We start from the raw sequence: 133,827 nt of genomic DNA, 5'->3' as shown, positions 1-133,827 counted from the left end.
ACAATGATAGAATGGATTACAAATATAATAGAGAAAAATGTTTGACATCTCATTTTTTTCTCACCCACACCAAATCTCACCTATTTCCCACATGATAGGTCCTAGGGGTATAACAATGGATGGATGCACTTCCTAGCACTGTGCTTAACTGTAGCTAAGAATATAGAGAAATATCAAATGTGGTCCCTTCCTTCTGGAAAATTAAATTTAGAATAATAATGAATAACATTTAATATATGCCAAGAATTGAACCCACTTTTCTATGCAATAATCTATGAGATAGAAATTATACATATCCTGCTTTCTCAGTGAGAAAACCGGGGCACAAAAAAGTTAGGTAACTTAGCCAGTCACATAGCTAGTGAGCAGCAAGGTGGCCTTCAAACCTAGGTTTCCTGTCTCTGGAATCTAGGTTCTCAACCACTATGCTGTATTATCTCTCAAAGGGAGGCTAATAATACAAGAAAATGGATAATAATCATCTTATGAGTGGTTTAAACAGTTAGGTGAGTAAGGGGAGAGAACTTGTGGGTTTGGGTGCAAAATTTTATAATTTAATAACATTTTCCAGCCCTGGCTGAGTAGCTCAGTTGGTCAGAGAGTTGTCCTGATACTCCAAGGTTGCAGGTTTGATCCCCAGTCAGGGCACATACAAGAATCAACCAATGAATGCATAAATAAGAGGAACAATACATCGATGTTTCTCTCTCCAGCTGTCTCTTTCTTCCTCTCTCTCTACAAAATCAATAAATAAAAATTAAAAAGAAAGAAAAACAAAATTAAATAATATTTTAGTTGAAAGAAATGTGAATGATGATGAAGAGAGATATAGGGCATTTCAGGAAAGTTTTATTTTTATCTCTGTAGAAAATTATTCTTCTATACATCTAATACAAATATACTATGCTGAAATGTAAACCAATCTATTTAGTGAAGATGGAAAACAGATACTTAGAAAAATAATTAAAAATTTTATTGTTTCTAACTTATAAAAGTTATACATGCTCATCACAGAAGCACTTATCAAAGAGCAAATACAAAGAAAATCACTTTAAAAACCACTCCTACTTTCATCAACTAAAAAAATAATCACTTTGATCTTTAGCAGTATTCCTTTTGGTTCTGTTTTCTATGTGTATTGCATTAAATGTATTTTTATGTAGTAGTAGACAATGTACGTACCTGCAGTTTTCAGTCCTGCTCTTTTCATTTAGTATTTTATCCTGAGCAACAAATAGCATTTTTTACTGATGTGTCAACAGTCCCTATTGTCCTTCCCTGCTTTACTATCTTTGTAACACTTATCACTATTTACATACTATATTTTTTTACTTTATATTGTTTTTTCTATTTCCTGTTCTTCCCCCTCATCCCCACAAGAAAGTAATCTTCAAGAGGGCAAGAATATGTATATTTATTCTGTTCTCTACTGTATCCCCAGTGACTACAAGTGTGCGGGGCACACAGTGGGTGCTCTATTTGTTGAATGAATAATGTCAAAGAGGAAGATAATAAAAGCAGCATACAGGAAATACTTAGTGAATTATTCTTACCCTTTATATCAGGCACCCATTTCTACCTTTTGGGACTAAAAGACATAGATAACAGAAGGGACAATTTCTCATGAATAATTAATTACATGGTTGCAACTTGCATGTAGTTTTGTTCTCATAAGTTCTCAAAACTCTCTTCTTTCCAGGCTTTTCTCTCATATCATCTTTGTCCTGTCTTTTTATTGTGTCTGATGCATTCCTTATAATCCTATGTTCCTAACTTCACTGTTTTCTAAAACCTGGGGTTTGTTTTCATTGAAAGTCTGCAATTTATCATGGATACATACTTTTTCTTTGAAACTGATTTCACTTTGATTGATGTTTTTTTGGTTTGTTCAGATAGTCAGATCTTGTAATACATACCTATACCTTCGATTAAATTAATCACCTCCCTAAATTACCCAGATGTTAGATGGTCAGGCCTGAGCTCCCACCTTCCTATCCAATTGAAATCTGGGTCATTGGATATGCTTATATTCGTCAGTCCCTTCTCTCATTTTTATCAGTAATGTTTGTTTTTTTCCTAGTCTTTTACATATGTACATAAAATACATACAACATTTATACTTCTAACTCAACACTATAAAATTATTAAAATGAGATAATGTATATCAAAATGCTTGATAAGCTTTCAATCACTGTATAGACATTTTCACAACACAATCACCATTAACTCATATCATCTCAGACTATACCACATGTCACATATACATATCATTCTGTGTGAAAACCCTTCATATGCTAGAAGGCCATCATCAAATCTCCATTCTAATTTCTAAGCTGAATAGCCTAGTTTGTTTACAATTTCCTTCTGTAATCTTTCTCAAACTGTTAATGATCTTTGTATTTTGTGACATTTCTTTGATCTATCATCTATTCTATCTCTGTTACTATGACACTCTTACAAGTGAACATCACTTTATGAAATACAGTTATGTAAAAATAGAATTTTTTAATAAGTTGTGTCATATGATAAACACACTCAGAGTGCTAAAGTTATTTAAAGGCCTTCCACAGAGAAACAGAAGTTAGAAAAGGACTGGCTTATTGAGTACCCACTCACTACTTATCTCTAATGTGACCTTGTTCCATACCTTCTCTAAGCCCTCGTTTACTCGTCTGTAAACTAGGGTCCTAACCATCAACTGCTCCTGCAGTGGTTCTCAGTGATCGAGGTGCTAGGGCACATTTGAAAATATGTGGCAGTGTTTTCAGTCCTCTGGGCATAGCTATTGCTATGTAGTGAGGTGAGTTAGGGGGCAGAGACATAAATATCCCGAAGCACATTGGGCAGTCCCTTGTAACTGGAAATTGTCCTGTCGCAAAACGTTGATAGTACCACCATTGAGAAACAGGTAAAACAACCCTTTATACATCTTCCTCTGATAACCTAGTGAACACTAGAGGGCAGGACAGGAGTGTTTTATGATCAAGACAAAAAAAAGAAAAATCAGCATTCAAAATCCATGACTCTCTTCTGCTCTGTTAAAATAATTTAAAAATTGTTTCCTGCATAATAAGTCTGCCCAAAGCAAATATGAAATTCTCCTGCTGCAGAAAAAGCATCTTAAAACATCTGATCAGCTCACCATCCAGGTTAGTGGATTTCTATTAAAAGCTTTAGAAACAGCTAGTTGATTTCCATTTTTGTCTGTGTTTCTAAAGTTTTTCTTGACTTTAGTCAAATCAAGTAAGCTGTACTCCAAGTTGTAAATTGTATCAGATACTTCTTTGGATGTATCTGTTTCTCATTCCAGCTGCTGCTGGGCCAGCCAGCTCTATAAGGCCTCTCAATTCACACAAACCTAAGTTGAAAGCACTTTACCTCCTAACCCTGCCTTGCATGTCTATCCTTCCACCCCAGAGCTTTCTACCAGGGGTCTGCATGCACCCAGGCATATGCAACCTGGAAATACAGGTCAGAGCCAGTGGATAAAATCTTCTTCCTTTCTAACCTCTTCCTTCCTCAGGTGAAATGGACAGTCCTCAGACACAGCACATCCTCATTCTTAAGAGCACAATCTTTGAAATCCAGCAATCATTTGCACTTTGCAACAACTAACATAACTTTCTCACTTACTTTGCTTCACTCTCCTTGCCCTTCACTCTTCTTCCCTAGAATTGAACTCCTTAGTAAATTGAGAGCACAGAAGCCCTCTGCTTCAGGCTCTGTTTTGGGAGATCGAGACAAAGGCCTAAGTGGAGAATTGAAACCATTTTCTCATTAATTCAGACCAAACTCTTGTAGAAATCAATTTGGATTAATTTACAAGATGCTAAATACAGAAGAACAGGAATATTGTCAGTTGCCAAGTAAAATGAGCTGTTAACACTGTTCAACCATCATACCACATTTCTCTTATAAGCTCCCTATTGCATTCTCTAAGATATCTATTTCAAAGGTTCTCTAGCCTCATACTACCTATCCCCATTGCTATCACCTTCAACTGGCAACCTCAGTTCAAATTTAATTGAGAAAATAGAAACCATCAGATGGGCACTCTTTCAACATCTTATCACTAGATCAACAAACCCATCTCTGCTGGCCCTCATCTCCTCCTTCTCCCGCATTTCATCTGCTGAAGCGGCCCTTCTACTATCAGCCAGTTCCTCAATACAGATCCGATTCCCTCTGGCCATCTCAGGAGCTTGCCTCCTTATTTCCCTCCCCTTCCTGCAGCAATAATCTCTCTTTACTGTATCAATCCCATTGGCATTCAAAATACCTTCCCATCTGTAAAAGTCTTCTCTTCACTGCACATTGTCATCCAGATCTACTTACACTTCTGTACTTCCTCTCCCAGTCAAACTTCTCTAAAGGGAAAGCCATCTCAACTTCCTCACCTTCTAGTCACTCCTCAACTCACTTTAAACTGGCTTCCATCTCTACTACTTCATTGAGTCTGTCCTTATTGAAGTTTCCAATGACTTCTCTGTTGTTCAATCTAATGATAATTTATTTATGGCCTTGTTTTAACTCAGCCTCAAACAGCAATCCACATAAGTAAGCATTCTTTCCTTTATTCATTCTCTTTTCCATGCTTCCTTGTAACCCTGCTCACATGTTGCAGTTTCCTTCTAACACTGGTGTGTTGTTCCTTTTCCTCTCCTTGCTATTAATGTTGGTTCTCAAGACTTGGTCTAGGCCTTTCCCCTTCTCATTATATACCAAGACATTCTCAAATACCACACATGATGTCATTTGCAGATGACTACACCAGACCTTTCCTCTGACCTTGATTGCCATCTGATACTTACTATCTTATCTTAGAATCTCAACTCAGCTCAGTCTCAACAAGTTCAAAAAAAATCAACTCATTGTTTTCACCCTACCTTCCTCTGCCCAACGTGGCTGTCTTCCAGTGGCTGGTATCACTGTCCATCAAGACCTACAAGCAGAAAGAACGTAAAGAGAAACACTCCCTTAACAATCCATTACTATGTCTCATTTGTAGAGATTTTAAAGTATTTTAATTAGGCTGGTATCTCTCTCCACACCATGCCCCTCTCCATCCTTGGAGAGTGAATAAAAAGTTTATTCTCTACACTTTCTTCTCTTTGTGAATTCTTTCACAGCCCGTGTCACTGACCACCCTAACATTCTGGTGGCCTATAGGGGGACATTCTCTATTGCTCCCTCTCTTCCACCATCCTCAGACTTGTGACTAGGGGAGCACTGGACAGCGGAAGCTCAACCCAGGCTAACCCTCTAACCCTATCTCTGTGAGGTTTGGAGAAAGGATCCTAATCCTTCTCCATTGCTCTGGACTCAGCAGACTGCCTCTTCACCCATCTTCACGGCCAGTGAGAGGACTGGAAATTACTGGAAAGCCAGAACAGAACTCACCGCTCCCTGCAGCCACAGGCAGAAGATAACATTAGAACAAACTGCAACCGTGTGTTATGATGCACCAACAACCCATGGGCAACACAACAGCAACCCTGCACCCTTTTCTTAAATCCAATTATAATCCAATAAAAGCCCAAATCCCAAAGCCCTAACCCCTCAGGGCTGCTATATCTCTCTACACCTAGCCCTTTCCTTCCCTTGGAAAAGTAAAAATAAAAACACTTTACTCTCTGGAAAAAAAAATTTTAATTGATATTAAAGTTTAAAAAAATATTTCTTGAATATGTCCACTGTGCTACCCTCGCTGCTGCCAAGGTGCCTCAGTACCTTTTGCAAATACCTGCAGTATTTGTTCACCGAGCAGCCAGAAGGATCATGCTGGCACCCTGATCTTGGACCGCCAGTCTCCAGAACTGTAAAAAGTAAATTTAAATCCCCAAATCTGATTGTGTTATCCTGTTGTTTAAAATATTTACATGGTCTCTATATATCTTAGAATAAAATTTTTAAAAAATTCTTAATCTAGCCCACAAACTCTGCATGTTCTGGCCTCATTCTACTTTTCCAGTTTATTTCCTTATACTTATTATGCTTCTAATTCATTGGGTTTCTTTTCATTCTTCCTACCTTTTGTGCATCCTCTTACCACAGTGCCTTAAGATATGCTTTCTCTTTGCCTGGAATGCCCTTTCTCTAGTTAATGCCTGTCCAGTCAGTCCTCGGGCACAAAGAAGTTTTTTTTATGTGAGCATTTCCTGACCCTCCAACCAAGTCAGATCCTCTTATGCACTCTACCCTATGCACCAATGCACCAATAATATGATATATGAGAGAACATGTCCAAAGAGTTCACAAAGGTTTAAATTAAAGCAGTGGCTTTAGTGATTAAAAGCCAGAACCTAACCTGAAACATCCCTAGGAGGAAAATTATTTTAATTTTGTGTCTACTTGGATGATGGCAGGGAATAAATAATAGAGAGGTTGAAGGAAATTTCAAATGCTTGACATGTTTGATTCAATAAAGACAGGCTCCCTGAAGATGGCAAATTAAAGAGTAGAAATAGTTTTAATGGCAAATTAAAAAAATGAGTGCCACTTAATATCTAGTAAAATTACATATTTATTTATTCTTTGACTTAGCATTATATACTTCTAAGATTCTGTCCTAAAGATAAACTGGTGATAATCTGAAAACAAACCTATAGAATCAATAGGGGATTAGATAAATATGCAATACACATTCATGTAATAGAATACCAAGCAGATCTAAAAAAAAGGAAGAATGACTTCTATTTATTACTATAATTTTCAAGATACAGTGTTAAGTATAAAAGGCAAGGAGAAAGTGTAAATAGTATGTTACCATTTATCTAAAAAAGGGATGAAAGTATTCATATACATATATATATAAAGACATACATATTAGAATTTTCACATATTTAAACAAGTGACAAATCATAGATATTTTGATTGGTTATCAATAAAGGGAAAGCATAAGATTGCAAACGCAAATCTGAGAACTGCCAGAGACTAGGTGGGTTATAAGCAAATTTACTTCTCACATTTCTGGGGACTGGCCGGCCAAGGTCAGGGCACCAGTACGATTGGGTGAGGGTCCTCTTTGGGGTCACAGACTTCATGCCATGTCCTCACTTGGTGAAAAGGAGTAGGAAACTTTAGAGGTGTCTCTTATGGGAACACTAATCCCATTCATGAAGGCTCTACCCTCATAATAAGAACCTGTTCTTCCTGACCTAAGTCCCACCTACTAATACTATTGTTACCAAACAATGGATCCATGAGGGGCTTGCCCAGATGCTATTACCGAAACAATGTCCCCCCTTCCCCAGGGTCCCTCGGTGGTCGGTCCTTGGCCAGCTGTCCTCGAAATTATGACTCTCAATGGCAGAGTTTGGTGAAATGAAAGGAATCGTTTATTCAAAAGTTATATAGGTCTTGACTAATGGCTAAATGTTGCCCTTAAATCTCAAAATCCCTTCAAAACACCCACCATTTAAAACACCCACCAACACACACACAGCCCTGCCTTCCCCTCTTTGCCAAGTCACCCCAGTCAGGGATACCGTCCTCCAGAAGAAAAAAGAAGAGAAGTCCAGGGCTCGGCTAGGCAGGCCTCTCACTATTCCCAGCACCATCTGCTGCGTTGCCCCAATCTCCAGTTCTTAATCCAAAACCGTGTGGCACCTCCTCATGGCCCCCTAGCAAGAGTCCTTTCTCCCTTTTTCTTCCCACATGGTCTTCACATTGTTCCCCAGAGTCTGTGTCCCTTCGTCTCTCCTGCAGGCCCTGTTTCCCCTTCCCAGTTACACCCTGCTTCCTAAGCCACGAGGTCAAAAAGCTTTTAGGACGGTTGTCATGCCTAGGTTTTAAACCCCTGTGCAAATCCCTGCCTTTCCCCCTCCACCCCTGCCCCAGTAATCCGATCTCCAACTCCCTCAGGCAGGCTTTGTAACTGGGGGAGATGCTTCCCAGTTCCTTCCTGGGTTAAAGTTATGCAAACCTTCCTGGTTAGCCTTGTTGATATGCAAAATAACCATCTTTGCATATGAAGTATGAAGCTATCCTCCTGTTATTGACATGCAAATGACTCTCAAAGACCCAGCTGCCTGTCTCCCATCCCCCATGGCAGTGTGCCAGGAGCAGGGGAGGGAGGTGAGAATATTCTATATTTTTCTTGGACACCTCAATTTCTGGATCCCGTTACAAATACCCTTTGGGGGGCCCTGGCTATGTCCTGTTACACTATCACATTGGGCATTAGTATTTTAACATATGAATTTGGGCACACTCAAACCTTCAGTCCATCACATCCACTATACGTAGCCATTGGCTTGGGGTTGCCTGAAAGAGTAAGGTATCAGTTCAAAAACCAAAATGAATCCTGAAGGCACTGAAAATGGAAGCTGTCTTTGCAACGGCAGCTGGACAGCAAATTCTCCCTTGAAGGAATGGCTAAGCTGAGTGGCACACCTCTAAGTGGCTACTTCAGTCCACCTGTGTGCCATGCAGTCCATTCATCCCTAGGGATTATCTCCTCCAGGGTTATTTGGGGATTTAGGATACCTGATTATGCAGTTTACTTATGTCCTTTGATTTTTGCTATGTTTGATTCCAGAGGTAGCATTTTTATCTTGAGTGCCATGCTGAGCACATTGCTAATGGGAAATGGGATGCTAGTATCCCATGCATACAATGGTTTTGCAATTAATCAAGCCATGGTTGATTGTGATAAAGTGCCAGAGGAAGCCTGTGCATTGGAAGCTTAAGTAGCTACTGTGTTTGACATTTATGGAGTCAGATTGCCTATAAGGATATGGTATGGGATGGATTATTTTGAGATTCCTTCAGTACTTAAAGAAAAATAAATGATAAACTCAGGCCCATTAACTCTCAGCTGTCCCTTACGCATGAAAGTCTCCTACACCCTGTGCACAACCACTGGTTGTGGCTTACCTGTGCCACAGAGGGTTACTTCCTTCTTGCTCAGTGCCTGTGGACCAGCTCTGGTGTGAAAAATCAGAGAACATTTCCTCATCTAGTGGACTTCTATACCTTCCCCAATGAGATCTGAGCTCTTGACCATGTTTCCTCTTCCTTGGTTATTTTCCTCAACCCTACCGTATATTTATACCTTATACTTACTCTTTAATGATAGCTGGATAATGTTTTATATTGGATTTCCTTTTTTAAATCACTGTGTTATTTCTGCCTCCTGACTGGTCCCAGGCTGAAAGAGATGGAATCCAGGTTTGGTATTTGGCACAGGCTCAGCAACTAAGCAAACAATCATAAACTTTAATTGAGGCAACTGTTCTCAGCCCCCTGTTTACCCATTCTTGCTTTCTTTTGATTAGAGATAAAGCAGTACTTTTTTTTTGACTGCTTATCTATTTTTCCCCTAGAGACATTGTGTTCTAGGAACCATCTTCACAACTCTGTGGGTCAAGTCCTCTTGTATGGCACATCAACTTTGCTCATTACAGTGATAATTGTGAACCCTTGGTTTCTTGTGGTTAAGTACTACCACTTGGCTTCATCCCCCTACCTCTCAATAAACAAAGTTCTCTTGTCTATCAGACTTGGCAAGAGAACTTCTTTAGAAGAGAGTTACCTCCAAACTTCCTAGTGATGCTAATGTCTCTCACTGATATACACCTAAAGACCTGGGTAAATTGTGTGATCTTTGGAACTTTCATGAAACAAAATTGTCTTGTGGGTCTTTGAGTCTCACATGGTATATCTGCTCCAGCATGTCTGTTGTCTGAACATTTTATTTTCTCTGTCCATTATATACCAGAGAAATTCAAGCATTTCAGTGTATCTCAGTGTAAGCCACTGGTTTCTTCAGCCAGCCTTGCAGTGTTTGCACTGTCCTTTCAGTTTCTTGGAAGAGCGCCAAGTCCAACATCTCATAAGAGTTCCCCCAATCAATAAACTCTCTCTTAATCAACCTTATGTTCCAGCCCCTTTGATAAAATGTTGTCAAAATCCTGTGGCGCAAATATTTCTTTCTGGCTCCATCTGGAGCATGCTGACTAATTCTCACAGCTCATTTAGGGGCTAGATCCTATCTTACCTTACCAGGCCCAACATGAACCTGGATGGATTATGCTGTCAGTCTACATAGCTATTGACTTGGCATTTCTGACTGAGTTGAGTGATGGAGACAAGGTCTCTGGAGTGCTAACTGTTAGGGGGAGGGGTGGGCCACCTCTGCAGGCTTCGGTAAGTCCAGGGGGCAAAATTACGTAGGGGCATCTGTGCAATTATCCCCATCCCGTGTATCAGGATCCTAGGTTTTCCCAACCAGGGCCCTGATATTGGCATAATAGACCATCTTTGTTTATGTATTCAATGGTCTTTGAAGCTAGGAACTCTATTCAATTCTGAGTTTGGTTTTTAGTTTTCTCTGCTACTCACTACAGGAGCTAAGGGCATCTTTCTAAGATAACAAAGGGGCTCTCTGACCTTGAATATTAATTTTCTGTCATTAACTGCTTTCAGCTCTTCATTATACCTCTGCAAGACAGAGGATCTGTAAGATACAATTTAGTAACAGCTAGCCAATTCCATCATCCTTGTATGCATGCCTACCACTCTCACGGCTGGGTCACTACACCTAAGAAGGCATTCTCCTTCATTAAAATATTCTTTAAATCACCACCTGAACATTTTAGCAACTGAACCACCACTGTGTATCAGGGGAAATCCATGCCCCAATTTCCACTAATATGATTTTCCTTTATCTTGAAGAATTTCTTTTATCATTTCTTGTAGTGCAGGTCTATTGGCAATATATTCACTCAGTTTTTGTCTGAAAGAATCTATATTTAACCTTCATTTTTAAGGGATATATTTCCTGGATGTATAATTCCAGGTTGACATTCTCCCCCAATTCCTTCAATACCTTAAATATAGTTGATACATTTTTTTTTTTCCTGGCTAGCATTTTTTTTTTTTTTTTTTTTTTTTTTTACAATGTCCCTTCTGTGTAATATGTCTATTTTCCTCTGGGTGCATTTAGATTTTTTTAAAAATATTTTATTTGTTTTTAGAGAAAGGGTAAGGGAAGAAAAATGAGGAGAGAAACATTGATGAGTTACCTCTCATACAACCCCACTGAGTACCAAAGCAGTAACTCAGGCATGTACTCTGACTAGGAATAGAACCAGTGACCTTTGGTTTGCAGGACATCACCCAATCCACTAAGCCACACCAGTCAGGGGTAGATTATTTTTAACACTGGTGTCAAGTAATTTGTTTATTATGTGCCTTGGTTCATTGTTTGTGTGTTTGCATGCATGTGTTTTTATTGCTTGGTATGTGTTGAACTTCTTAGGTCTGTGGGTTTATGGTTTTCATCAAATTTGGAAAACTTTTCAGCCATTATTTCCCCTCTCCTCTAGGAATTGAAATACACGTATACTGCATGACTTCATATTATCCCACAAGTCATTGTAACTGCTTATTCTTTTTTAGTCTTTTTCTTCTCTGTGCTTCACTTTGAATATATTTCAGTTTCACTCATCTTCTGTAGTATCTAATCTGCTAAACCCATTTAGTGAATTTTTTATTTGGGATACTGTACTTTTTAACTGTAGAATTTCTATTTTATTTTTTAATCTTTAGTTTTCTATGCATCATAATTATATTTTTCTTTAAATCCTTGAACTGATTTAAAGTTCTTGCTATATCTGTCATTTTTGGGTGATTAATATTAATTTATTTTTTTTCCTGCTTATGAATCACATTTTCCTGCTTCTTTTCATGTGTAGAAATTTTTCATTGGAAGCTAGACTTGGTGATACTATGGTGTCAGGTATCAATTTTGATGTCTTTATAAAAAGAGTAGTAAATTAGTTTAATAATTTTGAGACTTAATTTTAAGTTTTATTAGGGTTGACCCAGAGTAATCTTCATTCTAGAGCTAGTTCAGTTCTTCTACTTTGGTATGATTTTTTTTCAGGTTTCTACTGTTATCTATAGGTGTTCAATAACATCTTTTTTCTCTAACTTGTTGGAACTTGAATATCCCTCCAATTTCATGCTCGTTCTGAGAACTGTTCAACGTGCAATCCTTCATCAGTTTTTGTCTAGACCCATGAAGTTTTACTCTATGTATTCATAGCTTAGTATTCATCAAGTCTCAGTAGGTTTCTATACAGCTTACTAGAGATCTTTTTCTGTTTAGTTCCCTCTGCTCTGGTCCTCTGCTCTGTAAATTCTAGTCATCTCTATTTCCCTGACCTCTGATCTCTTTTTCTTCTCATTTCCATGAGCCTGCTGTGCTATTTATGCTTTCGCAGTGTACCATATTCTATAGAGTGACTTCAAGTACAAAGGTGGGCAATCATAGAGATTTTCCTTTGTTTCCTTTTGTTCAGGGATCAGACCTTTGTTATGCCTATTGTCCAAATCCTGAAAACAATTGTTTCACCTATTTGTTCATTTTTTTAGGGTTTTTTGGCTTTTTTTTTAATGACAGGAGGGCAAGTCTATTACCAGTTATTCCATTACGATGGAAGTAGAAATTTTTCATAAGCTTTTTGATAAATGTGAGTACACACTACACCCAAACACACAGGTATTATAGCAGCCTCTCAAAAAAGGCTTTTCAGAGAATGTACTAAATGTTCTATTTTTGGCTTCCTGTAAAAGAGAAGCCAAAAATAGAAGGGGTAAACTATGTTTCACATAAGGGACTAGCTTAAAAAAAGGCAGAGAGGGATTCTAGAACTATCAAAGGTATACTGAAACCTGGAGTAAGACTTGCAGGGGGTGGGGGAGAGAAAAACATGTTACAGGAGAGAAAGAATTTGTCTAACTGACACTGGCAGAGCCAAACACTAGACACAGAGAACTGCAGTGGAAAAATATTGACTATTTTATTATAAATGGTGCCACCCAGGAGACTATGAGGCTAATGCTCAAAAGCTTAAACTCTCTAATGGTGTGTAGGTTACAGATAACATAGGACAAAATCATAAGACACTGTGGTTTAAGAGTTTGGGGTCAGGCTGGGAGCTGATTAGTCAGAAGTTAGGTAAAGGTAATAAATAATTTTCAGGTCTTGAGGACAGCTCAGAGGTCTTTTCCAGTGTCCCTTTTTTCTTTTACAGAAAAGTAGTCAGGGGTTATTCCACCTTAGGGATGAAGAGCTGAAACATAACTTAGGTCAATATGCTATGTTTAGCTTGTGAGAGGCCTGGGCTACTGTCTTCTGCTGTCTTGGGGGTTGTTGATTGTGGGGGGGAAAGGCTAGGCCTCTGATGTATATGCAATGATGTCTAGAGCTAGGATTTAAAGCTAAATTTAATCAAAGTCATAAGGACTCTCCGTTTCTTATATAAGGTTATTTAGGAGAGAATAAATTATAAATATTCTTCTCATGCATGTAATTAATAAAGTGGACTACAAAATGATGTTTAATAAAATTATAGTATACCCATTAATTTGCACACTATAGTTTCTTTAAAAATGATGGTTATGAAGACTACATAGCAGTGAGGGGTTGTTTATAATATGTTAAATGAAAATTAAAAATATAAGCTTGCATTTGTATACATATTATTGTATTTTTAAAAGCCAAATGCATAGGCAATAATATTAGAAGGAAATTTATAAAAATGTGAAAAGTGATTGTATTAATGTAGTAAGATATAGTTAATTTTTTTCCCTTTTTTATGCTCCAGACATTTTGTAATTTGGTATTGGTATATATATATATATATATATATATATAAAATATACACAAACACATATACACACATACATATGATATACATACAGGCAAGTTTTTCCCTCCGTACCTTGGTTCTTTATTCCGTAAAACAAAAATTTTTATATTATGTATCTTACTAATTTATTGTGTGAATTAAATGGGATATAAAATATTTAAGTATTTAGCAGCACAATGCCTGAAACATGGCCAATGCATCATTTTTTTCCATAACAGGACCACTATCGCATTTGTGCATGACAACTTCTTGCGCTGAATTCTGCAGCACTTATGAGTCCCATGCACCATGCATATATATGGGGTTGCATGTAGCAATCCCTAAGTCATAGTTACTACTAAAAAAAATTAATCCTGTGTTTCCAAATATTTCTAGTTGAAAATTATATGTGTAAAAGTTATGGATTAGGAGGCACAGGAATAGACATACTGTTAGCAATAAAATAGCACCAGAATGTTATTGGACCTCAGTACAGTAATGTCAGTACTTGAGTTCTGCCAAGAAAGAATTCAGAGCAATGAAACTCAAATTATAAGAGAAAGTTTAGTTAGAAAGTCTCAGAGGTAGGAAAAGTGAGCCAGTTGGACTGCGTGAGCTTAGAAAACAAGTTACAGAGGCAAAAGAAGGGCCCTTGGAGCTTATGAAAAAGAAAGGCAGAGAAAACACACCTAAGGGAAGGAGAAAGTGTAGACATGCTCCAGAGAGAGAGTGATGTACTGAGTCGTTGTCTTGAGTTTTATCGGTAGACCTCAATAGAAATAGAAATATAATAGTCATCAGCTTTCCAGCTGTGTCCTTTCAGGCTGGTGGTCTCTACTAAGCTGTCGGCACCAGGGCAGGGGGTCCTTCATCTCAGCTGGTCCTGATGTCAGCTATGGCATCGCCATTCCTGGGTTGCTGCTTTCCTGGGCATGGAGCTAAAACACAACTGAGGCCTAGATGTTGTATCTCTGGGGCTTAATGTTTAAGGGAGTGGTTGTGGGAAGGAGCCTTTGTTTCTTCTCTAAGGGGCCTACCACATGACAAGCTATTTGAAAGTTGGGGGGGGGGGTCTCAACTGCATGACCAGTGATATGATAGGTTAGGAGATGTTACCCTGGGGGCAAGGTCCCACCCTACAATTGTCCTTTGCTAGGCAACCGGGGCTTTCTATTCTGGAGACCTTCTGTACCTAGCCTATCATTCCTACTCCGCTCCTGTCTGTCTAACTGCCTACTACAATATGAGTGTAAAGTTTCTTTCCCCTAATTCTTTGTTGAAATATAATCCTTCACATGAACACAAAAACCAGAAAAACAAAAACAAAACAAAACGGAAAGAGAAACAATGTGTAGTAGAAAATACACAGGACAAGGAAAGATCGTGATTCTTGTTTGTTTTTTATTTTGTTTTAAGCAAGCCCCTTAATCTAAGATAATTTTTAGTATAACGTGAAATCCAAGCTACAATTAAGAGTCCTTTTGGATTTAAGGTCTAAAGATTTTAATGCATTCAAGAAATAATTCTGCTGAGGTGCCTTCTTTCTGTAGCAAAGATGGATGAACAGACCAGTTTTACAACTTGTAAATTACAGAGGCCAGCGGTTTAGATTCTATCACCCTTTCTTCTTTTTAGATGCTATCAAGTAATCTAGAGGTCAGATTACAAAGCCTAAAAAGAATTTGAACAGTCTCCCAAGCTTTTTCAAATGAAGAGTTTTATTGGCCTACCAGGGTGTGAGCTCTCAGTCTTGCATTTTTGGCTTTTGCTGTTTCTGTTTATATGCATCTCTTTGCCTGATACAGAATACTAAACTTGTTTCCTCATTTGTCTGTACATTTTAGAAACGCACATTTCAGTTAGTTACCAAACCTGAAGTATTAATCCTCCATCAAAGAATGTATTTTCTAAGGAGTAGTCTCATTTTGTCGCTGAATTATAAAAAGGTACTACGAGTTGAGCATTTTATTTAACATTTTATGTACAATCTTTGTTTAGTCTGCACGGGAACAGTATATGCAGGCAGATGTAGCTCATTTTATCGATCAGAAAAGTCAAGAAATAACTTGCTCATGGGCACACATGCTGGTAAATAACGCAGCCTATCTGACTCCACACTACCACAATATCAACATTAATCATCTGTATCATTTAGGTAATTTAAGGAGGACATCCACTTTTCTCCAAAATTAAACATTCAGAAACATGCCTATTAAGGGTTAAGAAATTTCCTCAAACATTAGCCCTAATATTTTCTCCCATGTTTCCTGTTCTGAGAGTATCTATATCAAATCTTGCCACCTGAATAACTACCAATTATCCCAGGAGAATGACCTAGAAAAAGTGCTCAAGGACGTACATAAGATTACCTTGGGATAGTTTTTCTGATCTCCACACCAACCCACAGGTTGGGGCATTAGACAAAACACTTTACCCAGATTCAACTGTAAAATAATGTCTTCTTTGTCACTATAATACAAACTGGATTTAAAAATGGGGAAAAATGAGTTTCAATAATATTGTAGAAAAGAAGGCCACCTTTTTTTTTAACAGACAAATAGGCTTACCATTCTTGTAAGACTGAGGGACAACATAGCCCCTTTGTGAAACCATTTCCTTTTACTACCATGGGATTCCCTTTAATATTATTAAACTTTCCTGGTAAAGTCATTAGGATCCCCAGTCCCCAAGTGTCTGCCTTTTCCCCTAGGCTCTTGGAGGAAGTTATCTTCCTGGTGTTAATTCTGCTCCAGGTGTCCCCTGCTGCTTTGACCCTTGCTGGGCTCATTCCAGCGCTACTGCTTCTGCCCTTACTGGTATCACTGGTCATGCCTACAAATGAAAGAATGTCTTTCCCTTCCGTCATTTGCATGTGGCTCACAAAGAACCTTGGAAATTCTTCCCTATTGGCTGGAATGACTCATTTGATAATGAGACAGCTCGATTTGACTCAGTTCCTTTTGTCAAAAGATCAATTTGAGTTCCAATCTGACTCATGTGTGTTAATTCTTTCCTACCAAGCTGATGTTACCTCATGGTAATTAAGGATGATCTTTCTATACCCCACAACCCCTTTTTTTGTGGTAACCCCACATGGATTCCACACAAATCACATTTTAAGGTTACTTCATGGTTTTTCAGGAGCTCTAGGCCCCACAGTGAATATCTGTGGGCATCTTGAGGGCAAATTTTGTTCCTAGGACTTAATGAGTCAATGTTCAATTATATTTATTGGATAAATGGATAAATTAATGAAACATAGCTAAGTAAGCATAACAATATGTTACATAAGAAAAGTTGTATAGTGTAACATTTATGCATTTAAATATACCTATGTCATATGTTTGCATGTATTTTTAGTCATTGTAATTTATTTATTGAGATATATTATTTTTAATTAACTGTATCTTTGTATGAAAACAATTCTTATTAGCGAATGGTATCCAGACCTACATTAATAAAATGATGGGAAGCACTTAGGCCAAAGATGACTTTACTGGTGTATCCACACCTATATCTCTATCTAGTTAGCTATATGTTTTCAGTTTAATCTCTTTTAATACTTGTCTCAAAACTTTTCCTTCATGTTTTTAGTACTTGTAATAATAAACACTGACACACATAGTTTAAAAATTCATTATAAATATGTGTCCTAAAACACTCACAGAATTTATTAGGTGTTTGTGCCAAGTCTCTGCACTTTTTTAACTGCTTAGCTGACTACCAAGACCACTCCGCTGCACAAGGCGGAGGCCTCAGAGGTGTCCACGTGAATGGAGATCCTGGAATTGTGTAGTTGTGTGTGATGGCCCCAGATGACATAAATTTCTAAATTTTTATGAACAGAATTCTGTTCACAAATAATATATAACTACATAATCTATGTAAGCATATTATATTAATATTTGAAAATAATAGAGCATGTCTCTCAAGTCAAAGCTCTATTGAATCTTAGCATTAAACCAGGAGTTTACTAAAGTATTCCACAGAAGAATTTTGATCATCTTAACAGTAAAAGTAGTGCAGTAATAGTATACTTTCTCAGAAATTATTTTTTAGAGGATAATTTTTAACTGAGTCATTTCAGTCTACCAATAATTTCCACATTCATTTATCTCATTTTATTCCTATATTAACCCAGTGTGTAAGGTCTGTTTCTCACTATCAAATGGGAACTGAGCTTTAGGAAGAGACAGTAAGTAACTTGCCCAAAGTCACACAACTGCTTAGTGACAGATTTGGGATTCAAATTGCTGACTTCATTTGCAATAGTATTTTCATTGTGTTACTTAAAAAAACAAATCAGAAATACCTTACATGTGCCAGAGAGAATTCCATGACCTCATTCATAGGTAGATATAAAATCAAAGAAGGTATAATGATATTACAGAAAAGCTCAGAAGAGCAGAGAAACCACCCACAGACATTAAAGGAGTCTTTCTGGAAAATTTTATTTTATTGTATATTAGATTTTTAAAAATATATTTTAATACAGATAGTTTACTGACTTGCTTATGAATTCAGTATATATTTTTAGAGGGTTATTGACAGGGCACTGAGCTAAACACTATGAGAACTTTAAAAACGAGTATAACACAGTCACTGACCTCATGAAATGTATAATCTCCAAGCATGCAAATAACTATAATAGCAGGCAGAATGTTATAAATGCCACACCAGATGTGTAAATATAGTGTTATGAAAAATTAGCATAGAAAAAAGGGAGGCAACATAACTTTTATTTGTATATACATTTAAATAATAATAATAATAAAGGCTCATTTGTTAATTTTTAAAGAATAGAGATTGTTAAGTTCATGAAAGAGGAAGAAAGGCATAGAAGTGGCCATGGAGAGACAGGAATATATAGACCAATTTTTTCTTTGCCCAGTAAATTGACAGGAGATGAAAATTCCTTCCCCAGCAAAGTTGCAAACAAATGATGTTAATTGGGGAAAACGGGCTTTCAATTAATATAAGCAAATGGAAGGATTTTTAGGGCTCTGTGTATGGGGAGGTGTAGTGATCTTGCACAACCCTCATTTTAAAGTTGAAGAAACTGAGGCACACGTAGGTGAAGATACTGCCCAAGATCATAAAGCCAGTTGGAACAGAAACAAGTAATATTCATGTCTCCTGACCCCACGCTCTGCTCACTGATTACTGGCAGTGTGTAGAATACTGTCTGAGGCATAATAAGAGTTAGATTATCTTTATCAGATATCTACAGTTATGCCTTATACATAATAGGCATTTACTAATTCTTTACTGAGTGAATAAAAGATTAGATTGGTATACAAGTTATTTGATGTTATAAGGATAAATAAAATTATATCTATACTATATAGCTATCTGTCTACTTGACACTCTGAATAACTAATAGATATTTCAAATTTTCTGTGTCCTAAATGTAACCTCTGATCTTTCCTCCCCAGACCTCCTTCACTCAGCCTTTCTCATCTCTGTAGATGGCAACTCCATTCTTCTGGTTACTCAGGAGAAAAATCTGGAAGTCATCTTTGAAGTCTCTCTTTTTCTTCCATCACAAATCCATTTTGTCAACAAATCCTGTTAGTTCTCACTTTAAAATATCTCCGGAATGTTACTCTCTCACCACCTTCTCAACCACTACCACCTTAAATCAATCCATAACTGTCTCTAAAAACTAGACTCTCTGCTTCTACCCTTGCCTACACCCAGACTATTCTCAAAACAGTCAGAATCCAAAATTTAACAGCCAGAAAAGAAAATTTATGTTCTTTTAAAACATAAGTCATCACTCTCGCCCCAGCGCTAAAACAAAATTTTACTGGGAGAAGGGGGGTATAAGGTAACTAAATGGTAAGGGAACAAATAATACACTAAAGATCAAATTAAAAAACAGAATTTTATTTCATTCTGAATAAAGGCTAAAGTCTCTTCAAGGGCACAAATGTTTACAGCAACATTATTCATAGTAACAACCCAAATGTCACCAAAATGGATGTATAATACCTGGTAAGAAAAAAAAGTTTTTATATATGCTGCAACTTGGATTACCTTGCAAACATTATCCTAAGTGAAAGAAACCAGTCACAAAAGACAACATATTGCATGACTCCATTTATATGAAATGTCAAGAATAAGCAAATCCATAGAGACAGAAAGTAGATTATTGACTACCTAGAGCTGGACGAATTGGAGAAAATAGGGAGTGACTGCTAATGGGTACAGGTTTATTTTGAGAATGATAAAAATGTTCTAAAATTGATTTTGGTTATGGTTGCACATCTCAGTGGATATATTAAAACCACTTTAAATGAATGTATTTTATTGTATGTGAACTACATCTCTATAAAGCTTTTTTAAAAAATTGAAGGTAATAGAAGAGAGGGAAAGAACATAATAAAATAACTAATATATGCAAAGACCACATATTGGGAAGAAACTTAATGTCTATGAAGGACAGAGGGAAAGCCAGTGTCCCTAGAGTGTATGATCAAGGTGAGAAATTAGCTGGAAAGTTAAATAACACCACATTATGAAGCATATTTCATTTTATGATAAGTTTCAACTTTTTAAAGTGAGTTATGCAGGTACACAACATAAACAAATTTCCATTTAAAAAATTCTGGCTGGTCTGTAAAGAGTTAGAAGTGGACAAATGTAGAATTTATTTACTCTCGGAGAGAGTAAATAAAAAGTTATTTCAGTAGATGAGGAAGAAATGATGGTTGAATTGAACATAGAAGTAGACCAATTTGGAGGTATACTTTGGAGGGAGAATAAATTAAAGGTGGTCACTGATTGGATGTAGGACGTGAAGGATTGAGTAGATGAGTAGATGGGGACCCAATTTACTTAGACAGAGACTGCAAAGGGAAGAGTGGTTTTTGGTGGTGCAGTTCTGGATATGCTAAGTTTGAGATGCATTTGAAAACAACAAAGTAGATGTATATATAGGTGGTATGATACATCATTTAGACTGTGTTCAAATATTGGCTCTGCTATTCATTAGCTATGTGATGTTGAGAAAAGTTATTTTTTTTCTGATCCCTTCATTTTTTTTAATGAAGCTAACAACAACTTTTAATGGGCTAATTATAACCTACTGGGTTATTACAGCTTGTTGGTTAAGAGCATAGATTTTGGACACTAACTGCCTGATTTGGATTCTGGCTCCATCATGACTATAGTTGTGTGACCTTGGGAAAGTTACTTAACCTCTTTGAATCTCATTTTCTTAACTACCAAGTAGGGATAATAGTAGCACCCAAGTCATAGGGTTGTTAAATAGTATGTGCATTAAATAATACATGCAAAATGCTTTGGGCTTGGCATATAGTAAACACAATTTAAGTGGTAGCTATTACTATTATCTCGCAGGGTTAACACGAAGAGATGACATAATGCATATGAGAGGAACCAGTGTGTAGTGGACATTGAAAGAATGTTACTGAAGTTTTCTTCCTTATTTTTCCTCTTGAATTTGTGTTGACGAAACTTTTAATTCCAAGTTAGATTAACCTGAAACGCTCTCTCAATATGGGAAAACCCATGAAACTGCTCAACAGTTTAAGATGAGGGATAAAGGCCAGTTAACATTGCCAAAGGAGAGGAAGATGCAGACAGGACTGTCCAAGAGGAGCCAGGCTGGGGAGACAGAATGCAATGAGCAAGTATGGAATTCAACCTCGACAGTGAAACTCCTGAGGAAAGTGAATTTGGTATGTGACTTTGGCTGCTAAGAGATGAAACCCCAGGGCTGCATCATTTAGCTAACGAATAACTACAAGGTAGGCTTCCTCAAATGAGGACTCGGATTCAACAGTACCTAAAATCATCATTAACTCTTCCTGAGGCCTTTGTGTGTGTCTTCCCAGTCGTTCATGTATTCATTCATTTACTCATTTATTCAACAAATATTTGCTAAGTGCCAGGCACTTAGACTAAAGGGCAAAAAAGACAAAACTTCTTATTCTAATGGAGGTTAGAAGCCTGGTGAGGAAGACAGGAAAGAATCAAGTAGAAATACATACATTCTATGAAGAAAAATAAAGCCAGGATGTCAGGAGAAATGTGGACATGGTGAATAAAGCAAAGGCCTAATGAACCTTCCAGCAGAGGGAACATTTAGTGCAAAGGCCTGCATCTTCCTGTAGCTGTCCCTCTGTACTCCATTTCCCCATCTAACATTTAAAGGGAAAAAAATTTCTGTTGAGTTGAGGAAGGTAGAGTACTTAGTAACTCAAGGTATTAGTTTTCTAGGGCTGCTTGAACAAATTAGGACAAGCTGGGCAGCTTAAAATAATAAAACTATGTTCTCTCACAGTCCTGGAGGCCAGAAGTCCAAAATCCAAAATCTGGCAGCAGGGCACTCTGGCTGGGGCTCTAGGAGAGAATCTGTTCCTCGTCTCTTCCACTTTCTGGTGGTGCCCCAGCAGTTTTGGCAGCGGCACTGCAATCTCTGCCTCTGTCTTCACGTGGTCTTCTCTATGTGTGCACGTGACTTCTCTTCTGTCTCTTACTGGGACATTTTTTACTAAGTTCAAGTCCCATCTTGGTAATCAAACATGACCTTATCTCAAGATCCTTAACAATGACATCTGCAAAGACCCTTGTTCAAAATGAAGTTTTAGTCACAGCTTTTGGTGCTCAGGACAGAAACATATCTTTTAGGCTCTGGCTGAGTGGCTCAGGTGGTTGGGGCATTGTCATGGACACCAAAAAATTGTGGGCTGGATTCCCGGTCAGGGCACATACCTAGGTTGCAGGTCTGAACTCCCATCGGGAGACGTGTGGGTGGCAACAGGTCAATGTTTCTCTCTCTCCCCCTCCTTCCCTCTCTCTCCCTGCACCTTCTCTCTTGCTTCCTCTCCTTCTAAAATCAATACATATTCTTGGGTGAAGATTCAAAATTAAAAAAACATCTTTTCGGAGTGGTAACCATTTAATTCACTGCAGTAATAAAGGCATTTTAGTTCTCTCTTTGCCTTTGATATGGAATTCCTCACATTCCCCATCTTTTTTTCTCCAAGTTGAAATATTGTCTTTTAGAAATGTTTTTCTTTGGCAGAGCTGTAGGCATTGTCTATATAGACCTAAGTAAGGTAGATAGCTAAGAATTATCTGTGGTAGAGATGTTCATATGGCAATAGCCATTAATGTGGCCCAAGGTGGGGCTGGCATTTGTTTTGCAGTTGGGACAACAAAGTAGGTTCAATTTTCAGAAAAATTATTAACTCTGTTGGCCAAACATCAAATAGATAAATTCATTAACAATCCGAAAAATTGGAAAAAATTCACCTACTTTCCCGGTTTCTCATTCATACCATACATAACTGTTTTCTTCCTCATCTATTCTTTGGCTACTTTGTTAGGGCTTGTCCTTATTGTGGTATAACATACATGCAGTAAAATGCAAAATCTTTATGTTCACATATTATTTTTCACACCATTCTATTTCTCACACGCACATGCATGTGTAAGCACCCCCCAAATCCAGCACTCAGAAGACCTCCTCTTGACCCTGCCCAGTTATTAACCCCCTCCCCATAGGCGACCATACTCTGAATTCTATCATTTTAGATTAACTAATCCTTTTTCTATTTCTTGTAAAGCAATATAATATGCACTGTGGTGCCCATTTCTTTTTTCAACATTATGTCTGAGAGATTCATCCATGCTCCTCAGTATATATGGAGTTCATTCTTTTTCATTTCCGCATAGTATTCCACAGTATGATCTATCATAATTTATTTAACCATTCTCCTTTTGATAGGAATTTGCGTTGCTTCTATTTGTGAGCTCTCATGAGTAAAGTGGCTATGCAGTGTCTTGCACTTGTCTTTTGGTGAACATATGCCCTAAGAGTGGGGCCTAGCCTAAGAGTGGAATTGCTGGGCCATAGGACATGCATGTGTTTAGTTTTAGTAGATATTGCCAAAAAAGTTTGAATTAAGGTATACCAATTTTCACTCCAGTTGGTCCACATTTCACCAACATTCGATGGTGTCAAGATTTTTAATTGTAGCCATTTAGATAGTTACAGAGTATTGTTTCATTGTGGTTTTAATTTGAATTTCACTAACAACTAATAATGTTGAGCAGCTCGTCCCATGCTTATTGGCCATTCGTACAGTCTAACATGTGAAATACCTATTCAAGACTCCCTCCCTGGCCCTCTTAAAGTTTTCAAGGGGTTGTCTGTATTTTTCAGATTGATTTGTAGTTCTTTATACATTCTGAATATAAGTCCCCTTTGTGGATGTATGCATTTTCCTAATCTGAGTTAATTGCCTTTTCAGTTTCTCACTTGTGTATTTTAGCTGTAAGCAAACTTTTTCTGTAAAGGGCCAGATAGTAAATATTTTAGACTTTGCAGACCATATGACCTCTGTTGCAACTACTCAACTCTGCCATTGTAGCACTCAAGCAGCTGTGGACAGCCTTATGTTAAATGAATAGGCATGAGTGTATTCCAATAAAACTTTATTTATGGACAATAACATTTTGAATTTCATATACATTTCATTTCACATATCACAGACTATTATTCTTCTTTTGATTTTTTCCAACCTTGTTAAAATGTAAAAACTATTTTGAGCTCATGTAGCAGGCTGAGTTTAGCCCACAGGCCATAGTTTATTCCCTCAAATGTATTTTAGAAATACAAATTCTTAATGTTAATGATTTCCAATTTACATCTCTTTCTTGTCATTGATGTTTTCTATTCCTGTATCAGAAATCTTTCTCTGCCCCAAAGTCATAACTATGTTCTCCTTTTTTCATTCTATAAGCTGTACTTTATCATTCACATTTATAACAATAATTTATCTGGGATTAAGTTTTGTGTTGTTGTGAAGTACAAGTTTCACACTTTTGTTTGTATGTATTCAAATTATTATATACCTCTTACAACTGTATTATGCAGCTATACCTTCTCTGTTCTGTCAAACTTTTCCTTTTCCTGACTGCTCTGTGTGTGTAGAACTTATAACTCTCTGCTAATCATTCACTCAACAATTACTTTCGCAAGGCTTATTCTGTACCATGCTAGGCGCAAAGTTCTCTCTTTTGCCTGAAGGAGATTATAATCTTTTAAAGAAAACAATTAAGTCTTCACAGTAAAATGTGATATATGCCATGATAATATGGCAAGTAATTTGTTTACCTTTTTCTCCTACTAAAAATGAATTATTTGAAGGAAGGGATCATAAACTTTAATTTGGTTATCTCTAACAGGTAGCATGAATTCTAGTATGGAATAGGTGCTCTTGAAAATTTGATGAGTGAATAAATACACACATAAGTATATAGTAAATTTGTATGCAGAATATTTATGTATGTGAATTCAATGAATAATACACTCAAATGTACATATGTGTATACACACACACATGCACACACACACACCCTTTCTACCCTTCCTCCCAGACACACACAACTGAAGTACCATTTCGGGAAACCACTAATCTTTTGCTTGTGTACTTTAGACAGAGGACAAAGTTTATTCAGTGTAGGTCAACAATTTTCAATGTTTTTCATCTCATGGCACACATAGACTAATTACTAAAATGCTGCAGCACACCAAAATGTTATATTTTTTCCAATATGACAAAAAAATAGGTATAATTTTTTATTCATTTATACTGAACAGCTATTATTTTGTTGGCTGTTGTCATATTTTTTATTTGACAGTCTAAGGGGAAAGAGGTCAGGGCTCTACTAAATAGTCGAGTATTGCATGTTTTAAAAGTTCTTGTGGCACACTGGCTGAAAATCTGTGGTCTAGATAAATGATTAAAGTCTTGGTGGTTTTTATATGACATTCAAATACAGGCTGTGTCACTTTGTAGTCACATAATCTTAGACCAATTGCTTAACTTCCCTGTGTCCCAGTAATCTCATTTATAAAATGGGAAAGCCTTCCTTATAGAGTTGTTTAGAATATTAAATGAATTCATACATATAACATTATTAGGGCCCAAACTCTCGATGGGGATAGTTTTTGTCTGTTCTGTTCATTGCCATATCCCTAGTGTTACCAGGCAGAGATTGGGCCTGGAGAAGGTCTGCCTTGGGCCGGCCACTAGTGTGTGGGTTGTTGACTTGAACAAAAAAGATTTCACAACAAGAGTCCAGGTGATTTTGAGAGTGCATTTATTAAAGCTGGGGACAGTGAAACAAGGAGGGTCTAGGATAGAAGGAGCAACAGGAGAGAGCCTAGGCAGAACTGCTTTGACTCTCTGGAAACGTTACAGGGGGAAAAAACACCTAAATGGAGCTGCTGTCAGCTCACTGGAACATCAGAGAAAAGGGCTCCCCTGGTTGCAAATTTCGTGGGTTCCCTTAAAATTTAGGACATGCACCCCTGTGAGGGAAAAAGAGTGGGGAGGGAATGGTGCAGGCATGCTCCCCACCAGGGAGGGAGAGTAAGCTGGGGTTCTGAAGGTTTTAAAGGCTGTGAATGTAGGGGCTGTCTTAAGAAAGGATCTCAACAGAATATTCACCAGGTTTTCCAGGTCTAGACTTTCAGGGTCGAGGTCTCCACCAATTGGTTGTCACCAGGGCAGGGGGTCATTAGTCACCGCAGCAGGTCCTGGCTTCACCAGCCTGGTTTGGCTGCTCTTCTGGGTCTTGAGTGAAATACAACCAAGCCTAGATGTTATCTCTAGGAAAGAAAGGTCAGGGGGTCTAAAATGCAGGGATAGAGATATCCAAGGGGAGGAAGTGACCCCGGGGGCCAGGTCGAGAGTCAGTTTGCCCATTGCTAGGCACGTAGGGCTTTTCACCCTGGTGACCTTCTGTATTTGGCTGTAAATTGCTCAGCCAGTTTGTTCAGCTCTGTCTCAGTTTCTCTATTCCGCGTGCCAAGGAATTTTCCTAGCTTCTTACTATTCTGCCTCACTAGCTCCTAGAACAGTGCTTGGTACATAGAAGGTGTGCAGTAAATATCTAGACAAATATCTGGATAAGAACAGTCTCAATAACTGTTGGCAATTATTATTTCATCTATGATATAAAAGTTTCTAATTCTTACTCCAACCATTTCCGTTTCCCAACTACGAGTTTTCATTTTGGGAATCATAGCATTTTTCTACAGTGGCACAAGGTGGCAGCATCAGTCTCCTTTTGGGTTATCAGCCCTGCTCTACTTTGATGCGGCCCAGAGACAAATGCTGCAACATCTCCATAGGCAAACCCATCCATTCTGGATTGTTTTTTACATGAACAGGATTAACTGTTTGAATTATTGTAAGGTTATCTCTTAACTGCCCCAATTTCTAGCTAAAGAAAAGCTTGTAGAAAAGTAAAATATTTGCATGGATTGAGGCTGTTCTACTCTAACACTACTGTTTTGTGTTCTTAAAGGTCCCCTTTGGTAACAAATAACTGCTTGGCAAATAATGAATCCAAATCTTCTCTTTCAGTGACACAAGATGCAACAATGTTGTTTCCTTCTAAGTCTATAAGAAAAGACAAAATGAAATAAAACTTTTCCTCTGTTTCTAGGCTAATTCTGTAGTCCCTCTAAATTACTCTGTGCAATCACTGTTGAGAAGCAGGAATTTCTGAGCACTTTTGAGGGTGAGACCAACCTTGTGGTGCAAAGAAAAGAATCCTGGTTTAGAAACAGAGAACTGGAATTCCAGTGGTGCTTTAGAAATCGCCTTACCTCCAACTTTAAACACATCTCTTATCTTTTCAACATTCAGTATCTTTATTTCAAAACCATGGACAATAATCTCTGCCTTACCTATTTGAAATAAATTCAGTAAATGTGAATACCTTTATAATCTGTAAAGGGCTCCAGTTTATACTGAGTGAACCAATGCAAGATTCATTTCCCTTTTATCTCTGGGGAAAACCAGTTCTAGCCAGTTACATGGGCTTGCCTCAGTGTTCTCATCTATAAAAAAGGCTAATGATATCAACCCCACTTACTTCAGTGAGTTGTAAGGATAAAATAAGATAGTAGAGGTGAAAGCACTTTTAAAATGGAAGTGCTCCCACTTGCACAAGATATTAGTTTAAGCAAATGGCTCTTCTAGAGTTTCAGAAACAATGCGAGAGAAAACAGTATGTAACTAAGTTGTCTAAAAAACAAAGCAAGTTTGATTTACTACCTTCAGAAATCGCAGATTGCACATTTAAAAGAAGATGGAAATAGAGACGCTGAAGGTGTTACTGCATTTAGTGAAGGATGAACAAAATTAAATGGCTAGAGTTATGCGGGTTATACAGAGTTAGTTTGATAAACACTTTTTGAAAATCTGTACTTAAATTAGGTGCATTGTGCACTTCTGCAGCACATATACCAAATTAGGTGTATTGGGAAATAAAGTGTTCATTCAAAATACTAACATTCAACAAACAGTTGTCAACTGCTTGTTGTGTACCACTGTTTTCAAATGTATTATTTCATTTTTAATGTTATATTTCCGAGAACCAGAGAAAAAAATGCCAGCCCCAGTTAAGAGTCAAGGAAACTGAGATTCAGAGAAGTTGCTCAGCTTGCCTCCAAAAAGCAGATCTAAGATAGTCAGACCTGTGGATGCCTCTATTCAGTCCTGTGGGAGCACTCAGGATAGAGTCCAACAATAGTAGCAAGTCAGCAATTTTTGTTTAGTAAAAGCCAGAGATGGGCCCTGTCTGGTGTGGTTCAGTCAGTTGAAGCTCTGTCTGATGATGGAAAGGTTGCAGTTTAGATTCCCAGTCAGGGCACTTGTCTAGGTTGCAGGTTTGATACCCATTCTGAGAGATAATCTCAGGTCTGCGTGTATAGGAGGCAACTGATCAATGTGTCTTTCTCTTCCTTCCTCTCTCTCTAAAAGCAATGGGGGAAAAACAAACAAACAAAAAACAAAGGTGGAATGTAAATGTAAAAGCAGAGGTTTTAAAGAACCTGGATAAATGGGTACTTAGTAGCTCAAACTCATCTGTCTGCTTAAGTGAATTTCAATGGCTCAGGAAATTTAGGCCCTGACCTTTGGACTATACACCTTTATGTAAGAGGGACACAGTTCTCTCTCTCTTAAATATTTCCAGAGCCAATTTATGCTTTTTTGAAAACTTTTAAAAAATGATTAATTATTGAATGTTAGGGGTTAAAAAGAGAGAAATAAAATTATGAGGTAACAGAGATCTTAGAAATGAAAACCACTTATATCTCTTGGGATGTATCAGTTATTTAAGAATGATGTGCTGTTGTTGCCACACATAATAAGTTAATCCTAAGGCATTTATCCCTGCTGATGCTATAGTTTTTATACAGACTAGTTTACTCGTCTGGATGCCATTTTAAGTGTGAATTTTGGTAAGCTATGTTTACCAGGAATTTTAATTACTTAATTACTTCAAAATGACACTATTCTAAAATATCAAGTCTGTTCTGTGGCATTTTACTTGCTAATTAGATTGTTCAATTTTAGGGTTTAAAGCAAAGTAGCCCTCACATTTATGTATCTGGTAGGCTGCTTTATTTCCTATTATCTAAAGAATGATATTGACACTGTATTTATGACTTGTTCAAATCACTTTTAATGAGTCTCTGTAGTTTCCTGTTCTCTTAAAGAGTTATCGAAATATACTTGCTTGCATACGACTACATGAATCAATTAACACTATGATATTTTTGTTATGAAAAAATTATAGTCCACAGACCCTTGTAAATGGAAATATAAAACCTTCATTTAAACATTCATTGATTTTCCCTTTCATTCACCCCTAGAATAACTGATTTTTATCCTTCTTAGTCATTAGTTTAGTCCATAGAACCTTAAAGCAAAATGAGTTCCTAGGATTCAGTCTAGTGCTGGCTAAAATTATTAATCTTACCCTGTAATTTTAAAGAGACCAACAATGATTATTGAGTTACAATAGCATTTAATTACAGTAAAGTCTGGCTTTTAAAAATGTTTATTCTTAAATTAATAAAAGTCATTTCAAAGATACAAATAAGGGAGGTAACTAAAATTCAGACAGTAGAACAGAGCACTTGCTATACAGTGGAATATAAATGACCTGCTGAGTGGCACAGGTGCCCAAGGACCTTTTGAGCTCCAAGAAGGAAAAGATCAGAGTGGAGTGTAGCTTCAGGAAGGCTAGCACTTTTAGGCTGAAATTCCAAAGATAAGTTTGGTGACTTAGAACTTGAGGATGATTATAATTGCAAAGAGGGTTGGATAGGCAAGGGAGAGATACTGGAATCCCTGAATTCCTTTTACAATGTCAATAAAGGTGAAATCAGCCTTGTATTGTTTCTGCTATTTTAACATTTCAGGAGAAGGTATTTCTCTTGACATCTATCTAAGGAATCTGCTCTGTTGGTCATCCTGGTTTTTACTTGCTGGTAATTTATTATTATTAATTACTTTTTCTTTTTCTTTTTCTTTTTTTTTTGCTGTGTCCTAGCTTCAGCACTGTCTTGGAGATTCATTTACTCTTGCTTCTACTTACAGTCTGGACTTGAGATTAATTCAGCGGCCACTAAGTCGTGTGCCAGGTACTGGGGAGATGCTGTAAAGCTGATAATTTATAGAGTGGACTAGTGTTTGCTAACTAAAACACCTAATCATACTGTGATATGTGCTACCAGAGTGTTATAAACCAAGTGTCAAAGGGGAAGTTAATTCTGTCCAGGAGTCAAGAAAGGGCTCAGAAAGAAGATGACACTTCAGAGGACCCTCAAGGGAGAGAACCATTTTGGGAGCTAGAGAAGGGACGGATGTGTATATAGGCAAAGGGAGCAGGAGGGCAATGGGGAGCGTGAAAAGACTGTTTGAGAAAGGGGAAGTGATGGTGACTGGATATGGGGTTAAAAAGCTACAGGATGCCTAAAAAGAGACATCTGGAAGAAACGTTCCCTTATGTTCACTGTGCTTAGCTCCCTCCTAGGCACTACAGAAATCATAAGGGAAAGCCCTTGCCCTGGGAGTGTTTATCTGGAAGAAATATTAAGTGATCAAGTGATCAAAATTATTTATAATAATTTTAAAATAATACGACAGTCTAAGGCAAAGCATTAGATTTCCCTAAAACTCAAGCTAAAGATGATACCTCCGGTGAGCACTTCTGCTGACCTGGGCTTTCCCCCCAACACACTTCCATTGTGGCGCAGGCAGGTTGAGGACGCTGAACTAGCACAGGGCCTTCAGGGCTTGAGACTCCTTCACTTCAGAGGCAGGGGTGAATCTCATGAAACCCACACACAGCTCTTCCCGTGTATCTGGCGCTTTTCTAGGTGATTAACTGATTAATTCTCCACAATTACTTTATTTGGGAGAAAGAGTATTATCTCCAATTTACACGTGGGGACTGCAATTCTGTTTTGTTTTCATGCTATCCTCAGAATCTAGCACGGTGTAAGTGCTGGGTATTAAGATCTCAAAAAAAAAAAACCCAACAACCCCAAACACACACACACACACACACACACACACACACACACACACACACACACCCACCCAAACCCCCCCACACACACCCCCAAACCTCCCCCCCCGCCCCGCCCCGCGCGACAGTTTTCCTTGAGTATTTTCAAGATAATGCGATTCAAATCAAAATAAAGACCGGGAAAACAGACTTGAAAACCTCAAATTTGAGAGGAGAAATGCATGTTAGCTGTACAGCCTTAAATTGCTGGCCCAAGGCCAGCAAGAATTTTTTTTTTTTTTTCATTTATATATATTTTTCGTTTTGTGACAATCTGATGTTTCTGGACGCTAGGGGCTCTCTGATTCTCTGGCTTGAGAACTTTCCTCTTACATTTTTTTTTTAAGGGGGTGGGGGAAAATGTGGCCTTAATTATGCTACGTCTTAGGCAGCTTAAGGAAGGGGCTGTGCTTTCTGAATCCCTTCAGAGCCAAGTGAGGAGGTCCCTCTCGATCCCTCTCTCTTTAAAGGACCTCGTGAAATAAAAGTGTAGAGAACAAATCCAAGGCGATCACAACAGCAGCCGCAGCGGCAGCAGCAGCAGCAGCAATAGGAGGAGGAAAATTTGGAGTTGGGGCCGGCGCTCCGGAGTGGCTGGGCTCTGCGCAGCTCCCATTCATTAAGTCACCAGCTGCGGGGGAAGGTGGCGGAGCGCCCGCGCTGCCCACTAGCTCGCTCGCGCTCGCAGGCTCACGCTAACCCAGCGCCTCTCGGGCAGCGCAGCTCTGCAAAAGTTTCAGCTCGGGATTTGGCTCTCTTCCCCTTGGACTTTCGAACGATTTGGGGTTGAGAGAGGAAAGAAAACAGAGGCACCCAAAGGGAGCAGAGAACACCACCGTCTGCGTTGGAAGCAGGCAGAGAAGCCGCCCTCTCGCCTCCGAGCCCCACACCGGGGCCGACTCGCCACTCTCCCGAGCAGCCTCGGCCAGGAAGCGACCCCGGCGCCCGGGTGTGGGGTGTGTGGCTGCTGTTGCGGGGCGTCTTCGAGGGGCGGGAGGCTCGCGCCGCAGCCAGCGCCATGCAAAACTACAAGTACGACAAGGCTATCGTCCCGGAGAGCAAGAACGGCGGCAGCCCTTCGCTCAACAACAACCCGAGGAAGGGCGGCAGCAAGCGGGCGCTGCTCATCTGCCTCGACCTCTTTTGCCTCTTTATGGGTGAGCCCAGCCCCGCGGTCCTTTGGCCCCTCGGCCCCTCGGCTCTCGGCGCGGGTCCCAGCCCGGCGGGTTGCCTGCGCGCGGGGCACGGCACTTCCTCGCTGGCGCGGGGCCGCCAGCCGCCCGCGTCTCCGGGCACTGCCGCGCTGTCAGCCCCGGGAGGCCCCCGCAGCCTTCTCGGGGAGACTTCGCTCCTCTTCTGGCCCCCTGGCCCGTGCCCTCCCCGATCCCACCGACTTCCCGGCCTGCACATGAATGTTTGGGCGTGCTTAGGCTTTCGCGGGCAACTGTAAACCTACTCTTTAAAAGCCGTCTCCACTTGGAAACCCAGGTGGAATCCCACGGGATATGTGGGTTCATCCTTTTAGTTAGGGGTAGTTGGCTGAACCGTGAATCGAGAGCCAGCGCATAGCTTGTTCCCCTCCATCCAAGTAAAATGGATCTGCTGGAGCGCCGGGCTCCTGCCTAGAGCCGAGCTGCCTTCCCCTGACTGTATGTAAACATCCAACCCCTTCCGCCGCTGCTGCCCTGGCAGGGCCAGACCTGAAAGCTGCCCTTTCCACTCCTCTTCTCAACGCCTCCCAGGGGTTTGGAAGGTGCTCTCTAGGGGACCGATGCATGGTATCCATTTTGCAGTCAATTCTTAGGCGCCTACTGTGTGCCAGGTGGTAATTTTAACTCTCTCTCTCCCCCTTACTGGTGCAGTTCCGGTGAAGAGCCCCATTTCACCGATGGGGGAAACTGAGGCACTGGGAATGCAAGTCACTTTCAAGTTTGGGGACCACAATTAATGCACCTCAGAAAGTTGAGACGATAGTCCGCTTCTGTTTATCGAACTAGTTGGAAGGGCTGTGGGAGTGAAAGGAGTTGGAGTCGTAGAGTGAGGATTTATGAATTCGGCGCAGGGAGGGAAAAGCTATTGACACGAATCTACAGGAGTTCCAAGGTTGAAGTCAGCGTGGTTTTTCTTTCTTTTAAAGAGCGTCGTGGTGTAATGGAAAGAGCACAGGACTTGTCATCAAAACACTGCCACTCTGCCACTTGTTGGGTGTGCCACCTAACTGCCTCATTGGCCTCAGTTTCCTCATCAGTTGAGTGGGTGGGTTGATTAGATGCTATCCAAGGCCCCTTCCTGCATTAAGAACTCGGATTTGGTCCAGGAGCTGTTCTGCCAACTCTGCTAACTGAGAAACATCTGTGTTCCCTATTCAGTTCCCTTAAAATAGAACTCCTGCACTGAGACTTAAAGTCCCCTTTGAAATGGATTTGTCCAGGCAGATTGTGTAAACTAGAGATCTCTTGGGCTGGACTTACACTACCTCTGTTTATGACTTTCTGTAGCAAGGTCCTTTGGCTTGCCGGTCCGTAGTAAATTTTGAGAGTCAAAGAAAGGTGGAACTCTTAAGAATTTAAAAATTGTGTTCTGTGCAAGGGAAGAAAGGTGACTGCAAATCCCATTCCCACCTCTTCTGGGAAATTCAATATTAAGATGCTATGTAAAGGAATTGTCACTGGGGGGCCTGCCTTCCTGAAAGTGCCTGGCTTACTATCATGCACAGTGGGAAGATTAGTACTTTCTTTGCCAAACTGTTGAATTTTTAAAAGACCCTCCCTGGTTCTGGGGAGAATCAGGAAATGCTAAACATATTGAATCTGTTCACTGTAAACTTGCCTGGAGCTTCCAGTGTTTACTGGCATGTTGGGTTGGTGGTAGGGTGAGTGAGCTCCTTCTTGCCAGAGGGTGCAGCGTACCTCCTACTAACCTACTTTGTGATTAGGAAAGCCCAGTTGGAATATGCTTGACACCCTTTGTAACCCTATTGCTCTCCTCCAGTCCCAAGAGATGGTGTATTATCATTAAAAGAGAAAGACTGAAGGAATTTGCAAAAAGACACACCTATCAGCTATGTTGTAGGCAGAGACACAGAAACCCCAGGCTGCTCTGTTGTGCATGGAAACTGTAGGGAAGGTGTATGTTTCATCTGCTCCCTGCCCGCACCCCCATCGCCCAAAGCTGATATTCTTAACCTGGTTGTTTATTATGTTTACCCAGTGTTGGCCTGTTTGAATAAGTAATTTTGTTTACCTCCAAAAAGTGATGATAACAGACCCTTGTATTTTATTACAAGGCAAAACATAGCTATCCGTTTAATGTATGTGCCTTGCCATTAAAGCCATGACAACTAAGTCATTTTCAAAGTGACTTATTATCAGTGTCTCCCCTATGTGTAGGCCTAGTTACAATACCACTAATTTAATACCTCGAATAACTTTAGTGGGAAAATCTGTAAGGTAAATATTTACTTGAGAAATTTATGCAAGAGAACTCAATTTGGCTTCCAAAAGAAAATTAATAACACAACATGTGATTTTAATATTCCGCACACCAAAGTCCTAAAAAAAATTGTTTCTACTTGCTTTACTTTTTGCCTAAGACTGTCAGTATGGTTTAATTTTTATATAGTTTATTGATCATATGGTCTGGATTACAGGGCACTAATATATTAAAAAGAGAGAAATAGTTTTCTGTTTGTTCTCTCACAGGAATATATACCAAGCTTCATCTTCTTGTATCTGGAAAAAATAAAAGCCCATGTGCTATGCAAGTGGAAATATGCAAGCAGTTTAACTTGTTCCACATACCTTTATAGAATGTTAAATTCTTGGTGAAAAAACAAAAGTCCACTCGTTTGTAGGCCAAAAGAATCTGGTTGTCAGAGAACACTAATAGGAGTTTACCTCCCAGTGAACAGCTATCTTTGCCTTCACCACTAATTGTTTTTATAAATACAGATATGAATTTTTCCACAGTAGTTATTCTGAAGTGGATTTTGTTTTCCTTGCAATTAAGTAATATATACACCTTCTGTTTTCCGTGCATTGGTTCTGGTGTATGAGGTTACATGAGAGCAGCAGAGAATATTCTCAGGCAAGAAGGGAGGTGCATCTACTATTGTTACCTTATTTTTAATATAAATTAGTTTATGTACTCTTCACTGAAACCCTCATGAAGAGATTATCTCTGTTTTATAGATGAGAAAACCAAGTATCAGAGAAAGGAAGGACTTAGATACAAGGTGAGGTTGGTTTGGGTGGATATCTAATTCTCAGTGAGCATGACTGGAGTCTGTCCCCCTTTCCGTTCCTCTCTCAAGAATCCTGAAACTCAGATTCTCATCAGAAAATCCTGAAACTCAGTTTGCAGAAAATCCTGCCTTTCCACATTTCTTCCTAGTTACCCATTTGCACCTAAGCAGATGGATAAAGGCTATTTAACTCTTCCGGTCAGTGGTATGGCCTTGTTTTGATTTGGGGCAAGTTCTACTAAGTAATTCCCAGATTTTGAGGCACTTTTCCCGCGATGAGATAGTGGTTCCAAAGAAAGAACACAACACAGGACATGGCTGTAGCACAATGCAGAGATTTGGTAAATCCATGTTGAATTTCTATTTCTGTGCCTTGCCTTTCCTCTTCCCTATCCCCCCCCTAGATATGTACTGAGAGCCTTCTTCCAACCCATACACTTTGTTGGGTTGACACTTTTAAACAGGTCCAGCTTTTTGTCCTGTCGTCCTTGTTCAAGGCCCTTCATCCTCTGTGTTCAGTTAGCTCATTTGCAAAATGGGGATCAGAATGGCCACTAACTATGTTGCTGTGAGGATCAGAAGAAATGTTGTGTATAAAACTTATTTTGTCATCTCTCAAAACTTGAACAAATATAAGGGATTAATAATCTGGAGCCCTGAGTGAAGGTTTTGTGGTTGTCTTCATATTTTGTGTCTTACTGGTAGATGAGATTGTGAAATAAATAATCAGTTATGATGTTATAATGAAGACCACAAACTATTATTCACTTCATATAGCAGAAAGACACGCTTGTCCAGTAAGTTGAGGACACATGATTTCCATTCATTATTGATCTAAACTTGAGCAGAATTCTTGAGCCCTAGATTACCATCTAATCCTTTTTAGAGAAAGTTCTTTTGTTCAGAAAGACTGTTCTTCATTTGTCTTTGATACCAGAAGGTAGGTTAGCTGAGCATAGGGATGGGAGATGTTTAAGGAATCAGGTGGTGGTCAGGTTAGTCTGGGGGTCATGACTCCTGTCCATTCCCCACCAGAAAACAAAGTCACTGGAAGGAGTGTCATGAGGCAAGGGAAAAGAGGTTCTAACAAGTAGAAATGTTGAATTTGGATAGTCAGCCACCCTGCAATATAATTTATTTGTTCTAACATGTTTCTGGACATTTCTCAATTTGCAGTTAAATGGTTAAGATTTAATTCTAGCACTGGTTCCATATGTGGGATACATAAAATCATCATCTGTTATTAAACTATTCATTTTTAATAGTGAAAGGGCAGCAGTGTTGTGCAATGAAGAGAACGGGTGATTTGGAAACTTCAGATTCCCGGCCATCCAACGCTACCATCTGGTTGTGTGGTTGTGCATAAGTAAGCTTTCTGTGGATCTCAGTTTTGTTGATTTGTTTTTTCCCGTTGGTAACGTGGCTGGTTGGGCGAGATCATGTCTCATGTCTAATGCTGCCATGCAACATTCTGTGACCGATTTCAAGAAAAGAGGAATGACATTCACATATGTTGACTGTCTACCTCATGCACACCGTCTGTTTAGCTCTTCATTGTACATTAGCTCACTGAGTCCTCACAACAATGAAGAGCGTACAGAAATGAGTTCTGGTCTTGTACTACCACTTTGGGGAAATTCACTTGACTTTTCTAGGCCTTTGTTTCTTTACCATTGCAACAAAAGGAAGGGACTCTCATTTCTCAGACCCCTTCTAGCTCTAACAATTTCACTGGTCTGTGCTGGTAGGTATTGTGATGTAGAAACTCCGTAGTGACTTTTCTTGTAACAATTTGTGACTTGTTTTACCTAAGAACTGGTGCTGACAATTTGCTTACATTGGTGATCATTCTGGAGAGATAGCAAGCACTTTTACTGGAGTTAACCAAATATGCTGAGAAACTGGTTAGATTTTTCCTTGGCTGGATGTGCCCTTTCACCTGCCTGCTGAAATATATAGTAATCACAAGCAAACAAGTAAACAAGGTGACCTAACTTCTATCTGTTTCTCAGTTATAGTCTCTAAGTGTGTGTTTTTAATAACTCAATAGGTTTTGGTAACTTAATCTGCTATGTGAACTACAGAATATAGAAACATTTTCATTGATCAGCTGGTGAACCATCTAGGTGAGCATCCTGCATGGACTGAAATAAGGAAGGGAACCTCCATTTAGTAGGTAAGCCCAGCTGACTTTCCTAGGATAGTTGGAAACCTCTATTTTCTCATTGTCCAGAATGGCTGTTTTTTTTTTCCTTTGCTCCTTTCCCCTAATTTTCTCATATCCTTAAGAGATATACCATAGGGGTATAGTGGTCTTTGAGGGAGACTACTAAAGCCAGAGTTGGTGGCCTTTTCCATTTTTAGGTCTTTGGATATCCTGTCCATTTCGGATTCTTTCTTTCCCCCTTCCTGTGCAGTTGTTTGGGCTGGCAAGCCCACTTGGTCACAGCATGATGCTAATGAGACCATAGTAAAGACTTCTTCCCAGTGTAGGCAGTTATATTTATGGAGAAACTCTACCCTGTGTATCAGTTCAATTCAGTACACATTATTTGATGAGTAACAATCTATTTGGGGGATGCCTACTATGTCAATATTACACAAATTCACCTAATAAGGAGACCCACCTGGTGTGAAATACAGATTCTCAGACCTCTTGGGAGAGTACAATTCAGTCAGCTTTGGGCCAGTGCCTGGGATTTTGTATTTTATCAAAGTTTCTGGTGATTCTTATCAGACCAGTTTGAGAATCACTGCATTGTTTAGTGGCTGATGTCTAATGGGCAATTGACTTATGTAGAGGGCTTTTTGTCCCTCCACTGAATGCTCTGGCACTTTCCACATTATTAGATTGTCTGTACTTTTTTTTTTTTCCATCTGTGGGCAGTGCACCTGTCTTTCTCAGTAAAGACAATCAAGTTTGTCATAGTTCTTTCAAACGAAAAAGTTACCTCTGGGTGCCACCCTCAGATCTGCTATGATTCTTAGTGCAAGGATTTGGGGGTGTCTCCGAATTGCCAAGAGGCTGGGGTTTGTTTTTATTTCCGGGTTCCAAACTGAGTTCTAGGTAGTTCAAGTTGCCAACTAACTGACCACTTGGATAAATGAGGTGTTAACTCTATAAATATTTTCTTTTGAGATACTGAAGTTTGTGTATGAGTAAAAAGTGAATGGAATAAATTAGATTCTCCAATTGGACCTTTAAAAGATCAAAGTTAGCTTGGCAAAGTATTGTAGAAGTAATACAAGTTTTGGATTTACGAACAGATGGATTTGAATCTTGCCATACAGCTAAGATAGGTGTGACATGGGCAAAAATTATTTAACCTTTTCAGGCATCAGTTTTCTGATCTGTAAAAGGAACAAGCAAACCTAATGTGTGTGACGGCACTCAGATGAGACTGTGGATCTGAAAGCACTATAAAACGTTAAAAATCATTGTATTATTCTCAGGTATTAGGTTGGTAATGTTATTCATAGTAATAGTAGTGACTTCCTTTCATTTCCAGTGCCCTTGTTCCTCAATGGTTCTATGGACTCTTCTTTCATTTTTTTGACACCAGAGTTGCCTAAAATATATGAGAAGGAAAATTTGTGAGGAGGATCCTAAGCAAAAACCAGGCAGAAGGAACATAAATGTTTCTCATTAGCCGAAGAAGAGCAGTGGCAGGTTTTATGGTCTGGGAAAGTTACAGTTAGGAGCCTCAGTAGCCTTTGGTGGCTGCATCCTCTTCTTTTGAAGGGAAGATGGCCACATCATCTTAAGAGAAAGACAAATAACCCTTAGAAGAGTGGAAGGAGATTAGGACAAATAGTCTGTTTTAGCATCTACTCTTCTCTGTATCTTTTGACAGCCCAGGGGAAAACCTAACTAAAATAGCTGTGATTGAAAAATGATCAAAATGCTTGTTTATCCAGGGTACTCCACATATTTACTGAAGAAAGGAGTGACTGTTCTGGTGATTATCTTTATTGTTCATGCTAACCATGTGGTATAGATATTAGATCTCTTTTATAGATGAGGCAGCTGCAGCTCAGAGAAGTTAAGTAACTTGTACGAGGACACCCAGCTACTAGGTAGTCATCAGAGGTCTTGTCAGCTTAGCTTGCTGCCTACTTTTCAATGGAATTAATGCAATGAAGACTCACTCTTTTCTATTTCATTCCATTTCATTTATTTTAATTGTACTGAGTCCGAATGTGCACAGAATATTTTGTAGAACCCAGTAGAGGGCACAGATATGAGTTTGGATAGTGGGCGAGACAGAATTTTACATAAATAATTGCAAAATAACTTAAAGTGTGCTGAATGAGCCTCTCTGTGGACATAATAAAATACCACCAGAACAGTTCTTCATTGTCTAGATTCATGGAACTTGAAAGTACATTAGAGATAGCATTATCAACAATATGAAGGTCATTTTTTATCCCAGTCACAAAAGCAGGCCTTTTTGAATAGTGGAAGGTTGGGAAGTCTAAGAAGTAAAGCACAGGCTTTAGAATCAGACGGATGGGAGTTCACTTACTGCTGTTAACTATATAAGCTTAGGCCAGTTACTGGATGTCTCTGAGGCCTCAGGTTCCTCACGTGTAAGGTGGGAAAACGTGTGCATGTGATGTTGGGAGGATATGCCTGGTATAGAGCATGGTGCATATACACCCCACTCAACCGGTGGTAGCTGTGGTCACCACTGTTATGATGGAGTCCTACTCCGTGCCCTGGGTTAGTGAACCTGAGGCCTGGATTGGTTAGTAATTAATTGTTCAGTTATAGGGACAGAGCAGGGCCTAGAACCAAGGTCTTGGCTTTCTACCATTTTGCTTTTCTGTGTTTATTTGTCAGTTTGAAATTTGATGCCATCTGTGAGGCAGCGCTCACCAGAGAGCTGTAGGCTCTTCTTTCTCTTGCCTGTGTTTATTAAAAGAGGAACAAGACAAACAGGTTTAACTTTTAATCCAGATCAGTTGGTGGTAGTTGAGTGAAGCCAGAGATACATGGGACAAATTGGAGGACTAGGCCATTCTTGATACAGTGCTTTTCTTCAAACAGGTGTATGTTCTATAAAGTGCTTACTACCAAAGACAGCAGCTGACTGACTTTGGCTCAGAGAGGCATCATCTTTTTCAAATGATGTATTCAAAGGAGAGAAGAAAGAGAATGCGTATTTTTGAAGTTTTGCTTTTTAAAAACTTCTCCATCATCTCTTGAGGTAGAAATTATTCTAATTTGACTAAGAAGGAAACTGATTCTCAGATTAAATAATTTTGTCAAGGCCATGCATTAATTGGCGGCCATTCAAAAGAAGTCTAGATCAGGTTTTTGAACATCCTTGTGAAACTATTCTTCCCTTAGATCCTGATTAAGTTATAAATTATAATCTGCATTAAAATTCCCAAATTCAAAACAAACCAAACAAAATAACACACATAAGATCCAGTTGGAAACTTTTGAAAGAAAGTTGATTTCTGTGTGCTTTGAAAGTATATATTGCAATCAGAGTATTGGTGGTAAGTGTGTTTTTGTGGTTTGTCATAAATTAACAAAATTATATGCCTAGAGAGTTGTGTAGAGAAATGCAAATCAGCATAAGCGCCTTGTCATAATAAGCAGTATGCTTTGGTTCCTGTTTATGTATCCCTAAAACATGTAATACACATGATTATATTGACGCGAAGGAAGCTGTTCTCATTGATGGTTTCTTTACATCTGGCCCCCAAATTAGTTTGTGGTATCAATCATATAATTTCTAGAGAGTCTATTTAATTAAGTCTATGTTTGTATGTCTTTTTAAGTATACATCTTTTGCAGATGTTTGTTGAGCACCTACTAGGTCCAGGGATCGCCTCATCTTTTAAGGATCCCCAGGCTGCGTGTACACACAAACACATACACACAGAGTGATGCTGACTTTGTAGTTGTAAGGAAGGATATAGCAGCTTGGTGATGAGTGATGAAGTTTGCTTAAGGGCATGGACCTGGAAATACCTTTAGCCATGCAGGGGCAGATGGTATTGTGGCCAAGGGAACCACAAGCGCTAAGAGGCTTGGGAAGGGTGAGGAATTAGAGTATAAATAGTAGGTGTATTTGCATTGAGTGGGGCGAAGAGGATCTAGGAGATGAGGCTGTCGGAATAGGTTTGAGCCAGATTATAAAAGCAGGCTGTAAGTGGCAGGCAGCTAAGGAACTTGAACTTTATTTGGGGGAACCAGCAGAGCAAATAAAGTTTTATTTTTGTTTTCGTTTTCCTTTCATTATGGAACATTTCATATAGAAACTAAACACAACATAGAGCGAGGAGTGGAATTGCTGGGTCATAGGGTTAACTTCAAGTTTAATTTTTTCAGGAACTGCCAAATTGTTTTTCCATAGTGGCTGCACCATTTTAGAAATAACATAAGGTTAAAATGTCTAATAACAAAATACAAAAGTTTTGTAGACAACATTTCCATTAACATATTTGAAAAAAATTAAGAGGACATTAATCTAAGCTGATTCATATCTATTGCTGCGCTAGAGGGGAGAGAAGTGGGAGGTGGAGAGGAGAGCGGTTGGAAGCAGGAGAGAGCTGAGCCTAAGGCGTCAGGGGCGAGAGGCGCGGTGGGCAAGAAAGAGGTTACAGGTAGTTCCTGATCCCCTGGTTGGGAATTTCTTAACTGTGAGGAGGTCGCTCCCTCCGCAAGCACTTCAAATGCAGTGTTTATAGAAGACTTACAAAATCCATATTATAGGATTAGTAAACGCTTCTGTTCATAGCCTTATTGGAAAGATGAGGTTGTAAGTTATCTTTTTTCTTTTTTTGCTTGGAATTTTTAAATTTCCCAAATGCCCCTTAAAATAAACAAGCCATTAGAAATCCTGTTGGTTTACAGAGACAGTTGTTCTTGGTTAGTAATGGTATTTTTAAAACAGTTTTATTAAGATATAATTCATCGGACCATACAATTCATCCATTTAAAGTGTACAGTTTACTAGCTTTTGGTGTATTCACAGCTTTGGGCAACCATCACCATTATCAATTTTAGAACATTGTCATCATTCCAATAAGAAACCTACTCTCTCATTAGTCACTCCAGATCTACCCTCCTCATTCCCCCCCCGCCCCGTCCCATGGCAGCCTCTAATCAACTTTCTGTTTCTATAGATTTGCTTATTGTGGACATTTCATATGTAAGTGGAATCATATAATGTAGTCTTTTGTGACTGGCTTCTTTCATTGAGCATGATTTTTTTTTAGTGTTTATCCATCAGTACTACATTTACTTTTATTACCAAATAATATTCCATTGTATGGACATAACACATTTAATTTATACACTTATCAATCAGTGGGTTATCTGGGTTATTTCCGTTTTGGGGGAGGGACTATTACGAATAGTGCTGCTAGAAACATTCACATGCAGATGTTTGTGTGGACATGTGTTTTCAATTCTCTTGGGTATATATACTCAGGAGTAGAATTGTTGGATCATATGGGAACTCTAAGTTTAACTTTTTGAGGAACTGCCAAATTATTTTTCATAGTGGCTGTACCATCTTAGGAATATATTTAGATCAATTAAAATATATAAGGAAAAAATACAAAAGTTTTACCAAGGACTTTTGGAATTAACATATTCATGAAACCACTATAATGTCGCTTTGTTCTTAGGGGCATTTTTTTCACAAAGAATCAGTTTTTAATCACTTTAGTAATGTCACTGGGTTTAAGATGAGTGAGCAGAGAACAATAAAGCTGACTGGGAAATAGGGGCTGGGTTGTCAGCCAGACCCGCTCAGCCACTGAGTAACACAGTTCCACAAACCAGGGTGTGACAAACAGATTCCTGCCTCAGCAAATGAAAAAACCCTTGGATCTTCAGAGTTCCTTGAAAACAGTTAAAAGTCCAAATATTAATATTAATACCTGTGTATTACTAGGATCAGCTTACAAGATTTTTAAAACCATGAGCTAGAACTGTAGTTCCTGATAAGGATGATTATTCACACTTTCCCAACCTTGTATACATAATTATCATCTCAGAAATTAGATTACCATTTATCTTTTAGACTGTTGGATGCTTGGAGATACTAAAGAATATAAGGCACACATAACTACAAACCTTTAGCAATTAGTTGGAACATCAAGTTGTAACTTGCACTTACAAGTGCATGAAAAATTAAACCACAAATATTGCAAGAGGTGAGGAAAAGACACTTCCCTTTATTATTGGGAACTTTAGATGATATCTCACTTGATCTTTTCAATAACAGAAGGAGGAAGATGTCAATAATCTGGTTTTGCAACTCAGAGAGGTAAGATGACTTGCCCAGGTTCACACGGCTAATAGAGTGTTGAGGCTGGCATTTGGACTCAGGTCTAACTAAATAATGGCAGTTGCTAACATTTATCTGGGGCTAGCTTTGTACTTCTCACTGGCTTAAGCACTATGCATTCATTCCTTTATTTAATCCTCCTTTAAAGTCCTTATTACTGCTATCTTCAATTTTACAGAACTGAGGTGCAGAGAGGTTAAAAATAACTACCCAAGGGTATGCAGCAAGTGAGTTGGAGAGTTGGGCCAAGACTGTCTTGTGAGGCCAATCTTAACCACTAGACTCTCTTTACTGCTTATGTTCTCTGAAGCCCCAGTTTCTCCCAACTCGGGCTGGCTTTCACATCGGCAACACGATGCATTGTCCAGAATGAGTGAGACCTGTGATTCTCACCCTGGGTTCTTTGGACTTATAAAGATCAATTAAGGCAACCATGAGGCATCTTATGCTCTTTTCTGCACTTCAAAAATTCCTAATGTGTATTGTAGGCTTCCCAATGGTTAACTTGCTCTAACTGACTCAGAGCATGAGCCTCTGCCTAGACTAGTCAGAGCATCTGCATTTTTGCTTGTCATTTGAATTTGGAATGGCACCTGTCAGCTCTCTCTGGGCTTGCTGGTCATTTTCATGAACTAGGAGATGGGATTGGTGCTTTGTATACTTTGATTAGCAAAAGTGGAGAAATGATTTTAAACAGTTTGCTTGGTACATAAAGACACCTTCTAAACATCACAGAGGCTCCAGGAAGAACTGCAAGGGGTCTTTAGTGGTGAAAAGGTGGGACATCCTAGAATGGACAAGCAGCTGTGTGTATATAGAAGAAAGACCTTGGGATCCTGGGAAGGTTCCCTATAGGCCTTTGTTCCTCTTATCAGGCCCATGGATTGCCATGGGCCTGATCTCCTGTCATTGTGGTTTGGTGTAACCTTTGGGTCACATTGAGAAATTTGGAGCTTCTCTGGTTAGCGGCTGCGGATACTGCGCCTTCATTAAATGCAGTAAATAGACCTTCCACCAGTATCCTCTTCCCCACAAATGACCCACATTGTTGTAAAATTGGCAACCACTGACAGGAAGTGGCAAAAGTGTTTCTCAGCCACACAGTAATTTCATTAGATACTTGCCCAGATAGTTGTTTCGGTCAGTTCAGCCTTTGTAAATTTCTAGAGATGAATGGCCTAATATACTATTTCTCATCGTTGCATTTGTCTTGCTTGTCATCTTGGCCCTAATAGATATTTTGATTAAATAAATGCATAGTGTCTTCTTTGGATGCAACTGCACATACTGTGATTGCAGGGAGCAACTTCTGGCAGGCTGAGATTTTAAACATATTTCCAAGGTGTTACTAATTTACTTGCCTTCAGTCTAGTAGTCTTCTCATTTAAATGTGTTTGCAAAGTGGGGTTCCAGTGACATGGCAGGAGGGATGATGGGCTGCACTTATCCCTGTAAACCAGGAAAGACCTTGCTTTGGAAGGTCTATACCTCGGGCATTGTGTAGACACAGAAATCCTAAGGGCTGCCTGGGAAATTAAAATATACTTCTTGGGTCAAAACATTCATAATGCAGAAGAAAATAAACCATCTTTTCCTAAAGCCATTGATGGGGTTGAATGACCTATAATTATAATTTTGTCTTAAATGGGTTATTTATGGTTGTGCTGGCCTCAGCTGAGAAATTCAAACACTTATTATTAATTAATAATCCGTGTCACTGAATAGTTCTACCAAATGATAATGAATGGACCTGAGATTTGAATGTAAATATCTTTTCTTGCCTCAGTTGATTTTTCTCATTCTAGATCTCCTGCTCTCCAGCCCTGAATATCCAAGAAAACAAAACAAAACATCAAAACCACCACACCCAGAATATCATTATTTCCAAATGTCAACCGGAAAAAGAACATTTTTGAACCTTTATAATTAAGCATATTCACATATCTCATAAAATTGTGCAATCCTGAGGGGGGATACTGCTCTACTTGATTTGCAAGGTGAGGCAGTTGCCCTTCAGAGAGGTTAAGGGGCTTGCTCAGGATCCTGCAACTAGAAAATGGTAGACCATCTGGGATAAGAACCAACCAATGCCTATGCTTTTTCTTCCAGTGATGGAAACTAGCATTGAAATTAGCACTGAATACTATTTTCAATAATAAGCATATGAACAAAGCAAGCAAATGAGAAAGTTTCTAAATGAAATGACCAGGCCTTGCTAAGTGTTCAACTGTGATTTGGGGTTGAAAGCTATTTGGTCATTTTAGTGTTGCCTGTTTCATTATAAATTCCTAGAGGGTAGAGATTAGACTCAAAACTTCTAGGCTGGAAGGAGGAGGAGCTTGAACTTTACTGAATACTTCTCTGGCAGGCAGGAGTGAAAGGGGCTTTACATGCATTGGTAACTTACTTGAATTTCACAACAACTATAAGAAGGAGGAGGTGGGAGTTAATTTCAGTTATTCATAACCTGGTCAGCAATGCCCATCTCAGCCCGCCTAGGTAGGTGGGTAGTGACACACTATTAATAATTCAACTAGTTAATCACTAGCAAAGATGGTTTACTAAGATTCTAGGGGAGGTGCTTTACTAGAATCTGCTTTGAGCTGGTCACTAGGACCACTCATCCACTTTTACTGAAAATATGTTAACGATAAAATCAGCTCCAATTTTGTAGAGCCTTAAAAGAAAAGGGTGGAGCCATGGCAGAAAATCCTTTTCCAGTTTCATACAGAAATGGAATGACTTTTCTGCACAGGGATAGAACTGCATATTGTATTGTGAATTCTTCTTATCAGTCTTCTCCAAAGGACTTAAAAAGCCAGGGAAATGCAACATTTTGAGGAAGGAGCCTACACTTTGGTTAAAGGCTCTGGGTATTTCCCAGGCTATTGTAGGGCCGCTATTCAGCTGGGATTTGAATGGTGGTGGTGTGATTAGCATGAGAGCAAGTGCATAAAGTAGGTCTTTTTTTCCCTTTCCTAAAAGAAGTTTTGTGGCATTTCTTTTTCTGACAGAGTTGGCATGAAGCTTTGACAAACACAGACCCATGGAAAAGTTAAATAGGACTCCGAGAAGGACCATTTTGTACAGGCCCTTCACACTTAGAATGCAGAGCAGCAAAGCAGCTGGCAAGAGACCCCTCAGATCATAGGAGTCATAGCAAGGGCTATTCCTCCACGGTGGACTAGTGATGAATGGGAAATACAGGACCGATGGGAAAGTGTACCCTTGGCTCTTGACTGTTCTTTAATGTCAGAAAAGTACGAATGAGAACATTCCTGTTGTTTATCTTATCTATCCCTGAGTATTTATTGAGATAAACACAAAGCACTGAGGGACAGACATGAAAAACAAGAGGTGGGTCCTGCCCTGGAGGAGCAGGTGAGAGGATGAGAAGATAGACACAGCAGCTGCGGATGGGAGAAAACTTGGCCAGATGCCTTGAGCTGATCATTACATGAAATTTAAAGAAAAAAATCTAACTGACTGATGAGCTGGGCTTCGTGTCCAACTTTGCTGTGTTAGCTGGGTGACCCTTGGCCAGTCATGACCACTTCAGGTAAATGAGAGTGATGACTCACTCCCTGTCTTCCTCACAGAGCTGGTGAGGCCGAAGGGTATGGGTATATACGGGAAAATGCTGTGGAGCATTATGACTGTAACGTCATATTTGTACATGAATATAATTTTCTTTTATCTTCTGAATCTGACCTCTCTCTAATCTAGTTCTATCCCGTTTTACACACATTCTGTAATACACAGAGAGGTGAGAACATTTCTTTACAGGTCCCCTCCCCAACCAGGGTGACAGTCTCTCCTCTCTATATCACTTATGCAATGAGTGTACAGGAGTCATTTCTCAAAAGTGCAATTCTGATCATGTAGGTAGGTCCTTCTCTTTAGAACAGGACTTTCATGACCCTTTGTTAACTATAGAATAAACTTATGAGCATACGTGAGATGCTGCAGAATCTGGCCCTATCAGCCTTTTCTATGCCCCAGATTCATTGCCTTGTTTCCCAGCCCCTCTGCTCCCGCTCCAGGCCCTTGTCCCAGGCAGCTCCTGTCCTGTGGCTAGTCCAGGCACTTTCCGGTTATGTCATTCTTTTTGTTTGGTATGTGCTACTCACCTCAATACTCAGTTCAAGTTCTACCCGCTCAGTGAAGCCTTTCCTGGTTTCCTCGGGGCAGAATTAAGTCTCTTTTGGGCTTCCATAGCACTTTGTGTTGACCTTTCCAATGTAAAACGCTTCAGTTTGTTTCACAATTTTGTATTGTTCTGTCTAAATTGATTACGATTTCCTTGTACATAATCGGTGTTCAAAAATTTTAATTGAATAAAATGTCAACGAAAAGTTATTTTAGAAAATACAGACAAGAAGCAAAAAGAAAAATAAAATGTTGGATGCCTATACTACCACAACACTAAGGTAGCCACTGGCACAATATCTCTTTCTATAAATAGCTGAATTATTATTAAGTATAATTATAAAGCTAAACACTGGGTGCTTAATATGTACCTCCTACAAGTAAGTGTGATGAAATGGAAAAAACCTTCATTTGCTAGAGTTTGTAGCAGCCCATAATGAAGTATTAACTAACTTGGGAGAATTGGGAGTATGTAACTTAAGAGCAGCCAAGTATTTTAAGTTCAATTTTGCATGCATATAGTGTTTTGTACTTGGTCAACAGACTGAATTTGTACTAACTATGATAGCTTCTATTAAATAAAAAGTTTAACTTACCCTAAAAGCCAAGGCCTCTCGATTCTGAGAGGGCTGAGATTGAAATACTAAACTGTCTGATTCAGAAGAGAAAAGAACTAACAGCGTAAAGCATTTAATGGGTTCCTGATGCTTCGTGTGTTTTATTCAATCTCTGCAATATCCTTGTGGAATGGGTATATTACTCTAGTTTTACAGATGATAGAATTGAGGCACAGAGAGGTTAGGTATTAGGAATTAACCTTGAAACTATGTATTTTATTTCAAAACTCAGGCTTCAAGACTGTTTAAACACTTCTCCTACTCATGCCCATCCAGGGCACAACCCTCCTAACTCATCTTTTCTTGGTTAGTATTGAAGCCTCTATTTAATACTTCCAGGGATGGCGAATTAATTCCTTGGAGGCAGTTCTAAGTGTTCAAAAGATTATGTTAATATACAATCGACCTTCCTATAATTTTAGCCCAGCATCAACTATGTTTGGTTCCCCGGTGATAAGTAATTATTAGCATTAATAATAATATTAATTAGTTTTATAATTAAAAGCCCCTGAATAAATGGTAGTGATGCATCATTTCAACAAATATTCACTGAACACCTTTAATATATCCAGTACCTAATGATGAATCAGATGTGGTCCCTGCCCACTCCCATTTTATAGATGGGAAAACTGGACTCAAAGAAGTTAACTATTTTAGAAAATGGGTAAAATCCAGAGGAAATGAAACTCTTATCTTGTGCAGAATCACGTTTAGATTCAGTAAATACATATTTTAAAGTATCCCTTTACACTCTAGATTTGGTTATTCTGCAAATCAGATATTGGCCCATGTGTCAGTAATCTACAAGCCTTTTAAACCTCAACCTAGCATGCCAAAGCACAGGAATACAGCAGTAGGCAAAAGTAAGTTTACAGTTGTTTGTATGGAAAATAATACAATAATAAAACAAGAATAAATTCGTGTTTCATGTACTTGCAATTGTGAATCTACTTTTGCCCACCCCTGTATTTTCTTACTGTAAAAAATATTCCAGAAGTATGATTGCTTTAAAAGGGAATAACCCTCTCAGCATTTCTCCAAGTTCCTGCTAGCCTGATTTTGAGCACACAAGTATTCTGATTGACACCCACCTCCATCCATATTGGTCTCATTGTTTCCTAGGCCCACCCCACAGGTGTCTGCCTTCTGGCCTTTGATCATGGCTTTTCCCTTCAAAGTACCCTCCCCTTCTCTGCCTATGGGAAAGGGTATCCATTCATAAGGCTGGTTTCTACTCACCCCACTTCCTCAGTTCTCCAACTTTGGGGCACTGTCACCTCACTTCCAGCTGTGACACTAGTTAGTGACCTTAAACAAATCACTTACACTCTGTTGGTGTAACTTTTCTTTCCTAAATAATGGGGCAGAATCAGATGGTCTTTAAGATCTGCTGAGGTTATCATATAAAAACGACGCTGCACCCAGGACAGTGGGAGGTCCTGACCATGTTGAACTGTTGAGTCCTGTCACAGGGTTGTGACATGAAAGGAGACATGAAGTGATTTACCATTGTGAGGTTTCACAATTTTAATGCAGAGTCAAAGTTTTAAACTTATTTAAGAGGCAGTGTGGCGCAATGGAAAGAGAATTTTATCTTGGCATCAGACAGTTCTGGGCGCAAATCTTGGCCCCATTGTTTACTAGCTTAGCACCTGAGGCAAGGATTGTAACCTCCCTGAACTTCAGTTTCTTCATCTGTACAATGGGGACAATAATTCCTGTTTTCCCAGTTGTCATAATATTAGAAAATGCCTGGCAGGGAACAGGTTCCTCCACATTAATCTACTCCGTACCCTAAAAATTTTTTGTTCAGAAACTCTTCTCTGTCATAAATAATTAGCAAACGTCAGAACAAATAAGTATATAAGTGAGTGCTACCTGGATTTATAGCATGAGTAATATACAAAGTGGGGATTAGATGCAGTTTATCTGGTCTTTGAAAAGTAACTTTGGAGCCCATCCAGACAATCATGTGGCACCTGCACGACGTAGCTACCTTTCCATCTGCACTTGCTTCAGGAAGGTGTTTTCCAGTTGGGAGAGAACATGTTCAATATTTGTCTTTAATGCATTCCAGTGTTCTGAGGCAAAACTTCCCAGAGATTGAGCAGAGCATATTAACCAGTATCATTTAAAGTTGATTAAAACTATCATCTTAATTAAATACAAGAGAACAAGAAGTTCTCAGTCTTCTGGTAGCAATTAACGACTAAAGAGTCAATTTGAAGTTGTTTTTGCAACTCTTAAAATAATACTCCTTCTCCCTCCTCCCATGAAAAGAGTTTCTTAGCTAGAGACATGCCCTCACATTGAGGTTTTTGAAAGTTGTTAGGACCACAAACCTTCTGGCAAAGCCTTCTGCTGCCAAGGCATTGGAGTTCTCAAAAGCAAGAGGGTTCAAGCTCAGGATACGCTGATTTGGAAAGAGAGGCCAAACAAAGGGCCTTTTGAGGCAGGAAACTGGGCTTTGGCCTCAGCACAGAGCAATGTGGGATTGGAAAAGCGCCCTGGGACTTGCTGAGTTGAAGAGAGACTATGAGATGGATCGATGGAGGAAGTGTAAAGTTTCTCCATACAGTGAGAGTTTATTTCTAAACCCTCGAAAGTTGGTTTCAGATGCATTGTCTTTCCCCTGTCAGCTTAGTCAGCATACCTATAAAATGTGGACTGAACAACATTATATGCCTTTGAGCAGAAGAGGAAAATGGTCCATGAGAGTATGCCTAGACATTACGAATCTAGAAAGGATACCTGACCTGAAGACCAATGCTTGCCTATCAAGACCCAAAGCAACTACATTCATGAATTCATTCATTTGCCCACTTCCCCATGCAATATTTATTAATCACCCACATATGCTAGGTTGATATAGCGATGAAGTTAAAAAGATGCAGCTCCTACTCAAGGAGCTCAAAAGCTAGTTGGTCAGAACTTAAACATTTGAAGTGAAGGAGACAGTCTTTCCTAATAAGTACCTCTCACCGTGTTCACATGCACAGGACCCTCTCCATTGCCCCCTCCACCACACCACCCAAACAGGTTTTTTAATTTGACTTTCCCTGAGGTGAAACTTCTAGTCATCTTAAGAGATATTCTAAGCAGCAGCAAACTGACCAACAGAAGGAGTTCAGCAGGGATGGTTCAGTTCGACAAGGGCTATAAACATGGGACAAGACTTAATGATGTAACTCAAGGAGGAGAAAACAATTTAAATTCTGGTGGATTGCATTCTTCATTTTGCTCCCTGTTATTTTTGTATATCTGAACTTTATCTATTAAGCAAAAACATTCAAGACTAGAAAAGACCCACTTTCTGTCAACTGCTTGGTAAGATTAGGGTGGGGGGAGTAGAGCAATAGGAACAACAGAAGGAAAAGAACGATTGACAAAAGAACTTATGCTGTGAGGACCTGGGTAGACTGAGCCCCGTCACTATGGAGGATGAGCAGTGACTTTGGGTCACACGTGGGAAGCTGATTTTTCTGGAATAGATAGGGCTCAGAGATGTGAGACAGGAAGGGGCTTGTCATGACTTAGTGATATTAAATGTTTGCTCTATGCCCCAAATGTGCATCAGTCATGTAAGCCTATGCTGTGTCTTCCAAGTGTCAAGAATGTAAGTTTATTCAGTTTCTGTCTTGTCCGTTATTTATGTGGCAGTGAACTATATTGTTCCTACACAGTAGTTTTACAGAGATAAGCTTGATCAGCAAATGCAAACGCACTTGAATTCACAGGTGCCAGGACTTTAAATCTGCAAACAGCTACCCTAACATTAGTCAGATGTCATCAAGAGATACAAGGATGGCTTTTTTCCTCTCTTTGGATTTGCGCTGCTTGTTCAGTTTTTGACGGCTGGATCTAATCAGAGAAGTTACACTGGCTAACTGATTTATTGAATAAGAACATTTAGAAGAAAAGTTTCTATTGTCTTTATAGATACCTAGGCCACACACGCAACTTTCCTCCTCCTCTTTGAATTAGTGTATTTGTGTAATAGATTAAAATTCAGAGAAAATACCATATTTCTATGCATATTTGGAAAGGCATAGATAATAAATATGAGTTTATGAAGAAGCCTGACAGTGAAATCGGAGGCAGGGACCTCATTTATGACTCCCATAGGATTCCCCGGAGCGTTACTTGGGGCCCGGTACACACATATTGTTGAGTGAAAATTGAACAAAATAGAAAAACCTTGGTGTACTGGGATGATGCTCTATCTGACTGAGCTACCTGGCCAAGGTCTTTTAGCCTTTTTTCTAAAAGGCAAATTTGCATTTTATTATTGCTATCTTAAACTACACCACTGAAAATTTGAGAAAAAGGGTAAGTCACCCACAATCCACCGCCTAACACAAACACCATTTGGACATATTTAATACTTTTCATTTGATTTCCTGTTGGTTATAGGTACATCTACATATGATTTTCTGTATTGCTGATAGTTATTTTTGTCTTTATTTGACCAAATGCCCCTTGACTATCATTCATAACTAAGCATCATTTATTCACTTTTGCTTTCCTTTGCCCCACTCCCCCAAATCACAAGTCTCTGGGGTATGTACTATTGCCCCCTATTTGCTGGGGCTACTGTAACAAAGTACCCAAAGTACCACAAACTGGGTGGTTTAAACAGTGGCAATGTATTGTCTCCTATCTTTGGAGTCTAGAAGTTCGAAATTAAGGTGATGCAAGGTGGTTCCTTCCGAGGACTATGAGAGAAGGATCTGTTCTAGGCCTCTCTCCTTGGCTTGGGGATGGCTGTTCTCATGTCCACACAGCAATCTCCCTGGATGCACATCACCGTACAAATATCTCCTTTTTGTCACGTCATCAGTCATGTTGGATAAGGACCCACCCTGATGACATCATTGTAACTTGATTACCTCTGTAAAGGACTTATCTCCAAATTAGGCCACACTCTGAGGTCCTAGGGTTAGAACTTCAACATAAGAATTTTTTTTTTTGGAAAAGGGGACACAATGGGACCCATAACCACCACCAACAACAACCCCTTACCCCCTGCAAGTATATGTGAGTAAACTGAGGCTCAAGCCAAGTGGTTTGAGATGTGAATTTAGGCCTGTGTGGCTCTGAAATGGTGTACTTTCGTCTCATCCTGATTTCTACCCATGAATTAAAAATACTATGGACAAAGAAAAAAGTCTTCCTTGATCTGAATTTGATTAGTGTGAGATAATGTTTGATGGTTATTTACTGCTAAATTTAACTGAGTTCGACCAATTGAAAACTTATAATCATGTTATTTAAAAACAAGGTTAAGTTAAGTATAGCACACTATGCTTAGTTAAAACTTTTGTATTGTTCTAAAGCATTTGCTAAGCCTGTTGCATAGAGTGTTCCGTTCTTATTTGGAAGTTCCAAGGAAGACAGGGACATAGCATTCCAACCAGCATGAAGCCCTAAGAAAACCTCAGTTATTTCCTTTAGGTGGGAATAATTAAACATCAAAAAGACATTGACATTTTAGAAAACTACATATACTGTTGCCCTTGCTTCCTTTAATTGAAAGGAAGAGCTCCCATATGGAGACAAAGGACTACCACATAGGCATGTTTCTTCATTCTGATATATTTTGGGGGGTCGACCATAAATAGTAACAATAGCTTCCATGAACTGAGTGCACTATATATGGTACTCTATGTCTGAAGTTCACAATAACCCCTCAAGGTTGGCTGTACTAGCCTCATTCTACAGATGGCCTAGAGAGGTTACTGCTTGCCCAATGTCACAGGACTAAAAAGAGCAGTTCCCAAGCTTCAAATACAAATCTATTTTTGACCCCAAAGCTTGTGTTTTTCTGATCATTTGTATTGTCAGTCACCCACAAAGCTGGTGACTTCCATAATACATATTTAGTCACTCTATGTGAAATAATGGATTTCTTTTCTTTTTTTTTTTTAATCCTCAATTGAGAACATTTTTTTTCATTGCTTTTAGAGAGAGAGCAGGGGAGAGAGGAAGGGAGAGAAACATTGATGCGAGAGCAGCTCGATTGGTTGCCTCCAACACCCGCCTAGACCCAGGACCGTATCCACCCAGACTGAGGATCAAACCTGCAACCTAGGCATGTGCCCTGACTGATGGTCTAACCCATGACCCCTCTGTTATGAGATGCTCCAACCAACTGCACCACTCCAGACAGGGCAATAATGGATTTCTTTATGGGCCAAAATAACACTGGCCTCTCCTTACAAGAGACACACCATTCCATACTCATATGGTAGCATTTTTGATCATTTCTGTGTGCCAAGCATTATAATGAAGCATTTCCGTACACAATATCTTATTCTTCTCATATCCGTGTGAGAGGTTAACTGAGTTATTTAAGGTGGAGACAGGATGCAGGCATATCTGCCTCCAAAATCCACATGCTTAGAGCTACACCGTACTACTCTTTGCCATTGTTCTTCACTTTCCCACAGATGGATTGCCCTCTTTACCCGACTAGTTCTAACCTACACCTAAGTAAGCTCCTCAGTAGCGCTATGTGTTAAGATAACCTGAGTGAGTCTGAAGAGGGAGACCAGCCATCAGTTTCAGCAAGGTGTTTGAAGCACACAGGGGACCAGCCCCTGATGTTCCTGGAGAGCAGGCAGTGTTTATTTGAGTTGTGCTGTCCAGAACCTGGCAGGGCGTCATGCTTGCGAGAGGCCTTAATAGATCTTATTCCAGGTTAACGGGGTTTTGTCTAAAAAATGCAGAAGGCCTCTCCTTGGGAAGGTGGTTGGTCACACCTCGGTTGGCAAGGAGCTTGAGTTAGAGGTCCCGTACTCCACTCCACCTTCCACATGCCACCAGAGTGATCTTTCTGAAACAGCCGGGCCGTGCCACTGTCTCCCCCAGATGTGTTTTACTAAGCCTCTGCTGTGTGTCTAGCACTGTAGAGGATAAATAAAAAATATTGACCCTGCCAACTAGAAAATCAGTCTTTCTTGAAAGTCATACACTCAAAGCACTTTTAGATTAGAGCCGATCAGACCTCTAAAGGTACCGCTTAGGCTACGTTTTCTTAGGGAGTGCTCTGGACAGTTCTGGTTCTTCCACGTTGTGCATCTCCCTGTTGAAGCTCAACGGTGAACTTCGATGAAGGCTGGGGGAAGAAAGTTTTGTGCCAGATATGCTTTGGGATATGATAAGTGATCCAACCTCCTCTCTTTTAATAGATAAGGAGGCTCATCAAGGAAAAGGGACTCAAGTCACAAGAGTCTAACGTGGGGTGCCAAGACCCAGCCCAGGGCTTTTTCTGCTGCACAGAGGCCTCATCATTTTACTCCACACTCTGTTTCTGTCTTCAGACTAAGGCACATGTTTTTTTTCTCCTGTATCTTGAAACCATATGCTTCTTAGGCTTCCCCTGCTAAGATTGGCTGCTGTTGTTTGGTGTCTGAAATCATTGTTTTTCTTTTGGGGGTCAGCCTGGCAAAGATATTAGAAAAGCTAGGTTGACAGGGAGGCAGAAGAGAGGTGGGAGAATTGCAGGTTTGCATTCTTACAGGATCCCTGTGGAGGTAAGACAAGTTTTACAATTGGGATGTTACTGGCCCTTTAGCCAGGGAGCTCTTTGAAGGTAGAAAACCTGTTTTACTCATCTCAGCATTTCCCATCCGTAATGCACAATAAGTGCTCAGTAACTGTTCTGACATTCAGTGAGGTTTAAAGTTGTGTTTATTTGGTGTATACATATATAAATTGCATTTTATGTATGTTATACATTGATTTTTTTTTAAAGCCCTAGAATTAAAAAATGAAATTATTTTTCCTTTTGAAGCAGTGACTACCAGATCACCTTGGGATAGAATCATCTCAAAGTCTTGCTAAAAACAAGAATTCTCAGGCCCAGAAATTCTGATTGAATAATTGACTGGGTCTGGGCAGTGCCTGGAATGTGTTTTGTAATAAGTGTTCCTGATGATTTGATGATTAGCCAAATCTGAGAGTCACTGTCCAGATTGTTCAATTGCTCAAACTGTGTGCAATCCCCAGTTTTGGCCTTAAAGACAGACGTGAACAGAAGCACTACGCTTCAGGCCCGAACCCTTCAAACAAACAAGTGAACAAACAAACAAATGTGTGCACAGGAATACAGACAGGATATGTGTGGAACAAGTGGCCAGTGTACCTGGTGTCAGATTGAGAGGGGCGATGGAGAGAAATGATTTGCAAGCCTAATTAGACCTGCTGCTGGTTCTCAAACCTGCAGCTCTAAGCCTCCTGCTAATTGGCAGTCCCTTAATAGATTAGGACTTGGCATCGGGTTTGCATGTTATTATAAACCACACACAGAAAAACCCAGTGGCTGAGGAACTCCTGCCAAACTCAGGCCTGGGTTTTTGTGAGGCTTTTGAAGTGCATTGGTCTTTCAGTATTTTCTATAGTCAGTGTGCTGAAAGGCATCAAACCATTCCTTTGGATGGGATTTGTGAAGGGCGAGTTTGTTGAATAATTAATTCCCCCAAACCCATTCTGTCAGCTTGACGGACAAGCAGAAGCCCCCATGGCAGTTGCACTCTCTGCGGTCCTTGGAGCAGGATAGGAGAGATGATTTCGCACAGATCCTGCCAGCTTCTCAGGAACCCAGCCCCTTTCCTTCGTGCCTTTGGGGGTGGGGGTGGGGGTGGGAAGAAGCATTAGAGTGCCTCTGCTAGGTGCCTGGCTGTTGAACACACCATCTCAGGAAATCCTCATAGCAGCCCTTCCAGGCTGCATGACCTGTTTTGCCAATGAGGATGCTGAGGTCCTGAGAACTCACTTTTCCAGGGTCACGCTGCCACAACCTGTCAGAGAGGGAGGGATGCGGACCTAGGTCTGTTAATTAGAAACCGCTACCAAACCAAACCAAACTCGGAAAAGCCTTTTTGAGTTTTCTGGCTGCTCAGTTGATTAATACGGGCAGTGAAAGAGTTTTTTTTTTTTTTTTGCAATTTACATCGTGCACAGAAATACGTGTTTGTGTCGCAGGTGGTGTAAATGCTCTGCTCCCTCCTTAAACTGTATAATAGGGTCTCCTACTCTGAGGTGAGGCTACCCATTACAGAGAGCCACCTCGTGCAGAGGAATGAGAGAAGGGCTGGAGATAGGTGCTTTGCAAGGGTGCCCAAGTGGCCCGTTCTGAGCTCCGAAGGTGCAGCAGTATTCCTCAGGGTTTTGAGCAATTTCCAGGCGCCCTGCTCTCCGCTTTTGTTGCCCATTTAGGTTCCTGTTGGGGATCCTTCCACATCATTCCAAGTCCATTTCCACAAAGGGAGAGCTGTAGTGGAGGCCGAGATTTCCATGAAAACCTTCCATTTTTCAGGCAAACATACCAGGCAGTTCTCGTGGCAATACCATGGTGAAGGGTAATAATGTTATTTGGCATTTTGCCCTTTAAAAAAGTGAGTGTGGATGGGGGGGTAAGTGGCTGGGTGGGAGGATGGGCAGAGAGAACAGTGGGGGCTTTGTAATTTACTGCAATAGAGAGGTCAGGTGGGCAGGTCATGAGGGGAGGAGAGGTGCAGCGAAGGCCTGAACCCCCCTTGGGCTTCCAGACCCTCCTCTCCCCTTCGGCCTGATTCACACATTTTGGGCCTTTGTAAAGGGGTGGTTGGGGAGTTTTTATGTTTTTATTTGGGGGAAGGACTCTAGACATTCTGTCCCTCTGAGAGGAGCTGGCTCCTAGCTGCTTTGCAAGGATTAAGGGCCTGGCTTCCAGAATCATTGAAGAAACATCCCAGGAACTACCCTTTTCTCTCAACAGCTGAAAAATGCATCACGGAGCAGTGGCTTCCTGGAGAGTTTTGGCAAAAGAGCTTCCCTCTGGAACAATAGGGTTCCTGTAGCCAACCACCTAAGAGTTTTACTGCAGCCGGTTCTCCCACGAGGATCTGGATGCCCACACTTTGTTGTCCTCATCCTGCTGGAGGAAGGGGCAGGGCTGCCAAAACAACGGAGGGTGGCCTCAGAGCACATGGATTTCAGTCTACAGAGCCAGCCAATTCGAGATGCACCCCTTCTCAGGCCCAGTCAGAGCACCTATGGACCGGGAACGGGCTGGCTGCAGAGAGCTGTGCAGAGCCAGCCTGACCCAGTGCCATGCCTGCTGCACTGCTCTGAGACTGCGTTTCTGATCTTCAGTTTGGGCCTGTTCCAAACTGAGTTGGTACTGCCTACCTGAAAAGGATTATTAAGGGGAATAAATGAGGCCTGGCTATAAGGAGCCTAGAACAGTATCTGGTTTGCAGCTGTAGCTAATGCTAATTCCTACTTGCCTCCAACCCACACCACATTTTTGCTGATACCTACTTTGACAGAGCTAAGAGCTGCCAATCATTAATTTAGTTTGTATCTGAAGGTTTGCAGATTTGAGAATGTCTTCTGGAGTTATTCTTTATAAATGGATATCTTTAAACTCTGGAAGGTTCTGCTTGGCTAATCGACCTTTACAAACTCGATGTGCTGCTGTAGTTACCCCAACCAGGAGAGTCGGCAGATTGATGCCCGTCTGCTCTGTGCAGGTGCCTTCAGTTTTGTTTTTTTTTTTTAGAAAATGCCCTGCCCTCCTTAGATAAAGGTGAAAACTCCTAACCTTAGAAAGTCCACAAGACACCTGGTAATACCCGCCCTTTTACTTTATACATAAAGAAATAGAGCCTGAGAGAGAAGCAGTGTGATTGTATATATATATAAAATCAACAAACTAAACACTGAGGAATACAAGTTATTATCAATTATTGCTGCCGAGTATTTGTTTTTTAAGGCTACCTTGGCAAAAGAAACTTAACAATACTCCCAAACTCACCTGTGTTATCTTATTGATATCAGGCATGTCTTCACTGAATCCAAAACTGGGGTTAAAATGATTTTCCCTTCCAGGATGTTGGCTGAGCTGACCTAGTGCAGACCACCTGAGACTATTACTCAGTAGGCGAAAGGCTGGCTTATTTGCTGGAACAGCCACACAAAATAGAATGACCCCAATATATTCATTTGGCATCAATTTAATTTATAGTAATCCCAGTAATGATTAAACTAGAAACCTCTTTTTCCCAATTAAGAAATTTCTCCTGGATTGAATAACATTTTGGACTACCAGTTTTTTTCTTTTTCACATGTTTTCAGCATCTATGTTTTGGGAATCACATGGGCTCCCTCAAACTACTTTTCCTCTTTTTTCTCAAGGTTAAAGTTGGGTAGGGAATGAAGGTGGAACACAGCAGTTTTGTTAACTTTTGGTGGTAGTCGGTAGTGGGAGCCAGGGACTTTACAATTCTGGGTTTTATTTTTTTCCTTTAGTATAGCCTTAAATACATTATTTCCATTCAAAGATAGCAAGGAATGTTTGAAATGCATTCACTGGGCTAGTTGATGAGCTGGTATTGCATCCCTGCTGGCTGCTAGGTCATGTGCTGATGTCTGTGCTCCATGAACATTTTAGAAATGCCTTTCTGGGTGTTCTGTCATGTTGCATCATGGGTATTTGTCCCCTGAGTATGCATTCTTTGAGGGCGGGGACCACGTCTTATTAGTTTCTGTAGCCCATAATTCTTTGAGGGAGGAGTTTCTTCGTTCAAAGCAGCCTTTTTCTCCTTCACTTTCTTGCCACCCAGTGCAACGTGTAAAAGTCGGTGGGGCATGGACCAAGCCTCAGATGTCTGGGAGAGAAGTTTGACTTGTACTTTAATCAGGTGTTTTGTAATACCATTCACTCCCTGGATACTTCTAAAGTGAAAATGGAGCCCATAAGGACAGCACAGAGAGAGGAAATAAACTACAAATTAAAAAGTGATTAGTGAGTGCTTAAGCAGAAGGTCAAAGGGATTATTTTGGACTTCAAACTTTTCAGCTTTCAGGGCTTGTATTCAGTTACAAAATTACATCCCTGAATTATTTGTGCAGGTGGCAGCTGTCATAGTTGAAGAAGGTTTCAGTGTTTTACAAAAGGAACATTGACAGGGCTGGGAATGGGGAGTGTGCTCCTGGGGTGAGGGTTGTCTTATCCACAGCCCACTGGAGTGGCTCCAGCCTTGCTCAACTTGAGTGACAGTCCTTGTCTGAGCTGACACAGCCCTGTCCAGGTTGGTTTAGCCACCTTCTTTAGGAAACCAGTCAAGCTGGTTGATTGGCATCCTGTAAACAGCTGGATGGTAGATTTTCAGGACACGGAAGGTAGAGAATCACCGTCTTAATACCTACCCCGTGGTATTTCATCCTCACAGCTCCTCCGAGTGGTTATTGACATCCTCTCTTTACAGTTGGGTTTCAGAGAAGTGAAGAAGCCTGCTGGAGATTGCATAGATTATAAGTGGCAGAACTGGTTTTCAAACCCAGGTCTGTGTTGCTTTGTTGAGATGGGTGCTCTTTTACTTAGCTTCTTTAGGGCAGAGATTCTCCAGAGAATCACAACAAATGGGTTAGGAGTTGGCTGATATTGATCCCTTTGCCCCTGGGGCAACTGGGCAGGGTGGGGTACTGAATCACCGACCAGTGGCCTCCTCAGTTTACCTGGGGCTGCCCTACAGACTATTCTTCTAGTTTCACTATGTGAAAAAGGCCAAGAAACTGATGACTAAGATAGTCCAGCTCAACCACCCATCTGAGACTTGAAGCTGGTGAGGTTCCCTGAAATTATTCCTTATGGGAATGTCAGCTCTTCATGAGAACATGCCATATTGTGTTGCTTTGGGGGATTATGTTAGAAAAAACAGGATTTGGTGTGTGAGAGAGATTAAATAGGGGGAGTTCAGAATTCAGAAGGGGGAAAAAGGATCCACAAGTCATAGAGTGTATTAGGGGTGGAGTCAGACACTTTGAATTTTATTTTGTTTCCTATACGTTTATTCAATACACAGTTGTTGAGCACCCAGTAAGTGCCAGAAATTACTCTCTTTGCTGGGGATACAAAGATAAATAAAATATTTATCTAGCTAGGCCCTTTCCTGAAAAGACTCCCAACTAGTGAAGGAGACTTATGGGGAAGAGATAATTAGAATGCTAGAGTGCGGTGGGTCTCAGTCTTCCCATCTATTAAATAGGGTAAATGACATCTAAGATCTCTTGTAGTTCCAAAACTTTACCAGTTTATTACTGCAATGTCCCTAACTCCATTTAGAGTAAAGATCTATAATACCGACACATATCTGATGGGCTTTACTTCTTAAACCACTTCTCGTTTGGATTTTACTCTTTAGAATCCATGAGCTTCTATCAGAAGGAAGCTGTTTTGTTTTTATTTTAAATAGCGGTCGCCTTAAAAAATAGAACTCTTGGTAACTCCACCCACCACCAGGGGCAGGCTTCTAATCTGCATTCTTTTTATTAACTGTAAGACCTTTGGCAAGTCACTTACATTCTGAACTCAGTTTTCCTATAATATTTGTATCTAAAATGCAAATATTATTAACTGCCTTACCACAGTGACTTGCCACAATCCTTGGATTTATAATTGAAAACATGAGCCTCAGGCATGGGTTAAGATTAAGACATATACGTAATGGGTACTAGACTTATTGAGATGATCACTTCGTAAGTTATATAAATGTCTAATCACTATGTTGTACACCTGTAACCAATACAATAATTTATGTCAACTGTAACTGAAAAGTAAAAAAATTAAAAAAAAATTTTATTTAGAAAAGAAAACACACACACACACCAAAAAGATATATATATATATATCTACATATGTACACACACATACACACACACACACACGTATATAGTATATATAGAAACTTATGCACATAGCCATTCACATATGCATATGTCTGATGTTGCCATTACTACCATGGGGGACACTGTTTAATCAAGAGTTAGTTATTTTTATTTTTATGGGTTCATGCAAAGACTTCCATATTCTTTAGAGCTGAGATGGAAAAGCAGTGTCTACAGGGGCAGGCAGTTGAACAAAAATGACTGCAGTAGACCAGACATAAGAGATCTGCAGTACAAGCTAAGTAAGAGCGGCATCTGACCACAGACTTCGTGTCATGGAGTCGACAGGGAATGTTGGCAACCCAGAGAGTGCGGGCAGCCACTGTCAACGCTGCCTGTACTGCCGCATGGCATGAGAGCTGGTTGTAGAAGCTGGAAATCTGGATGTTATGTGAGACCTCCCATTACTAAATGTTAACAACTAATTTAAAAAATTTTAAACCCTGGGTGGGCCAAACAGAACATCTCTGCAAGCCAGGTTTGCCATGGGCTGCCAATTTGGGATCTTTGATGTAGAACTTGGACCATGCAGCTTGATGGGTTAACCTTGGAGTGCCAACCAGCATGATGCTGTTCTCACAGGGCCTCCAATAATGCTTCCACTCTTCATTTTTGGCTCTGCATCTGGCTCTAGCCTTGCCTTTTGACTATCTTGAACTTTGGCCCTCCCAGGTGTCTGATGTCCTGCCAGTCCACATGTTGTTTATTTTACCGCCATGTGAACCTGGCGTTTTGTGTACACCTGGGCAGCATGGTTTGGATGGGGCGTGCATGCTGACGAACATTTGTTTGGCTGTTGGAAAAACAACAAAAAAAAAATGTTCCTTTTCGCCCTTATTATAGCTTTACCTCCCATTCAGCCCCCTGTGATCTCTGAGAATGCATGGCAGGATTCCTGCTGTGACATTTATTCTCTGAGTCAGGGTGCCAGGTCCTGCTAACCACTGTCAAAGCCCCTTCTGTTTATATAATCCCAAAAAGTCCCTGAAATTACAGGATTTTATGAGTTTACTTTTCCCTTGGGATCAGATTGCATTTGGGTAGTGGCTAGCAAACCCAGGGCTACTTTAGTGAGCTTTTGACAGAACTTTGATCGCATCTTATCGCTGCTTAAATGTTTTCAGTAGCTTTCTGTTGCAGACAGAAGCAAAAGCGAACACACATGGAGCCAGACGCTAACTAGATATTTTAACTATGTCTCAATTAGTCCTTATAATAACTTTGTATGTTGAAAACTCTTGTACTAAGTCTTATTGTGCAATGATGAAAATGAAGTTCAGGAGGCAAAGTGACTTGCCTAAGGTCATACAATAAAGCATGGCAGGTGGTAGAAGTGGGAAGTGAAATCTTGTCTGTCTGCTTGACTCTGAAGTTCATGGGTAAATTGGAAATAAGTAACTGCCAGAATAAGTTCCATGGCTTAGTGAAAACTGTGAGAAGAGTTATTTAAGTCTCAAAGGATGAATAGGCGTTTGCCAATGGTGCTTTAATCCAGATGTTAAAAACATTACTTCACAGAGTTGTTAGGAAGATCAAACATGATTATTTATTTAAGAGCTATGAAACTCTACACACATGTGTGATTCTTGCTGTATCATAGCTCTGCATGGCCATATTGCAAATGAATCATTTAGGTCATAAGGGAAACTGAGGCAGAAGAGTGGCTGGATCTGTATAAAACCATGTCAACATCTAAGGAGGAGTTTGCTGTTCAAAGTCAACATACACTTTCCAGAGCTTTGTGGCTTAGCTAATATCTGCATAGACATAGTTCATGTGTACTTAGCAAGAAAGGGTAGCTGGCTCCATCTCTGGAAGAACTTTTGAGTCAGAGTATCCTATTACAAGTCCTCGCTATGGTTCTTAGCAGCAGAGAGGACACTGAGGCAAATTATAATCTCTCTGACCCTTGGGTTTTGGGTTATATACTAATTAATTTGGGGGATTATTTTGAGAGTTAAACCAGTGGATGTATCTAAAACATAGATACTTAATGAATGTAAATTTACTCTCATCCTTATTTAAAAGAGGGACCAAAAGAGAGGAAGGAAAATGACCCAGTTTTACCTGGGGTATAGGTATCATAGGTTCTGTTGTCTCTGGTAGCTGAGTATTAGAACATATTCATTTTTTTAAGAGAAAAAATCAGATGGTCATATAAAGAAGGGAAATATGTAATGGCAACAAAAGATGTCTGGATCTCTCTCGGTGAAAGGTGTGAACTGTGGGCTGTTGTTCAGTTTGTTTTTAGTCCTTTAAAAATCCAACTAAAAAGGCCAGATCAGCCAGAGCTGGGAGTGTTCAGGTAGTTGACTAATTATTTTAAAGAATAAAGTGTTTTCACTTTAAGCATTTTCAAGTGAGAAAAGCCATCAGAGGTCTTTTTTATCCTCGAGATTAGACTAGACAGGTGTTTCTTTGTCCTGGAACCTGAAGCTTCCCGAGGTTGAGGGACTCAAAAGTAGTGCAGTATCTTGCTCATCATTATGTCCCCAGCACCTAACATGGTTCCCAGTGTTCAGTAACTGTCCATGCATGTTTGTGGAATGGGCTGAACACCTTGGACTTGCAGTCAGGAAACGCGGGCATCAGGACTACATCTGCCGTTCATTTCTTCATTTCTCCCATGTAGGTGCTTTCGGTTCTGACAATCTTCTTTTTGTGAAGAAAGGGCCTGAACTTTCCAGTATGGAAGAATTGAGCATTTGTCAAAGAGAACCTCTAGGCCCAGAACATTGCATGCTCACCCCAGCCAACAGCGAGTGTTTTTCATGGCAGCCCCTTTCAAAGGTCGGAAACGCCTTCATAGTACACTTAGTTTTGTCTCATTTGGATTGTGTCCAGTCTAAAAATCTGGACAAATATTGTAAACCAGAGAAAGTTTGCACACTTCTAAGACAAGTAGCAATTAATTATTTTAAATAGAAACCCTGTCACTTACGAGCAACATAAATATTTGTATTTTGAACCTCTAAGTAGCAGTTGGGTTGACCATTCTGGCCTTAAGTGATTAAAAAAAAATCAGTTGGTCATATTTTAACAGGGAATACATTTATAAAGAAGGGAAGGGTCAGGTCATGGAGTGAGCAAACATGAACCAAAAGAAAGACAGACCTGGGTTCAAATCCCATGACCAATGGACTCCCTTGGGACCCTTGGGCAAGTTTCAAAACTTCTGGCCTTAGTTTTCTGTTAGGTACTAATGAAAACAATAATCTATAACTTTTCATAGCGATGGCAGAGATTAGAATGCATTAATTCTTAATTAGACTCTAAACTCCTTGAAATCCTAAGCCCAGTGTATTCCATTTGTGTTTCTAACATCTATTCCAGATTGGTGCCATTTGTTAGCTTTGCTCTTCAGGTGAACTGCTTAACCTTTCTGAGCCCCAGTTTTTCATTACTAAAGAGAGCAGAACTCTACAGTGTAGGTAAGATGAACAAATTTCTGTCACAGAGTCCTAATAGCCACCTGATTTGAGCAACTTACTCTATGCTTGATACTTACACACATATTTGTGTTTGGTATTATTTTGTGGGTTGGTGTGTGAGCTCTTTGCAGATACTAGTTTAATTATTACTCTTATAGATTCTGGACTTTGCTTATTTTAAGGTAACTACTGATCGGGGGAAGCAGAAAGTTGGACAACTCTGGAAAAGGCACTCGAAGGACTTGGGATATAGAAAACATGGGAAGCTCCTCCATAATGCTTTGATTTGGTTGAAGCAAAAGTGCAAAGATTTCTTATGCACCCTCTGATCCCCACTCTTTCTTTCCCTACCCTCACCCAGGGCTTTCTAAAAAGCACCCTGAGAGCATGAGACTTGTGTTTAATTTTGTGCAAATGCAAAACTGTGGCTGAAGGGAGTAGCGCTCTGGGGCTGGGTCACTTGGTAACACTTCCCACATGACTTTATCAATGGGTGGGCCACGAAAACTTATCCTCTGTTTTTTTACACCTCACTCCCAACCACCCAACCTACCCGAGTGTTAGTTTTTCAAAGCCTAAGAAGTTTCAAAGGCCTGAACCCAACACAGAGGCCTTTCTTAGTGCTTTGATTTTCTGCCCATTAAGTGTTTGTCAGTGAGTTCGTATTTCGCCTCCTCTGCAGCTTACACATCTCAAGAGGTCCCTGGAGGTATAGGAAGTTAATTGATCCTTGATTAAAAAAAAGGAGAAATACTTGAGTCTGAGTCTAGAATCACCAGATGGTGTGTGTGTGTGCACACTTTTTGGTTCTGCTTTTCAAAAAGCTGGTAATCTACCTTTCATTATAGATAAATCTTAATTCAAGGGTATTGGCTTCAGAGTTTCAGTTAAATTATATCTCGCACACATGTATATGGTGAATGTTCAGTGAACAATAGCCAATGCTCTTGCCTTGACTGTTCCAAACAAACCATTATTTTTCTTCAAAGACCAGAATGGTTGCTGAGCTTCAGTTAATTTATTAATACTCATAGGTGCTTCCTTCCCTCTGTTTTAAGTGACTGCCTGACTTTAGAAAGCACCAAGAGTCAGGTCCCTTGAATCCCATCTAGCTCCACTGTGTACTTACCTTAAGCTGACTTAACGTGTTAGTTGTTTTCTTCTTTAGAAATAACTTTTTTTAAAATTTTAAAGCAAATGTGTATTCGTTGTAAAACATTTAGAAAATACAGCCAACAGGGACAAGAAAAAGAGTAGTATCTGTGATTTACCATTTGGAGATGACTACCAGTGTATTAGTTTTTTTTCATTGATTTTTTTTTTTTAAGAGAGAAAAGAAGGGGAGAGAAAGAGAGAAACATTGACTTGTTGTTCCACGTATTTATTCATTCATTTGTTGATTTGTGTGTTGATTTGTGTGTGTGTGCGCCCTGACTAGAGATCGAACCTGCAACCTTAGCATATGCTCTAGGCAACTGAGCTACCTGGCCAGCGCCCAAGTATGTTAGGTTTTATAACTGTTTCATTAGCCTGAGGGCTACCTCAAGGGTAGGATGTAAATTTCTTCATCTCAGTAGTCCCATCAGTACCTGGAACATAACAGGCAGCCAGGTTTGTGAGACTGCAGTGGTTTATGTGGGGATCCTCAACACAGTGTGGGCACATAGTAGCTATTTAGTAAATGTTAGCTGTTATTACTGTTCTTCATGCTATTTTTCTTTTTCTTCCTTTCATTGCTTACTTATGTATCTCTTCCAGCTCAGTAGCAAAATTTAAAATTGTATTTTCATAATGGCCATCAGTTTTGTTGACTCCCTTATTGGAATCCCTAAACTACACTGAGTTCTCATGAGTTTACCTAGCACTCGGACCCCAGAAGCCTCTTGCTTTTATAAAGGTCAGTGGAAGCCTCCCATCCTCTGTGGGCCATCTTTAATGGCCCTAGTAAAGTAGTCTTTTGTGCCCTTGCTATAGTCTACACATATGTCAGTCCACATGTTAGAAATATTTTAGTGCACTTGTTTTGTGTCTTACAATATCATGAGCCTCTTGAGGACAGGTACAATGATGTAGTCACCTTTAGGTTCCCAGTGGCTGGCACTGGAAATTTTCTTGAGATGAAATGACCAGGGACTGTAGTGGTTGATGGTAAAGGTGGTGCCAAAGTTGGAGATGGAGATCCCACTTTGGAAAAAGAAGAGCCACTTCTCTGTGCCCTAGAGAGGGAAGGCGTGGTTTATATCTCTTGAGGAATAGCTGCCCCATTGGGGAAAATGTTTATGCTTTTCCCATCAACTGAAGGAATATGAGGTTACTCTCTTCCTGGAACAAAGTCAAGATTTGACTGGCATCGCCCGCAATCAGACCACAGTTGGTAGGGGAGACAAAAAAAGCCATTGGGTTTTCTAAATGCTATTTCCATGCTTTTCAAGAAAACAAACAACGTATTGAGATCCAACTTTTTGTCTCTTTGTGGCCATGATGCACATAATCAGAACCGGAATCCCTCCCCAAGCCTTGAACAAGGAAGGAAGTAAAAGGGTTTGGATAGCTCCCAGGTTAAGAAGGCAAAGGAACTAACCAGACATTTTCTTTCCTAACCTTCTCTGTGGGACTTTCCCCCCCTTCTTTCTTTTAACATTTATTGAGTATTCAGGCTGTGTTCACATTACAGATGCTGTTGCTTGTTGTCTCCCAACTAAAGCATCATCCTGTATATTGCGTCCATGTGTCTTCCCCTTCTAGACTGTAAGCTCCCTGAGGTCAGCGCTTATGTCATCTTTCTATTCCTTGTACTCTCTATACATAGTAAAGACTCCATCAACATTTGTTGAATGAATGAATGAATGACTACATTAACATATGACATCATCCCAGCACACTCAAAGCTAGATTTCATTCTTCCCATTGAACAGAGGAGAAGGGGCTTTTGAGATGTGAAATAGCTTACGCAAGTGAAAAGGAGCAGAATTGAGATCATTAACCCAGTTCTGTCTCACTCCACAGCCCTTTTATATGTGTTTTATTGTCCTTAGAAACATATGTTTTACAGGCCTATCATGTGCACACTATTAAAAATAGAAGTTGGGGGCCTGAGAGTGTAGCACAAATTTAAGGAACTCGGGGTCTGTTCCCTACCTGAGTTTATTAGCAACATTTTGGCTCCTAGGCACCACAGAGGCTGTGGCCGGGCCCCTACACCAAGCTAAACGATTTTATCACAATGTGCGGAACTTAAAAGCAGACTATTATTATCATACTACTGGCTTCTCAGCTTCTTTTCATAGCCAACTTGGCCACATTTCAAAATGTTTAGGCAGTGGAATGAAGATGGTCCAGGCCCATGTGCTATCTTTCCTCCCAGCCCCCTAACCCCAAAAGATTAGCTAACTGCTCTTGCCATTTCTAAGCCATGGCCTCCCTTACCCTCTTTTCTTCACTGCAGAGACAGAGTTCCAAGGCCTAATGGTTATTGCCTTCCAGGGCCCCTCTGTGTTTACTTTGAGAAGGTCAAGCACAATGCTGTGGTGTGTTGCTGTTCTTTCTTTTCAAAGCACCAGTATGAATTTGATAAAGTAAATTGTTGTTCTAGCAGGAAGCAGTTAGGGGGTCACAAAATAAATAGCCGTAGAATTCAAATAAATCCCAAGAATAAAACCAAATAAATCCATGTGCCGTATACACAGTGATACATAAATACACTTTTTAGAAAGTGAGCATTTTTATTGCTGCCGGTCTGCACCAAAGTAATTGAAAAATTGTGGAGTTCATGGTACATTTTTTTTTTTTAAAGAGGCGGTCTGGGCCCTGAAGCAATGTGACATGAATTTAATTCTTTTCGAAAAACATGAAAATGGAATTTTATCTTTTCAACAACTGCTTATCTTGGGATTTTTTTTTTTTTTAAGCTAATGAAATTCACATTTGGATAAAATTAATTTGCAAAGTAAAATGAGGAATTTAGGCATTTTGGGATGGGCTAAGAGACTCTGAGTGAGCGCAATAGTCCCTCTGACTCTCTGTTTTTTCTACTTGAAAATGAGCGATAGTCATGCTTAAATGACCTCTCAAGGTTGTTGAAAGATTCAGTGCAAAAATGGATATAAAGTACCTTACGTATGATAGGTGCACACCACTGGTTACCATTAACTAGATGTTTTCCGTGGTCTTCCCTAGTCCTAACATTCAGTGGCTCACCTTTTACTTTGTGAGGTGGCATTGTGGCTTGGTATTGAACTTGGGTGCTGGGGGAGAAATAGGTCTACCAGTCTAAGAAAAGAGCCTGAAACAAGATAGTCTTTGTGTACTGTTTTCTTGTAGGATGGGGGTCAATGGGGTGGAGGCAGGAGACCATGAGTCCAGAGAGGGGAGGTTCAAGTTATGCTTTATCTTGTCCCGTGCAGTGGGAAACCATTGAAGAGACTGCAGCAAGGCAGTGTTATGGTCAGGAAGTAAACTGGTGGGTATGTGTAAGAGGCAGTGAAGGCCAGGAGGCCGATTTGGAGGCTTTTGCAGTGTCCACACAAAAGAAATTGTGACCTTTCATTCTTTATTTCAGGGTTATGAGGGACTTTTTCCTGGCAGGTGATGGAATCCATTTGCCATGCCCTTTAAGAGAATGGCATCTGAGCTGGCCACTGATTAAACCAGCAGCAGCTGCACTAGCAGCCTGGGGCTCTCAGGTACCCTTGGGCTCTGCTCCAGGTCTGCCGGCAGCAGGGCTCAGCTCAGCTCTGCTCAGTCTTCGCAATGACTCTTAGAACAGTAAAAGAACAAGACAGAGTATGGCATTCATTGAACAGCCGCTGTGTACCAGGCACTGTGCACCAGGCATTGTGCTAGCAGTTTTACGTGCTTTTTCCTCTTGTAGTCATTGCCACAGCTTATTTGATGTAGGGGGAAACTGAGGCCTGGGAAGATAGAGAGAGAACCAGAAGTCACACTGCTAGGAGATTGTGGATCTGGGATTCAAATTCAAGTTTATCTGACTCTAGGCCTTCACTACACCATGCAACGTAGCCTTCGGATGACCTTCTCAAAGGGGAAATGGTTAAGACTTAAGAGAAGAATGTACTTGAAGGCATAATGATACATCATTAGACTTGGGGCTGTGTTAGTAATTATTACAAATTGGGGTTTAATTTTTAGCAGGATGTTGTAGAGCAGTGGAAAAGCTCCTACCCTGGCTCTTCCACTGCCGCCCCCTGTGCTCTCAGGAGGGGTGACAAAAGGAGGAAAGGGGATGCATGGAGTGGAAGCTCTCTTTAGGCTGCACATGGCCAAAATGCAAGGTGTCAATATCGTTATCAGTGCTGTTACTTAAAGTAGTCTTTGCTGCAGTCATTCGTTAGCCAACTTGCATTGATGTTTTCCCCTTGTTTTGTTTTGTCTTTTCCTGGTACATGGCAATGATTTCGTCTTGACCAGCGGGCCTGCCCTTCCTGATCATTGAGACCAGCACCATCAAGCCTTACCACCGAGGGTTTTACTGCAATGACGACAGCATCAAGTATCCTCTGAAAACCGGGGAGACAATAAATGACGCTGTGCTCTGTGCCGTAGGGATTGTCATCGCCATCCTTGCGGTAAGCACCCAGGCTATTGTGCTCAACCTCCTGACTTCCCCTGTATCATATTATAGAATATCTGAGTTAGCAGAGACTTGGTAGATCAATTAGAATTTCACCTTCTAGAATTTCAGTGATTAACACTAATTATGTCATGCAGTTAATACTAATATTAAAGGTATTTTAAAATACTTTACAGACATAGATACATAAACAGCAGGTCCTCAAATAAAGTCATTTCAAATGGAATTGTGTTTTCATTATAACATTGATGAGATGCCATAGGAACTTAACTCTTGTTTATATCAATTAGCCTACGGTAAAATTGGTTTTGTTATAGGTCATTTTGCTTAAAGTTGTAGATCCTATCATGAGGACTTACTGTATACTAAAATACTTTGTTTGCATTATTCTCACAGCAATCCAATGAAGCCTAGATATTGTTCTTATCTGTCTTCTACATATTAAGGAACTACGTTTTCAGAGTAAATATAATTTTTCCAAGATCACTAGGTTAATAAGTGGTAGAATTAGGATTTGAACTTAGTTGTCCTTTACCCCAGAGTCTGAGTTCTGAGCCCCAGAGGAGAGGGGAAATACCTTGTCGGATATCACAGGCATTTTCTGGGTTCTTTCCATATCATCGCTGTGCTGCTCTAACAGTGATAATGCCACTGGTATTTAGTTCTCTCATCCAATGGCCATGGTGTCAAAGTGAAAATAAAATGAAACTTGGAATATAGAGACCTCGGTTGTAGGCCTGGCCCTCCACTGATGAGCTGTACATCTTTGAAACCAAGGATGACTGTCTTGCTTCATCACATCTCATGGAGGAGTAAAATAGGTCATGTGTGCTGAAATACTTTGCACACTCTTAACTGCTAAGCAGGTTACTCATATACAGATGTAAAGTCCAGACTTATAGCCAGGTCTTCCCATGGAGGACAAAGTCCTCATTGAGAAAGCAAAAATGTACCACAGACTTGGACAAGGTCCACGATTATCTTGAGCAATGGTGGCCTCGTGGAAATTGGGGTATGGCCTACCTGTACTTGGACGGTCACCACCATGTTTTAGATCTGTCCATTTGGGGCAGAGGAGAAATATAGTAATTGATGGCAATCCAGCCTTAAAATTTGTGAGTCATACATTGTTCACAGCTGTCCATTCCACACCTCCAGCATTATTCTAAGTTTGTTCTTTGCTCCTTAACCTCAGCCGCGTGGATAAAAAGCATAAATAAGCGTCATGTTCACCAAGATTCTTGAGTCATCTATGTATTAGCCATATCCTGGAAGCTTCTGTTTGGCCTATATTAGCAAGCCAAGAAGAAGGAAGTTAATATTAAGAGTACCACATGTGGCCCTGTCAAGTGGCTCAGTTGGTTGGAGCCTGTTCCTGTACACCAAAGCGCTGTGGGTTTGATCCCCGGTCGGGGTGCATATGGGAGGCAACCGATCGATGTTTCTCTCTCACATCAATGTGTTTCTCTGTCTCTCTCTTTCTCTCTTTCCCTCTCCTTTCTCTCTCTCTAAAAATCAATGAAAACATATCCTTGGGTGAGGATTTAAAAAAAAAAAAAAGAATACTCCATGTGAAATAAATGCTATTATCCCCATTATACAAGTGGAAAATCAGAAGGTCAAAGGGGTTAAATGATAAGCTCAAAGTCTACAGCTCTTAGAAGCTGGAATTCAGACCTGTGCCTGGCTTCTTTCAAAGCCTTCTCTCCATCCTGCTTGACTTGATTTTGGAATGCAGGTCATCTATTCCAAATGAACTGCTCATGGGGATAGGCAGTTAGCTAATCTTGCCTATTCTGGATCAAATGTAAGCTGCTGATGGCACAGGAACCACATTTCATGAAGTTTTTCTTTGGACTTCCCCACTCTGGGGGTTGGTTGTAAACTTTGAGACCCCTCTTTGTTTTTTAATAACATCGTAAACCAGGCACACAATCAACAGTTTGAATTTGGGGTGGGGGGAAGGGAGTCTATGAGAATTCTTTCCAACCTTTAAAAGAAAAACAGTCCATTTGGCAACTGTAGTAGTTTCTTTAAGGTGGACTAAGGAATTTTGTGTTGAGAAAATGAAGAACTTAAAATCCAATTTTACTATTTGCTCCAAATTGACCATGTGTTGTTGAGTTCTTGAGGAAGAATGGCTTTTCCTGGAAACAATGTTTGTAATAGATGGCAAGTAATTATAGTAACATTTGAACAGGTGTTTTTGACCCTTGGTGGATCAGTTAATTGAATGCTTTTAAGTCCGTCCCCCCCTTCCCCTCCCACCCTCCAGCTTGTAACCAGGAAGTGGTTGTGATAAGAATAGCACAGGGACAGGGATGTTCTGTGCTCTCCTCTCCCCTCACATGTGATCATTACTGCCTTGCCGAGTGAGATGCTCCCCGACACAATGTGGTGGAAAGGTGCTGTCAAATGCTGCCATTCGTGGGAACGCACTCGGCAGCAGCAGGCTAGATGGACAGCAGCGTGCTAAAGTAGCTTCTTCCAGATCCATGCTTTCGCAAGCAAAGCACCTGGCTCAACAGCTCCTTTCCTGCTTTTTGATAAGACCATCCCTTCCATCTTATGGATGCTAGCGTTTCCATGAAAAATCTTAATTGCGACTTGCCTGTCTCCTCATGTCTTGTTGATGTTTAAATTAAAATTCTCTCTGACCTCCCAGGTTTCCTTGAAATAGTTATATGTTGTGGCCTTGGTTACAAGATAAGTAACAGCGCTGCTTCCTCAGCATGTGCAATGACAGCAAAATAGGTTTGCGTACTGCTTTGCTATAGTCCTGAAGAAGACCGGGCAAACAAATATTGCAATAATTATCTTTTGTCAGGTGCTGCTCTGTTCCATAGACCTGTGGACCCTGTTCAAGCATTTTAACCTCACAGAAACCCTGAGATGCTAATGGTTCTCTCGGGGTGTCCAGCCGGCAGTCCACAGGCCACATGTGGCTCAGGATGGCTATGAATCTGGCCCAACGCAAAATCATAAATTTCTTAACATATGAAAATTTTTTTGTGATTACATGTTGCAATGTATTTAATGTGTGGCCCAGAGACACCAAAAGGTTGGACACTCCTGGTAGGATGTGGTTGACGGAGTAAACTCTGGTGCGTATCTGAGCTCCTCTGCTGTGGAGCATGTAGCAGGTTGAGCCTCACTGAGCCTCATCTCTTAAATGCTGATACTATCTCAACTTATCAAGGTTTTCAGAATTAAGTGAGCTAATGTAGATAAAGTAACTCAGTGCCTGGCACCTCCTGTATACTCAATGAATGTTAACTATTTCTATTATGGGTAAACAGATTCAAAATATGGTGAAGTAACTTAGCCAAGACCCTATAATCTGGTAAAAATAGAATCAGGAAAGGAACTTCAGCCTTTGGACTCTTATTTCCTTGTAGTTCATTGAATTAGAACTGAGGTCCCATGACTTGCTCCTGTACTTGTCACAAGGAGATCTTTTCTCGCTGACGTTGCTGCCCTTGCCTGGCAGCTGGAGGCATGTGTGTGATGTGGGCTAATGATGAGGTATCCTTGTTCATCTGCCTCCATTAAGTGCCATAGTCCTCATGGGAAGTCAAAGCAAAGATCTCAGAGGAAAAGAGAATCATTCACTTTTAGTAGACTCACTTCCGGAAAAGCTATACAGCTTAAATTAAACAACAACAACAACAACAACAACAACTTCTTTCCCACTTTCCCATCACGGGCAGTCATAGAGCCTGGCGGGCTCCGTCCAGAATCTGCTTCTGATCAGAGGGCATGAGTGACAGGCAGGGATGGTAGATGGGCACTCAGAGCTGGAAATCTAATCATCCTACCCTGCCAAATGTCAGGGTTGCTTCAAATAACAAGGGAAGCCTTGACTGATTGGGTGCCCTTGCTTCAGTTTGAATGTCCCCATAACAAAGGAATAGAATGGTGGTGGTAGAGATTGTCAGAAGTTATAGAGAAAACAGACACTCTTCTGTGGCAAGAGATAGGGAAAAATCTAGTCATGTTGACCTCTTTTTCAGATGTACCTCAGATTCTGGAATTAGCATAATAGGAATTCCTTCCAAATCCACAAAGCAATGGATTCTATCCCTGCCGTATAAAGGCTTAATGACTCTAGCAGCAATGAGATTAGGAGCAAATAGTAAAATATCATCTCCTATCTAGCCTCCTCTCATGTTGCCTGGCTCTGTGCTGTGAAGAGTATTATGGGCAAAGATTTTAATGTGGAAAAAATGCTCAGTATTCTTTTTAAATAAACAGTGATAGCTTTGGTCAAGCCCCGGAAAAGGGTTTATATAGATTCTTAATATCTAGGAGTTGATGCATGGGTGAATCCCCTTCTCTCTCCAGCCATAAAAAAGGCTACTTTTCCTCTTAGATCCCATTGAAACTTCTGTTTCTTCTGTAATAATACTCTTAACTGGAGGAAAAGCTCAGATTCTGGCATAACCTAACTTAGGTTCATGTCCCAACTTCTGTTCTTGTTTATTCTGATACTTGTCCTTTGAACTCGGGCAGAGCCATTGACTCCCTTGAAAAAGCTATACTGTCCTTTTCTGTAAGTTCTTGATAATAATTCACCAACTCCCTGGGCTTGTTTTGGGGGTCAAGTCAAGTGACGTGTGTCATCAGTGAGAATCATTCTTTTCATTTCTGCAGTGTCACGCACTTTACAAAGTGGCCTTTATGTGCACATCCTCTCATGGCACCTAGCAGTCATCTTGGGAGGTCGATTCTTATAGCTTAGGCAACTGGGTCTCAAGGATAGTAAGTGACTTTCCCATAACTAATTAGTGGCAGGGTCAGAACAGGAGTCCTCTGAATCTCAGGCCAAGGCTTTAAAAAAAACACAGAACACAAAAAATGACACTAGGGCTGCCTTCTAAAGCCTTCCTACCTTCCACAGTTATTTATCAAACACCCATGGTATAGCAGGTGCTGGGGACACAGTAGTGAACCTTATCCCAGCTAGCTGCAGGTTTTCTCTCATCACTAAACTGCTAGAAGCTGCCCTGTCTCAAGCAGACAAATAGCACCTTCAATACACATTGCCTTGCAATGTGATTTGTGTCCGTGTCTTGTCTCCCCAGCTAGATAATAGGTTCCTGGAAGGCACAGACCAGGCCTTTCCCTCTTGCACATGGTAGGTACTAAATAAACAGCAGACATTTCCTTCTTCAGCTGCCTCTTCTCCTACCTTCCAAAAGTACCCAAGACCCCCGGGACCACCTCTAGCTTTGTGGTGACAGTGCTGAAGTGTCATGTCTACTTACTTGTCTATTTCCTGCCTACCCTGGTAGCTGCATCAGGATATGGACCAGTCTGATTTGATTATGTATTTCTACTACAAGGCACAGACTTTAGAGCTCACTATATGTTTTTAAAAATCACAGGAGGCCACACATTTTCAGCAGAAAATCAAAAAGTATTGGGTCAAAAGATGTTAGAAGATGTTTGAGCAGAGAAAATCATCCATTTGCTTCCCTAAAATCTTAAATATGGTCCAAGATGCACGTGGAACATGCTCTATACCACATGAAAATTTCTTGCTGGAGAGACATGAAGAAGAGCTTAATACCTCTAGGACTTGTTTATTCAGGATCAGGCTTCAGTTTGCCTACATCTGGACTTCATTACTTCCTCCCCACCCCCATCGCCCTTTATCTGAGAAAGCACTGCCAAGAAAACAAGGTTCCCCAAGATTGCCTCCTCATTAAAGGTTAGTCGAGTTTTCAACTCTGAAAAAAGTGAAGTCGTGCTGGCCCAGCGGTGCCTTAGTGGGAGACCCTGTCCCCCAGTTTACAATCCACTACATCTGTGCAATTACCAAGACCACCAACAGAGAGTGGCCACATTAATCCTTCAGCTGTGTCATCCCCTGATCACAGGGCTATGGAGTTCTTCTGAGACCCTCTTAGCCCTGGAGGGGTGCTGGGAGGGGGCATCTATTTGCAATTTAACAAAACACAGGCATGGAGATTAGGATTTACTGTAATTTGTTTCCCTGCCACCCCACTCACTGCTCTGGAAGAAGGGAGAGCTGCTGCAGTTCTTCCTTAGTTGGGTAGAGCTCTGAGGGGTTGACTATTTGAAAAATGTATCTAATATGAAGTTGACAATTTTCTTACTTTAAGTGATAATGCTTAAGAGTCTCAGAAATCTGTTCCTGTGAGTTAGGGTGTATTAGAGGGATGAGGTAGAGAGTTGGATAACATTTGCGAGCTATCTAATGGGCCAGAAACTAAGATGCCTTATCTTAAATCCTCTTCAACAGCTGCATGAGATAGGTATTATTTACCCCTTTTACAATGAGGGAGGGAGGGGACTGAGGCTTACGAGGGTGACGAGGCTGACGTGACCAGTGTAATGTTGCTCTGCTTAGTGAGTGGGGGAGCAGGAATTAAAACCCAGGTCTTTCTGGCTTCAAAGCCCAGTGCTTGAACTAACATTTATTGAAGTCCCACTCCGTGCTAGGTGCTATGCCGAGTGGTCTTTATTTAGTGAGCTGCTGAAGCTTTTAGATCTTGGGCTTGGAGAGCTCAGTGTATGGAGGAAGACAAAACATCAAGATCACTGGGCAGGTGGCTGCCTAAGATTGACGGTGTGTGATAGTGTTTTATATGAAGTGATTTGTGCAGAAGGTGATAACCTGCTGCGGTAGATAGTTGGTGAGAGACCTCTCCTGCAATAAGCAAGGATGTGATAGGTTAGCTTGGCCTAGAAGCTGAGGTATAAGACACAAACTGCTCCTCAGAGCTTATGGTCTAAAAGGGAAGCAGGGCAAGTACAAGACTGACTAGACTGTTAGACCCTCAAGGAGACTAAAGAATTGGTCAGAGAAGGAGAAGAGAGTCAGGGCAGTGCAGGCTGGTGGGCCCCAGAGAGAGGAGAGCTTCAAACACAAAACAGGCCAAATGCTATTAATGGTCTGAGAGATACATGCAGTGCTACCAGCGTTCAGAGGACGACCACTGAAGGTTATTTTCATTGGCAAAGGCTTCATTATCATCACCATTCTTTGAGCGCTTCCCCCATTTAATTATCACAACAGTCCTTGGGCTGTTGGTACCACAACATCCCCGTATTTACAGATAAGGAAACGGAGATTTCAGTTTAGTTATGCAAGACTATTACGTAAAAGAGTCAAAAGCCTATTCCAGTATACTTGTTGGCACTTGAATTCTACTTTGAAGGACGGTTGGGACTTTCATCAGAGATCTAGACATTCCAGGCAGAGGAGATTGCTTCAAGGATAGTAGAGACTGAACAATAGATCTGCTTTACTAGAGAAATAGAGTATAAGGGAATAGACAAAGATGAGATAAGATTATAGCAAGATTGTGAAATTCCTTGAATGCTGTGGACTTTTTCCTGCAATTAATAGGCTAGAGGTTGATGAAAGTATCTGAAACCTAGTTTGGTCAGTTTTCCAACTTGGATAAAGATGAGACCTGAACCACAGTGGGGGCAAAGCAAGGGAAAGAGAAAACGATGATGTATGAGACACCTTGCAAAAGCAGGGTGAGCAGCACTGGATGACAGGGAGATGGAGGAGTTTATGATTTTGTGTCTTTGAAGTTGTATGTTTTGTGGCACCTTGGGCAGAAAGGGAGGAAAGGAAAGTGAGGCTTGGGACAGAAGTTGGAATGAGTGGAACGGTTAGGATGCCATGCTAATAACATTGATCTGATAAGCAGTTGGGAGATTTGACTGTAGATTGGAATAGAGCTGCTAGGGGTAAGGTATAAGCTGAACCTAGAGAGGGAGAGCGGAGTGGAGAGGGGAGAGAAAGAGACACCCTTGTCGAGGTCATCTTCACAAAAGTATAATTGAACCTATTGAAGCAGCTGAGATCACAGCAGACAGAAAGAATACAACGTTAGGGAAGACCCACATTTATCTGGTAGAAAGTAGCAGTGGAGCCAACTGGGATAAGGAGAAAGGTATTTGAGAAATAGGAAGGAAAGCACTGTGGTGCTATCTTAAGGAAACAGGAAATTCAATGTCAAAAAGGAGTAAGAGATGGGCAGCAGGCAATGCTGGGAAAGAACATCCAGGAGACTCTTGCATGGACTGGCAGAGCCAGTCATCTAGGAGCCCACAGCTTTGAGTCATTGACTTTTGGGAAAAGAATTTGGCTTCATGCCTCAGACTGCCTTCTTCATAAGACTAGTGGGCATAGGGTGGCTGCTGATGATTTCAACCATGGATGGCTTCTATGGCCCCTTTCTGGTCTCTTTGTTGTCCATATTCTGAATATTGGAGTTTTGACTTACCCGTAGAGCCAGCCCACTGGTGGCCTTGGACAGATCTATGTCCTTATTGCCTTTCACAGTGTGTGAAGTGCTGATCTCCTGACAAAGAGGCTGAGGACAACCAAGTAAGAGAAGAATCAAAGATGAAATTTTTCATCAATTATTTGTAGTCACAAACATACTGCATTTTCTTGCAGTAGATGGAGCATTGAGCTTCATAAAAAATACAGCTACACCCATCATCCTTAGAAGCAGGACCTAAGTATGGTACAATTCCTTTCCCTTGGGACCGAGAAATAAACTGAGAAAAAATGTTTGTTGAAGGAACCTCTTCTGGATCGAAAGAGGTTCGCTAATCCGCACAACTGAGATGGGAAAGAACAACTCAGTGCTCTGTGGCTAGCCAGGACTTGGATGTCCCAGTGCCTGACGATTACATCTCACTGGAGACATAGACCCTGCTGCCTGCTAGGACTTCTAAGAGAAAGCCAGCTTGATGCCATCAGACAGAGCATAAAAATTAGTACAAGCAAGTCCAGGCTGCAGCGACAGCCTTATTTCTGATCAAGAGTAATTCAAGGCCTCTCTGCCTTCCCCATACTCACTTTTAAACTGTCCGTGGTAACTTAGTAATTCACAGGTTGTTATGAGAAGCAAGTAACAGTAGATGTGAAAGTGCTTTGTAAACTATAAAGTGCAATGCAAATATTATTATTCAAGCAGATCAGAATATAGGGAAGTTGGTTCTTCGAACTCAGTAGGGGAAGAAGGTGAGTTTTGCCTCTCTAATAAAAGGGCTCGTTGAAACACTGCAAAAATCTTACTTTTCTTGAGATAATTTAAAATAGAGGGGAATGTTAAAAAATAACGCAAACCATACAGTATGCCCTTTCTGCCTTGGGTTTAGACTTCCCTTCCACTTTTTTCCCTTGGAAAAGCCACGTTTGATAAAGTGATCAAAGCCCACGCCCTCCACGCACACACTTCCTGGTTCTACCCTGGAGGGGTGTTGACCTCTAAACTTTAGCATGGGATGTTCTCTTCCAAGGAACTCTTGGAATTATCTTGGAAGATATACAAGTATTCGTTAATTTTTTTCTTTCCCCTTTTCCAATGGGAGAAGAAAATTAACTTTTAAAGGGCTCCTATGCTGTGTGCTGGGCATTTGACGTATCACCTTCTTGAGTCCCCTTGGCGATCCTGCCAGGTAGATATTGTCAGTCTTCTTTCATAGACAAGGAGACCTAAACCCAGAGCTGTGAAGTCACTTGGCCAAGGTAAGAGATGGGATTCAGACCAAGGTTTTGCTGGCTTTCCAGAGTCAGTGCTTCTTTCAGCACCCTATGCTCTCTCCTATCCAAAAAGCCTATCCTAAAGTTTCTCCATGTTTCCTCTCCAGAACAGTTCAATATTTGTGCGTAGGTGGGCAGTTGAGCTCTTTTTCACTGGAAAAGACAGAAAGAGTGGCTCTCTTACAGTTGGCGACAACCTCCCCCCAAACTGCAGTCGTTCTCAGGCACGGACTGATCTCTTTCTGTCCCCTCGTAGCTTAATTGCAATGCTTTCCCAGTTTATTAGTTTCCAGATTCTCTGCCAAGGGCTTTAAGAGGCAGGTAGGGGAGAGTTCTCTGCTAGCCTGGCAGCCTTCCATACCCAACCCCCCACCCAGATCTGTTGCTTGCTGTTTCAGAAAGGGATCAACATTGAAGGCATTTTTCTCAGCAGTGAAATTTACATATCACAACCTTGCTGACTGAAGCAGAAATGAGGGCTCCAGGGGCAGGAGTCTGGGGGTGGGGACAGAGCCTTCGTAGGGGGAGAGAGAGGGGAGAGAAGAGCTTATTTTATTATGCAGGAATAAAAACATTGTGAGTAATGAATAAAATCCGAAAGCAGTAAATCTGGGACTCCAGAGTTAGGTGTGTAATGTGTCAGAGAACAATTTAAGCCTTCGCCTCTTCTGCAGAGGTGAGGTATGCAGGCCGTCATCCACAGCCCGAATTTCATTAAATGGTCTTTTAAGGGTTAGGATTACAAGAAGCCAAGTCCGGCTGGTTCATAATGATGATTTATGGCTGTGTTGTCGACTCCCCGACCCTTCTGTACAGGGGGATAGAGAAAATACATAATTTGTTGCTCATTAACTCCAAGATCTGTCAGGGCTGGCCCAGAAGCCATGTGGTCCTGGAGTCATGTGTCTGCTAAATGGCTTCAGCCTGGCCTGATCCTTGAAAATATACAACTATTATACTACAGTGGAAACTGTTTTTAATAACAAAAGCAATAATGAAATTATCTCAGTGTAGACTGCCATGTATCTTGGAACTTGAGAGTCAGAATATCTGGGCTCTACTCTTAATCCTACAGATAACAGAGACTCAGTTTTCCCATCTGTAAAATGGATATATAATCAACAGAGTTGCAGATTAAATGAAGCTGTAAAGAGCAAAAGAAATGAGAATGATTCCTGCTATAATTAACATTGTTATTAGGAATTTGAGGTTCCATAAAATAATCTCTTTATGCCCCCAAGATCAGAGAAAGCATTTTATTTTTTATTTTATTTTATTTTATTTTATTTTATTTCTGGGGGAAACATTTTAATTAGCAGTTTTCTGTTTGCAAGACTGGGGCATGGAAAACTGAAGTTTTATAATGAAGGGATGTTAGAACCCAGAGGAATTTTGAGTTGTAATCAAACACTTTCTCTCTACGCTGACTGAGGCAGAAGGGTGACTCACCTGTGATTCATTAGGAAATTCACAGAAGAGATGCTAATTTGCAGTAGAAATCCATGTGTTCTTTCTCAGCATCAAACAGGAAATCATGCTCAAACTGAGTCAATTTGGAAACAGTTTCTTAATCTGTGTCAGTGGTATGGTTCAAGGACCTCAGGAGCAATCCAAGGGCAGGGGTTGTGCATGGGGCCTTGGTTCCACTCCTTGCCAGCAGTCATCTCCAAGGAAGTACTTTGCTTTCCTACTGCTTATTACTGTTGCTGGGTCGGGGGACTAGTGGTGGAGGTTGCGCAGGAGAGTTGGGAATAAATGTCATTGCAATTATAAGGTAATAAATCATGGAGTCTAGATCCATCATTTTGCAAATGGAGAGCCTAACTTCTTCCAAATTCACTCAATGAGTAGGGACTTGAACCCTGGCCCCTTGACTCCTAGTTTTGTGTTTTTCTCCCTGCATCTAAAGTCACAGGAGCATGACATAAAAGAAGAAGAATAAGAAAGAGAGAACATGATGGCAGTAATAAACATCTGGAACTTGTTAGCCTGTAAGGTTACATAGGGTAAAAGTGTAAACAGGTTCAAAAGGGGAATTAGATCATGAATGGTAGGAAAGAATGCTGGGTGGGGCCTCAGAACACCTGGGTCTAATCTTTAGATGTGGGTTAACTTGGACCTCAGTTTTTTTCTGTATATAATGGGCCCTTTCATTTCTGACTTGCTATGCTTCTCAGATTTTAATCTTTGCAACATGTTATCGAAGGAGTCTAGGTAATGTTTAGAGGATATTTCCAATTTTGCAATAAGGCACTTGTGAGGGCTACTATCCTGCTCCTTTTATTCGTTTGTTCATTCAACTGATAGTCTTTTAGCACCTCTGCAGGATCAGGTATCGGTCCTGCTCACCCAGGGGGTACCTAAGCCAGGAGGCTGGGCTGGACTGGTCTTTTACGGTCTCCGTCTAATATAGGATCACACCCAAGGTGATTTGGGAAACCAAAGTGCAGCACTTAGAACTAGCAAGCACTTAATAAACACAGAATCACTGCATGAATTTTAGCAGTGGAAGTAGCTGTTCTCACTATTGCACCTGTTGGCTCAGGGCCCCGCTGGCTCGCCCCTCCTTACGTGGCCATCCTATCCCCAGACTTTGGCACCCTCAAAGACCTGGATCAGACCCCATACCTTGATACCTTCCCTCACTGTGAAAAAATAACAGGAGACTTTGGGAAGGAGTGCTCCCGTAAATCAGTCCGTTGCTTCCCTTGTGGTTATGAACATGCTCTCTGCTCTCTGAAAGGGCAAATGTGGCTCATCCTGCCCTGTGAGGAAGCATGAAGTGGTCTTTGTGGTGAGCGACGAGTTGAACATCATTCTCTCTGGACTGGTTGCAACAAGGCAGTGGCCAGGGATATGCTGTGCTGTGGAGTTAAGACACAGGCAGCAGGCTATGTGGTTTTGGTGCAGCACCCAAGCAGAATTGGTCTTCTGTTGCATAGGCAGCATAGGGAATCAGCTGGCCCCACATTTTTAATATAAAACCAGGCAGCTTCTCTGAGTCTCACTTGTATCTATTATGGTTGTTGTGAGGATTTCACAAAATAAAGTATATAAAAACACTGCCTGGTATGAAGTAGGTATTCAGTGATCGGTGAATCGGTGGATCATTGGCTCTGTTTTTTATTTGTGTGTTGTGTTTGTTTGTTAAAGAGTGAAAAAGTCCCCTGAGTGTCAAGGAGTAGACATTGTGGGGTGGAGGAAGGGTGTGAAAATCAAGACACACTTGATGTCCTTCAGGATCAAAGGGACAATGCAGGCAGACATGAGGAAATTCACAAACACTGAAGGGCATTGTAGTAAAAGTTCCCTGGTTTGTAAACCAGTGTTCTTGTCATCATATCATCTAAAAAAGAGGATGGAAGAATCACTTCCTATGACCCAGTTCATTTGTCATATTTAAGCCAACAACTCTGTAAAGGTGTATATAGCCTCCTTTCATGGAGAAGGAAACTAAAGCTTGGAGAGGTTGAGTTGTTGCTGAAGGACACCAGGTTGGTGGCAGAGCCTGGATTCAAATCCAGGACTTGGTCTTGGGGCATTCACTCTTTACTACAGAAACCCCTACCGTGGCTTTATGGTGGCGTAAGGCTGAGGCTCTTTGTTGAGTTAGATTGTTGTTGGTGATCCTTTACCCCAAATTCTGGAATCCTCACATTTGCTCAGATCCTCTGACATCCTGACCACCCTTAACTGTGTCCTTGAGTCTTCATCCAATTGTATTTTATATGGCTAAGTTCTTATTTATCTTTTTATTTTGTTAAGATATATACATATATATATATTTATATAGCAATGTACTTATTGTGTTTTTCTTATTATGAAGGTGCTATATGGTATATAGGACTTTCTTGAAAAAGGGAAAGAATGACCGTGTTATTAACACTTTGAACTTTCCTCCTGTGTATATTTACATCTTCATACTCCTTAAATAGGAAATTGGGGTTTCCTAGATTATAACTTGCAGTTCCATAGTGAACAGTCTCTTACATCAGTAAGTGCCCTTTACAGCATCAGCTTTGATGATGGGTCTTGATACTGCCTAATTCCCCTGTTGGTTTCCTTTTAGATCATCACAGGGGAGTTCTACCGGATCTACTACCTGAAGGAGAAGTCCCGGTCAACGATTCAGAATCCCTACGTGGCAGCCCTCTACAAGCAAGTGGGTTGTTTCCTATTCGGCTGTGCCATTAGCCAATCCTTCACAGACATTGCCAAAGTGTCCATAGGACGCCTGCGTCCTCATTTCTTGAGCGTCTGCAACCCTGATTTCAGCCTGATCAACTGCTCTGAGGGCTATGTTCAAAACTACAAATGCAGAGGCGATGACAGCAGAGTCCAGGAAGCCAGGTGAGACACTGTCTCCATGACCGTGGGCACTCCTTTGATGCAGCCAGTCCAGTGAGCATGTTCTAAGCACCTACTGGGTGACAGGCCTACTGTTGGGCTCTGGGTTTGATGGGCAAGTATGGCAGAGTTCCTGTTCTTGAGGAACTCACAGTCAAATGACTGAGATAGATTTGTAAATAAACAATCATGACATAGCATTCGTAAGTTCATGCATTCATTCATTTGTTTATTCATGGATTCATGGGTGCCTGCGAGATTCCAGGCAATTTGTCCAAAGTACCATAAAGGACACAAAAACAAACAAGATAGTGCTGCTCTCAAGGTCACAATCCTAGAGGAAAGACAAGCAGACAAGCATGGATCAGGAATGTGAATACAGCCCTTTCATGGCCCTCTCTTGCTCTTGCAGGAAGTCCTTCTTCTCTGGCCATGCCTCCTTCTCCATGTACACTATGCTGTATTTGGTGGTAAGTACCTGCCCTCTGATCCCCGTGCCCAGCATCCAGTCCCATCTTTATCTCTTCTGTACATAAAACCCCCAGATTAGGGACAGATATACTGGGAAATCCTTGAAAAAAGAGATTAGCTAGAAAAATGAAGTTCTATTCTGAGCTCAGCCGCTGCCTTAGCAGAAGTTGTTTTACTTTCTAGGATTTTCTCATTTTCCAGATAAAAATAATATTTACCATAGCTGCTTGATAAGAACACTGTTTTGAAATTATAAAGTGATAAAGACACTTGTATGGCATTTTATGGTAATAAACACTGTTTTCTGAAAATCCATTAACTCAGTTGATTATTACAAGAACCTTATGTCATAAGTAATATTGTTTCTGTTGTGGGAAAAGATTACCAATTAAGACTCAGAGACTTCAAGTGAACTGCCAAAATTTACAGACACTAGAACTGTCACTCGAATCCAAGCCTTCTGGTCACATTCCTTGTAGTGTTTACTCTGGTGGTCCTCCTCTGTGTTCTGATGAAGGACTTGAAAACTTCACCCAACTACATAGAGTGATTTTTGGTTTAACAAAATACTTCCGCATACATGAGCGCACATGACCTCATAATAACACAGTGAAGTACGAACTCCTTATCCCATTGCTCAGACCCAGAGACGCCACGCAGCGTGTTGGAAGCCCTCCAGCTGGTGCTGTGATCTGAGTCCCCATGCTGCCCTTCCCACGGCCACATCCGCTCTGACTCCCTGGAGGTGCCGGGACAGTGCAGGTGCAGTCCCCGCTCCCCTCCAGCTAGTAGCTGCTCTGTTCCTCTTGGTCAGTTAACTAGGGTCACCCTGCCTTTCCCCTCCCAACTGAGGGAGGTCCCAGGGCCAGGGCACTTCTTGCTTTCAGCTACTTCGCTGGAGTTCAGAGCGAGAAGGCCCTGAGAGGTCAGATATAGCTTAGGGAGCAAAAGTTGTCTTGATTTCAACTTACTTATTGAAAAAAAAAGAAAAAACATAGTTTGGAATTGGGGAAAATGTTGGGGTTTTTTTTTTGTTCTGCTTTGTTTTTCCCCAATCCTTTCCAAGTTTGGAGGGCTCTAGATACAAAGCTAAAAGGTGGGCTGCAATTTATGAAAACATTGAATGTGGACTTTATTTATTTGTGAATTGAACTTTCCTTTGCTCTTCATTTTTGTTGTTGTTATTTTTGTTTTGCTCTTAGAAAGGACAATGTAGCAAAGATATTTAGTTTCCTGTTCCATTTTTATATTTCACCCTGGGCTGGAAGTAATTTTACTAATGTCATTTCAGTGTTTTGTAAAGGTGCTTGAAGGAGTAGATACATGTTTTTGTGATTGTTTGTTTGTTTGTTTGCTTGCTTTTTTTTTCTGTATTTCTTCATTTTCTTCCAAGAGAAACACCGAATAATTTTGAAACCAATACTGCACAGTGTGCCCCACCGCTGCGAGGTACAGGTGCTGACAGGTTCCTGGTGCCTGAATGTGCCAGGCACTATGTGGAGTTCACACTGTGGTATTCCATTCTCCCAGTAACCCAATGGGGCGCATTGTGATTGCCCTGCTTCAGCTTAAAACAAACCAACCAACTTTAAGAAGTTAAGCAATAAAAATTCTACATCTAGAAAGAGGCAGAAAAGGTACTTGAAGCTTGGTCTTTATGATTCTGGCATCGTGTTATGGCCTTTCATTGTATTGTACTACAAAACAAAACAAACCTCTGTGGGATAACTTAAATAATATAAGCCCCTGACCCTAATTTTAATTTCACATGAAGGCAAGCTGCCTCACTTCAGATCTGCTTTGGTAGATGAGATGCTCCCCTCGCTCCCTCCCACCCCCTACTCCTCAGTCATCTCCTTACCAGCTCTGATTTCAGAAGGTCTCTGTGGGGGTGGCAGGTGAGGAGTAGATTTTGACTGAATATTTATTTATGTCTCTGCAGGAGGAAAAATTATAGTGCTTTTATATTTCTGGAAGGAAGGAAAAGAGGGCAGAGAGAGGGGAGGAATTGGAGATGGGAAAGGAAGAGAGAGGGAGAAAGGAAAGAGCCTCCTTTATCCGTCATCTCCTAAGCGTATTGTTACACACACTCATTCATGCAAACACCGCACACTCTTAGGAAGCCTTGCAAACATACACACATTCAACATTCACGATTCGCAGACACATTTATAACATACGGACACAGGTTCTATGTTCAGATTGAAGGTTATCTTACCCTTAAACAACCCCTGAGGCTAAGAGCCAAAAAGTAGGGACAGTGCTCTTTGCCAGGACTGATTTTAGGTGATATTCCACAGAAATCTCAGCCCTTTGTCCAGTTTGCAAAACTTTCTAAAGCAAGTTTGAAGAATACCGTTGCTGCCTGTCAGGGTCAGTGGGAAATCCTGCCGTCACTTAGTCAGGACAGCCTCTAGACGCTCTCCGCAGTGCTTTCATGTTGGGCTTCAGGAGGTGCTGGAGCTGGGTGCTTTTGTTAGCACATCCTGCGATGCCCAGCTTCCCTGGAGCCTTGGGGAGCATCACATTTGAACCCGCTGGCCAGAGCATTAACAGCTATTGCCTTTAGAGTCAGACAGACCTGGATGCTTCTGGCCATGAAAGTGATTAGCTGTGGAACCACGAGGGGGTTACTTAGCTTTCAAGTCTCAGTGTACTCATCTGTGAAGCGGAGACCATCGTGCCTATTTTACACAGTCATTGCCACTCTTCTTCTCGAGGCCCCACTTTTCCTATCTGTCAAATGAAAGAGTGGAATTACATGGTGTCTACTTCTCTCTCAATCTCTACGGTTCTCTTTGAAAGAAGTTTGACCTACCCTAACTATTGATGGGAAGCCACCAGGGACAAACTTAGGCCGGCATCACCAGGGAGTTCAAAGAGAGCTGCCTGTTGGAGGTGCCACCATCCCTGTTCCAGGCCTTTCAATGCCAGCTGCTGTCTAGAGCCTCCCATGGCTCTGAAGGGCATGCTGTATTGGGTTTTAACTTGTAAAATGGTTGGCTCGGAAAAACCATGCCCCAAACACCAAATTATCCCTGGGCATGGAAGCTTAAAGAGGAAAAAACAAAAAAAACAAACAAATGCATAGACACAGACAACAGCATGGTGATTACCAGAGCGAAAGCGGGGGTGTGAGGAGGTAGAAGCCGACAAAAGAATAAATGGTGATGGAAGGAGACTTGACTTGGGGTGGTGAACACACGATACAATATACAGATGATATGTTATAGAATCGTGCACCTGAAACCTATATAATTTTATTAACCAAGGTCACTCCAATAAATTCCATAAAAATATTAACAAAAATAAGAAAAGAAATCCCACAGCATATATGCATAAGTGGCACTTTCTGTCCCTGAGCCCCGGCCTAAACCCCAGAGGACCACATCTGGATTGGTCCTGCACTTCCATGGTCAGGGACTGAGGGCGACTTGGCTGTCTGGATAAAATGCCAACACCAGGGCAGGCACCATTTCCTGTAGCATACCTGGTATTTCCTCTTTTGTGCCAGGCAGTCTGCCACCTTCCATGGCTGCTGAGATAAATCAGACCTGGGCCCTGCCCTCCAGGGCCTCACCAATGCATTCCACATTCAGCACTCAGCACGTATTGAGTGAGTGACTGTGACTATTACGCACCAAGCACCGTGCTGAGTGTGGGAATATAGAGATTAGTAAGGCATGGTTACAGTCCTTGGAGAATGCAGTTTAGAGAAGCAGGCAGACCATGACGACAGTCTGGTTCATTGGGGCAGGAGGGGCAAGGGGATGTGTAGGTCATTGTGGAAGTTCAGAATCGTGGCAGCTAACCTGAGTGCAGGGTGGCCGAAGTCATGGAAGGCTTCCAGTAGGATGAACGTGGACGGCTTGGAAGGACTCCCCGTGTGTAGGTGAGAAGGAGGATGGTGATTTGGGAAATCTGCAGGTACTCAGTTCAGTAAGCATTGATGGCTGCTAGGAGGCAGAGAGTGCAGGGTGCATTGTGAGTTGAGAAGACCTCACAGTTCCAGCTCTTCCTTTTGCAGCTCAGGTTAGGCAGCAAGTTCTTGTGGAGGCCTTTTCCTTGGTCCTGCTGTGCTCTCTCAGGAATCTGTACTTTGCCCCCTTGCCTTCTTCAGGTTGGAGCGGCCTCCCCTGGCCACCGTGTTTAACATGACGGCCCCCTGACAGACACAAAGGATGCACTGGTAGTTGCCAGAAAAGAGAGAGGTTGGGGGACTGGGTGAAGGGATTGAAAGTACAAATGGGCAGTTACAGAATGGTCATGGGGATGTAATGTACAGCGTAGGGAATATAGTCAGTAACACTGATCACTCTGCATGGTGCCAGGTGGGTACTGGAAATACAGGGGTGGGAGGACACTTTGTAAAGTATGTGATTGTCTAACCACTATGCTGAATACCTGAAACCAATACAAAATAATATTGAAAGTAAACTGTAATTGAAAAAAAATAATGAAAAATGACAAGCCCCTCCTCCAATACTCCCTTATTTCCTTTGAAGCCATATTTTCCCCCCAATTTCTCACCATCTGACATGGTATATATTCACTCCTTTGTTTACAGCTGCCAGAGAAACTGCAAGCTTCTTTCCATTGCATTTAGAATTGTGTTTATCTCCTCATAGCTGTCTTGGTAGATCATGAGGGGCCTGCGTGGTGTAAGCCCCGAGGGATTCTTTTTGCTGTGGTGCCCGTGAGAACTGTTGATGTGTCAGAGGGTATGCCAGTTACCAAGGAAACAGGGAAGTGGCTGTACTCTGACAGCCACGTTCTCTAGCCTATGGTTGTTAATCATGGAGGTTTTGTTCAACATGCGTAGAATCCCAGAGCAGTGGGGTCTGGTGCACCCGCAAGGCCTACTCACAGATCCTGGAGTGTGTGCCGAAACTTGGCAGGAACAAGACTGTTGTTTGCAAGGGGATCTACCATGGTGCCAGATGTTCGTTCTCTCCTTTCTCTTACCTCACCCACTTATCCATCCATCCATCTTTCCTTCCAGTGTCAGTGACCTGTAATTAGACCTTGTATAAGGAGCTGGGGACATCAGAAGAGCTTCATTTTGTGTGGAAAGCCTGAAAAGTACCTAGCTGCAGAACAGTTGGATAAGTTCCCTGAGTCAGGGTGGACTGAAGGTTTGGAGCACAGAGAAAAGGGTTGTTAATGCTACTGTGAGGTGCCTTAAGTCAGTTCACAGGCCCTCCTTAGCTTAAGATTGGGTCAGAGATTCTACTCTTACAAAAACAAGTATACTTGCATTTCAGACATGGGTGTTATAAAAGTATATGACAGGTAAATTAGAGGAGACTGAAGTTCCAGATGTCCCATGCAGATCATCCTTTGGTCCATGATATCTGCGTAGTCTCTTCTTTTCTCCAAAGATGGAATGGAAGTCTAATAAAAAAGGCCCTAATACTTTGTGTGCAAAGCACTAATTACCTAAGGAAGCTAGGTGATTCTGTGGTTAGAGCTACAGACTTAGAAAGAGGCAAATCTTACTCCACATACATCATGGCTCTTTGTTACCTCAAACAAGTGACACTGCCTCTTTTGGCTTTGTTCTTTTTACCTGCAAAATGGGTACATCAGTGTCCACCTAACAGGTTAATGTGACAATGCAGGCTATGTCATCTAAAGTGCCTAGCACAGTCTCTAAAACAGTGCTCAGCAAAATAGTAGTTTCTTTTCCTACCCTTGATAATGATAGAGAATGAGATCTGATTCCCTTCTAAAGGAAGGGGAAAGTCAACTAAAAATTTCTCTTTTGTCCTGAAAGTAGTTGAATAACTTCCCAGAGAGAAACTCTAGTTCTGCAGCAAGTAGACTAGTCACCAGGCACGTGAACTAGAGCCAAGCTTGAGCCACTGAGGACATGAGAAAAGGGATAAAGTTTTTCCCTGTGGGTGTCAGTGATCTGGACAGACTTCCAGGAAGAAAGCGGGCAGGGACAGAAGGAAGGACAAAAGCCTCCTTTTCACTCTCAGCAGAGCTGTCCCCAGAGTTATGGAAATGAAGTGAGAGGACAGTACAGACCTGTTTCACCAGTATGCAAATCATGTAATGAAACACAAATGACTTAGCAAAAATGGAGCGTGACTCACCGACATCTGACTCTGCTAGTTCAGACCGGAGGGGCCGGATTGAATCCAACTACAGCTTTCTAAGGAGGTTTTGTTGGAATTCCACAGGATCCTGATTTTGAAGCTAGGACCAGGAAGAAGAGAACTCCATTCATGGAATGAGTTCCCTGTGCTAGGAACTTATACACACATCATGTGGGGGTTGGGGGGGGGGAGCAGGAGAGGTGGTGGGGACCAGAAGCACCTTTCTCCTGTAATCTGTGTCCTATCTACAATCAGCATTTTAAAAATTAGAAGAAAAATGTTAGTACAAAAAAAAGGACTTTAACATTATATTCTTTTTTTCATGAAGGAACTTATTCATGCCTGTCTTTTACAGAGCTTTGAACAGCATAGATGCTCACATCTATTCTTGAATGAACAAATCTCCTTATGTTATATATGAGAAAGCAGAAATTCAAAGCAGCATGACTTGTCCAGGGTCATATAGTTGGTATCAGCAGAGAAAAGATTCGAGTCTAGTTGCTCTGATTGCAAGTCACTGTCTGCTTTCTGCAATATCACGCTGATGGTTAGGAAGTGGATTCTTCCAGCTCAGACATCTTCCCACAGATAGGGAAGTGAGGATGGACCGGACCGGACCACAGAGCTGCTGACCAGTATTAGAAGTCAGGGTGATTTAATTTAGACTTTGTAGTTTTCTCTACAGCTCTGCTCACCCCATTCCTAACCACTGTTTTTGAGGGTCCTAAGACTGAAGTCCCTGTAGGAATTCTGATTCTAGGAAAGTCTTCTCGCTGTTTGGTCCAGGACAGGGACATTACATCCTTGTGGTCAGGAAGTTTGACTTCCTCTTCTGAATTAGGGGTTCCTGCCCTTGGGAAGTGAGAGTGAATGGAGCCTGATGACCCACATAGTGTCCCCAGGCTCAGGTTCCTAAGGGAGTTGGGCACTCCAGAAAGTACTCAGTGATTGTGGGGAGGCCTAGGCCTCTGGCCTGGAATGGCTCCTGTGAACTGGACTATGAACCAGTAAAATTAGCAATTTGGTTGGTGCGGGATGGAGGGAGTTATCAGGTCTTTCGGTCAACCTCACAGCCTTTGCTACCAGCTGACTTCTCAAATCGGAAGTAGCCACTGGGTAGAAGGTCATTGTGTAATCTTTCTTTAGCAATTTACTTGTTTTGGCGAAATCAAGCCCAGTCATTGAGTGAATCTCATTTACCAAGGCACAAGGGTGGCATAGATTCATGGCAGAGTGCCTTGCGTATATACCCTCTAATGCAAGGCTGGGTCCTTCTGTGTTGTCTCATTGGAGCCTGGCAAGCCTGAGAGGGAGATGCTCTCCTACCTGCTTCAAAGACGAGGAGGCTTAGAGAAGTTAAGTGACCACACAGTAAGTGGAAGAGCTGGGACCAGAATCAAGGCTATCACCCCAAAATTCACCTTATTATCACTGTGCTTTCTCCCAGCTGCAAACACCAGGGTCAGTCTTGAGATCTTGAGACATATCTCCATAGGTGCATGAATTGCAGATGGATATGGGGACAGGGGACCAGCCTCCCTCTGCCCACTGTAATTCTGTGTGTGACCTCTTCCCAAAAAGAATCTTTCCCCATGGCTCCCTACTCCTTGCTCATTCATAAGCACTCTCTTCCTGAAGCAGTTCTTGTGGCTGGACTCTCTTCCTCTCTCCTCAAGTTCCTCTCATTATTATTATTATTTTTTATTTATTTATTTTTTTTATTAAACTCTAGCCTTAAGTATCTGAGTCAGTGGAAGGGGAGATGTGTGCCTTGTCCGGTTGGGAAACCCACCCTTCCTCTGCCCCACCCTTATTTGCAAGGCCTGTGACCTCAAGTCTACATGGAGGGGGCAGGGAGTTTTGGAGGATTTTGAATAAGCATTTTCTGAAAACCTGCTGATTTCTCAGTTGAGGGAAATTAGTAAATCTTGAAGCTACTAGATCCAGATTAAGAAAAGAGTAAGATCACGTGTTGATTGAGCAGCATATAGTGCCAAGCACTTGATCCATGTTACCACCAATTTGTACTCAGTCTGTAAGATGATGATTGTTACACTTATTTTATATGTGAGAACACTGAGGCCTGGTGAGGTTTTCCTGATGAAAATCTGTGCTTTTTCTGTTACCCACCCCACCCCATCCACTAACAAGACTTGCTGGAGGGAGATCAGCCCATAATGGGCACAATACAAAAGAACTATTCCTTGTTCCCTGAATTTTATTCCATTGTCCTTAAGACTTGTGTTGAGTGGGAGCTACACCAACAGCATCCCCATCCCAATTCCCCAAAGGAAGGGAGCTTTTGCTTCATGATTGTAGATTCTGCTCTTGGGTCATATCAGCAGAAATGAGGGACTACTAGCCTTTGACACGTGGATTATTTTTTATGGTACCGAATGCCTTGCTTAAAACTATTTAATTTTTCACCATTGCTTACAGCAACATTTCTTAATTGGGACTCAATAGGTAGATGTTCTATAAAAATAATCCTTGTGACAAAAGTAAGGATTAAGTACAGAGCAATTACCAACCTTTTTTTTTTTTTTAAGATCTCTAATATTCCGTGCAGTACAGTTTAGGGGAGACTGACCTACTAAATAAAGGCCCAGTTCCTTAGTTTGACATGCAATGACCTTCATGAATAGCCTCTGCTTTCCTCTAGCCCCTGTTTCTTCTCATCCGCCCCCATGCGCCCCCTTCAGCAGTGCTGAGCCACATGAAGTGCTGTGGATGGAACTCTGCCTGGAATACACACCCTTCCCTGCTCTCCCCTTAACTCCTAGCAAACACCTCTTCATCTTTAGGATTCAAGTCAAATATTTCTTCCCCTTAGAAATTGACCCTGGCCCCCGAGCTTCTTCCATAGTTCCTATAAACCCCTAAATATACATATTTTTGTTTCCATGTATCCGCCCCTCCTCCCCCCAACTGTATGATCCATGGGCAGGAATTATAACTTCTCATTTCTGAGTCCTTAGCACATACCTTACTGCCTGGTTGGTTTGTTTATAATTTAATTTTTATTTTAAAGTTTTTTGCCTCCATATTTTTACAAGGTATACCTGGGAATCTGATTGAATTTACATGCCATTTTATGAGTTTATAAGTTAAGTGTTCTTAAAAATAAGTTTTATTACAAATAAAATTCTAGCTCTCTATTTAAATTACCTTTATGTCCCTTATTTCATACATGCTATGTGGTTCTTTGTAAGCAATCACTATTTATTTAATCATCTTTGTTGTTAGGATGATTTTTACCTCTTTTAGATCTTTAACTGGTTACTGATTTTGATTTTTATCACTTGTTTAGTAGCCAACAATATTAATGCATTCTCTTTATTACGTTTTCATTCTGTTATTCTTAGATTTCCAGTAATACATTCATATAATTTTGTAATGATTGTAAAGTTGCCTGCTGCTTTCCAGGCCTGGGTTTTTGAAATAGTCTTCCAAGTAGTTGAAGATTCAGTGCTAGACTCTCTTCCAACACGGAATCTGGAATCTTCCACTCTTCTCTCTCCTCAGGATTGGTTGCTGGTGTGCTTTTTCCCTCACCAAAAGGAAAGTGTCCGTTTGTCTCAGGAAGGGCAGAGGTCTATCTTTAGGCCACAAGCCCCCTCCCCTCATCTCTCTTCCCCTTTCTCCTGGCCCTTCCGAGGGCTTTGCTTTGATTTGTAGTCGGAAGTTCCCCTTGTCCCCTTTGCCTCTTCCCCCCCTCGTTTCCCAAGTTCCCACAGGAACCTGGAAAGTAGGTTGTGTCCAGAGGTTAGAACGGAAACTGCAGCAAGATAACTATGGGGGACAATGCCCAGTTGACGTCATTTCAACTTTTTTGCTTCGGCCAGAGGTGTTTTTTTTTTTTTTCTTTTCTTTCATTTTTCTTCAGGTTATGCTCTGACTCCACCCAGCCCGTGTCTGTCCATTTCTAGTTGAAAGCTCTTTGGCATTGTCTGGTCAGTTTATATGTTTCCTTATTTTCTAATTCAAAATCCATCGTCCCAAGCAGTGACTTAGAAATTTGTCCTTTGATAGAGTCGCTTTCTTCTGAAGCAGAAGCATCTCCTTGTGACTATCACAGTAAACTCAGGCATGTTTTTTCCATGACAGTCCTGAAAGGCAGGCAGCGTAGAGATTGCATAGCCATAATCTCCAGAAAAACACAGATGTGTTCAATGAATTATGTGTAAAAAAGAAACTTCTAGTAACCTTGGTTACTATTCTTTAATTAGTTTCAATCAAGGAGTAAAGAAAACAAAACTATAAAGTGTCTAGTAGGTGCCAGGTAATGTGCTAGGGCCATTGTCATTGTATTATTATCCCCAGTTCTCTCTAGCTGATCTCCCTAGAAAACCACTAGTTTTTAAAAGTTTTTATTTTATTTTATTTTATTTATTTTATTTTTTTAGTACAGAAACTAAGGCTCAAATTTTAAATGACTGGCTTGAGGTCGTGTCCAAGTTGAATGTTCTTTTTACATTATGCCAAACCCAAGGTATAAGTGTGGCAAGGGTTGACCCGGGGCTATAATGCTGGTGAACGGTGAGTCACTTAGTATCTGTTCATTTTATCTCCTGCCTCCAGCTGTACCTTCAGGCCCGCTTTACTTGGCGAGGAGCACGTCTGCTCCGGCCTCTCCTGCAGTTCACCCTCATCATGATGGCCTTTTACACCGGATTGTCCCGCGTATCTGACCACAAGCACCACCCCAGTGACGTCCTGGCAGGATTTGCGCAAGGAGCCCTGGTTGCCTGCTGCATAGTAAGTTGCATCTTGTCCTCAGTGTGCAAGCAAAGCCCTGGACTGCTGCTTGGAAAATGTTTCCAGCTCGGTGACCAAAGCCAGGGAGCTCTCAGTCCTCTTCTCTGCTTGGTATCCGAAGAGTCACCCTGCTCCAGGGCCCCTCCAGTAGAATGAGAATGACGACTGCTTCTTTCAACCCTGTGTGTTTTCATCCAGCCGTGTTTGTATATCCTCTGTTCCATAAACAATGGCAGATTTAGGCTTGTAGAACGTTGCAATCGGAAGAGAACTTAGATACTATCGACTCACTTTATCTATGAGGACATTTAGGGTTTTGAGAGGGAAAAAAACTTGTTCCAGGTCCCATGTCTCATTTAAGTCCCAGAATTATAGTGCTTAAATGCTGCTTTGGTGGACACTTAACTATTTAGTAGAACTCAGCTTCTTGGTCTGTCCCACTGTGAACTTTGGTCAGACTCTACCCTCAATGTTGGCTGGAGGAGAGGGAGTTTAGTGATGGCTAAGGCCTCCTCCAGCTTGAGGACCTTACCCAGCAAGTCACAGAGCTCCCGAGAGAGTGGCCTTGGTCTGGGCCACATTCTGACTCACCCCAAATGGATGGGTTCCCCTTTTCACATACTGATCCTAGGGAGGCTAGGATAAAGTATCCCATCTCTGTGGGCCCCCATACCCTCAGGAATCTCTGCTTTTCCTGCCTGCTAAAAGTTTTGAGGGGCTTATTCAGCAAACATGAATGAGTGCCTATTCTGACATTGTGCCTTCCTGGGCCCTTCTCAAGGGAGCTCACCCCAGTCCAGTAGGGGCCTCCAGAATACAGTAACAACTGGATGTTTAAGCACCACACATACAGGTTGTATTGTTCTGGTATAATCCTTGTTCATGCACAGTAGGAATCATGGACAATGTAAAGATATAGACCAGCCCCTGTCCTTTCCTAATTTCTTAGCCTGGCTGCAGCCCCATGTCCCCTTACTACAACCTCTCTCACTCTCCTCTATACTGGCATTTATCTGTGTTGAAACTGTTGACGTGTGTCTCCTTTTAAAATGTGGGTTTCCTGGGGGTGGGGACCATATGTCACATATTTGTTATTCTCCCTGTCTCACCGAGGCCTCTCAGGGATCCTAGCTCAGAGTATATAAATGCATGGTTAATAGCAAGAAGCTAGAACCCATGAGGCGATGTGCCCTTTCTTGAGAACACTGTAAGGGACATTCTCTTGAAGGCAGAAGGATGGATAAGGCACATCCCTTGCTCCCCAGGAAACGTCAGTCTAGTTGCCCCCCTAGTCAGGCCAAGCACAGGAGTTACAGTACAGCGCGGGGCTGTCATGGAGACAAGGGTAGGGCACTTCCGCCAGCAGGCGAGGGCCTGACCCAGTGCAGTGGGCAAGGAGAGGGACAGGGACTTGGGCAATCAGAGTGGACGCTGGAAGGAAATAGCATCTGAGCTGCTGGCCAACCTGGCATGGGAGACCTAATCTAAGGGAATGCCTGTTTTGGTGGCTTTATTCATTACTTTTTCTCTGTCAAAGCCAGAAAAGAGAGAGATTGGGGGAGCAAGCCATTAATAAGAGCAACTGTCACTGACCAGCTTGTTCTCTGATGCTTGGGCCTTTCATATAAAGTGACAGTGGGGGATGGGTGTATGCACGGACAGGCAGGGTAACCCTTTGCTGACTGTGCCCTTCTCAGCAGGGGGAGGCCCACAAAGCCTGTGGTTGTGTTTTCCTTCTTGGCGCCACTGCCTTAATTAGAGTCTCCTGCACCCCCAATTAAGAAAAAATTAAAAGACCGGGGATCCTCTGTAGCCTTCCTCTCTTTTATCTCCTGGAGCGGTGGCCATGCACAATTAGACAGAGTCCAGGACAACCAGGGTTTATTTTCAAGAAAGGAAATGAAGGGTCTGATTTTTATCTTGTTTGGCTCTGGCCTATGGTAGCATAGGGTAGGAATTTGGTCCTAGCATGTATAAAATACCTACTCTGTGCTAGCACTGTTCTAGATCCCTTACCCATCGTCTCCTTTGAGGCCCACAAAGCCATTTTACGGATGAGGTAACCAAGGCTCAAAGAGATGACTCAAGTCACCCAAGGTCAGAGCTAGTTGACAGTTGCTCCCAGATGCTCCCTGACTCCAAAGTTTTGCCCTCTGCACTTAACAAGGAGGGATGGTCACTGGAGCCGAGGTCAGCCCGCATGAACGTGAGGCAAACAGCGTAGACAGCTGCTTAATGGGGCATAATTTAAGGGTGTCGCTGGAGCCTTCCAACCCTGTGGGCTGACCCAGCCAATGCTCCGAGTTTGAAACCCGGTTTTATAGTGCAAAGGTGGTTCAGAAGGGAGTGATAAATACCTTTCTCCCTTAGCTGTGAACACGTGAGGGCAAGGACTTGATCTAATTTATCATTTTTTTTCTCATACCTAACCTCCAGACTGGTACTCAGGAGCTTGTAGCTTGGAATCACAGCACTGAGTGAGCGACTTCATTTAAGCCACCTGAGGGGCCAGGGCAAGAAGCAGTGGCTAGTCAGCACAAGAGCTTGGGAATACTCAGCTTGGGGAAAAGAAGGCAATGGGTTCTTTCTTATCATAAGGTCTGTCATCCAGGTTTTGATTGTGAGGATGACAGAAGCAAAGCTTGGGACCTGGATTGAGCAACAGATGGGTCTGGAAAATCAAGAAGCCATCTGAGGATGCTATGTGCCCAGGAGAGGGATCTGAGAGGAGGATGAAGCACTTTATCAGGCACTTACCCAGAGTTATGCAGTGGAGCTCTCGGCCGAGGCAGGCCTCTACTTTGCTTCGGTCTTATAGAACTTTCCCCCAAGAATCAGGGCTGGCTGTTCTAGTGAAACCCAGGAAAAGCCAAATTCTTTTCTCACCTCTGAATGTGGCTATATTGAATGGATCTTGAAATACAGAGGCATGACCTGAGGTTGGTTAGGAGGACCAAGAAAGAGGCAGCACCGTATGGTACAAAGCCACAGCGTAGGGTGCCAGAAAACCCAGAGCCCCTTTCCCACTCTTCCCAATAACCTCCTAAGCCAAGCTTTGATGAACCCTCACTCACTTAAAACAAATAATATTTTCTAACTTGTTTTGAAAGCTCAGTATGCCAGCCACTATGTTAAGTACTTTACGTGGATCATCTTCAGTCCTCCCCAGGTCCTATATTAAATCTTATATCCACTGAAAAGATGAAAAAGCAGGGACTGAGAAGGTTTGAGTTATATGGAGAGAAAGTAGAGAAGCCAGGAGGTGGTTCCACGCAGAGCCTGTGCTGCCAGACCCAAGCTGCTTTTAGGGGCCTCATCTCCTGCTCCTCTCCAGGCACACCTAACTTGACAATATTCTCCAACTCCCTGAGCTCTTACCTTACACCCTTCGAGGTAATGCTGTTCCAGTTTCCCCTCATCTCTGATGAAACCTTCTGTGTTTGTTTTCCCTGTTGCTGCCATTGCAAATTACCACTAAACTTAAGTGATATAAAACAACACAAATTCATGTTCATAATAGTTCTTGATTACAGAATCCCAAAATGAGTCTCACTGGGCTAAAATCAAGGTCAGGGCTGTGTTCTTTCTAGAAGTGTTAGGGAGAATTCATTTTCTTGACTTTTCCAACTTCTAGAGGCTGCCTGCATGCTTTGGCTTGTGGTCCCTTCCTCCATCTTGAAAATTAGCAGCATGGTAGCATCAAATCTCACTTCCATTGTCACATCTCCTTCTGTGATTCTGACTCTCCTACCCGCCTCTTATGAGGACACATGACTACATTGGGCCCACCTGGATAATCCTGACCATCTCAAGATCTTGAACTTAATCACATCTGCAAAGTCTATTTTGCCATATCAGGGAACATATTAGCAGGTTCTAGGGATTAGGACAGGATATCTTTGGGGGCAGTTGTTTAATCTACCACAGCTCTCTCAATCTCCTCTAAAGACAGAATTATATAACTTTCTTTTAGTGCCCGCAATGCTCTTTGCATACTTTTCCTGCTATGCCATTCAGCCTGGTTCTATCATAATTGCTCATGTATCTATCTACCCAGCTAGGCTGCAGGTACCTTAATAGCAGACCCCATGGCTTAAATTTCTGGTCATTCATTCTTAGCTACTAGAAGAGTGGCTGACTCACAATAGGTGCTTGATAAGCATTTGTTAAAGAGTGAGTCACTAATTAGCTTGTGATCTCAGGCAAGACACTTCCCCTCTGAGCCAAGTTTCCTAAACTGTGAATTGATCTTGGAGGCACTGTAGCTCTGTGACCTTCACCTACAGAGATTCTTTGGCATGGCTAATTTTGCAATAACAGCTGGACTTCCTTTCTCAGATGGTACCATGTTCCTGCAATGTCATGGAGATGGCTTCTACTTGGGGTTCATGACATGTCTTTAAGTTCCCAGTGACCCACAATAATAGCTTAGTCACTGTAAAGCCTAGGCAACAGGCCATGACAGCCAAGCACTTTTACGTGGGTCATGTCACAACAAACAGATGTGTCTAGACAGAAATCACATGCCAAACAGGAGTAGGTCTGATTTCCTCCCCCACTGCTCTCTAACTGAACCCTTTTAGAGAGAGAAGACAATGGCTGCCAACACAGACAGAAAACCTACATGGCGTCATGGACCCAATACTAAGACATGGGCACATAGGGTCGTAAAGGCCTGTACGCTAATGTACATATTCACACATGTGGACAGAGGCACACAGGACAAAAGCAGAGAGCCAGTGCCCAGAGAGACCCAGAGGCACATGGGCAGATCCAGTCATACCCAGACATACAGATAGACAGGTCAGAGTAAACACAGGCACATACTAACTTTCTCAGCACCGGAACCCCCCCGTCCCCATGTGTGCGCACACGCACATACAGTGTCATTCCTATCAAGATGTGAACTCTTCAGCTGGACTCACCATACCCACTCCCTGGAGTAATCCAGGGACTGGGATGAGGGGACAGACATCAGTTCATTTCCTGTCTGGTGACAGCTTGCCTATCTGGTCACCTCCTCCTTTGACCCTCTTAACAGATGGCAAATTATGGGGCCCTGGGAGGGAGTCAGGGCAGAGCCAGGCCGCCATTGCTCTGGGTTCAGCAGAGGAAGCAGCTGCTTGGGAATTTCATAAACACAGAGCAGAGTCTTTCCTGGTTTTCCTCTTCCCCCAGGGTGGGGCTCTGCTAGCAATCGCTCTTTTGTGTGCTGCTGTCTTCCTCCAGGATGCAGGGAAGGGCAAGGGTACTCTTTGTCTTTGCCCCAGTGAAGTGAAGAGACAAACGAGAATGTGAATGTGAAGACGAGTTCAGTGGCGACATCTTCCTCAAGAGGAAACTGGGGTCCAGAGAGGGCGTGTGTGACATGTGCAGAACACACAGTGGCAGATTAGGAACCAGATCCTGGGTGTCTTGATTCTATCTCAAAGGACTAAAATAGTACATTCCAAAACATGCTTGGTCTATGCTAATAATTTGTGAGATCTCTTTCTCTCCCAATGGGAGAGATTATCTATTTCCACTGAATTTATTCTACTCTGCCTGGGCACAGGGGAGTGGATGAAATGACCTCCCAAATCCCCCATGGTCCTGCAAAAGCCTAGCTCTTTGCCCGCCCAGGCTCTCACTCTCAGCTAGGCAAGGGTGCCTGGACTGTGGTTGCGGGAGAGAGAAGGAAACGGAGGCAAACATCAACTTTGACCGCCCCCCCCCCAGCGGGGGTAGAGGATGAGGGTATCTTTGCACTATTTTACACCTTTTGCACAACCCCACTGAGATGGATGGGATGGATGATGAGGCAGAGACTCAGGACAGGGAGCTGTATTTCTGCCACTTGCTAGTTAGGCAAGCCACTTCCTCTCAGCTGCCTTTTCCCTTTCTATAAAGTATGGATGGTAATAACCATACACGATCTTCGGATTGAGGATTCAGTGAATAGAAGATGTATTGTGCTTGGCACATGCAGCACATTGATTGAATGTATATTATGTGTTAATTACTAGGCTTTGTTTAAAGATATGGCACTAAAAAGAGCTGGTCCTTGAAGAGCTTAGAGTGCAGTAGCTATCCAAGACTTGACCACAATTCATAATAAATACATTTTACATCATAATTCAATGGAGGCACCCACACATGACTAAAATATTTCACAAACTAGTACTTCCCCTTACTGTGTGTGATACATTATAAGATTTTTAATTTAATCTTTAAAAATGTGGTGGTGACCACCCAATACATTGATTTTGTAACTTACTGATGATTTCTAACATACAGTTTGAAAAACTGCTCTAGAGCAGACAGACATGTGAAGAAACATGCTATTGAAGGGCACATATGCTAGCATGGGACCCTCCACTGGGGACAGTGGAGGCTCAGGAGAGGGGCTAGATAGTTCATTCTCTTTGAGGCTGTTAGAAGGCTAGAAGAAATTTCTAGAGGAGGTGATTCTTGAAAAACAAGTGGACATTTCTATGTGACACAGAAGAAAAGGAAGGGAATTTCATGATGAAGGAATAACACAGGCTTAGCGATGGATGACTGTGGCATATCTTGTGACCCTAGGAATTAAAAATGATGGAACTGGTGGGGTTATGGAAGAGGTGGGTTCAGTAAATCATGGTCCCCTTCACCCTTTCAGCTTCAACATGCATGATTTCTGGGAGTCAGGGTCCTTGCCATTGGCCAGCCCCTGCCATCCTTGGTACCACACTCCTGAACTCCGACTCCTACTGAATCTAGCACCTTCTGGGTACTCCTTACCAGAAACCTTTCTTCATGACAGCCTAGGAGTGCCTTTCTGTAGGCCCCAGGGTGGGACACAGATCCCTGCTATCCTTCAGAATTGCCTTCAACTTTCTCTCCTCTGCTGCTCCAAACTCTCCTACTTTTCATGGGACTAACATGCTTCTTCATGTCCCCCAGTAGCAAGATGATCATGAATGATGGTAACTGAGGTGGGATTTGAACACACACCTTTATAACTGTTTTCACATAAATTCTTCTATTTCAGCCTTACAGTAACTATGGAAAGGTAGATTTCTAAGTAATATTTGAACAAAATACAGCACAAGATTGATCATCTGATGTCATCAACCTCTTCATTTTGTATAAATTCAAGCCTGGACAAGAGTGTGACTTGGCCTGGGTCACACAGCCATAGCAATTTTGGGACTAGATCCTTACTCCTTGTGTGACACTCTTTCCACCCCGTCATGCTTCCTCTCGGGTACATTAAGAAACCACACAAATTCCCAGTGCCAAAGCCACTGAAAGCACTTTATTGAGGTAAAAAAAAAAAAAAGTCCTGATTGCTTTTAGTTGACAATAGGGCTGTCAAAGATGGCTTTCTGTTAGACATTTATTATTCTTAGGGCACGAGGGTGACCCAGGTCCCAAGAATTCCTCCTGCAAAGAAAATTATTCGTTAATCTATATATTACTTATTATGGTAGAGTGGGATGCCAAAAGGAAATCCCATGGCCAAGGTGTTACAAAAGTTGCAGCACGTGGTGCCTATCCTCACATGGGGGTGGACTAGATTTATTGAGGGCTACAGTTGCTGGGCTCTGAGCACAGTTCATTCCTTGGAGTAGCTCACAGTCTAAAGGGAAAACATAACATAGCATGTAGAGCATTGTACACTAAAGCCTATGCCTAATGCTAGACAGAAGGCCATGGGAAGTTCAGCATGGGTACTGAAGAGAGAAGGTAAGGGCAATCGGGGAAAGTGTTATTGAAGCCCAGTGTACAGATAAAGGAGCTGCCCTCAGAAAGGTTACACGATATCTATAAGATACAGAGCCATTAAATGTCATATCTAGGATTTGAGTCCATCTGTTCAATTTTATAAACTATCTGCGAATGGTTTGCCTAACTTTAGTCTATGTAACAAACGCTGGTATTGTTTATTAAATTCAGATGGTAGGCTACCTTCAAGTAAATCTGGGGTGGGCCCAGGAATCTGCTTTTTTAAAGAAGCATCCAGCTGATTCTGAAATAGATGATCTGAAGATGACAATTTGAGAAATACCGGAATAGACAACTCTCAATTTTCTTCTGTTTCTAAGGTTCCGAAATCATTCTGCTTTTATACTTACCTGCTCCATGCTGGCATCTAAGCCTAACAGGAGCTTATAAACATCCATGAATAAAGACAAAATTCCTCAGGGAGTTTTCAAGGAGTCTTCAGGGAATCTCCAAAAGTCTTCAGGGAGTTCTCTTATATGCTTTCAGGAATTGAAACACTCAGGGACTGCAGAAACATTTAAAGGACAATTTTGTTGTCATACTCTGCCCTTAGAGTGGCCCTCAGGATTTGCTGACTTGGCCATTTGCAGCCGTGGGCTTGGAACCTGGCTTCCACAGACTTCTTGTTTCTGGCCAGCTTGGTTCTTGGTGAGCCCCAGCCAGGCAGCACCCCAGCAGGGCTGGGCCATGTGTGCTCTGGGACGCTGGCATTTCCAGAGTCGATGATGCCAATAGGAAGACATCGGTGCTTCTTTCTTTTTGATTGGGCTGACTCATTCTCCAAAACAGCCCCAGAAACTATAGGACTCTGACAGCAAGTCCTATCTGTCCTATGGAAAATTCCCATCCACAGGCGGTCTTTGTATCTGATTTAAATCTGGCTTTCATATGTTCATTCATATTCTCAATCATTCCCATTTTCTCTTCTCTCCTTTTCTTTTCATCTAGTCCTTTCTCTTCTTTCTTCTCTTGCCACACAAGGGGAAGGGAAGGAAAGTGACTTTGTGGAGGTAGGTCCTGAACACACAAGCCAGTGCTATGGTTCCCATTTATTAACCTCTTCCTGGGCACCAGGCAACATGCCACAATTTTTATGCCTTTTCTTATGTTGTATAATTGTCAGAGTAACCCTCTGAGATAGATAATGTATCCCTCATTTAGGTGTTTTGCATGTTTGGTAGGGAGTGGGAGATAGTGACCCAGTGGTACAATAGCGACAGTTGTCATTTGCAAGGGGACTCCTTGTACATTTCTCAGCTCCTCATCATAGTGAATGGGACCCCCCCTCCAGCCTGCAGTTGCCTTGTTTGTGTGTAGTCTTGTTCTTGCTGGAAGGGCTACATGGTCCTGAGTGCTTGAGTCAATTGGATCACAGGCCAGCCTGCCATTTTGACCCAGGAGGAGGGCAGAGCCACTTCCCCAAGACAATATCAGGGGGAGCCAAAATACTAGAAGGCAGAGGAAAGCAGAGCTACATTTTTTTTTCACTACCATACTTACCTAAACTTTAAGAGTTTTGATGGGAACCAGTGCAAAGATTTCTAGAAGTGAAAACAGAACCGGAGAGAAGTGCACTAGTTCCCGCTGCACGCATGCACACCGCCTCCACTCACTGCATGCAGTTCTGTCCTCAGCATTTCAGAAACCGTCTCCTCTTCTTTGTACCGCTTGGTTATAGTTCAGGACTCATCCTCTCCTAGATTCTGCAATAGTGTCCTGACTGGTACCCCTGCCTATTGGTTCTCTGCACCCTTTCTTACTCCCTCTCTATCTTAGATACCATCGCAGTCTTAGTGCAAGTCTTCCCAACACACTGCTCTCCTGATTCAGCTTTGGCAATGGCTCCGAAGGCCAATAGATAGGGTCCGAGTTCCTTAACACGTTCTAGAAGGCTTCTCAAGATCTGGCTGTCTCCTCTCCAGCCTCATCAACTGTTTGGCCCTGGCCATGCTGAGCTCCCTGCAGCTCCTGAACGTGCTGTACTCACTGCGGCGCCTGTGCACAAACTGCTCCCTTTGCCTAGAACAACATTCCTGGCATTCACCACCTGGCTAACTCCTACTTATCCTTCAAAGCTAAGCTCAAATATACCTCCTCTGGGGAAAGCCTTCTAAGGCCCTCCCCTTCAGCCTGGGTTAGAAGGCCATTCTCTGTGCTCCTTTAACACCCTGGCTTCCCCCTATCATAATCCTTAAAACTCTTCAATTGTAGTGGCCTATTTACCCAGATTGCCCTGTGAGCTCTTGGAGGACAAAGTACACTGTCTTGCGTATATTTATTTTTATAATCCCAGGACTTTGCACAGAACAAATGTTCAATAAGTGTTTATTGATTGTGTTTTTCAAGAAAACAGTTTATAAAGTGCAAGCAAAAGGAGAGATGGAATTGAAAGCATATATCAGGGTAGGTTAACTTAGAAGTCTTCTTGGAGCTTCAGGCATAGGTTTTGTGTTTGCTGAGACTATGTATTGTTTGATGTGTTCTCTCTTCTAGTCGGGGGAAGATCTGTGGAGTAGGACTGAGTCTGGGAGTGGATTTGTTCCATAGACCTAAGATAACTACCTAATTTATACAGACCCTCCCTAGCCTGGCCATCTGGGTTTTCTTTCTGGGTAGAAATCATCTTCTATAGGAAATGGAACTGCTCCAAGCCAAGACATTTTCACTCTTACTAGTCCTTTCTGTGTTCTGCTGTCCAAGCATTAGGAAGACTGAGCCCTGTTTGAGCCTTGACAGGATCATGTTTCATGATCCCAAAAAAGTGTTTGTGTAACCTCAAGCCACGCTGAAAGTGAAATATAGCTTTGGGGGTGGGGGGTTGGGGGGAGGATTCTGCTGGACCTGACTCAACTTTTCATCTCGCCGCTGGGCTGTGTGTGTGTGTGTGGTGTGTGAGAATGTGGTCCGTAGGCGTCAAATGCGCTGATAGGATCCAAGGCCAGAACACTTGCTTTCAGTAGAGAGGAGGTTAGAAATTTAACAACAAACATTTGTTGAGCCCCTGTTGTGTGCAAGGCTTACTGCTGAGTGCTGTAGGTGATATAGGGGGATTAGGTTCAAGGCTCCATCCTCAAGAAGCCTCCCATCTAAGAGTTAAGGCTGGTCTACAAAGTTTTGGAGACAGGAGAGGGCATGGCCATCACTAGGTTCAGTAGTCACTTTAGTGCCCTGCGAATTACAGAAAGAAGCACCTTTTATTGAACTATGTACCAGACATCAGTTTAGGTCTTCTCAAGTACATGTTGCCTTTCACTTTCATGTTGTTCCTATCTTGCAGTTAGGAAATGGAAGCCCTAGTATGTAGTGGATGTGTGCTCAGAAAATTAAATTGGGAAAGAAACGACTAGATTAAGGTGGTGTTAGGATCTTGGAGAGAGGATGTTTATTTGGGGGTGGTGGACTATCCCCTGCTCCATTTGCCCTCAGCAGATGGGATGGAGGCTGGAAGAAAGACCTCTCAAATGACAGTTGTAAGAGTTTATTTGGTAAAACAAGCTCCTGGATTAGTCAAAATCCAGCGATGGAAGGAGTGATTGAAACCTTCCTCTGGACAAAGTGAAGGAGGGAGGGGAAGGTAATTTCCATGTAGAGAGGAGGACATTGGCTCTGGACCCTGTCAGAGGAGAATCGAAAAGTTTATTTATCTGCACATTTAACTTCAATCATGTTTTTCAGTAGTTCTTTATAGGAGCATGTGAGAACTCCTTCTCTTGAGTGCTTATAAAGGTCCTGCACAGGGGAGTCTAGAGCCTTCCGGCAGGGCCAACCTACAGACCTTTTCATTCCTGGTGCTTGGGTCTGACTCTGGCCAGGAGACAAGCTTTCCTGGGCTGCAGTTCTCGCTGCTCATGCCTCCCTAGAAAAGACAAGGACACAAAGCTGAATTTTTTCCTTTGCAAATGGTACATTCGAGAGCCCTCGGACTATGAATGTATTATAATCTTACATTTCATGGCTAATATCTCACTTTCTTACAGTAGCATAGGAATAGCCTGGCCTTCTTTCTTTTTACAAAAAACAAAATAGTAATTAAATATTTCAGTAGGTAATACGTGGAAACAATTCATGTGACGGGCCTAAAATTCAAAAGGGAGTCAAGTGTTTAATGGTGATCAGAAAGTCTCTGCTATACTCTGTCTTCTAGCCACCCAGTTCTTCTGGGTTAATCAGCATCACCAGTTTCTCGCTGTGGTTTTTGTAGCACTTTGTTGCTTGTTGTATTACTACAGAAGGGACATTGTGGCAGTTGGTTCAGCAAATGCTCCAAGTTCTTAGTATATCCAGTCCCTGGCTGCTTGACCTATGTTGTTGATTTCATTATGAACTTTATTTTCTTGCCCAAAATGTGTCCTGACTGAAGTCATGGTGCCATCATTAATAGCAAGACCATTCCCCTCTGCAGGACAAAGACTTTTCCATCCAGAAAGCTGTCAGAGGAGCTTTGGAAGTGTTGTATTCCCCCCTTGGAAACCCAGCCGCATGTTTCCTATTACATTTTATGACTGATAGGTGCCGCTTATGGTTACTTAATATAGACTCCTGTTGCTAAATGGCTCAAACTGATGTCTGTATTTACTTTGCCATCTGATACACAGCATAAATTTTTCTTACTCTAGTAACTCATCAAGCTCTTGAATCTTTCATCGGAAGCTAGTTGAGACACGGCGTAGCTAGTAGGAGCTATGCCTGAGCCATCTTTACACCCTTGCAAGTGTGTGCTCAGTAAGTGTTCCTCAGGGATTCAAGAGAGACTCAGTGAGGTTGCTTGCTCAGAAGGAGGAAGGACTTGAAAGACACGATAGGCGAGTTTTCATTGACCTTTCCTCTGGGTTAGTTGCTGACTCCCTCAGCAATGAGACCCTGGCTTCTTGACCCTCGTCAAATTGTTGATGTCAGGAAAAGTGGTCACAACTGCTTCCTTACTCCAGCTCCTGCTGATAGGAATTCATAGTGGCTGATCTCTTCTGGTTACACCCTGTAGCCTTTTGTGAGGCAAGGGAAATTATCATGGATTAATGACGGACCAATTAGAACTTGCTTCCTCTGTTTGGGAACTTATCTTTCACTGCTGTTTGTTTGCCTTGAGAAATAAGGAAGTGGGGCGGGGGGCGGTTGAAGACAGGGAGCACTGAGCTGGGAGTCCGCAGAACTGAATTCCATCCTCCGATAGCTGTACAACCCGGGGCATGTCATGGGTCTTCTCTGGGCCTCCATTTCCCTAGCTGTATAGTGAGAGTTGGACTCTATGACCTCTATGGTCCATCCCTATTCAAAGGCCTATGGTTTGGGATCCCCTGTTCCTAAAGTCCGTGTTCTTGTCGCCTTCATTTGTTGTCCCCAAACCCCAAATGCCGATTTCTGATTTGGATCTCTGATTTGTCCTTCTAGGTTTTCTTCGTGTCTGACCTCTTCAAGACCAAGACGGCACTCTCCCTGTCTCCCCCTATCAGGAAGGAAATCCTCTCACCTGTGGACATTATTGACAGGAACAATCACCACAACATGGTGTAGGTGCCACCCACCTCCTGAGCTGTTTTTGTAAAATGACTGCTGACAGCAAGGTCTTGCTGCTCTCCAATCTCATCAGACAGTAGAATGTAGGGAAAAACTTTTTTTACCCGACTGATTTTTAAAAGGAAAAAAAAAATGTCTTACTTTGTGGCCTTCCAAAATAGGTAGTGTTCACCTATATGGAAACAACAGCAAACTAACACCAAGTGCCGGAATCCTGGATGTGCAATTGGTTTATGTGTTCATGTTCTAATGAACACGGGCTTGTTCTGGAACAAACACTAAAAGGCTTTGAGCAGAGTCTGACAGTCACCTTTGTGACCTGAGGCATCCCAGGCCTGTGAGAAAAGCTTAAATTAACATTGTAGCACATGATGTCAGAAATAGCACTGAAGCAAGAAAATAGCCATTGGGGACTCCCCTCTAGCGTCTCTCTGTCCACACCACTCTGTCTTCTACTGTGACTTTGGTTCAGGAAGGGTTTGGTTTGGGGAGGGGGGGAGGGGAGGGGGGCATAAAGAAAGAGCAAATGCTCAGTCAAATGATCAGATCCTGAATCCAGATTCTTAGACCTAAAACCTATCACTCACTTCTTGGCCCACAGGCCAGCACCACAGTCCCTCACGTTAGTGATTAGGAGACTCTTTGTGGATGAGTGAATTTCACAAATAGCACAATTTCAGAAGAATTTGAGGGTACAGGCCCTCATTTGTCTTCTTTTGATGGACCATCCTGTGATGTTGAAACATCGGTTGCAGGATGCTGATGTTGTACATCAATCACCTGGGCACTTGCACGCTCTTAGTCATGGTTAGCTCTGGTTACTGCTTTTTCCCTTGAAATCCTTGCTCTGTGCCCACCGGGATTTCCTGTGAGGGTCCAGAGACGAGCCAAGGCATGGCCTGCCACCGGTTGATGGAAAGCAGCCTTCCGTAAAAGAGATGGGGGAGTGAAGGGGCAAGAATGAAAAATGAACCAGCCTTTTGGCTACTCAAACTCAGAATGAGCCAGAGTAGCAGATGGCCTCATGCCTGAGAGGCTGCCCTTCCAGATAACAGAGCTGACGAGGTCTCTGTGGGAGTCGCTCTTGCTAAGCTGTGTAAAGCACTATTGTCTTGGGGTTGATCTCTAGGGCAGTTCTTGATAGGTTCTGCTGGGCAGAACATGTGGGTTAAATCTCCGTAGAGAGTTCTCATCCTCTATCCATAAGTGTCCTCCCACGTAAGGTCCACTCTAGGCAGTAGACAGGACCCCTTCTACTGAACCTTTGGGAAAAGGAGGAAGGAAGAAATGCTTTCAGATCTTGGATGCAAACCTTTCAAAGGGTTAAATGTAACCACACGGATCAACCACAAGCACATCTTTACCACAGAAGCCGTCCTGTCATTTCAACTTATAGCAAGCTATGATTTTTATATATAAATATTATATAAATAATGTATAAAACATTAAAAGTTAACTATGTAAAATATTATTTCTGAAACAATTTTAGCTATATCCACTATGATTATAAACTGTGTCTCGACCTGTGTTACTTCATTAGCTGCTTAAAAAAGCATTGAGTTAATTTTTTTAATATCAACTAAAATATTGTAGTTCTGTGGTAGACATTGTTTTACAATAAAAGAAATAACTGCAACTAGAGAAAACTGTATAAAAACATTAAATTGTCAGTATTTTTGTAAGGTTCCATTTTGTAAAGAGAATAATATTCAAAGACTTTTGTAGAATACAAAGTGAAAACTTGTATCTGCGAAACTATACTTGTATTAAATGTGCTTTTTAAATAAAAGCTCATAACACAACTAATAAAGGAAGTTGGAAGCCTGGAATGTCTGAGGGATGTTTGTCTTGGATGTATGTGTAATAGCAGACCCTTCTGCTGTGAGTGGGCTTGTCTCAACTCAGGGTCCGGCTGCCTGATCGCTTCTGTGGGAAATATGGTGGTCATCGTCTGGGTACAGATGTCTAGGCTGCTCTTTGTCACTGAAAGCCTATTTGCCAAGCAAGGCTCTGGTTCTGCTCTCATCTCAGGCTCCTCTTCTTTTTTTCAATTATAGTTAACATTCAATATTGTTTTGTATTGGTTTCAGGTGTACAGCATAGTGATTAGACAGTTAAACAATTTACAGAGTGGTCCCCCTGTAAGTCGAGTACCCACCTGGCACCATATGTAGTTATTACAATATTATTGACTATATTCCCTGTGCTGTACTTTACATCCCTGTGACTATTTTGTAACTACCAATTGTACTTGGTATCTTCATCTTTTTTCACCGAACCTCTCAATCCCCCTCCTATCTGGTAACTGTCTGTTCTCCGTATCTATGAGTCTGTTTCTGTTTTGTTCATTTGTTTTGTTCTTTAGATTCCACATATAAGTGAAATCATACATTGTCTTTCTCTGTCAGACTTTTTTCACTTAGCATAATACCTTCTAGGTCCATCTGTGTGTCACAAGTGCTAAGATTTCATTCTTTTTTTATTGCCAAGTAATAATTCCATTGTATTTATGTACCACATCTTTATCCACTCCTTTTCATGGGCACTTGGGTTGCTTCCGTGTCTTGGCTCTTATAAATAACCCTTGCTCTCTTTTCTCCTTCTGGTAACCCTATGATGCAATGTTGTTACACTTGATGTTGTCCCAGGGGTCCTTTAAACCATCCTCATTTTTAAAAATTATTACTATTTTGTTCTTCTGATTGGGTGTTTTCTGCTACCTTGTTTTCCAAATCATTGATTTGATCCTCTGTTTCATCAAATCTGCTGTTGATTCCCTCTTAGTATATTCTTCATTTCAGTTATTCTTCATTTCTGACTGGTGATTTTTTTTTTTTATGGTTTCCATGTCCTTTTTTTAAGCTTACCAGCTCTTTGTTGACATTCTCACTGAATTGATCTATTCGCCCCTAAGTTCCTTAAGCATCCTTATAACCATTGTTTTGAACTCTATATCTGGTAGATTGTTTGCCTCCATTTCATTTAGTTCTTTTTCTAGGGATTTCTCCTCTTCCTTCATTTGAGGCATGCATCTTTGTCTCCCCACTTGGGCTGCCTCTCTGTCTGTTTTTATCTTTTAGGTAGATCTGCTATGTCAGTCCTAGCAGAGAGGCCTTATGTAGTAGGTGTCCTGTGGGACCCAGTGGCCCAGTCTCCCTGATCACCAGTGCTTGGTGCTTCATGAGAGTTCCTTGCGTGGGTTATGTGAGCCCTCCTGTTGTAGTTGAGCCTTGATTGCTTGAGGGTGGAAGTGACCCTCAGGTTGTGAGGATTGGTCGCAACTACAACATATGAACTTCTATGTAGGAGAACACCCCATGGTGTTCAGATTCAGATTTGCCCCAATGGGTCTTAGGGCCTGCTGAGACCTCCCTTTGGGTGTGCTGCTTGTGGAGCAAATTGGGCAGTGCTTTGTCTGAAGTCAGCCACCAGGTGTGTTGATTTTGAGTCCCCTTGGGAGGGACACCGGTGCAGATCAATGTCAGGTGCTGGCTGTGGCCAGCCCAGATCTACCTCTGAGGACCTAGAAAGCAATCTGGTTGGTAGCTGCCTATGCTGGGCCTGGATGTGCATGGGAGAGGGACATGTTACAAACCCATGTTGCTGCCACTGCCGCCAGGCCTAGGGCAGGCCAGCAAAAAACCTGCCTGCCAGCTGCCCAAGAGGCTCAGCCCCTGAAAAAGCCTCTGGTGGTATATGAGTTGGGCAAGGTGGGGTCTTGGAGCTGTCAGGGTGAGGCTGATGGAGTTCACCAGGCTAATGCAGGTTAATATTTGGCTGAAGTGGCAAGGAGGAGGACTTAACACAGGGACAATGGCGGCCATCCCTCTGGACCTAACTGCAAAGTCAAAGAACTCAGTTTTTTCTGTATGCCTCTGGTGTCCTCCAAGCCTTAACCCTCCTACAGAGCCCAAAGTTTGTACCTGGGATCCAGACTTTGTGTGCTGGCCCTTTAAGAAGATGCCTGGGTTTTCAGCAGCCTTCCCTCTCACCCATTCTGGCCCTATTTTTTCACAGCCAGATGTTATGAGGACCCCTCTTGTTGGCACTGGTATCCTGGTGTGGGGTTGAGACCCCTTGCTTCTCGGGGGACCTCCACAGCTGCTATATTCCTCCCAATTCCCAACCGCCACACATGCGTACAGAGTCAGCCTGTTCACATGTTTGCCCCTCCTACCATGCTTGATGTGGGTTCTTTATATCCTTAGTTAAGGACTTCCATTCAGAATATGGAGGTTGATTGTTCCATAATTTAGGTGTAATTTTGATGTGGTCATGGTAGAGGGGAGCGCAGCTTCCACCTGCTCCTCATCTTGACTGGAACTGACAAGATCAGGCCTCAGGCCCTTCTAAAGAGCTTTTGTATTCTAAAAGGGGTTTCACCATGAATGGAGGAGCTGTGGGTTCCCCAAAGGCAGATGTGGAGCATTGCTCAGATAAGGTGTGTTTGGGGAGCTCACTGAGGGATTTTTTTCACATAGCCAACATCAAAGAAAGTGGGGTACACTGCTGAGAAGAGTATTTGGCCCCTCTTCTTTCCCTGTCTTTCCTAAACCTGGAAGCAGAGGGGAAGCTGGAAATTCACATTTACTGAGCCACCTATATGCCTGGTTTTTCAATTTTTTTAAAAAAATATTTATTTATTTTTAGAGAGAAGGGGAGGGAGGGAGGGAGAAAGAGAGGGAGAGAAATATTAATGTGAAAGAGAAATATCAGTTGATTGCCTCTCATATGCTTCCCAACCAGGGACTGAACCTGCAACCCAGGCACGTGTCCTGGCCGGGAATCACACTGGTGATCTTTCGCTTTGCAGGATGACGCCCAACCAAGCCATATCGGTCAGGGCCACTTCAAAAATTTTGATCCTTATAAGCAGTTATTTTTTTGAAAACTAAAGAATACTAAAGAAGGAAAAGATGAAACAACTCACCTAAGATACTAGAAGAATAAACTGCAGGCCAGTACTTGTATTCATTTTCTGTTGCTGTTCTAACAAATGACCACAAACTTGGTGAATGAAAAGAACACACACTTTATTATCCTCCAGATCTGGGGGCTCTAGTGGAGAAGCTGTTTTCTGGCCTTTTCCAGCTTCTAGAGGCCATTTACATTCCTTGGTTTCTGTACCTGTTCTTCCATCTTCAAAGCCAAGCAAGAACAGGCCCCATCCTTCTCACTGTGCCATCTCCCCTGTTCCTCCCTTCTGCCACTCTTAACACATATAGGGCCCTGCTGATTACATTGGCCCCACTTGGATAATCCAGGATAATCCACCTATGTAAATGTAAACGGATTAGCAACCTGGATTCCATCTGCCTCCTTAATTCTCCTTTGCCATGTCACAGTGTATCAACAGGTGCCGGAATTAGGACATGGATATCTCAAAGGGGGCCATTATTCTGCCTACCACAAGGTCAGCCTCAAAGATTCACATACGTTCCACATGCAAAGTACGGCAATATTCCCTCAAATCTCAGCACGCTGCAGCATCAACTCTAAATCCAAAATGTCATCTAAATCTCACCTCAGAAGTTCCAAATCTCATCATCCAAACTACATTGTCTAAATCAAGTAAGGATAAGGTTCTAGGTTTAATGCATCTCAAGGCATAATTGTTCTCCATGTGTAAACCTACAGAACTCAAGAACAAGTGATGTGCTCCCAAAAGTCGATGATTGGAGAGACATAGAATAACAGTTAACAGAAATTTTTTTCAAAAGAGAAAATGGAAGAGAAAAAGGAATCATTGGTCCCAAGCAATTTCAAAGTCCATAAGAAAAGTCCGTTTGGTTTTAGGGACTGGGAATAAACCCATGTGGCTTGTGGCTTCCTTTTCTGCCACCAATATCAGCCTGCTTTTTGCTGCTAGACAACCCCAGTCAGGCCCCTGCACTAGCTCAGTACTTTCTCAGCACTGTGCTATAAATGAAAATGTAACATTGGGCCCCAAGATGCAGCTTGGGAGACACGTAAGGCCAGAGTCCAAGTTCTTCCCTTCAAATCTAGGAGAATGTAGGTTCAGGTAGACAAAATAACTTGCTGGCAGGAGAAGAGAAACATACAGCAAGTTAGTGGAAAAACTAGTGAGACCAGACCCCAAGTATCCCCTCACCATGAGTTTTCCAGTTCTTTTATTACGTCTTTCCAATAGCACCTGATGGACTAAAGCAGTCTCAAGAAGAAATAATCCCATTACATGGGGACTTCAGGAAAAATAAAGCCACGCCATATGATAGGTTAGCTCTGGGACTCAGATCCAAACCACTCGAGTTATTTGTTAATTAATATTAATTACTTACCATGTACCATGCACCAGTAACCTCATGAGAGAGGATGATGAATAAAATGAATGGGATGTCAGCTTCGAGGGGCTTTGATAGGCGAGGGGAGAATGCAAAAACTCAAATAGTTATCCAAATATGAAACTAAGAACTAAAATGAGTGTTATAAAGAAAGTACAGGAAGCTATGAGAGATGTCGGCCGGAAGACCTGGCCCATCTGAGGGTAGTTTCCCTGAGATCTACCTAGGACCCAAAACCTCTTTACACCAACAGAAAGAATGGAAAGAGCCCTGCTAAGGGTCGGTCTAGGAGAAGAGATAAATGAATAAATAATGGTAGTGTGATGCGGGGTCAAGGGTCCTGGATGAACTGCTGTGGGAGTGAAAATGGAGTGAGTCAGAAAGACTTGAATGTTCTTTACATGTGGACCCTCTCTCCTTCTTGTGTAATTGCCACAAGAGTTCTCTATGAGTCCTTCCCATGATGACAGTTAGTCTTGAATAGCCCTTTGCAATTTTCAAAAACACTGAAGTACACACAACCACATTCAGATTCCCCACTCTTCCTAAAAGAAGATGTGGAAGGAATGGCCCCAGGTATCGGAGATGAATGTTAGGTATCAGGGAGGATTTGGTAAGTTTTTTTGAATACCCATTTGTAGATAAGAAAAAGAGAAACAACCCATTTTTTTTAAAAACTTCATAACAAGGGACATACAAATGAAAGATAAATATACAGGATGTACAAAAGTAGGTTTACAGTTGGAAATACATAAAACAGAATTTATTCTTCTATTATTATTTATTATTATATTATTTTCCATATGAACAACTGCAAACTTACTTTTGCCCAATCCTGTATAAAATCATTCTCAACTGTATTAGTCATGAGGAAATGCAAATTAAAATCACAATGAGATGTACTTCTCATCTGTGGAATCCTTGTTTAAATTTAAAAATCAACAAAAAACGAAAAACCCAATAGTACCAAATTTTGGTGAAGATGTGAAGCAACTGGAATTCTGATTCACTGCTGGTGGGGACACAAATTGGTACTACAACCATTTTGGAAAATTTTGGCAGTATCTACTAAACCCAATAATACACGTACCCTATCCTCTGGAAATTTCACTCGCAAATGTACATGCAACAGAAAGAGCTATGTATCTCGCCAAAAGATATGCCCAAGAATACTCATGGAAGCACTGCCTCACACTGGAAACAAGCCAAATCCCCATCCACAAATGAGTAGGTAACTACATCGTGGAATTAAGTATTCACACAAGGAATACCATTTAGCAATGAACACGAACAAACTTCTGCTATGCACATCAATATCAGTAAATTTCACAGAAATAATATTGAGTGAATGAAACCAGGCAAAAAGAATACATCATGCGTGAATTCATTTTTGTGAAGTTCAAAACAGGCAAAAGTCATCTACAATTACTAAAGTCAGGTTTTAGGGGGGCATGTTGACTGGGAGAGAACTTGATGTGGGTGGTAGTCACTTTGTGAAAATGTATGAAGCATTATACTTATGACTTATGTATTTGTCTATTGCTACATCACAGTTCAATTAAAAAGGAGAAAAGACAGAGGTTTCTGAAAAAAAGAAAAAAGGATCAAAGGAAAAAGAGAAAGACAGATTGTATATTGGCAATTTTATCTCCTAAATAGTTTTCAAATCCATCTCTTCCCTTTATCCCCTGGCCACTAACTTTTGCCAGCCCTCATTAACTCTTTCTCAGCCCATGGCAATAGTCTCTTTACCAGGGATCCCTTCTCTTGTCTGCCTTCTGATAAGAATTAGTCCTCACAGGACCCAAAAGGAACTTTCTAAAGCACAATACCAATCACATGACTCACCTGTCTAGTGAACAAAATCCTTCACATGGGACTTATTTCTATTTTTAAATTTCAATTCATTTAAAAATTATAACACAGAGAATAATATGGGAACCATATGCTTACCACTTAGATATAACAGATTAAAAAATATTCATTCCAGATCAAATATTGTTGTTAAGAAATAAGCTGTTATGATACAATTTATGTCTCTTCATCCCCTCCCCATGTAACTATTATACTCAGTGCTGGTGTGCTACTTTCATACTAGGTTTTCTTAGTTGACCCAACATACGTATGCATCCATGAACTATATATAGAACTGTTTTGTGAGTTTACTTGTATATATATGTAAATATATATTATCAAAGTAGTCATATTTTATAATCTGCTCTAACCACTCAACATTGTGCCTTTGTTATTTATACATGATGGCATGTAGATCTAGAATGTTCATTTTAACCAACTTGTACATCACTGTATGGGTAAACCATATGTACCTTATTAATCCGTTACAAAATTGATGGACATTTAAATTGCTTCTAGTGTTTCACTGTTACAAGCAGTGCAGTAATGAACACACATATGTCTTTCTCCTTGTCTAAGTAACTAAGAGTTTTAGTCTCAATATACATAGAAATGTTGGTAGAGTATGTACATCTCAACTTTGATAGACATTATTGCCAAAATGCTCTCCAAAGTAATTCTAACAAATTTACATGATTGCTAGTATCATATAAGATTTCCAATTGATCTTCATTCTCACTGATTGATATTGTAGGACTTTTACATTTTAACAACTTGATAAGCATGAATAAGTAAAATCCCTTTGGGTTTTAATTTCTATTTTGTATACTAAATAGGTTGAACTTACATGGTTGATAATTTTTTATTGTGAGCTTATCTACAGCTGGTCTTGTTTTTCTGTGGGAATCCCATGCACTCTGGTCTCCAAAAAGCAGTTTTGTGTTTACTCCAGACAGGAAGTCATCCCAGGGCCCTCACAGGCTCTCTTTTAAAACTCACTAAAGAAGAATTCCAGAAAATAGTTCAGACTTCTTAGGTAGATATGTAAGACTGTGATTTGCCCTCTATGAACCTCTCAAAATTCAACTTCAGCCTGGGGTATCACCTTGGTTTTATACTCTCCTTTCAATACTGCTTTATGGAACTTCTTTTGATCTGATCCATGTATTAATGGGGAAAGAGAACTGGTACACCTTATGCAATGGAGGGAGCTGTTATACTTTAAGCAGGATTTCTATGTGTTTTTTTTTTTTTTTTCTGGGGGAGGCAGTACTACATTAGTTAAGTCAGATATGTTGCTAGATTGGGAATTTCAACACGTGATTCCTTTTGTAATCTGGGTCTTGCCCATCTCTCTAACTCTGCTTCTTTTGATGCACCTACCTTTCTCCTTATCCCCTGAAATCCAGCCATGGTGAACTGCTTTGCAATTTTTCTCAACTCACACTTTGCTATTGCATATGTAGCTACTTCTTCCTAGTCATCTTCAAGGGCCAGATCTGCTTCCACCTTCACTGGGAGAACTCTGAGCCAAGAGGTTGGATTGGATAGTGTTGTTGGCCTTCCACTCTCTTCTTGCTCTCTGATTGCCTATATAACTATCTATCTTGGCTATTGATGGTGAATTCCTTGAGGGCATTCACAATGTCTTATCCTTTGTTGTTTCCTTAGGATAGAGCACAGTGGCCAGCACAGAGTGGGTACTCAATATTTTTTGATTGAACAGATGCCTAGCAAGTGCATCCTTTAGTTTATATATATGGAAGAGAGTGTATAATTATATGTATAAGCATATTTGCATGTTTGCAAATACATAATTGTGTATCTCTGGATATGCATGCAGATTGGTGTGTATGTCCACATAGTATGCATGTATGTGCATATTCACCCTGCTTCTTCTGAGTGGGTGACACAAAGCCTTAGGTAGCATTTGTGGAGTTGCTGTGATGTTTGTGGTGACAGTGGAGAGGAGAAATAAAGGATAATTGCCACTTTAGTGACCAGACTGTGGAATATGTGGTCCAAGCAGTTCTCAGAAACTCTTCCTGTGGAAGGTGCCTGTCATGGGGTGTGGAATCTATTGTACCTACGTAAACAGCACACTGCTCTTGGGTTGGAGGTACTGGGAGGAAGGGGCAGAATGAGTTTTGATATCAAGGGGACAGCCTTGGTGGACAAGAATGGTTCCTGTGGACCTGATCTCTTGATGCCAGCTGAAGCTTATATGCCACATTTTTACTTTTCATTTTCACTTTAATCCATTAAAGCCAGGTTCTGCCTTGTGCAGAAGTCTCTTTCCATCTGATTAAGCCTTTGCCTTCTATTTCTGTGTTTCCTTTCCCCTCATTACCCTGGCATGCGTGGACAAACAGAAACTTTCTACTGGTACTCCTTCCTGACATCTTTCTCCTCTGCTTGATTCATCGGCTGCTGTCTGGGGTCCACCCTCACTGGCAGAGGAGTCCTATGACCATGATGTCACCGCTGCTCATTTGGAGGACCCCAGCGTGAATCAAGACATTAAAGGAAATGAGTGGTGATCCCCCAAGGCAACAAGCTCATAAAGTCATCATTAGTGACAGCAAAGGAAATTAAGGAAAACCAAGGTCAGAAATTAAGGAAAACCAAGGTCAGAGTTATAAGACTACAACCAATGTTTTTTATTCATTCCTCATTCATTCAATGAATATTCACTGAGCTCCAATACTGTGAATTAGACATAGTTCCTGTCCTCAAGGAATTTACAGTCTAACATGTGAGACTGATAACTGTACAAACAGAAAGGCAAAGGTAAGCCCAGCATACCACGGAAACCCAGAGAAGAGGAATCTAACTAGGTGACAGGAAGATCAAAGGGAAAGCAAATCATAAACATACTGATAAAGAACATGGGCTTAGAGTCAGATACACTGGGTTTAAATCTCGACTCTGCCACTTAGATACATAAGCCACTCACTAACTGAGTTTCTATTTAATTGGACATTGGAGATAGCATATTTATGCAAAATGGTTGTGATATTTAAATCAAATGTTTTTAGCCTACAGTCTGACCCATTGCAAGCATTAAAATGGAGATATTTTATATATATTTAATGCTAAAATTTGATGCAACAACTAAGAGATAGCTACGTACAAAAAGAGAGGGGGGATTATGGTGTTCTAGGCCAACAACACGACCATGTCAAAAGTTCTGACATATCTAATGAGCTGAGAATAACATGATAAGATTTGCATTTTTAAAGTTACTCTGAGAAACCGTGGCAAAAGTCTCAAGAGCATTATGCATGGTCATATAATTTGATCTAATAAATGTACTTCTAGGAATTTATTACATGAGAAAAATCAAACATAAGACAAAAATTTAGGTATAAGAATGTACATTAAAGACCAGTTTTATAGTAATGAAATTGAAAACAATATAAATGCTTAATAATTGGAAAATGATTAAATAAATTGATACATACAATTGATGTAATATTTGAACACATTGAAATGTATTCAATGATATTTAAATCTATAGGCAGTCATTCATAATAAAATGTTAATCATCCAAAAAGTCAAAACTTAAATACAATGATTCTGATTTTGGTTTTAAATAAATAAATGCACAGCAAAACTATTGAAAGGAACTGTACCAAAGAAACAAACAAAACACAATGTTATCTTTGCATAATGAGATTATTGGTGATTTCTATTCTCTTTTTAAAGTTTTTCTATACTTTCCACATCTATAGAATGAATATGTAGATTTTACAATTTAAAAACATTTTAAAACATCACTCTTATAGACATTGTACAGAACAGAAATTGACCTAAGGCAGACAGAAGGAAATGAGACAATTAATTTATTATAATAATAATCTAAGAGAGAAGTGATAAGGATTTTAGACAAAGCATACCCATACCCAGAGGGGTTATAAATGCAGAGACAGATTCTAGAAATATAAAGAGTTAGAATTGGGAAGGCATCATAGCCTATTAGATATGAGTGAAAAACAGGGAGAACAAAGCAATTGTGATGCCCAGGTTTCTGACTTGGGCAATCAGGTGGCGTGTGTACTAATCGGAGAGAGAGAAAACAGGGAAAGGGCAGTTTAGAGGAGAGAACAGTAGAGATGGGTAATTCTGTTTTGGATATGTTGAACTTCACGTGCTTCTGGGACATTGAGGTAAACACATCCTGTTGAATAAGCAGTTGGATAAACAGGCCAGTAGTTCATTTATTCATTCATTCAACAAATATTTATTGAGTATCTACTATGTGCCAGAAAATACTTTGGTTTTGGACATATGGTAATATATAAAACAAAACAGAGCTTCTGTTTCTAGGTGTGGGCTACAACCTCTAGCTCAGGATAGACACTGGGTCGAAGATAGGTTTTTAGGGATCCACCACCTGGACATGGTAAAAGTGAAGAAAGCCATGGGAAATGAATGAGATAAGTGGTCCAGTGAGGGGGTGTATTAGATTCAGTTCAGCCAAGCTATTCTTTTTCTATAGTTTAGAGGATTGAACTGCTTTGATAAATGTTTGCGAACTCCTTAGGTATTATCACTTTCTGACTGTACGCAACTCCTGATCTAGCTACCACTTCTGTGAGAGGTGGGCAAATCACCACCTCTCTCTTTATGTCTAAAATAGGTCTAGTATGATTTTAACTTGCATCAGTGTAACTTTTCTGCTTCAGAACCTCTGCACTCTCTGTTCCTGCTTCCTCGAAAACCCTTCCCTAAAACCTTCCTCTGCTTGGCTCCTTCTTGTCTTTCAGACCTCTGCTAAACTAACACTTCTGCAGAGAAGGCTTCCCTGACCCTCCAGTGGAAATCAGCATAATCCCAAACCCTTGCTACTCTAGCACCCTATTCTAATCACTGCCTCACATTTTACTCATTGTTGATTCTCCCACCCCTTGACTAGAATGTGTCATGAGAATACAGATCAAGCTTGTTTTGTTCTTTGTAATAGTCCCATCCCCTGGAACAGAGCCTGGCACAAGTAGGCAAGCAGAAATTTTAAAATTATTTTGAATTATTTTGAGCAAATAAATAAGGGATTTTTCAGTTTTAGGAGTAAACATTAAAAAACAGTTATTGAACATTTTTATGTGCCCAATATCTTGTTAAAGTGCTGGGGATACAGATACAAATCTTATTTGCCAATAGGTTTACAATCTCATGAGAGATACAGACACCTATGCAATTATTGTAAGGGATGAATACAGGTGGGACAGAGGTTTGGGTGGATGTGAGGAAGAATCTGGAGATGCACTGTCTTCATGGAGAATGGAACAAGGTAGTCTCTGGTTCCAAACTACAATTTTGAGATTGTGGTGCCAACTTGATATTCTAACTTAGAGGCCTGGTTGATAGGTGAAAAGATGGGATAGGAGAATGGGTCCACTTTAAATCTATACTAGACTCTGAACTTTGTATCTGTTTGGCACACACTGTACATCATATACAGATATATATACACAACCATAGTAGGTGCTCAATATACATTTTTTTGAATAAACAAAAATCTCATCTCAGTGTGGAATAAAATTTAGAGTTGGTATACACACTTACAATCGAATATTACTCAGCCTTAGCAAGAAGGGAATTCTGACACATACTACATTATGGATGAACGTGGAGGACATTATGCTAAATAAAGCAAAAACACAAATGCTGTGTAATTTCACTTACATGAGATATCTAGAGTAGTCAAAGTCATAGCAACAGAAAGCAGAATAGTGGCTGCCAGAGGCTGAGGGGAGGAAGGAATGGAAAGTTGTTACTTAATGGATATGGATTTCAGTTTTGCAAGATAACAATGTTCTGGCAATCAGTTATAAAACAATGGGAATATACTTAACACTGAGTGAACTATACATTTTTAAATGGTTAAGATTGTAATTTTATGTTATGTGTATTTTACTACATTTGAAAATCTAAAAAATGATAAAAATCAGACTACATGACTGGAGATTCATCTGTACCTGGATCTAGGTTATTTTGTTATCCTAAGGAGTTAAAGAACCCAGAAAGTTTGTGTTCCTGGTCGAGTTCCTCCCACCTTCAGATTCCATGGATCTACATGGAAGGGAGAGAGGAACTAAGTAAGGCTCAGAGAGATCTTATAACTTGTCCAAGGTCACACAGCCAGCAGGGCTGTTGCTGTGAGTAGAACCGAAGTCATTTGGCTCCAGGGCAGCACTCTTCCCTTTCCACTGGCAGGCAGGGTCAGGGTGAGCCTCTGCAGCCACCTTTCACATCCTGTTCCTGCGCGGGGCCAGCTCTGCCTGCGGTAGGAGATTGAAGGTGCAAAGTTCCTTGATGCTTCTGCTTGAATGTCTAAAAGGCACCTCGCAATCAGCAGCCCCTATATTGAGCTCCTGATTTACTAGCTATCAGATGATATATTCTTTAGAATAATTTTTAATGGTAGTTCATTATGTGATTTTGGAATATAGCTTAGATGGCGTTCAAAGAATGAGTCACATTCCTATAATAAAACTCTCCCCACATTCCTATTTTTGAGAATAAGTTCTCTCAGTGTTGACATCTGTAAATAAGAAAAAGAGGAATAGAATGATGTTTAGCCCTATGTCACTCTAGCAATAAATATTATATGCCAGTGGATACATGAACTAATTTAAAAATCCTCATATATCTCATTATGAAATGAATTTTTAATAAAATTGTATTTTATATGTTTAAGAATTATTTTTAAAAATATATATTTATTTTGATCAATTGTATACTACTGATAATTATGATGTCAGTTCAGATGGAATTTCATAATACTTAGAACTATATGGTTACAGGAAAAAAATATTTTACCTTTCCATATAGATGCATATTCTTGTTAGGATATATGATATGACTCATAATCAATAAAAGAATTTAAATCATATAATCTACATTAGGATAATTTCTGGAAGGAAGGTATATGGAACAGAAATATGAGGATAAATAGAACTATACAAAATTTCTGACTGTTAAGAGCTCTTTCATATATTTTTAAGTAAATCTAAGTATCAAAATGTTACGATATTTAAATTCAATTAGATACATTTAAAGAGCTACTTAGGACCTTTATTTCAAATTTTAATAATATATAAAAATTGTCATAAGTTACTTTCTTGCAACTATTTAAACCTAAAATAAACCATTTTAGATGTCAGCTTTAAAATGTGTATTAGAGCACATAATTTTTCAAAATTCTTTTAGGGGTAGGTGAACAAAACAGGTTTGACAACCAGTGGCGCAGACCCTTCTTGATGGGTTGCACTGTAAAGGGATGCTGAAAAATGGGTCTGTAGCAGGAGAAAGATATGGAACCAAAAGAGATTTTTATTTTTGTTTGGTTTTCGTTTGCTGTTGCTTACAGACGGGAGAAGTTACAGAATGTTTGTGTACAATGGACAATGATTTAGCCAAGAGGGGAAAGGTGATGGTGCAGGCGACAAGTGAGGGTTGCTGGGGCCCTGAAAGGTGTGGGCACCGAGTACCAGCAGAGGTGAGGCCTAGGAAGGGCAAGACAGGGCACTTGGCAACTCCCAGCGGGAGGGCAGCGAGAATGGGCCCAGGGCGAGTGCGGATGTAGATGCGGGGGCGGGGGCACCAGGAAGTTCAGGTCTGATTGCTTATATTTCCTCAATAAAACCTAAGCAAGATTCGCAGCTGTGAGGAAGGATGAGGGAGGAGGGTTGAGGCTGACAACAGAGGAAGATGCAAAATAGTTCAGAAAAGTGGATGGGAGTCTACTCTGTAAATGTAGTAGGTTCTGGGCTTGATATCAGGAATTTACTGAGACCAGTCAGCCAAGCAGTGTGCTGCTGTGGAGGCGCAGGTGAGGGCGGACAGCCGGGCTGTATTTAACCAGCTTGAGGTTTGACAGGTGCAAGCACGAATCGGTGAGAGTGGCTAGCGAATTGAGACCTAGTAAAAAATATGATGCAGCCTGGACCTGAAGCTGTGGAAGGAAAGAACGGCATGGGGATGGGTGATGGCATAGGTGGATTATTAAATCTCCGTCGGTTAACCAATTGCTGCGTTCGGAGTATTGATTTTTCTTTTAAAAACTTCAGAGAGAGATATATATATTTATATTTATATATTTTCCCCCCAAGGGCACTTTCTGTTCTTCAATCTCCTCTTCCTTAATAGCCTTTGCCGTTGTTTTCACGGGCGGATTATCTTCTCAGTTTTTGAAGGAAATGAGTCGCAGTTTCTTTCAATGGTACTTCGGCTGCCCGCTTGCTCCGTTTTGTTAGTTTCCTGGGAAGGCGGGGTTCCATTTGTTTTGGTCCTGGGCTTTCCTCCCGCGTCTGCTACTAGCGGATGTCCAATCAGGTTGCTGGACAGAGAAAAAAAGCGCCGATTGGAAGGCTCGCGTTCGTGGGCGGGGTCTATCGGGCCTGCAGAGCCTAGGTCCTTCTTTCACGTCCTGGGGTTTTCCTGACTTCTCTTGTCCCTTCCTGAGGGTCAGGCGGCTGAGAGATGGGGGTCCCGGGACTTGGCTGCAGGGAGGCGTGGAGGTGCCAGAGTTCCACAGGCCGCCTTGCATCTAATCCCCTTGTTTTCATTCCCAGCCGGGACGTTTTAGGATGCAAGTGCAGCATGCTTTGGTAGCTGTGCGTGTGTCTGGGAGAGTGCGGTGAGGTCGCAGTAAAGGGTTTTGTTTGGCCTTCCCCGTGCCCCAGTTCCCACGCCGCCCCAATCGGAGATCGACTCGGATGGGAGGGTGGGGCAGGCTTCGGCCCAAAAGGAGCAGGGGTCCTTCCAGCCCCTTCTTGTTTTGAAACTAACGGGTCTGAAGAGTGGTTGAACGTTAATTAAGCGCTGGTGGAGGTAGTTTATGCGTAGGGAGGCCCGGCGGTTGGGAGATTTGGATTTCCACGCAGCTTCTATGCACAGCGTTCAGTCCACCGACACTTTATTTCGTGCTTCCTTTGTGCCACACCCTGGGAACATTTCCAGAAAGAAAGGCAACTTCCAGCCATTTCGAATGACTGCCTCTGATTCTCACGTCCCAGAACTTGGCTGTTTCTGCATTAAATCCTCAATCCTGTGATGTACATAAACTCCCTTTTTAAAGATAAGGCAGTTGAGGCTTACAGAGCTGAAGTGACTTATCCAACATCATCTACCTAGTAGAGACAGAATTCGGTTTGGCCCCTACCTACCTTCAAAGGCCACCCTCTTTTTATTACACTACCCCAGTCATGCCCTCCAAGGGTATCTGGTTTGCTGGGTAAGAAGAGAAAAAGAGAAACGAATGATATAGTCAGGCCTGTACCCTATAGGCAGGGAAAATGGCCATGTTTATTTTGTTTGCTTGCTTCTGTGCCATTCAGGGAGGTATCTCCAGAGGGAGTTAGATTTAACCTGTGGTGCAGGATGAGCAGGTAGTTCCCTAGGCAGGGATTGATAGTTCTGGCGCAGGGAGCAGACAGGTTCGGAGGGGCAGAGATTCTGGAATCCACGGAGTGTAAGAACCGGAAGGCCCTTAAAGAGCCTCCATCCGTTCCTTTTACTGAGGGAAAAAATGGAGGCCCAGAGAGGGTATGTAATCATTTCAGGTTACAAAACAAGAGTGGAAAAACGGGGCCTGGAGTCCAGGTGCTCTACTCTGTAATCTGTGGTCTTTTTTCTTAATAATTTAGTAGTCAGGCATAATGTAAGAGTTCATACTTGTTTAAAGTACTTGCTAAACAAGTACTTTATAACTTTTGTTTCTTTTAGTTGTTGTGACAACTCCATGAGGTAGACAGTATTTTGCAAAGGAGGAAATTGAGACTAAGAAAAGTAACTTACCCAAGATCACATGGCAAGTGGGAGCCTAAAGCCCTTGCTTTTTCCTACTCCACTATACTAATAAGTAGATAAGGAAAGAAGGGTGTGATCAATAAAAACCCTTTCAATGTAGAAAGTTTTGCCCTCATTATTCAGATGTGGAAACTGAGGCTCAGATATGATCAGCGACTTGCTTAAGGTCACGAAGTGATAACATGACGGAGCCAACATTGGAGACCATGTCCAGGTTCTCTCTGCTCAGGAGGGCACAGCCCCCACCTTGAGTAAAGAAGCAATCACAGCCTTCCTTCTTGCGATAGTCTTTCAAATCTTCCAGACAGCTCTGCCTTGAGAATGTTGGCCTCTCAGGCAAAGTAACTCTACTTCTGGCCCAGTCGTTCTGTCAAATCTCACTTTTCCAATAGGGAATTACCTACACAAACAGGATGGGGACCTGGGTCTCCCAGCTGCCAATGTAGTGGTTTTCTGAATTCCTCTTCACTTTCTCCTGTGCAGCATGTCATCAGGGGATCTGGATCACATTATCCCAAAAGACCAAAGTGTGAGATGCTTTTAGCCCTGAGCCCATTAAAGAAGCCTCTTGGTAAAGCAACTTTGGTTTAGGTTTGCAGGATAAGAATCAAAGGGGCACAACCCCATCAGGAAAGCGGCACTGGAGGCCTGGAGCCTGCTCAAACTTAGTTAACACCTCTTAAATCTGGGTGAGGAGTGATGAGTAGACAGAATTATGAATTGGGGGTGGAAAATGAGTCTCCCTAAATATTTCTGTTTGCCAGTAACCCTCACTTGACCAAGTGAATACAATATATGAGAGTACTCAAAATTAATTAGGTTTAACTGGCTTGTCTTCACTGCTAACTAGGTGCCCCTGAGGGCTTGGCTTCCAGAGGGATATTTGGAAGGAGGGTTTACACTGTGGAAGGAAGCTCTGGACTTGGGGGCTTGAACCACCCTTTCCAATTATTAGCTTTGTGACACTGGAAAAGGTTATTCACCTCTTTAGTTCTCAGCCATCATTCGTTCATTCATTCATTCATTCATTCAGTTAGTCATTCAGTAAACATTTGAGTGCAACTCATTTGCAAGTTTATCCTTGTCCACTCAGACATGGACATTCACTTCTTTCACAGCCGCCACCTGTGAGACTTGCAACCAGGGGAGCAATGGGCAGTGGCATCCAGTTCCAGGTATATCCCATGATCCTGTCTCCAGGAATGTGCTCCTTGGCCTCTTTCTTTCTCTACTTAAATAAAACTAGTTTTTGAACTCACCTGGACCCAGACTTGAATTCTTCCCTGCATAACTCAAGAGCCTGGAGGCCCTGAACCATGTAGGGCAAGACTTGCCCTGGCTTGAAACTGGTCTGGTTTCAACATGAGCCACCTCCTAACGTGACTCTAAACCGCTAACCCATGGGGTCTTGTGATTTTTCCCTGTATATAATCTGTAACTTACATGTCGTTGGGGACTTGGGTCTTTCAGGAAATGAGCACATACTCCAAATTGGTCAATCCTATACTAAACTACTTCCTTTCTCCGCTGGGGAAAAAAAAATATCTTGAACCCTTGTTATGGGCCTGGCTTGGTCTTGATGGATGAGACAATTTTACAGCCTTGAGGGGGAAAGAGACAAGGACAGAAATTGCAAGTAGATTCTAAACTACTCTAGGATGGGCAACCACCTAAAGTTACTGATATTAACAGGATGACTGTTATCCCTTTTGGATTCTTGGTGAAAATTTGAAAAAGGCACCTCTTCTTTTAGGCAGATGAAGCCCCACATAGGATGCAGGGCTGGCAAGTAGATCCCAAGCAGATATTTGTGTCCCTACTTGCCCTCTAGACTAGTCATTCTTGCTTGGTGAACAACCTGCATATTGAGACACAGCAGACCTGCATGTCAAGATTGAGATGCAAAGGTTCATCGGAACACAAAGGTCGAAGAGTCCCTTTCAAGCTGAAGAATGAGCATGTACAAAACCTGCAGGCTTGGGAAAAGGACTTCTTTCCCTTGGGGACCTGTACTTGGTTCAGTGTGACTGGAGTGAGTGATGTATTGGGGGAATTGAAGAGGAATGAGGTAGGGAAGTTTGACAGAGGCTGTTTATTATTCACTTCTTAAGCAAATATTTATTCTAAGTTTAGTGCTATAAACACTAGGGAAATAATGCCATAATGATATACGGTGACCCCCTTCTCTTAAGGAATTTACATGTTAGTGAGATTCTGATAGATCTCCAGTGTCTATTAAGGTGTCATAAGGGAACGCTGATTTCTCTCCCACCGTTCTTCCCTCTAGCACTGTGCAAGACCCCAAATGAGATGGTGTGTATAAAATCCCTTTGAGAACTGGGGGCTTCTGGTGAAGTATATGATTGTCTAACCATGTTAACAGGAACTGTGACGCTCGCCCTTGTTCAAGGGCCCTGGTCAAAGCCCATCCTGACCAGGAAAGAAATCCACTCCTTCCTGGGCTGGCTGAGTGCGCAGGACTTCCTGGGGCCTGTACAGGTTTTCACCAGCTCATCCTTAGTCTATGGTACCAGTTGTGGTCAAAGGCTTTTTCTCTTCTGGTTGAAGCACAGACAAAAATGAGAGAGTCACCTAAAATGATCGACAAAATGGAAGCCCTGTCTCTGGGATAAAGTAAGCTGAGGGATTTCAGGAGGACTTGTCAGGTTGTCCCCAGGTGAGGAGCTGTGTGGCCTGATCAATACATCTGATTCAGGTGAGCGAGTCTGGTTCCTAGGCCTGGGAACCTCACTGTGTGGTTCCTTCCCATGAGGCTGTGCCACTTCCCCTTTCTGGACTAGTTTCTTCCTCTAGTAACAAGAAAGTTGGGTTTATTCAACCTCGAACAACAGAGCCCTTTAAATTCTTCTGTGGAACCCTGGTATAGAAACCAGATAAAAGCAGTGGTGCTGTAGTTGAGGCAAAGGTTGGAGCCTGGAGTTCTGCTTATTTCAACCCTACCTGGTCCTGCCTCATCCTCTCAGGATTTCTGCCACTACTAGAGATAGCCCTGAAGTCAGTGGAATTTAGTTTGAAATGACTAGATTACACTTTTTTTCCTCCCTAATTTGGCTCCTCTGCTCCCCCCTGCCCCCCGCCGGGCTCGGGGTAGAAATGAAGACAGTTGAAAAGTTCTGTGATAATTTTTACAATTCTTGTGTTTACATTGAGCTGATTATCTAATGCCATCACTATTCAATATAGCATCATCTGGATTATCTAGATGACTATCTCCTCGCCCTTCCTGCCCCCGATTCCTGGTAGAGACAGGAGATTTCAGTGGCCCCATTTGAATTTGTATTTGTGACTGTGACAGCACTTCCCAGCAGTGTGTTTTCAAAACTGGAAAATCTGTAAAAATTTTTAAAGGGATGTATTTGTTAGAAGACAGTGGTATAAACAAGATCAGAATTTATTTCCCTGTCATATATAAAACCCAGGCAGGGGGTCCAGGGCTAGAATGATGGCTCCACAAGCATCAGGACCCCAGTTCTTTCGGTCATCTTGCCCTGTAGTCCTCAACATGGGCCTTCTGTATTGTGATCCAGGATGGCAGCCCCAGTTCCTGCCATCAAGTCTGCGTTCGTCCATCAGGATGAAGGAACGGAGGAAAGGGGAGAGCCTACCATTTCCTTTTAAGGGCAAAAAGTTGCACACATCACTTTCTTTTCACTTCTCACTACCAGTAATCTGGTCATATGGCCACACATAGCTGCAAGGAAGGCCAAGAAATTTCTTTCACGGGGCAGTCTTGTGACTAGCTAAAACTTTTATTATGATGCAAAAGAAGAGAACAGATACAAGGACCAAATGGAAATGTCTGCCACAAGCATCTAACCATTTCTCAAGTTTGAGAAATACTGATTGCTACAGTTCTTTCTGGGCATGAAATTCTGTGAAGTGATTAGACTCTAAGGATTTCAAGCTAGAAGGGAGCTCATGAGTTTAGCTAATCCAGTGTCCTTCATCAAATGATAAATACATTATGAACCCATTCTACAGATAAGGCAACGGGGAGCCCAGAGAGGTTGGGTTACTTGTCCAGGGTAAACCCAGTCAGTAGCAAAGGGGCAAGTTAACTTTATGTAGATAATCACAGTAGTGGTAGAATTCACCAGGAGCCCAGAGGGGCTCTTGTCTCTGTTCTTTATACTCCTACTCTCATGATGTCTTAGTTCTTCAGACTATACCTGACCACTGACACCATCATTGGGAACAAAGTAGGCTCTGTTTTGGGAATCAGGATATCCTGAAAGAAGTATGAGCTTTGGCTGGCTTTCAGTCCTGGTTCTGCTTCTTATTACCGAGATGCCTTGGGCAAGGCATATCCTCTCTTGGTTTTAGTTTCCTCAGTTTAAAGAGAAGATAATATCTATCTTACAGGTTTCTTTTTTTCTTCCACCCTTCCTCTGAACTCCTTCTTCCCTTCCTCCCCCTCCTCTTTATCTTCCTCTCCCTTTCCCCTCCCACACCCCTTTTCCTCCCCTCCTTTTCCTTCTCCCCTCCTCTCCTTTCTATTCTCCCCCTCCCACGCTTTTCTTTCACTCCTGGAATGAATGAATGAAGAGATCTGGTATATAACTTAGTACATAGAAGTGTAAGCCAAAAGTAGTTTTCTTCCTCCCTCTTTGTTCTTTCACTTTCTTTCTTTTTATTTCCAGTGTCATATGATTTTATATTTTTTTCCTACCAGTCTTAATAATCACAGAACCCTGAGCACTGAATAAACGTAATGGTCTATTCTCACTAGATTGTTTTCAGAAAATGAGGTGCCTAGAAACAATTTGACCTAACTGGTGAACTTCTACTTCCTTTTCACTATTTTTTTTTTTTTTTTGCTCTGTTTTTGACTTGTAGGAGAACTAGAGTCCTTCTTGGATTTCCCCCTGTGACCATCTTGTCACTGGACCTTGACGTGATATTTCTCTCCTTCTACATGACTACTGAACTCTTGAAAATGTTTATGTAATTTCATTCTTACTGTGGGTTTTCTCCCCTTGCCTTCAGCTACAGGTTTCAATGAGCTCCTTGAGGACAGGGAATATACCTCTGTATCTCTGCAGCTTCGCTCAGAACCTGGCCCTGAGGAATGGACTGCAGTCTGTGCTGAATGCGTATCAATTTAAGTGACAAATGGAGAAGTACATCAGGGGAGCACGCGTCTCCAGGACCATCTCTTCCCATCTTTACGTTTTATGGATGCAAAAACAGAAGCCGCTTGGAGATGAATTTCCTTTCAGCCTTTGTTATACTTATTTACATTTGTTATAGTACATACTAAGACTAAAGGGAGAAAGGAGGAGAGGAGGAAAGGAGAAAGAAAAGCGTGGGAAAGAGAGAGGTGGGGATAAGGTGGGAAATCAGCATCTATTTAGCACTAAAAGTACCAGCTTTTAAGTAAATACTGTTCCACTTAATCTTAAGAACACACATGTAAAATAAATGCTATATCCTGTCCTGCAGAGGGTGAAATTGAGGCCCAGAAAGGTGAAGTCACTTGTCCAAGTTCCCACGGTGCAAACGGAACAGAATGAGAAACTGAAACAAGGCCTGTGAGGCTGAGGGCACACTCTTGTTCTTGAACCACAAGTCAGAGTTACTGACATGGTCAAGTGTGAGGATTAAATGGACTGTGTAGGAAGCTAGATCAATCTAAGAGATTCCTTTTAACAATAACAGTAGGAAAGCTATATGACCTCAACAAGGTCATCCCATGTCTCTGAGCCTCAGTTTCTTCTTCTGTAACCAGGGTACCCTCTGTCAGTGCTGGGGTCGCTCTTGGCTTTCGAGTGCTGGGACTCTGTCTAACTCTCCCTGAATTTCTCAACTATCAGTCTGAGCTGTTTACAAATGATCTATTCTTCAAGGAGGAGTGATATCTCTTTAGTTAGAATCCTCAAGGTCAAGCCAAGCACACTTATTTGGGATTTTTGATGGGATTTCTCTTAATTGATTGGGGTGAAAAGTTCAGAGCTTTTCAGCTCCCGGCTAGAAGAGACAGGGGCCTGACATGATTTGAGGTTATCTGATGATGGCTAGTACTGCCTTCTCTGAAACAGCTGACTGGAGAGCATTCATCACCCAGGATTACCCTCTACTCCCTGGGGTAATGAATAAATATGCTGTCTTGGTCACTGAAGAAATGATGTCAAATTTCTGGGGTTTTCCTATTTTAACTTTTCCCATTGCTTGGAGGGTTTTTGGATATTTCTTTCTTCCCCTTTTTCCCTTTCCTTTCCTTCCCTTCCCTTCCCTCCC

General features: G+C 41.4%; 1 protein-coding gene across 1 annotated transcript; it reads left to right on the top strand.

Annotated features, from left to right (window-relative positions):
- The first annotated feature begins 31,457 nt into the window (after nt 1-31,457).
- On the top strand, nt 31,458-111,407 carry PLPP3 (phospholipid phosphatase 3). Its single transcript, XM_054573704.1, has 6 exons — nt 31,458-32,212; nt 70,951-71,108; nt 84,724-85,004; nt 85,414-85,471; nt 96,158-96,334; nt 109,472-111,407. The coding sequence occupies exons 1-6, from the start codon at nt 32,074-32,076 to the stop codon at nt 109,592-109,594; spliced, it is 936 nt and encodes a 311-aa protein (XP_054429679.1). The 5' UTR covers nt 31,458-32,073; the 3' UTR covers nt 109,595-111,407.
- Nucleotides 111,408-133,827: the final 22,420 nt, after the last annotated feature.

Source organism: Pteronotus mesoamericanus, unplaced genomic scaffold, assembly GCF_021234165.1.
Source record: "Pteronotus mesoamericanus isolate MK-2021 breed Mesoamerican mustached bat unplaced genomic scaffold, CSHL_Meso_final contig_105, whole genome shotgun sequence".
NCBI lineage: Eukaryota > Metazoa > Chordata > Mammalia > Chiroptera > Mormoopidae > Pteronotus > Pteronotus mesoamericanus.
This window is presented reverse-complemented; position numbering and strand designations above follow the sequence as displayed.

Excerpts from the sequence above, each read along its gene's own strand:
- PLPP3 (XM_054573704.1), top strand. The coding sequence starts at position 32,074 with ATGCAAAACTACAAGTACGACAAGGCTATCGTCCCGGAGAGCAAGAAC. Across the intron at positions 71,109-84,723 it reads TTGTCATCGCCATCCTTGCG|ATCATCACAGGGGAGTTCTA; the intron begins GTAAGCACCCAG and ends GTTTCCTTTTAG. Across the intron at positions 85,005-85,413 it reads AGCAGAGTCCAGGAAGCCAG|GAAGTCCTTCTTCTCTGGCC; the intron begins GTGAGACACTGT and ends TTGCTCTTGCAG.